Below are 144,179 nucleotides of genomic sequence, written 5' to 3' on the forward strand. Positions count from 1 at the left end.
GGTCAAATTATAGTCAAAATAAGCAATCTGATTAGATCATAAAAAATAAATTCAAATTATATTATTTAAATAAAGGTTCAAATCATATCAGATAAGCAAAATTGGGTGAACTAAACTCTGCTAAAAAGAAGTCTAGGATCTTGTTACATTCATACATGGATACTCCATACACAGTTTCAAATTATCAACTTTTTTTGCCTTTTCATGCTCCCTTTGCTTTATTTTGAAATGCAACACATTTTTAAAATACACAACACATTTTGTGTGGGGTCAGTCATACATGTGACAACTTGTAAAAGAATAAAATAGTTCCTATAATAACCCTGACTGAGTAACCCATATAACATTGTCCGGTAACCCCTAATAACTTCTATAACACTAACGAAATAACCCCATAGTGACATGGCTAGCCACATATAATAATTTGTATTTAAAATAATACTTCTAAGTTAATACTTTATGGTTCTCTCTTTCCATTGTCTCCAACTCTCCACTCCTACTTTATCATCTTAGTTTAATTTTATTATGTTCTTTACTTGTATAGCTTACTTTTAATTTTATAAATAATTAAAAACTATTTTAATTAATTATTTTTACTATATTGATCTAACAATTTTTATTGAATTGAAATTAATTTTACTGAACTGAAATTATTTTTATTAATTTTCGATTACATTCTTCTTTATCATTATTGATTTTCACTTAAGTGAACTTGGATTTTACTAAATATTTATTTTTTAAGGTGAAGAAAACAAGATTTTAGTTCTCCAACAAAATCGACATATACCCCATGTAATATTTTAACAAATTCAATCTAATTATATTAAAACTCCGCTGGATCAAATTGTTGCATTTTAAAATGACAAAAGGAGCAACTTCGTATAATACTTAGGGCCTGTTCTATTCAGCTTATATTCAATTCAGATCAGCTTCAATCAGTTCAGTTCAATTTATAATTTCCTTCTCTCATAAAATATTCAGTTTAGTTCAGCTCCAATAAGTTCACTTCAATTTATAATTTCTTTCTCTCATAAAATATTCAGTTCAATTCAACTCAGTTCAATAAATCAGACCAGACCCTTAGGGTCTGTTCTATTCAGATTATTTTCAGTTTAGTTCAATTCAACTCCAATAAGTTAAGTTAAGTTAAGTTCAATTCTTAATTTCATTCTCTCATAAAATATTCAGTTCAGCTCCGCTCCAATAAATCCAGCTCAATTCAATTCACTTCAGCTCAGTCAACTCAATCACAACAGACCCTTAATTTATATAAGTTCATATCTTTTCATTTAAAAAAAAAAAGGTAAATAGGACAAAGTAAAAGAAATGGACAGACCACAAACTACAGAATAAAATTATTTTGAAACATAATTTGGACTTATTTTGCTTCCCTGAATTAAGTGAAGAACAGAATAAATCCTTTTTTTGAAAGAGAAAGGGGCACCTTACAAATAAAAATCGCTCTTCATAATTGTCAAGTCTCATATTATTTGAGATATTTTTTTGAAGAATATAATATCCCCAAAGTTATTTGAAAATGGAGTTGTGTTTACCCAAAAAAAAAAAAAAAAAAAAAAAAAAATCGTTCTACTTGAATTGATATATCTATTAAAGAGTGAGACATTATTAGATAAAATAATTAGAAAAACCCTAAAAAATTAAAAATATACTACGCATACATTTTTCCGTATTATAACAAATCAATCGACAAGAGCTAGCTTCACCTTTGAAGGAATTTTTTTTTGTAGACTTCGTTTAATTAAAGAGCATATGCTATGAATATGATTGCTATCATTTCAGCTTCAAAGAAATTAAGGGTAACAAAGAAAATTTAATACAAGAAATACTTAAATGTTGTCCAATGTCCATTTATACGGGAGTACCGGAGTATATGTATGTAGTTTTACACTTTCGTTATCGAATATGTTTTATACTTTATCACGCTGGCTCTGATACCTTGTTAAAGGACCAACTCAACCAAAAGCTTAAGCCGATGGTTGAGGCCCAGGAATATGTTATATACTCTTTCACTCCCCGTCACATGAAAGGCCCTTTGGGCTTGAAATGTGGATGCAGCACAGGCCCTCGCATACCCGGCGCGAATTAATTCCACTTTTAAAGGAGGGGTGGATGAGATTCGAACCCGTGATCTCTATGTCACGTTGGCTCCGATACCATGTTAGTGGACCATCTCAACCAAAAGCTTAAACTGATGGTTGAGGCTCACTAGAATATGTTTTATACTCTATCATTTGCAACATTGCCAAATTTTACAACATGGATGAAATACTTTCATCCATCAAATTCATTGAGTATTTGAGTGTGATAAATTCGGATTTTTCACCCATATTGAGTTCTAAATTTTGTACATTTATCTTGTTTTATGAAATCTAATTCTAGCAACCTTAACAAGTTTTTCAGGGCCAATTTCTTAAAAAAAAAAAAAAAAATCACCAATTTTTTTTTACTAAAAATCCATTTTTCATCATTGATTGGACTTTCTTCTTATTAGTAACGAGCATAAATTAAAAAAAAAATTTAAAAAAATGATAAAATTCATGCTCAAGCCACTCAACCATGACCCCAAATGGAAAAATCATTCAAAAAATGAAGAAATATTCCATGTAAAGCAGTAGTGATGATTTTTAAAATCGAATTATAGGTCAAAATTAATGAAAAATTAACGATTAATCTTTCATTAAAATAAAAAATTATTCACGGTAGTGATGATTAGCTCTTTTAAAAGAGCATAGAAATTCATTTTAATTTCATGCAACAACCAATCGGATTAATATTTTGTGAAATTACTAAAAATGTTTTTCACTACTTTAAACTCGAAACTTTTACTTATTTTAAGAAAATGCTACAGAATAATAAATAAATGACCGTACCCCTAATAAATATTTTTGATAAAGGTTGAACCATAAAAAGAAAAATTAGTAACAGCTTTATTAAAGAACTCTAAAGTTTGCATACATTATAGTATTATACTAGTATTACCAGAAATAACCACTATATGATAATAACCTTATTATTTTTTTAAAAAATTTCTTGTCGTTTAAAAATTTAAATTAAAAAAACATAACATTACAAATGTTTAAATCTATAATAATTTTTTAATATTTATATTTTGATGCAATAAGATAGATTTGCTAATTTCAATGATGTTTAGTACCGTACTTGTTACTACTTGGTATTACTAGGAAATAATTTGATTACTTTACAAATACGGAGTATAATTAATTTACTGAAATTAACGGTAAAAGTTTTTGAAACGTACCATCATTTATAGTGAGTTGTGGCTTACAGATCTGAATTTCTGTACCTTTGTGACACGTAATTCGGTAATTCCACAAAATAATTTAATGTTGAAAGATACAGTGTTGTTTTCACGAGTATATTTTCGTACCTGCTAGTTAAATCGCTTCTGTCACCCACATGATAATCATGGTACGTATTCAACAATAATAAGTAACACAAATAACAATCGATATCGAGTTTAGAAAAGTCAATCCGATCTCACAATAAATTAAATTATTGTAAGTCAGTCGTACTCCTTGGATCTAATCGATAGGAAAAAAAGATTGATAAATTTTCAAGAAATTTCATACAAGGGGAAGGGGAGATCTATAGCTAGTTAACTACTACTACATAGAATATAATAATAAAAATATAAAAATTAAAAGCTAGATTTGATGAAAAAGATCTAAAACCAAACAAATTAAAGTTGTCGCAAAAATATTTACAATTAGGTCTTAGGCATCACTCAAAATATTTACTTAATATATCTCTAATAATAATAATACGATCTTAGGCATATTTGAATATATAATATGATGATAATAATAATTACCGACATAAGCCGAGGGCGGGGCTTTAACGTCCCATCCCCATGCAAATCTCACCATCCACCACCTGAAGATCGATCGATTGATCCTCCACTTGTCGATCTCTTGAAAATTCTACTACGACCTTATTCGCTGGAGCTCTCAGATCTCGCCACGCTAGTTGGTGGTCTGTTTACCACCAACTAACGTGACAGTTGTTGTAATTACCCTCAAAAGACGGGCTACTCCCGCTTTTGTTACAAATATTATCATTATTACTATTACTATTACTATTACTATTACTATTACTATTACTATTACTATTACTATTACTATTACTATTATCAAAGTTTAGCCAGAGGGGCATGTTGTGCACCTGATCTTGGCCGGTAGGGCTAAGATCAGGTGCTTCAGGAAACAAAGGAAGTAGTGTTAGATCTGATTTTTGATCTTGATAATTATCGGAAACAATATTTTCAAGATCATTTTTTCGATCCGGTGAGCTCGACTTTCTCTTCCTCCTATTATTACTACTATTGTTGTTGCACCTATTATTACTACTACTACTATTGTCCTTGTTATTACTATTAGTTTTCCTCCTTCCTCGGCCGCCTGCTTTCGCATGGCGGCCACTTCCACTCCCACTCCCACTCCCACTACTTCCGCTACCGCCTTCAGAAGCCGGTGCAGTCCCAGATACCGGCTTCGGGGCAATCGGTCGAAACTTGAGCATTATCATATCCATCTTGGACGTTGTATTGTAACCACTCGCCGCAACGTGGCCACCACCACCCCACCTCGCTATACAACACTCTCCACCTCCTCCATCAGCCATGTAATTTGATAATACAAGCTACTAGGGTTTGTTTGTTTGTTTGGTTTTTTTTTTTTTTGGGGGGGGGGGGGGGGGCGGGGTTTGTTGGTTGTTTGGATTATTTTGTTGTTGAGCAAAGAAAGAGGCGCACTGAGTATAATAGATAGGCAAAGAAATAAAGAGAGATAAGGTGGGATTTGTAGTACTAAGGTAGACACGTGTGAGGAGGATAAGACACGTGTGAGGACTGTAGCAATAACAGTTAAAAGAATGTGATTGGATGAGAAGCAAAACGTGGCATTAATATTTGGTTAGCAGGGAAGTGGGGCCTACCACACCCCACCCAACAACAACAACAAAGGAAAAGACGACTTGACGAATAGTTGTGTGTTGGGGGGATGGAAGCCTCGTACGTTAACCAATCAGGATTCAGAGAGTGTTGTATTTTCTCTCTCCTCTTTCAAAGGTGGACACGTTGGCGTATACCTCGTGCGATGTGTTTGGTTGGTCGTAGCCTAAAATTTTTTCAAAGAGGTGGGGGTAATTTCGTAATTTCGATAAAGATAATTTAGGTACACCATCGTACCGTCCAATTGTATGCCATTCTCCGGTAATTTTTATTTTCGAGTTTGAGCACCACCTTGTTTGAAAAAAGGAGATTTTATTTCCTTATTTTCTCGTATACTCTCTCGCTCATTGGCTTGCAAACCTGATTGTATAATATGTTAGAAGTGCCGATTCAGCAGGTTTTCTTATCTTATCTTATCCTTACAAAAATGTATGGTTACTTTACTATGATAGAACGTATATTATACCTTTTTTTCTACTCCGTACCATAACAATTTAATTGATACATTTACAAAAACATATTTCTTAACTCTAGCTGTTAATATTCAAAAGGGTGTATTGTTATATACTCCAATATATAAAAATACATAAAAATAATGAAATGAAAATTAAAACAAGTATTCTGTATTAAATAGTGTAAAAATAAATTATTAGTTCTAAAAACAGTGTGAGATTAATCTTTCTTAGGTACAGAAATTATAGGACGTTTGGTTAGTGTATTTTTGAAACGTCCTATAATTTCTGTACCTATAAATGATGGTAGGATGTTTGATTAAATAGTGAGGGGAGATGGTACACTATTTAATACTCACTATAATTAGGTACAGAAATTATCGGACGTTTGATTAATCATATTATCTGTTTAATCGAATCCGTGGTTAGGGGAGATGGTACAGAAATTCAGATCTGTAAACCACACTCACTATAAATGATTAAACAGATACCGTTATTACCGTGTGTTTGGTTTGAAAGTATAGGACGTGTTCGGCGCTAGCGTTTGAGTAACTTTCACTACTTAACAAAAAAATGTGAGTATTTGGCAAATTAGTGGTTAGGGGAGCTTTTAGCGGTGGAGATTATAAAAAGTTAGAAATATTTGCTTTTTAAAGTAGAGGTAGCTTTTGAGGTACCCGTTGAAAATTTAATTTATAGTTTTAAATATTGAATTTTATATGTAACAGATAGTCGACCGCTACTTTATCGAACATTCATACCTACATTATCTATCTTCACAGCTACAACTTGTTGACAGCTAAAAATTACCTATACAGCTTACAGCTAGCTTCACAATTAACAACTACCTTCGCAGCTATTTTTTCCGAACACGCTAACAATTACCATTATCCGAGGGTAATAGTTCCCCCTCATTTGTTTCCTCTAAAAAACTTAGAAACACAAATACCCTTACCCTTCTCTTATCAAATACAATACTATTTTTAATGTTAAACCAAACAAATAAAAAAGTACTCCGTAATAACTAAATAATTCCTTTCCTCCCTCTTATTATTTGTTTCTTTTCCCCTCTATTTTCATTTCCAAACCAAACGATGAATAAACAAAGTATTAATTTCTTACTTCGTAGTATTAAAAAAAAGGAACTTGAACATTAAAAAATTATATAGAATACACTGTATGAAGTACATACTTGTATAATACATAGTATGTACTTTAGGTTATACAGTACTCCATTGTAACTTTTGCTTGAGGAAGTACCACGTACGTACATATTACTCGTTTTATTTAAAAAATTATCGTAGATAGAAATTAAAGAAGTGAGGTGTGTTCTTCATGGGAGAGGATTCCAGAAGGTAGAGAGGAGTCGTGGACCAATGAAAAGAAGGTGTGTTGGATATGATGGGGTGGGGAAGATGAATAGTACCACGTGGACGGTTGGAAAGCGACTGAAATTGTATGGGAGAGATTTTATGTTGTGATGTCATTTTTTTATTATTTTTTTATTGGTTGTTCAAAAGGGTTTTTGGTTTGCGTGATTGGTGGATTGGGTTTTGAGTTGGATTGTCTACTAAGGTTATCCTGGGGTTTTTTTTTGCCCTAGATTTTGGGATTTTTTAATCTACAATACCTAAATTAAAAATTAAAAGTTTAATTTGTAAGGTACATCAACAGCCTTTCAATTTGAGTTGAGAGTGTCTTATTAATATATATCAACCCACACAACTCAAAACAAACTAAGGCGCATTATCATTTTATCACAATTATTACAGTATTTTTTTTTTTCTATTTCTTAAAGATTGCTCTATTATCTATTTTGTATTACTTCATATTTTAAAAGTTGTTACTTTGTGAAAGATACAATATTTTATACATTAATATAATACAGAGCAAAAGTATGAATATCTTGTTAACTCAAAATAGTAGAGGAGGTAATCTTTCAAGGGTTATATTAAATTAAAAATATTACATAGACTACCTCTGTTAACTATTATTTGTAACAAAGGGGTATTATTTGTGAGATATAAAATATTCCTTTGTTGCAAATAATAGTTAATGGAGGTAGTATATTGAATTTTTTTTAAATAAAAAAGGACTAAAAGATATAATATTTCAAAATATAAAAAAATAAGTAGCTTATCTTTTTTTTTTAAAAAAAAAAAAATTTATGTAGGAAAGTATTTAATCTATTCAAAGACGATAATGTTAATGAGAAGACTACAAGCTTATTCTTTCTCCACACAAAAAAAAAAAAAAAAAAAAAAAAAAAAAAAAAAAAAAAAAAACCTACATAGTTATTAATTTGTTAGGTGTTTTTTTAGACAAGGTGAAAGATGATTGTTTAATACACGTTAAAAAACACATGAAAATTGTTTCGGAGTTTTCTGATGTCCTGCGGGAGAGTTACAATTCCGAGACTGGAACCGGACGCCTGTACCTGCAAAATAACGGAGACTCCTGAGAGCTCCGCCTCCAACGGTCAAGTTAGTACCTGATTGAGTAATAAGTGCGGAAATTAAAGTAATAAGGTCTCTCTAGGTGAGAGTGTTTAATGTTGGTAATCTGCTTTGTTAGCGAGATCAGCCGGTTATTAGTGTGTTCCGTAATGTTTCTGTTCCTGTTCTGTTCTTCTTCTTCTCTCTTAATGAGGATTAATTAAGTATTTATAGTCTTGAGAAGCGTGCCACTCTCTAGGTTTAGGGTAAACCTAGGGCTGACCGGGCCTCTAAACAGGATTGGGCCTTGTTGGCCGGTTTTCCCATTTGGCATGGGTGGACACGTGGCGTGTCTCAATTGGTCCGTAGAGGACGTATCTGTGATTGACACGTGGCAGGCTCCTATTGGCCTACGTGAAGGACACGTGGCGGAACCTGGTTGGTCCACTTGTCAGACGGTGATTGGTGGATAAAAATCCCCTAATCATTTGCCCCTCACAGGTGGCACGTGACTGGTCACGTGTCACCTGTGACAGGTGCTGCACGGTGACAGGCGACGGCCTGCTACAGGTGTCACCTTGCAAATGGCCGAGAGATTTTCCCGCCCAAATTTTGAATTTGGAAGCGACCCTTCGCCTTCTCACTTTGCCTATATAAGGAAGTGCTGACTTCGGTCATTTTCACATTTGAGAACTTTGCGAGAACATTCGGACCCCTGAACTTGCTCTGACATTTTGGACTTTTTCTGCCTACCGCCTGTTCTGACAAGCCGACTGCACCGGATTTCCAGAACTTTATCAACCGTCACTCGTTCAGGTAACTCAGTTCTCTTACTCTTAATTTTCTTTTTATTTTTTGAAATGGCACCACGGAAGCACACGACACGACCTAAGTTAGTGATCAGCCGGTCACCGGGGACGGCTGAATCTAGGACTAGGAGTGCCGCCTGCCCTTTTCTGGACCCATCTTTGCCCTTTATACAAAGTCCGACTGTATCTGTGTCTATGCAGAACGTGATGGCCAGAACGAAAAAGACTGCTATGATCTCAAACTCGGACGGCTCCTCCCAAAGGGTGCTCATTAGTGAAACATCTAACCAGGCGCCAGATGTAGAAGTGAAACGAGGCGGCTGCCAAGCCGACAGTTCTGAGGGAGGGGTCAAGGTGGTCCATTCCCATTTCACCGTTGATATGTCTAATTTTCCTCTTACTCCTTCTAAGGGAGAGGAGGCGGGCCCCTCTGGGAGAGGGGAGGAGTCGTCCTCTTCGGACTCGTCAGAGGACGAGTCCGAGTCCAGCTCTTCTGGCCACGCTTCTCCAGGCTCAGAAGAAAGAAACAGCCGCCTACAAGAGGCGAGGCTTTCTCATGCAGTTGAGAAGGGGGACAATTGGGCGGAGCCGTCCGCCTCTTACAGAGAGGAAAACACCCCCTACTACTGCACGGTACCCCGGGGCCGGATCGCAGCCATGCAAGACAAAGTGGAGAGCTTTATAGCTAACCACAGAATGGGCCCCGAATTTTTACTGTTCGTGCCGGATCCAGAAGACACTGTCGTCTGGCCGGCTGGTACCAGCTATGATGACGGCTGCTTTGGCTGCTATGTGGCGGCCATCAAAGCTGGACTGCGCTTCCCATTACATCCGGCTGTTCAGCGGATTTTAGATGGGTATGATTTGGGGTTATGGCAGTTAGCCCCCAACTCTTGGGTAAACGTACTCGGCTATGTGGCCGGGTGCGAAATGTACGGGGTGGAGCCAAGCTTTGAGGCTTTCTCCCACATGAACTATCTCAGCCGGACCCCTAAGTCGGGAGGTACCGGCTGGTATCAATTAACAAGCCATAGGGGCTACCTCATGACGAGAGGTAAGGCGAACAAATGGAAGGATTGGCGGAACACCTTCCTTATCATCGAGGGTTCAGACACGGAGCTGAACAAACGCTTTAACAAGTGGAATAGGGATCCGCCTCTTCTCGCAGGCGGCCGCAGCATGCCGCCTGTTCCCCCAAAGGCTAAAAAAGAGATCCTAGACAAAGGACTCTTCAAAGTAGAGACTAGGGTGAACTCTACTTCAGGGGTACGAGAGCAAGTACCCCTAAACTGCGTCCCGAGCTTCAAGTGGCTCTATGACGAGTACTTTTTGGCCGCCTGTGGCCTCAGCAGTCGGTGCTCTAGAGGTAGCCGGCCTGACAAATACTCTGTTTTTTCACGCTTTGTTTACTTGGGATCTTTACTAACTTTGCTGTTTATTTTTTGCAGCTGACGCCATGAGTAAAATAACAGCATCCAAGACTGCGGCGGCCATGTTGCGGGCCTCTCTCATGCAACAGTCTTGTACCGACTCCCCCAACAAGGGGGCACCCTTGGTAGGCTTCGAAACTCTTCCTCTTTTAGGAGTTGTCTTATGCATATACTATATTTTTATTTTTTATTTTTTCAGTCGGGCACTCAAAGAGCTTCTTCCTCGCAACAGCCGGACCCCAAGGCCCGGAGGACGACTGTTGCAAGCTCTCCTGGGTCTTCCAGGAAAACAGTGGCGGCTGAGAAGCAGCCGGCCACTTCTTCTAAAACCCCGGCGGGGCCGCCTAGAAGTATGGACAATTACTTGTAAAAACTTTTACACTTGCTTCCTTCTTGACTAGGTCTAACTTGCTTTTTTACGCTTGATGCAGCCGGCCCTCAGGGGCTTGACTTGGTAGAGGTAGCCAAGTCCATGATCAAAGTAGTTCCTCCATCTGAAAGGGAGACGGTCAGGGGTGTCGGCACCCTTGACCTTGATGGGATTGCAGGGGTCCTTGCTGAGGTATACTCTTTTGAGTATTTGAATTCCAGGACGCCTGTTATCTTTTTTGTTTGGAAACTGACGCCTGTTGTTTTTTTTTTTTGTACTTAGGCCCTGCTCCGAGTTAACGGCCTTCGCAAGCCGCTTTATCGGAAGAACAAAGAGGTAAAGGCTGCAAAAGCTATGGCCGCCTCTGACTGTGATAAGGCAATGTTTCAAATTGCCCAAAATGAAGTACTGACCATTGATATTCTTTATTATCAGGCGCAGGCTACCGCCGCTGTTCGGGCTAAGTTAGAGGCGGCCCAGAAGAAGAATGACGAGCTGGAGGCGACCATCACAAATCTTAAGGCCGAGCTGAAACCTCTTCGCCAAAAAATGTACTCTTACGAAGCCATGGAGAAATCCTTGGCCAACGTAAAAGAACGCCTGGTGAGCCAAGAGAAGAGTCTTACCCAAGAGCTCTCGGAAAAGGCCGAGCAAGAGAAGAAAGAGCTCGTCCGGGAGATGATGGAAGACTCCGCTCAAATCCAGCGCATGACCTGGGGCCGCCTCTTCCCCAATGCCGACTTTGCCTCTTGGGAAAGATCGTACCGCCAGTGTTCGGAAACATATAATCAAGAGATCCTGGCGGCTGCTGAAGAAGAGGCGTTGGGAGAAGCGGAGGAGGAGGAGCCGGTTGTGGCGCTTGTGCCACTTGGGGGTAAGGCATCAAAAGAGGATGCAGCTGAAGCCGAGTCCAGCAAGAAGAGTGTTGACCAGGCGGCAGCTGCTAATACTGAACTGCCCCCTTCTTAAGCTTAATGTATTTTTTCCACGGCCTGCGTGCCGTTTGCTTTGTATTTACCCGGCCAGGGGGCCGGGGCTTTGAATATTTTGCTGGTCTTTAATGACCGGCTTATTTTTAATGAATTTTTGTTTTGCTTCAAATTTGTCCAAGTATTCCATATCTAATATCCCATTGTTCACTAGACCGACTTTTGTACATGGCCGAACGTTGCAGACAGGTACGGATAGTTAGTACGCCGCCTATGCCCCTGGACGACTGGTTGTCTGTTTCCAGGATAGACGATCAGTCGGCCATTTATTCAATCGGTATTCGAACTATTTTGTCTGGATCCTTTTTAGGCAGGCGTGCCTGTCTTTTTGTAATTTTAACCAAGTGGGAAAGTGGTCTGACCAAGTAAATAGAGTATTACCTAGTTGCCAAGGAATTGAGTGGTAGAGATAACAAGCGGCAGGTACCGGTTGTTTCCCTTTATTGCCAATGTTGTTGGCTTTTAACTCATAATTTGTTAACCTAGCAAGAGTAGTGGTTGAGAGCCCCTGTTTGTTAAAAACAGGCGGACGACTCATACCTTTTAGGCTCCATACTAAGTTTGAGTGACTATTAAGTTAACATAGGAGTTACTTAGTCTTCGTCACAATCTAGATTGAGTAGTAGAGGTACCAGGCGGCGGAGGCCGGCTGATCCTCTTGATTTGCCAATGTTGGTTGGCTATTAACTCAATAGGTTACCTAGTAGGAATAGGGGTTTGAGTGCCCTTGTTTGTTAAAAACAGGCGGACGACTCAAACCTTTTAGGTTCCATACCAAATTTGAGGGAGTGACTATGAGTTAACGTTGGAGTTACTCAGTCGCCGTCACTTTTGTTTGAGAAGTAGAGGTACCAGGCGGCGTAGGCCGGCTAGACCCCTTGATTCGCCAATGTTTGTTGGCTATTAACTCAATAGGTACCCCCTGCATTTATCCCAAGTAATACAGGCGGTCATCTGACTCAGATGTCAACTGCTACCACTGGTTTGGTTAGTGATAGAGTTATCCTTGTCTCAAAAACGGCTACGTGGTTGCCCTTGGGGACAGTCGTATAGGTGCCGTGTAATTAGTTTATAGAACAATGTTCCACCCAAAAGGGAGCTGCTCTCTGCGACGAATTTCATCCGGAGGGATGCCGTCGGACGCCTGCTATGATGTTGGGACAGGTCGTATTAGTTTTGTAGATTTGATCAGTTGGCTTGGCGCCTGGTCTGATCATTCGGCCTGTGGCCTTGGTAAGTTCTTGGTGAACGTAGGTGCTAAGTAAAAGAAGGGTAGCCACCTGTTAGGCACAGGGTCGGCCAGGCCCTAATCTTTTTAGCTAAGTATTAGGGGGGTGGCTATGTGCTTGGAACCAGTCGGCCATCTTCTTATGGAGAGTAGCCGACTATATGCCCAGGCGACATGCCCCTATTGTGAGTGAAATACTCAATGGAGAGTAGCCGACTGTAAAGGTACAGACGGCATGCCCCTCTGAAGATAGAGTGTAAAACTCAATGGAGAGTAGCCGACTGTAAAGGTACAGACGGCATGCCCCTCTGAAGATAGAGTGTAAAACTCAATGGAGAGTAGCCGACTGTAAAGGTACAGACGGCATGCCCCTCGTAATACAAAATTGAATAGTAAGTGCAAACTTTTATTAAGTAGCTCTTTACTTTACATCATTCAAAAGAAATATTTTTTAAGATTATCTACATTCCAAGTTCGAGGCAACGGTTGTCCGTCTGGTGTTTCCAGACGGTAGGTACCGTCCCTGACTTCCTCATAGATTCGGTAGGGTCCTTCCCAGTTGGGAGTTAGTTTGCCAGACTCATTAGCCCTACCAACTGCTTCCATTTTTCTAAGTACAAAGTCCCCTACTTTGAGTGGACGCCTGTGTACTTTTTTGTTGTATGATCTAGTCATTCTCAGGCGATAGATCTCATGGCGCAAGACAGCATTGCCCCTCTTTTCAGGAAGTGAGTCTAATGCCAGGCGCATGGCTTCCCAGTTTGCCTCTTCGTCATATAGCATTACTCGAAGGGTCGGCTCGTAGTGTTCTATTGGAAGAACAGCTTCCGCAACGTAAGTTAGGAGGAATGGAGTTTCTCCTGTCGCCCCTTTTTCAGTCGTCCTAATGGCCCAGAGAACATGTGGTAGTTCATCCGCCCATAGGCCGCCTGCTCGTTCAATCTTTTTCTTGAGACCGTCTGAGATGATTTTATTAAAGGCTTCTACCTGGCCGTTTGCTTGTGGACGGCCGACAGATGCAAAGTAGTTTGCAATTCCTTGGTCATCCAACCAGCTTTTGAGAACAGGCGTCTTAAATTGGGGACCATTATCAAAAACCATAGACATGGGAACCCCGAACCGAGTGATGACATTTTTCCAAATGAATGAAATTACATCTTTCGTCTTGATCCCCTTTACAGCCTCCGCCTCTACCCATTTAGTGAAGTAGTCGACGGCAACAAGTATGTACCTCCTTCCGCCTGTAGCAGGCGTATATGGACCCAGGATGTCCATGCCCCACTTAGCAAACGGTAGTGGGCTGTGAATGGTAGTGAGGTCAGTAGCCGGACGGTGAATTAGTTTGCCAAACCTTTGGCACTTGTCACATTTTTTCACCATCTCCATTGCATCTGCTTCCAAAGTAGGCCAAAAGTAGCCCTGCCGCCTTGCCCTTTGAGCAAGCATCCTACCACCTATATGAGAAGCACAGTAACCAGAGTGAAGATCATCTAGTATCTCTCGTCCCTTTTCAGGAGCAACACACTTTAAGAAGGGTTGAAGATACCCCCTCTTGTGAAGTTCTCCCTTAATCATTTCAAAACAGGTGGCTCGCTTTTTCAGTGCTGCCGCCTGTTGAGGATCATCCGGCAGTGTACCGTTTGTCAGATATGCCCTGATTGAATCCATCCAGGTTGAGCTTCTGTCTAGGATTCCAATAGGGTTTTCCTCGATGCTTCTCTTCTCCATTACTTCCCAAAAAACAGTTCGAGGAGTATCAGAGGAGGCGGATGATGCTAATTTTGACAGTGCATCCGCCTGGTTGTTTTCTGATCTCGGCACTTGGATCAGATGGAAATCCTCAAGGGAGCCGACTGCTTGTCGGACCGCCTGTAAATACTTGATCATGGCCGGATGGGTTGCTTCGTATTCGCCATTGTACTGACTCACTATCAATTGTGAATCGGAACAGGCGTCTATTTTTCTTGCCCCTGCCGCCTTGCACATGCGGATCCCGGCTAGTAAAGCTTCATATTCTGCCTCATTGTTTGAAGCCTGAAAACTGAAGCGTAGAGCATACTCGAACCTGTCGCCCTCTGGCGACTGACATATGACGCCTGCTCCACAACCATTTGAAGTAGAGCTTCCGTCCACATATACCTTCCATACTTGGTCTGGAACTTGAGAGTCAGGAGGACGAGTCATCTCTACGATAAAGTCAGCAAAGGCTTGCCCCTTCACTGCTTTTCTAGGCTCGAAAGTAACTTCGAGGCTCTGTATTTCTATGGCCCATTTGATCATTCGGCCTGACGACTCCATGATGGTAAGTGGCCGCTTGATAGGTTGGTCTGTATACACGACGACTGTATGTGCCAAAAAGTAGGGCTTCAATTTTTTAACAGCCATGAAGAGTGCAAGACCAAATTTCTCCACTAGGGGATACCTCAACTCGGCATTTTTCAGTACGTGACTGACAAAGTAGACCGGGAGCTGACAGCCGTCCCTTTCAGCAAGGAGAACAGCGCTTAACGCATGATCAGAGACGGCCAGGTACATGTAGAGAACCTCTTTGCGCAAAGGGCTGACCAGCCTCGGCAAGGAATGCAAGTAAACTTTTAATTTCTGGAAGGCGGCCTCAGCATCCGGCCCCCATTCAAACCTTGCCTTTTTCTTAATTGCCTGGAAAAAGTATAGGCATTTGTCGCCTGATCGGCTTAGAAATCTTCCCAAGGCCGCCAGACAACCTGTTAACTTCTGAACCTCTCGGATGGTACGAGGCGACTGCATGTCAATGACCGCTTGCACCTTCTCAGGGTTCGCTTCTATTCCTCTCTGATTGATAAGGAATCCGAGAAATTTCCCAGACTCAACTCCAAATACACATTTCTTGGGATTGAGCATGACATGGTGCCGCCTGAGTGTGGCGAAAGTTTCTCGGAGGTCCGACAGATGATCTTTCTGAAGTTTAGTCTTGACAATCATATCATCAATATATGCCTCGACGTTTCTCCCAATCTGATCAAAGAACACTGTGTTTATCATTCGTTGGAAGGTAGCCGGGGCATTCTTAAGACCAAACGGCATGACCGTGTAACAGTATAACCCCTGATCAGTGACGAAGGCCGTCTTCTCCTGATCTTTCTTCCATAAGGGAATTTGATGGAACCCAGAATAGGCGTCCATGAAACTCATCAAGGCATGGCCGGCTGTTGAGTCGACCAGGTTATCAATTTTAGGCAGAGGGTAACTGTCTTTGGGGCACGCCTTGTTTAAGTCTGTGTAGTCTACACACATTCGCCAGGTGCCATTCGGCTTTTTAACAAGCACCACATTTGCAACCCAGTCTGGGAAGTAACATTGCCGAATGAACCCTGCATCAAGTAATTTTTTAACTTCGGCGGCTGCCGCCTGACTTCTTTCTTCGCCATGGTTCCGCTTCTTTTGCTGTACCGGCTTCTTTTTCGGATCCACAGCGAGTTTATGTACCGCCAGATCAGGACTAATGCCTGGCATTTCATGGACTTCAAATGCAAAGATGTCCTTGTATTCTTTCAATAGGTTGTGAAAGTCGTCACCAAGGTTTCTCAGAGCAGTCGTCCCAACTTTGACTGTTCAGTCAGGACGTGAGTCGTCTAAGATCAGGTCCGCATGCTCACCAGACGGCTGAGGGCGGAACTCATCCGGCCGCTCCTCTGCCAATGATTGCTATTTTCTTGCTTTTCTTGCGGACTCTGTTTGGGACGCCTTTCTCTTTTTGCCGCCTGCTTCTTGAACAGGCGCACTCTCCTTGACATTGTCAAGGTCTGTTTTTTCTCCACTTGACCCAGTGGCCATAAAAGTGGGCTTGACATCCGAGAGATAGCACTCTCGGGCCATCCTCTGATCTCCCCTTAGGGAGCCGACTGTTCCATTATCCCTCTCAAACTTGAGCAACATAAGAGACGGGATTATAACAGCCTTGGAATTATTCAGGGTTGGTCGACCCAGAATCATGTTGTAGGCCGAGAGTTCCTCTACTACTAGGAACCGGACTACCATGTGTCGTCCTTCCCCTTTTTCGCCCAGGCGAATGGGTAAATCTACTCGTCCCAGTGGGTGGACGACTCCTCCTCCAAACCCTATTAAAGGGTGGGAGGCTGGATGTATGCAGTCAGTCTGATATTTCAGTTTCGACAGACATTTGCTGCTGATGAGATCTGAGGAGCTCCCGGTATCTATGAGGATTCGGCCAACCCTCTGGTTGGCCACTTTACATTCAATAACTAGAGGGTCGTCATGCGGCCCCCTTACCCCTCCTAGATCCTCTTCAGTGATGACAATCTCAGGAAATGTATATTTGGACGGCCGTTCTTGGTGAACGGAATTTACATCCAACCGCCTTATATTATCTTTGTTGCCCCTAATAGTGGGGCCGCCTCCTGAGAAGCCGCCTGCAATGGTGTAGACGACTGCATCATCTGTATCGGAGCTGTCGGCCTGTTGATTCTTTTTGGCCGACAGCTTTTTTGAGGAAGTGTTCCCCGTAGATTTCTTGACATAAGTGTCAAGATCACCTTGCTCAGCCAGGCGGTCTAGGTACCGCATGAGACTGATGCATTCATTGGTGTGATGACCAACGTCATCATGATAAGCACAGATTTTATCTTGGTTCCGGTTGTTTGCAGAACCCTTCATGGGGACCGGCTTCTCAATTGAGATCCGTCCCTTGATTTCTTTTAGGATAAACTGGTTATCCTTGTTAAACGCATACTTTGGGGAGTATGGTTTGAATTCTTTTTTCTTTTTCTGGGCCGGCTGTTTAGAGGAGTCAGCCGCCCAGACCTCTTTTCTTTTCTCATCTTTGTTTGACGACTGTTTCTGTCGTCCTTCTCTTTTGTCGAACCTTTTCCCGTCCGACTGTTTTATCGTACACAGATCAGTCGCCTGTATATAGGCTTCTGCTTCAATCAAGGCCTCTTGAAGAGTCGCCACCCTTTTTCGAACCAAATCAAATTTGAAGGTAGACCCGTCTTTGAGACCTCTAAAAAAGTCGGTATAAGCTACCTCATCCGGTAACCCTTGAATCTGTATTCTCATCAGGTTGAACCGCCTGATGTAAGAACGAAGCCCCTCCTTCTCGCCCTGCTTAATTGTTCCCAAATCAAGGGTCGTTTTCTTCGCAGGGATGTTCATGGCGAAGTTGGAGGCAAATAAGTAAGCAAGCGTCCTGAAGCTATTTACACAACCAGTCGGCAGGTTGCCGAACCATTGCTGTGCGATTCCTTTGAGTGTCGCTGGGAAACACTTGCACCAAGTGGGATCATCCAACCCTTGAAGGTACATCAGGTTGGTGAATGCCATCAGATGGTCTTCTGGGTTAGTAGTGCCGTCATAGGCGCCTACTAGTACATTTTTCACTTTGGCCGGCTGAGCGGCTTCAGTAATTTCCTTGGAGAAGGCCGACGGCTGTTCACCAAGTCTAAGCAACCGTAGCTGCCAGTCCATAGGTTGGACGTTTTTTGCTGCAGGTCCACCAAATGGAGGTGGCTGCATAAAATACTGTTGCGGCACAAATGGTAAGTTTGGTACCGCCTGGGCACTATGAAAGCCGGACTGACGGGAGGTGCCGCCTGACTGACTCTCATGGTACGACTGAGTATGCCTCATCGAGGCATTTCGCAAACTGTCTTGAAAGTCTGAAGTAGAAGCCGACTCTGACAATCGGTCACTCTTCTTCTGCTCTAGCAGTAGCCGAGCATCTGTGAATGTTTGCTTTGACCCGTCCGCCTGAATATGACGAACCGGTTTCCTATTTCCTGTAGGATAACGGAATTTTGTGAAATCAAGGGCAGGTGGCTCCCGCTTCCTAGATTTAGGATGAGGAGTCGCCTCTCGCCCTTGAACTGGCTTCCTCTTCAGTGAAGTGGAAGGTTTCTTGGCCGACTGCTCCTTGACTGAAGTAGGCGGCTTCTTGTTGATCAACTCTTGAATCTCTCCCTTGAAGTCCCTCATGAAGGTCATGAGTTCGTTCCTTGTGATGGGAGCAGACCCATCAGTCGGCTGTTGCCGAGCAGGCGGTGCGCCTGCTGGCTCGCTTCCTGTTTGAAGATGCTCCCGTTCCCTCCTTTCGGTATGACGGGTACGTCGGGCCCTTAGGGTCCCGTCTGGAGCTGTATGAGTTTCAACTTCAAATTCACTTTCGGTGTCATGGTCCGACTGAACTTGAGGGTCGTCTAGGGGACGCCTCTCTTCAGGAGTCGGTACAGACTTGGATGCCATCTCCGAAGTACTCTCCCCACAGACGGCGCCAAATGTTTCGGGGTTTTCTGATGTCCTGCGGGAGAGTTACAATTCCGAGACTGGAACCGGACGCCTGTACCTGCAAAATAACGGAGACTCCTGAGAGCTCCGCCTCCAACGGTCAAGTTAGTACCTGATTGAGTAATAAGTGCGGAAATTAAAGTAATAAGGTCTCTCTAGGTGAGAGTGTTTAATGTTGGTAATCTGCTTTGTTAGCGAGATCAGCCGGTTATTAGTGTGTTCCGTAATGTTTCTGTTCCTGTTCTGTTCTTCTTCTTCTCTCTTAATGAGGATTAATTAAGTATTTATAGTCTTGAGAAGCGTGCCACTCTCTAGGTTTAGGGTAAATCTAGGGCTGACCGGGCCTCTAAACAGGATTGGGCCTTGTTGGCCGGTTTTCCCATTTGGCATGGGTGGACACGTGGCGTGTCTCAATTGGTCCGTAGAGGACGTATCTGTGATTGACACGTGGCAGGCTCCTATTGACCTACGTGAAGGACACGTGGCGGAACCTGGTTGGTCCACTTGTCAGACGGTGATTGGTGGATAAAAATCCCCTAATCAAAAATTAAAAACACCTAAGAAGGAAAAAAATTGGAGTTGTTTGGAAAGTAAAACTTATTACTTACAACCAAACAGCTTTCTACCCCAAAAAACTAAACGACCAATAAGGTGCGGAATAGTCTATCAAAAAGTTTTTATTAATTTTTGGTAGTAAAATTGCTTTATATATCCACCAATCACCATCCTCTTCTAGCAAATTTTTTTTTTCTTTTCATTTTAAAAAGTTGTTTGAAAATTATCATCTTACCTAAAGTAACCCTATTATGCAAACAAAAAATGGATTTGACATTCTCGTGATTTATTTGTGTCCTCTTCTTTATGAGTAGAGTAGAAAAAAAAAATGCTCTAATAGTGAGTGTGTCAAAATCTTCTTTCTATGCGTACCCACTTAAATTATGTGACGTGGTTCCTTTTGTATTACGTATGTTCTATTCATATCAATTTCTAAATAATTTTAAACTAATTATAAGCTTACACCCTCTAATTTCTTACTTGACTCTTTAAATGTGTATTTGTCGTTAATAAAAAGAATGTTAGAGAATTACATAGAATACTCACTTAATATTATATGAAAGACTAAGACGATCAAACTATTGCAAACATGAAAATTAAAAAAAGTGTAACATTGTCTAAACCACTATGAACGTATTCAAAAACAATCAATGTCTCAACGACACAACATATGTTTTTGACACAAAGAAAGTCAACAAAGGCATGTAAAACTGTAAACACTATTCAATCTCATAATTTTGATCCAATAACATAACCAACTAATCTAGCTGACATCTGATTCAACACGACATGAACGAATAAAGAAAACACTAGAGATGGAAAGAGAGCTTGCCAGTGTAATCGACGAAGAAGATTGAACCGTGCTCTTTGATTAAGAAAAGACCGAATTCATCCAAATAATAAGTTTCACAAAATGCATACTATAAATTATTTTTTAAAAAATACTTGAATTTTTTTGCAGAAATTTCAATGTAGTTGATGATGGCACGTTGACCGGCTCCTAAAGAACAACCTTTGCATGAGTTGACTTGCTGCTCCTCCAATGAATTTCCTTTCTTTTTCGGTAATTTTTTTCCTTTTTTTTTTTTACATAAAAGAAGAGAGAGGAGAGAAACGTGTTTTATTTGTGGAATTGAAGTCTAAAATAAAAGTTAACTGGAATTCTGAAAATATAAGCAAAGGAAAAGGGAAGAGGTTGAGTAAGGAAGTTAGTCAAGTGATGATTGATAAATTCTCATTTGTTTAATTGATGATGTGATTAGTTGTTTCTTTAACATATATCGTAGTGTTTGTTTGGTTCATATAAAAGCTAAATATTCATGGAATTTTGTACTCCACAAGTTATAAAATATTACTTTTACTTGATAATATTGCACAATTTTTACAAAATGATCTTAACGTGTTTGGTAATAACTTTTAAAACTTGGGTGAATTGGCATTAACCAAGGGGGTTAGGTAAGTAAATAAAGTCATATATTTCCTCTAAAAAAAAAAAGGTAATAATATTTAATATACGATAAGTCGCAAGTTAAAGTCCCTCACTCTTATTTACGGAGAGTTATTTATAATTAACATTGCTTTTGTAGCTTCATTCACACCCCAAAAAAAAGAAAGAGAAAGAAAAGATACATATTTTGTAAAAAGTACTTTGACCTTATAGATTTGCTTATAAGTAAACAAATGTGATTATGTAAATCAGTAAATGTAATTAAATTCGTCTTAGTACTCCGTATATATGTTGACCATGATTTTTTATTTTTTTAATTCTTTATATTATTAATATTTTACATCTTTAATGAAAATTGGGTCAATATTCTACGTTGCTAAAATTGGGTCAATATTCTACTTTGTTAAAATTGGGCCATATGTTTTTTTTTTTTTAAGTATAATACGTCTAATTTTTGGCCCAAGCAATATCCCAAAATATTTAGCATTAATTAATATATATTATAAGAAAATGTGTTTTTCATATGGTTGATGATAAACGGTTTGATAAATGCTAATGTATAATTAGTCATTGTAATGAGAATACCATGTGTAACAGTCCGACATTTTCATGTTTTTAATTAAGTACAATAACCTTTAACACTTGATCAACCACAACTTTAATACACATTATGCAGCAGAATCGATCAGTCAACTTGTAATAGTGGGTTATGGGCCCACAATGAAAACTTTAGGATACTACATCCGTTTTATATTAGTTGCAAATTTGCAATATTTTATATCTCACAAATAATAACCTAAAGTTGCAACTAATATGAAACGGAGGGAGTAAAACCTGAAACAAACTTGAATAATCATAATCAATCCTCTTTACAACCTTGGCTCCTGAAACGTAATTTACGCTAGTTTTATATCAAATGAGAAAAAATACTCCGTATCATATATCAACATATTTTGCGGAAAATATACTAGATACTTATACATAGTAGCAAACAATGTACGGGTTGTTAATTTAGAACAATCACATGGGAAATTAGACTCGGAAGAGAGTGAAAGATTGCTCTGATGGTTAGAGCTCCTCTCCCGATTAGTTTTAATTGAATATATGTATGAAAGTTGTTTGATTCACTTTCTTCTAACTTAATCTCTTTTACGACACTCAATTATCACCCCTTTCTTCTATATAAACTATTCATATTTAGTTATAAAATAAAAATTTACATTGTACACCTATAAGCATTGCACAGGCCAGAAGGCTAGTTAATTGTGTACATAAAATCAAGCAGCAAATTTATTGGCTCATTGTCATTCGCTTGAATAGTCACCATATTCCATTAGTCTGGGTGACAAACAATTACTTTAGACTTTATTTCTTCGTGTTAATAAAGTACCTACACTATATTTCGTATCAAACAAAAGAGAAAGAAAAAAAAAATGTCATCACTGAGGGGCAAAAAACCCCAAAATTCTTGATTACAGGGAAATCATTTTTGATATTTCCCTTCTTCATAAAGCCCTTTGAAATGACTATAATCAATCCGAACTGCTCCACAATTTCCTACGTCCATCAGCACAAGCTCACGAGTTTTCATTCCGCACCCAGCTGAAGGAGTTGTACCCAGCAACATGTTCAAGTGAGTTCCACATCCACAAAGTTGGGTCTTCCGCGTTTCAGAATCTCAGGAATCAACTTCCCCAGAATGATGTTCAGACACCAGCAATCTTCGAATTCTTCATCTCCGAGTGCTTACTTATCTCAAACAAACACTTAGTCAGATCACTATTTCTTTGCCAATTCACATACACATCCCGGAAGTGGATTTGCGTAGAAACTTTCCTCCAATTTCGGAAACTCCCCAGATTCCCTATAATATGGACCTCCTAATCGGTCTTTATGCATCTTTTGCACTTTTGAACTAAACTTCTTCCAAGTGAGCTTTTCTTCATCATATTCATCAATAGCCTTCACCAAATTCATCCTGCACAGGCTTTCTAACTATATGAGTAAAGTGGGGCTAGAACAAGATTTTATTAGATCAATGTCTTTTATATAGGCACTAATATATAATCCTAAATTCTTAAGAAAGTAAAAAAAAAAATTGAAATATCTACAAATAGTAAAGTAGAACAAAACACTAATTACTAAGGTCCATTATCATGGTAATCTTAAAGAATTTCATATACTGTAGGATTTTTAAAAGAAATGGCCTAGAACAGGATCACCAAAAAACTATATTAAAAAAAATATATATATAATAATATATATCCAGAAGAAAAAGCAAGTTTTACCTGTCTGGGTTTATGGTTTTCTTAAACCCATCAAATCGCCTGTGACCTTGCACTGCTTTCGCCATATTTCCATCGTAGGTGTAGACAAATACATCACTTTCAAGTGCAACAACATAGTCTATACCAGCCAGCATGTTTTGATGGTTCTTGAAAGGTTCCAGCTCCTCTTCTGTAGCAAGAGTTGAATGTGAGAAAATATTAGGATACTCATCTGTGAGGTACTGCATACTTCCATTTCCAAAAGCTTCACCAGCAACCAAATATATTCTTGTGGTGGATGGGAAACCCAATCCTTTCAGGAGTAAGGCAGTCTCTCTAGGGGTCATTGGGCAACCACCAAGTCTCCTCCGCTCTGATCCATCAATATCCTTCTCCTTCCAATGACTGACCTCATACCGCATCTTTCGAAGCTCTTCATCTTCTTCTGCAGTCAAATTATGACTGCAGCCGGTAAAAGCAAGCATATCCTTCTCATACCTAACATGAAACAAGAACAAAATAAAATTGAGAATAAGCAGTGTAGTAAACTACATGGAATACATGTATTATTGATCAGGAAGCATAAAAGTGCAAGTGCAACTAGCACTTCTCTGAATGGGATCGACAGAGCTAACCTCAGATGGAGAGCAAGATAAGGGCCTCCATTTTGTCTCATTCTTGCAACTAAGGTCTTCCCAAGTTCTTCAATGGGGGATGAGTACTTTAATGCCCTGTAATTAACTCGACACCTTAGCTTTTGTATGCCATTGGGGAGACCATTGTTAGCAATCCGGGAATCAGTATGCGTGAAGTACATTACTTTGTGCTGCTTCAGAAGTGGGAGGACTTCTAATTTATAGTAGCTAGCCTAATATATATAATTGTGTCAGTCAAATGCTAATCATAATAGCATAATTTACTATATGAAGACTACAGAAAGAGCATTTTGGTCATTCATGCTCTCAGAATCTAAGCACAGTTTTTATTTTTTGTTATTAAGATAAGAAAGGAGGACTAAAGCACTAAACAAAAGAGTATAATTTGAAAGATAAATGTCTTTATCAAACCTTAGACCAAGATATGGGTGTTTTTGTAAAAGGCTCAATATCGGCAAATTCTTTTGGTAATGCTTCAACTATATGGATTTCATCCTTTAATGTCTCCATGAAGTGCTGCCAATCAAATAAATCTTTAAACCCGCTGTCAATGCATAAGAAAATCAGTTAATTCTAGTCGTAAATCCACTTTGCGATGCATGCAGTTATTGTTTTAGGAAGCTACTCCGTAATATCAAAATATGCAAGGAATAGCAGAATTTTTTTTGAGCGCAGAGTGCTAGTCTTAGAAAGATTGACACGAGGACAGAAGCATAGGCACAAACATAAGGAAAAAGAGAAGATTACAGGCAAACATTTTGTATCAAATACATGCATGACTAGTCTATTACAAGATTAGGCTAATGCATTCCAAGTCAATCACTACTTACAAATAACAATAAGGGAACAATAGAGTATAAAATATCTTATCCAGAATCAAACTCTGTTCAGTTTATCTAAGTTGGCAAAAAAATGTATAAAGGTAATTAGGAAGTCCGAGCCTTCTCCTTCATGAATGTCATGAGGAAAACCAATATTTGACTGGTATGAGAAGTCCGAGCCTTCTCCTTCATGAATGTCACGAGGATAACCAATATTTGACTGGTATGACCGATACTTGGATAAGGAACATGGACCTAAGGGCTATTTCTGAGTGTTGAGTGAGGATATGAACATCATTAACAATATAAATTTTTGGGATATAATGTAGACAAAAGAGTATGTTACCTTTCATCAGCCCAGTAAGATGTGTGATCGAGAGAAGGAAGAACAAGAGTGGCTTTCATGATCTTAGCAACAGCAACCATATCACAGATCTGCACTCTAAAATTAGTACTTATGAGATCATAGTCAAAGCTAATAACTCTTATTGATTACATTAGAACCATGAAAACAAACAACCACCATACCCCAAATCTCATCTGATTCAAGCCACCATTAGCATTTATGAGGATGTAACCATTTGTCCTTTCATCCAGCTCTGCCAAAGGAAAACAAATGATAGTGAGGACCCATTACATAAAAAATGAGCACATTCCCGCAGATAATGATAATTCTTATAAAATATACAGCAAAAAGGATTAAAAACCATGTGCATACATGCACAACTTCTATGCACAGATTCATACTTTTATGCTTCTTTGGCAGATCAATGCACTGGCTGAAGTTTCCGCTGCTTGGTCTGGACCATATGTCATCACACTACAATATAGATCTAAGCATGAGTGATACAACAAGTGAAAGAAATTAGAGAGTTAAAAATGAAAAAATATATATTTTGAACTTACTTTACTCTCACTTTTTTCAGTACTCACTACACCAGAGGCCACCATCATCAGAGTCCGTTCAATATCACCGCTCTCCTGTCTAACACCTTCTCCTTCTCTGTAGCTATAATCAGGAACGTTTTGATCTGCCTGGTAATGAAGGAATTGGGAGCCAGAATGAACCTAACAAGAAGAACAGACAAATTATTACTGGAGGAAAAAGGAAAAAAAGATTAACCAAGTTTAACCCTTAAACAGGAAACCCGGAGGCCCTTGTGATATCAAGAGGTTCAAACAAAATTTTGCATGGCATGTCCATGCTTAGTTATGCATTGAGTTACAAGAAAACAGCTAAGATGCAGGTCACTTTCAATATTGTCGAATAGCCTCGACTTTATTATACATTACCAGGGAGAATCTTTCTTATAAAGTTAAATAGTTACCCTACATAGACAGTACAGAAGTAAAGGTACTCAAACCTATAGGCCATAGACCTGAGATCATAAGGGCAACAGTACCACCCGTATTTACCAACTTAAGGACTTGAAAGATTACAAAGAATTTGCATCTTTTAGTGCTTGAACTGATTGAACTAGATTCTTAAAATCAGAAAAGAGAAGATCTCCTGCCAAATCCCACAGATACTTCCTGCAAAATACTTGTAGAGATGGAGGGGTCAAGGGGCTAAACATCACCTTATCGTTCATCTTCATCCCAATGTCTTCACTTGAATCAAATAATAAATGGGGGAATAGAGAAATATTGAATGAAAAACATAGTTTCATCTTAAATTAAAGGTCTCCTTCAGTCCTCCTCTGCATTTCATGTAAAACGCAAACACAAAATGAGGAATTCCTCTCCCTTGGATTTTATTACCCTTCCACCTTTCATTTTTTTCTCACCCTACATATCCATTCCAAATTACCAAATTGATGACTTATCCAATCCTATGGACACGAAGTCATGAAGGATTCACTGTTATCCATATTTACCTACTCCAGATTTTCCCTCCTTTTAGATCTTGAAGGTTAAACTAGATTCAAACACTAAGAAGTGTATTATCCATTTATCCCCCATCAAATCCCATAGCCACTTACTTGACTTACTTAAAAAGATACAAAGGTCAAGGAATAGATATCACCTCGTCATGCATCTTCGTTCTAATTTCTTCACCTGAACCATACAGTAAATGGTGAAACAGGATGTTCTGATATTTGTTTACTCTCACCCAAGCTTCTCTTTCTTTGGTTTCATGTTCTGATATTTGTTTACTCTCACCCAAGCTCCCTCACATTCTATACTATTCCTCCACTCCTTATTCCTACAATCCTACCTTCATATTCTATCCCAAAATGACAAATTGGTGACTTACATTACAGTGCTTAGTTACCAACTATCAAGTTATTCTGTATAGATTACTTTTCAATCATTACTACTATTAGTACAAATACTAAGTACAAATACTAATATAGACTAATACATGCCAACTCCATAGTCCATTTTTGATCCAACTCCTTTTGTATTTTGAAGAACCGAAACTCGATGATATACTTAATTACAATACATTTTGAAGATGATTGCTTTATAGGTCAACCACTCAGATTAGCAATTCTACATAATCCTAGTAAGCACCATTTGGAAATACATAATTCACTCAAATAAGAAATGATAGTCACTAACAAGAATATGCTTCGGCCAGTAGGTGCTTTCCAAAAAAAAGTCGTTTCCTTAAACTTTACAAGTTTTCATAGCTCACACACAAGTCACAAAGCATACTAGCATGGCCAAAATAAACCACCTACCCCTCTTATTCTCCATTCCATTGACTTACCGAACAATTTAACATAGTACTAACAAAACTTGAAATCAAACAAACAACTAACTAACAACTCATCAAACACTAAAATTAGAATAAATCAACCCATCTATTTTTAACATAAATCCCAACAAAAATAACAATAAAAAATAATTAAATAAAGTAGTTTAATGACTAAAAAGCTAGCATTACCTGAAGATTAGACTGAGTTGAATCAATCATGGAAGATCCAAATAACCCATGTTCAAAAATCCTAAAAACACCCAAAAGCAAACAAACCCCACAAAATAGAAAGAACATCCATTGACCTAATTTCTTCCTCTCTCTAAAACCAAGCTCAACAACCCCTTTAACAGCATCAGATCCAAGAACAGAAGAAGAATGCTTCTTAATTCTATGATGAAGCAATCCAAAATGATTCTGATTCTGGGTTTGTTTCTTTTCACAAAACGAATCAAACCCATCAGGAGAAAGAGCCGTAGTAGCAGGATCAGATCTGGGTGAGTTCAAAATTAGGTCAATTTCATGGTGAGTAGAGAGAGAATTTCCGCCGCCAGTTGGGGTGGTGCTAGTCGAAGCAGCGTCGTTGACGGCGGCGGAATTGGCAGCGCGTTTGAAGGAAGGAGCTCGGCGTGTCATGGAGCTCGAGAAGCGAGGACTGTTGACAATTTGAGGGACGCCATTATCGGTAGAAGAAGAGCGGTGATGGTGAAAACCCATGAAAATGGTGAAAGGGTTTTGTAGGAGAGAGAAAGTTGGATGTTAGTGGGGGTTGATTAAGAGGAGTGGAGCTTTAATGGAGGACCATTCACCATTAATGGAGGAAGTGAAGGTTGAAGAGAAAGCGATTGGGGAGGAGAGAGAAAATGGTATAAAACGCGGTATAGTTGTATTAAATGTATGATATGAACATATGATTGATGTCTGGAAATTAAACGAATAATTTGAGTTGTTTAATGGTAATGTTTGAAAAATATGATTAAAGTAGTTGTATAATCGTGTTGTTCATAATTGCAATTGGGCACGACCTTTTCTGGAAGAAGAAAAGATGAGTTTTTTTTTTCCTTTGCTTTTTGGTAAATAATCCTACTACGATGACCACTAGTAGGCTACGGGTCTACGACGGCTTAATTTTAAAATCAGTTTAGTTCAGCTCTATCAATTCAGCTCACTTCTTAATATCCTTCGCTCATAAACCGTTTATTTTAACTTAGTTCAGCCTCTATCAATTCAATTGTTTTCAACGAATTAGAACAGACCCTAAAAAACTTGTACTACAACATGTAATCGTAGTTATGTTTATCGATAGTATAGCGGCTAACCACACAATACGTGTGTCATAGCTAGTCATATATGACTAACGGTAGTTTTTTCCGTTTGGTTTTGTGCTACAAATTTAGTTGTTGACAACATTAATAAGGGAAGATATTGTAATTTGTAAATAAATCCTAAATAATTACTACCTTTATTTTTTTAAGCTGACACGTTTTAACTTTAGCATTACTCACACACTCTCCTTTGACTGTATTTAGTGCTTTATATGTAACTAGAAATATATTTATGTGGGATCTTGTTGACATGTTCTCTTCAGCTTAATTTAAGTTCAGTTCAATTCATTTCCTAATTTCCTTCTCCCATAAAATATTAAATTCAGTTCAGCTCATCTCAGTTCAGTAAATCAAAACAGACCCTTAGATTCGTTAAGATATATATTTTAAAAAATTCAAAATTTCATAATTTTTAATTATCATTAATTAAATATTTTAATGGTTGAATTTGTGTATGGGTAAAGTTGACTAAAGAAACGTGTAAACTAAAAAAAAGAGGTTATTTTTAGGTATATATGTCCAAACCTCCACAGACAGTGTATATTAAAGATTTTTTATTAAAAAAGTAATTAATATAAATGAGGGTAAATAAGTAAATAAACATTTTAGATGGTATAATTGTACAACAATAACTTTTGTGTGTGACTAGCTACACCGTGTGGCCAGCTTACACAACAAGTAACCCCTAACCGATGAGTAATCCGATCCCTGACCGAGTAACTCCTGACCAACTGAGTAACCACTAGCTGACCAAGTAACCCCTGATCGAGTTAGTAACCCTTGATCGACTTAGTAACACCGTACCTGACCGTGAGTAACTCCTGGCCAAATAAGGCTATGTTCTTTTGAGCTTCTGGGCCGGGCCGAGCAGAGCATAGCAAAGCAGGTGCTAACAGAGCAAATTGAGTCAACAAAGCAGATTTTAGCAGATCAACTTTAAAGAACGGGGTTTAACCCCTTACCCCTTACCAACTTTAAAAACTCAAAATATCACATTTTTAAGGAGAAACATATTTGTATTGATATACCTGTGAATTAAATCACTTCGATGGCATAGACTACTATATATAACCAAAAAAATAAATTTTTTTTTTTACTGTTTTCTCTTTTCAAAGCTAGCCACCATATTAAAACCTAAGAGCTGCCATCGATTTTTATCAATGGTAAGTTCCAAATTCTTCTTTAATTTTAATGTTTTTAGCCAACAAAGATCACCATCGGTACGGTGGTTATAGTCAATCCCTCTATGTAGGGTTTAGTTGGTCTTTTCATGTAGGGTTTAGTATTGTTTGTTTTTTTTAGTGTGTGCATGGATACAAATTTGGAAGATTCGTCTTACAAATTTGTCCAAATTAGTGGAATAATTGCAAGTTTGTTGGTATAGGGGCCGGGTGCAGATTTAGAAGATTCGTCTTGCAAATTTGCAGATCTTTATGATCAATCAGGTTTTCTCACTTTTGCTACTATACATCAATGGAGCTTTGTCAAGAACGATGCAAAGTTTAGATGTATTGAGAATTTAGATGTATTAAGGGATGATTGTAAGTGTCGAATAACTATTATTATTTAATGAAATCACCCCTTCTTATTCCATAAAAAATTAAAAAATCATTTGCATTGCATATAAAATTGATTTGCATTAAATGAAATATAACTGAGGTTTTACATCAAAAAAAAAAAAAAAAAAAAAAAATTGTATACTTTGATATCAACCGATTAATAAAGCTATTATACTGGTATAGCTTTGATTGGCACTCCATTTCTACGTGGTCCATGCATGCATCCTACTCTATACGTATTTATTAAGAATGAAGATTGCATAGAAAAACAACACACTTTTCATGTTGTGAAAATGAAATGTAGTTATTAGGAGAATGGATTGAGGAACAAAAGACACAAGCTAAGGGAATGACATCATCATTCTTATATTGGAATTTTCATCAAACGACAAGATCGATGTAAATTATTTTGATAAAGCTTATGACACATATAGTTAACTAATTACTTGTTCCTTTAAAAAAGAAAAACAATTAGAGTCTGTTCACATTTACTGAAGTGAGGTGAAGTGAACTGAACTGAAGTAAATTGAACTGATTGGAGCTGAACTGAACTAAATTGAACTGAACTGAGTTGAAATAAATATTTTATGAGACAGAGAAATTAGGAGCTGAATTGAACTGAACTGAACTGATTAGAGCTGAACTGAACTAAATTGAACTGATTGGAGATGAAGTGAATTGAACTGAAATTAAGTAAATGTGAACATGCCCTTACTTGTATACTTTTTTAAGGGGATCCTTTAATGAATCAACTATCTCTTTACATATGGGGTAATTTATTGTTGTCAGATAATATAAACTTCTTGATAGAGTGATTTCCATTGATCAATATTTATAGGGTTACAATGAGAAACCTAATCATATTAGGTAACTATAAGATATGTACAGATATCAAAGATAATCTTATACAAAATATATCTTAAACCTAGGATGAGAATATTCTATGGATATTCTCTATCAATTGTGAATTTGTGTAAGCTATTACGGAGTAGTTTTATGCATAATACATGCAGATGGATGATTTGCCTTTATCTACACTTATATTCAAAAACAAAAAGGGGATAAAAAGACACAAGACCAAAGACTAGAAATGACAACATTTTTTTCAATGATATTTAACTTATGGGGTGACTTGTGAAGAAATTTCTTAAAGCCGACCTACCTAGCTACTCCCTCTGTTTTTAAATACTTGCTCCATTTCTCTTGGACACGCATATCGATACTAATCTTTGATCACTAATATATTTAATTATCAATAAGTTTAAATTCTAACAATTGAAAATTAATAATCTATTCATTGAGATGATTCCAACAAGTACTCACAAGACTATATTTTTTCTTATGTATAAATCACAAATATTTGTCAAAGTAGGATAAATGAATAGTGCAAAAAATAGAAATGGAGCAAGTATTTAAAAACGGAGGGAGTATGACACAACTAATGAGCAAGGCACTCCTTTACCGTAAATAGTTTTCCGATGTAAGAGTTTATTGTACGTGTAATTAAGGTGTTAACATATACTTCTTACTTTGTATATTATCGAAACTTGACATGTCTACATTTCTTAAAATAACAAAGTAGATTGACCATATAGAACATGCATTTGTTGATCACAATGGTATACCACTAGCTTAGGTTGGCGTATCTTCTTGTGGAAGCTATTTACAATAGCGAAATAGCGATATATTAAAGACGAGCTTGGCAAGGAGAGGTGCTCATGCATGCGTAATTAACTACTTGGCTTGGGTTAATTTTGATCTTCAAAGTTAGTTGATTACACCGTAATTAATAGATAAAGAGAATGGGAGAAAGAGTATTACTATATCCCATTCCACACATGTGGTGTATGTAAAGGGAGAGCATTCGCCATGCATGTAGAAGCTATATTGTATAGAAAATCCTTCATTTCAGTTTATGGAAGCTCCATAGCTTGGAGTACAACTAACATAGCCAAAGAGATAGCTATCAATCACGTTCTTTACAAGTGAATCAATCCATGTGTTTTTATCATTTGACCGATGTTTTTTCCATCTAGTGTCCAGTTTATACCATTGTTTTATTTACTTTAATTTAATTTGAGCACCGCTAGTATTGCTATATTCTTATTCACCCATCACAGAATATCAATTAGACTTTGTGAATGGATCTAATTTTTTGAGAAAACCCCTTTTGGGTGTGGCCCTAATTTTAATAGGCTCATTATTTTGATGCTTCATGTTCTAGAAGCTTCTGGATACATGTAGCATGTTAGTATTGCTCTCAATTCCCTATAGTTTTTTGTTAACTTGTATCAAGCAAGCCACAAAAAAAAAAAGTTAGAGAATTATTGACATTGGAAGTAACTAGAAATATGATTTGTGAATTTTCTACCACATTACGGATACAAGAATAATGAGGGAATTTCTATAATCTAGCTTCCAACTATTTTTTCCAAGCTCCATTACAACTATAAATAGGTACATACACACACTAGAAGCCATACCATACACATAAGCCTTTCACCTCTTTATAATTCTCTACCAATTTACCTTCTCTCTATGAAGTTGATTCGACTATTTCTATTTTTGTATTACTCCTTATAGTGAGAGTTTTCTCGTACTATTCACCATTTCAGTGATCGTCGTTCGTGGATTTTCTTTATAATTTTTCCCATATGTTAAATATTGTGTAACCATTTCTTTACTATTTCCTTGCCTTTATCATTCTCTTAACAACCTTGCCAAAAAAAAAAAAAAAAAAATCCCCGAGGTTACGTATGATTTTGGGGTGTTTGTGCAACTTTGATTTTATCAAAGTTATTGGGGATTAGAGTATGTGAATTACTTGTCAGAAGAGAATACTTCATCAAAAGATGAATATGCTCAAATTCATACTGAATAATTGTAATGTTGAGAGTGATGTATACTTTAAGTGATTAGAGCTTTCCTGCCGGTTCTATGAAAAAATAATGATTATGCTAATATCAACAGTGATGTTTATTATTTACCCTACAAGTGGGGAAGATGGGTTTAGGGTTGTCTACATGGTCGAAAAAAGGCTTATTGTAGACGATTTAAAGCGATTGGAAAATACACAATAATTTAGGATTATTTAGGGTTAATTGAAAGGTTGTATTATTTTGGGAGAACGAGACAAATGTTGGAATATTCTTATTAAATTATCCTAATATATACAAGCAAGAACATTAAAAAAAAATACAAATAACGCTCTCGAATATTATTTGATTAAAAAAAAAACATGAACCGTCACAATATTTTGGGAGGAAATAATAAAGCTTCCAAAGAAAGTATAACCATACACATCTTTATAGATCAACATATCTTAAGTGTAACAAAAACATTTTGTTAATTTGTTGAACGTTTGGAAGTGGTTCATTTTAAATTGGGGTTTATCAATTTATCTCCTTCCATGATTTACAAACAGATCGTTATCGAAGTAATTAAAAGTGTATCGATCCGACAACCGACAAAATCTTTCCAACCAATGGTAAATTAAGGTAAATATATTTTGTTATCGTCGAAATTAGACAAAAAGAATATAAGTGAAAGAGAGATATTGTTCTTGAAAATAAAAGAAACTAAAAAAAGGTGAGAAATACAGAAAAGAGCAGTTAATCTGCTAACGACAATGGGTCACAACTCATTTATTATATGATTTTGAGGGATTTTAACCGGTGTGTTTACTATTATACAAAATATATTTCATTGAATAATATATAGGGGTTTTGGAAAAAATCTTTGGATTTGTATAACACCTGTAACTAGTAATGAATTTTTAAATTTTCACTATAATATAAGAGGTGAATTCAAAGCATTTTCCTTTTCATCTATTATTTTTATAACTTTGTTTTACATGAAACATTATAATGTTGTATTTATACTCAAATTAAAATTTAAAACAAATTTAAATATAATTAAGCTACGGAATCATAATTTTAAGAACCAACCTAATGATCACTCATTGATCTGAATCTATTCAACATCGCAACTCTCTCTTCTTCATCCTTATCATCATTTAACTTGGGAAGCCCTACATTTCTCTTCTCATGAGGCTATTAGCAGTTATGGACAGAGCAGATTCAACAGAATGCAAAAATGTGATTGTAAAGTAGCTTGATTATCTTATGGAAATGTGATTGCAAACCCCGATTAAACTTGATTAACCATGAAACTTTTTTTTTAAATAGGTACATTGAACACACAATTAAACATATATGAATTATGGTTAAGATTTTAATGTATACTTCAGGCCACAAGATCAACACTTTATAATACGAGGTATATATCAGTGTATGTATTATCCAAACTACATACTCGTAATAGTTTTTAGGGGTGACATTCGATTTTTGATTCTGATTTAGGCCAAATCTAATTCAATTCAAAGGAAAATTTGACTTTCAATTTTTCAATGCAATTCGATCCAAATTTCTCACTAAATCTAATTTGTTCAAATTCAAGCTAAAATATGTTGCAAATTTTTATAGCCTTATGCGATTATTAAAAAAATCTAATCTAATATATATATATATATATGGGAGTTTTTCCCGAGTTTTTAGAGAGCCACATAAGATTTAATTTTCTTAGCGCGCCATGTAGGGTTATAAATTCCAATTGTAGCCAATCAAATAAGAGATTATTATTTTCTTTTAGAATTAAATAATTCAAATGTCATGTAAGCAAAATTGACGAATGAGATTTCCCGGTTTAAATTAATTAAATATAAAATATGATCTTTTGATATCAGGAATTTTATCAAAATATATAACAAATTTTAGCACATAAATATATATAAAAAAATTATTTTAAAAAATTCAAACAAACCGTACATCGCACAGGCTTCATCTAGTATATATATATATTTCAGAACTAGTTTTACATGATTCATACTTCGTACAAGTTTTGAAAACATAGTTTTACTAATTATCAATATACTACGGCAGCCAACGCGTGCGATGCGCGTGGAGTGGCTTGTCCTTTCTTGATGTTTATATTGGGTTGTGTTTAAACTCTTTACGACATTGGGTTTTACAGAAAATATTTTGATAAATTAATGGAATGTGTATGTTGGGTTGTATTTAAACTTTTCATTTTTCCTACACGACTTTTCTAGTTGTTTACAATTTTTTTCTCAAGAAACATCTATGCAATTATTCAACAATGCAATATATATATGTGAACTTTAAATTTACCTATAATATATTTACCTATATTATAAATCTATAACTAATACTAAAATAGCAATCGCTGACATCTTCCTATTCTAAAATTAAACACATATCATGCTGTCATTAAAAAATTTCCCTCTAAAACTATAACAGAGGTTTTTCAGTGTGGCAGGCCACATGGTGCGGCAGGGGTTACTTGTAGGGTGTTATCGGTTTTGTCAGGGGTTACTTGTATTTTGGGTTACTTGTATGAGTTACTTGTATTTTGGGGTTACTCGTATAAGTTACCCTACAAGTAACCCCTAATCAAAACCAGTAACACCTTACGAGTAACCCCAGAATACAGGTAACACCCTACAAGTAACCCCTGATCAAAACCAGTAACACCTTACGAGTGACCCCAAAATACAAGTAACACCCTGGCAAAAACCAGTAACAACGTACAAGTAACCCCAGAATACAAGTAAGGGCATGTTCTCTTACGTTGAAATTAAATTCAGTTCAGTTCAGTTCAGTTCAGTTCAGCTCACTTCAGTTCAGTTCAATTCAGCTCCTAATTTCCTTCTCGTATAAAATATTCAGTTCAGTTCAGTTCAGCTCAGCTCAGCTCAGTTCAGTTCAGTTCAGCTCCTAATTTTCTTCTCTTATAAAATATTCAGTTCAGTTCAGTTCAGTTTAGTTCAGCTCAGTTCAGTTCACTTCACTTCAGTTCAGCTGAGTTCAGTCAATGAGAACAGACCCTAACACCAGTTAAGTTCAGTTAATGAGAACAGGCCCTAACACCATACAAATAACCCCTGACGCACCATGTGGCCAGCCACATTTGTAAACCTATAAATGATGTCATCATTTTATAATTTTTTTTGTTAAAATTTTGGTAAGCTATATTCTTATTAGTATCAATTTCTAAAAAACAATCTATTCTCTCTAACAATAATGATTTAATTTTTCTTTCTCAAGTATTCCTTTTTTTTTTTTTGAACGGCTTCCTCAAGTATTCCTTTCATCATTCAATTTTTCTATGAGCTCTATTTTTTTTCTTTTTAAATATTTGATGTATTATTTGTTTTGAGATATTTTTTGCTTTAATTTGATATGAAAAAATAAAAAAATATAGAAAATTTATTTGTTCAAATCGTGCATCGCACGAGACTAATATAGTACGTACTAACGTGAGATAATTTTTGGAGGGATTCTTCCCTCCAAAACAATACTACTTTTTTTTTTTTTTCAAAATCATTAATTTATTTATAAACTTCCTTATTTATTTATTTGTGGTTAACTATTGACTTTTATTTTTTTGAAAGAGTTGACTATTGACTTGTATTTATATAGGGACTTCTATATTTTAATTAATACTCAATATTAATTTAAGACCCGAGCATGGTTCGGGCATTATCTAGTTATAATATAAAGGAAAATTTTACAAGAATAATCCAGCCTTTGTATCATTCTCCCAAAATAATCCAACCTTTCGATTAACCTTGAATAATCCTAAGTTTACTATATATTTTCTCCTAGCAACCCCAGCAGGTCACCTTACCCTTTTTAACCGGTTACCATCCACGTGGCAATTTTTGATTGGTCAAATTTTTATTTTTTCTTTAAATAATAAATTTAAATTCTGATTTTTTTTTTTTTTTAAAAAAAACTTCTATCTCCTTCCCCTCTGTTTGTTTCCCTCTCCTCTTCCTTCCTCCATTATCACCCACCAACACCACTCAACACACCATCACAATACTACAAACACCACGGCCTAGAACCACCACAAACACCCACCGGCATCACCACAACATCCATGACCCACCCACAACCAAAAACAACACCCACAACATCAACGGCTTACGACCGCCCCAATTCAGCCCAAAATTCAATTGAGAGGGAGAAAAGAGAAGGAAATTGGTGGGAGTTGGGGTTTCGTGTTTTGGGTAGGTAGAATTGGGGTTTCGGGTATGGGTTGGTGAATTCGGGTATGGGTGATTTCGACTAGGTGGGATTGGTGGTTTTGAGTCTGGTGGGAGTGGGTTTGGGTGGGGTTAGTGGTGGCGGTGGTGGTGGTGGCTAAGTTACGGGCTAATTGCGAGGTTGTGGCACGTGGAGGGATGGTTGACAGGGAGAGGAGGTGCTAGTGGGGCGGGCTGATTGATGGGAAAATGGGTTAGGCTAACAGTGAGGTGAGGTGAGGTAGTGCACAGTGGCGGCAAGGTTGAGAGAGGTGAAGGAGCCATTGTTAACGATTGGAAGCTTGAAATAGTGTTGAAGAGGGGAAAAGGAAGAAGGCAGGGAAAATTTAGGAAAATAAAAAATAAAATAAAAATAAAAAAGTAACCTGAAGTTCAGATAACCGGTCAAAAAGGTTTGGTAAGAGAAGATAAGTAGCAAACTTAAGATTATTCAAGGTTAATCAAAAGGTTGAATTATTTTGGGAGAACATGCTAAATTAAAGGTTGGATTATTCTTGTGAAATTTTCTTAATATAAAAGTGCATAAATGTAAGGGGAGAGAAAGCTCAACACTCATTATTACATCTGCACACGTGGAAGGACATAAATGTAAGAAATTATTATTATATATGGGGAACATAAACAAACATTTTGAAGGGCATATATGTCCGTGCACTATTCATAAGCGCAATCTTCTACTTTTTATAAAGTAGGAAAATAGTCCATATTTACCATATAAATACACAATTTACTATTTTCGATTTTTGGTTCCAATCAAAATCAATCCAATAAATGAATTTTAATCTTAATCAAAATTAACAACACCCTAGTATTTTTCCAAAAAAAAAAAAAAAAAAAAAAAAAAAAGTCACAATAATTGGCGGGAAATAAAAGTCTTCTAGAGGAAGAAACCAACACTCCCATTTACAACATCACTCCAATATCCCCCAACATTCCTGAGCCGTTTTCCGGTCATTCTTCCAAAACTGCCTTTCTCTCTCTTCTTTCCTCTCCCATTTTCTCTCTCCTCCCTTCCCAAAATGCCGGTTCTCAGGTCCCGAGAAATTCCCCAATTTCCAAACCCTCAATCTTCTTCCAAAACCCTAGAAATTAATGGGTTTATTGAACCCACAACTCCTTCCAAAACCATTCAATCATTAGCAAATTCGACCAATTCTAGCCCTAATTCCGTCGATTTTGAGTCCAATTTGGTTTCGATGTCGGCCCCACCTATTCGTCGAAGTAATCGTCTCGCTTCGAAGCCGAATTCCGAGGAGAATACCCGGAAATTGGCTTCTGATTACACCGCTAAGCGTCGGAGAAATGAGACTGTTGGTAAGACGATGCCATTTCATTTGGATGATGATGAAGTTAAAGATGTGGATTGTTTTGATGGTTTAGGGTTGAGTTCATTTGATGAGAATAGTGTTAGGGTTTCTGATTGTGATTCTATTGTAGAAGAGTGTTTGAAGAAGTTGAAAAGGGAGGATTTTGATTGTTCGGAGGAAGAAGATGGGTGGTTGAGTTTAAGGTCAGGGACGAAGGTAGCCAAGAATTTGGGGGATGAGGGCGAAATTGATTCTAGTAGAGAGGGAATGGGAAAGGGTAAATTGATTGAAGATGGTGGTGGTTTTGAGGATGAGGCAATGATAGAGGGAAATGGGTGTTTGAGTTTAAGGTCAGGGATGAAGGTAGTGAGGAATTTGTCGAATGAGCGCGAAATCGATTCTGTTAAGGAGGGAAAGGGAAAGGGAAAGGACATTTTGATTGAAGAAAATGGTGATTGTGAGAATGAGAGAAATATGTCCTTTGGTTTTATGTCAGCGATGGAAAATTTGAACAACTTAATGGAAGAATGCGATTACCTTACCGGAAACGGAAAGGGAAAGGGAAAGGGAAAAGGAAAAGCTGTTTTGAATAAGGTGGATGATGATTTAGAGAATGAGAGATTGAAGAGCTCAAGAAGAAGGTTTAGTAGAGAAGAGAAGGGGAAAGGTGCAATTTCAGGGAGGTTTAGTAGAGAGGAGAAGGGGAAAGGTGTAAAGTCCGAAAGCGATGGCGAATTCAATGATGTAGAATTGGGTTTAGCTGTTCAACTTTCTATGGCTGGTAGTGAGATGGGAGGTTTGGTGAATAAGATGGATGATGATGTTCATGAGAATGTAGTACTTGAGGAGCGTACTAAGGATTTGAGGGCTCAACATAAAGATATAGCAAGGCGAAATGCTTCGAAGTATGCCTTTTTTGATGCTCGGGAAGAAGAGAATGATGTGAATGATGAGGACGACGATGATGATGAAGAAATTCAAGCAGAAGAACCAGTTGGGAATGTTGAAGATTGGCCCGGACCATTTTCAACTGCCATGAAAATTATAAGGGATAGAGAGAAGAACTCGAGTCGTCAAGCACGTGATTCGAGTTCTGTTAAAGAAGGGTTTCCATTGGTATCTTGGACTCCTAGGAAAGAAAGGGACCTTGAGTGCAGGAAGCGAGAGGCCCCTTCATTGATAAGTTTGTGCTTGAATGTCCTGGCAGAGAATGTTGATGCAATCACTTCTCTTGATACTGTCCCTGATGCATTGAGGAACAAGCTTAGTCGGTTGCTTTGTGATTCTAGGAAGATGAATCCACATTTTCTCGGTCTTCTTCTTGACGGGTCTCCTTCAGAGATACGCCTTAGCGACTGTTCGTGGCTAGAAGAGCGTGTGTTTGAGAAGTTGTTTGAAGCTTGTGACACTAAAATCATGACGGTATATTGGATTGCTTTTTCCTTGTGCTTTTTTTTTTTTTTTTTTATAATGTATTGGTGAAATTGAAGTTGATTTTCTTAGCTTTAGTAGCTTGTATATCCTTAGTTCTTTTCCAAATGTGTGAGATGAGCTTAATTGGGACTTTATCATACATTCATACTGTTATATTACCTGGTTATTACTTATGTTTGAACTTGTGCCATGGCCATAATATTAGAAGTTAAGCTTTACCTGCTGATTATAAGCATACTAATTGGTATCTGCGATCTCATGTTTCCTTCGCCTTCTAGCTGATTGTGTGTATATGTTTGGAAAAGTTGCTTTTTAGCTAGACTGCAAGCCCTTCTGTTGTGCAGCTTCATGTCAGGTGTCTATTTTCTTATTATTAATTGTAATACATGTACCCGAGTCATCCTGCAGTTTGCTATGCTAGATTTGATTCTCAAAAGCAATGGCATATTCATCTTTATTATGTGAGATGTTATTAACTTGGCCATTGGGAGTTAAGCAAACAACCTGGTTTCTCCTTGTATATGAAAAGTAGATTTGTTTTAGTCCTAGTACACTCTACAATGGGAAGACAAGCAGCTTTGCATTCTTTCTTTCATGATCACATCTTTTTCCATTAAGCAAATATTGTAATGCTAATTATTATTTTCCATATAAAATTAGGTTTTACAACTTGACCTGTGCGGACATTGTGTATCTGACTCTTTGTTGCGCAAGGCTTTAATACCAAAAGGATTGGAAGCATTGACAACTATATCGTTGAAAGGTGGTTGCCGTATTTCAGATGCTGGCCTTGCTGCACTTGTTTCATCCGCCCCTGCCCTGAGATCTATGAATCTCAGTCAATGCACTCTTTTGACAGATGTTGGCATTGACAGTATTGCTAATTCACTGGGGTTGATTTTGCAAGAATTATATCTTGATGATTGTGAGACTTTAGATGCAATGCGTATCCTTCCTAAACTACAGCAGCTGAAAGCATTGGAAGTGTTGTCACTCAGGGGCATAGTCAGTGTTTCTGACAAATTTATAAAAAAATTATTTGGGGAAAACGGTCAGAACACGAAGGAGCTTGTTTTGGCCAACTGTGTGTAAGTTGATCTTTTCTCCTGAGTACTATTATTTTTTTCTTGTCTTCCTGTAATTGGATCAATATCTTCAGCTTGCTATGCTTCTCTTGTCAAACATATGTGGCAAGTTTTTCCCTCCATTGTGGTCTTTCAACTAATTAGCATGTCCTGCTCACCACCTTTTCTTTGTGCAGAAATTTGACCGATTCTTCTCTGAAGGTCATTGCCAATACGTGTTCTCAGTTACGTGTCCTCGATCTTAGCTATCTGGGGAAGTTGTCTGATGTTGGCATGGCATATATTACAAATGGCTGTCGCAGTATTCAAGATTTGAAACTTTGTCGTTCTCCATTCAGGTAATTTTTGATGCTTCAGTTATTTAATGCTTGACCCTGTTGCTATCTTATCAGTTTTGTTAAGCTTTTAGTGTCATTTTTTCAAACAACACTCTTTTGTTCTCAGTTGTACTTCAGTTTACACGTTTAGACTATAAGAATGTATGTAGGAAATTGTCTGGAGAGGCTTGAGTTTTATTTTATTTTTTGGTGCATCTGGGTCCATCAGGGTCTTGTGGGATTGTTCAGGTTTGTCAAGGTTTTTCATTCCATTTTTGCTGCTTGGTTTACTTTCACTGTTGTAAATAAATTATGATTGATATGTGTGGTTGCTTATTTGTGATTCGTTATCTCTATCTTTTTATATGCACACTTGCCTTTGGCACAATTCTAAGAGGAATGGATAGAGATGAAAATTAAGAGAAAAGTGTGGTGTTGCCGTGTTGAAGAGAGAGAATTTACTTGCTAAGGCCTGTGCAAATAATATTGGATAGTTGGTGAAGGCAAGTGTGGGAAAATGTGGAGGGAGTAAATTTCTCGATTTCCTTTATTTGGTTGGCTTGAACTCATTATTCTTAATAGAATCTTAGAGTCCTCTATTTAAACCCATGGATCCACAATAGGATGATCTCTAACAAAGTAACAAGCACATTGCCTTTTTTTTTTTTTTTTTTTTTAAATCATCGACTTTGTTAGCGGTGTCTTATAAATTTGTAGAATATCGACGTCTGTGATTTATCTTCATTTTGGTTAATTTCAAGGGCAAAATCCCCTGATCATTGCATCCTTTCTGTGACAGTGATGATGCTATTGCTGCGTTCCTTGAAACCTCTGGAGAATCTTTGATAGATTTATCTCTTAATAACATCTCCAAGGTGATGCCCATTCTTTCTTTTGCATGTCCTTGAGATATCTGAACGATCCATTTATAGTTTGGATTCTTAGAATATGTTTGTTTCTACAGGTTGGTCAGAATACCACCATTTCTCTGGCTAGGCGTTGCAAAAATCTTGAGAGCTTGGATCTCTCCTGGTGCCGTCTCCTTACAAACGAGGCACTGGGATTAATTGCAGATAGCTGCTTATCTCTCAGGTTGCTCAAACTTTTTGGTTGCACACAGGTACATTAATCCTTGCTCATAACTTGTAATGCCTAGTGGGAATTATTTGGCCTGGTTTCCTATTACCGTTGGTTACACCATATTATTAACAAGGCCAGGTTTGTGTTTGTACTACTTTATGCGTGTGTTAGTATTCTTGAATGTATAAATTTAGTGAAAATTTTTAGGCACATGGCTTAGGCGACTAGCATACATATCAGCAAGCAATTACTTTTGTTACTCTCTCCTCTAATGAGGTTGGCCACATTTGATTTGGGATTAAAAACAATCGAGCTGAAATGCCATAACTATCCCTCTCTATGAGAGTATTTTGCATGTACATACTACGAGAAAGTTTTTTCAGTGATACCCTGTCTATATGCTCTCACTTTTTAAATAATATAAACTCAGACAAAGTACCTTGTAAATCTAGAATAATGAGTTCCAATAAGCTACTTGTATTAGCTTTCAGATTAAGTCCAAATAAGTGTTGGAAAACACACATGTACTGAAGAAGATCAAAGTTTCTTTGTCAGAGTATAAGAATTAGCCCCGAAGTCCCAGCTTCAGGTGAACAGTCAGATTATATTTGCATATCTGATATCTTCAACAAAATAGACTTAATTTCTTTTGGGACTATAATATACGCTGTTGTGGTGCACAAACGCACAATCATCTGATCTTTTTAGAAATACTAAAGTAGGTTTTAGTGGTATTTCAGGTGTTAGTGATTGTCTCTCTAATATCTCTATGATTTACTTTGGCCAGGTTACGGAGGTTTTTGTGGACGGGCACTCAAACCAACATTTACATATTGTTGGGTTGAAGCTGACTCCAATTCTGGAGCATATCAAGAGACCAGATTTCCAACAAGGACCATTGCATTATTCCACCTTTACTCCATATTGATTCTTCATTTTGGTGGCTCGCAATGCTTCATATAAGGCAACAATTCCCTGATAATATTTTTGTTTCAATCTAACTTTGTGAAATGGTTCAACCCATTCTTATGGCATTTTTGTGACTTGTAATTGCCCTTGCAACATTTTATTTTTGTACAGAGAAGTCAATAGCTAGACTAATGGTAGATTTTGTGATCAGAATACAGGGATCACATTTTAGCACATGTTGCTAATGTTTTTGTCAATGTCTTTTGACAGTATAATGTTACCTCAGTAATATAGCAAGCAGATGCTTCCTTTCATTTTTTTTTGTTTTTGGTATCATTTCTTGATACTTGCAACACTTTTGACCTTTGAATTATTTACAATAATTACTTTGACTATCTTTGATGGTTCGTTCGGAGCACATATTACATGTATCCACATTTATACACAATAATAGCCTTGACCATCCTTGGAGAGCATAAATTCAATATATCATGTTATAATTTTTGCAATGGAGATTTTATATGAGGCTACTGCAATTGAACAGCATTTTGCATAATGCAACAGACGCAGTAATTTGTTGCAATAAAATTTACATATGATTGCAGTATATGTGCACGCGCCTTACTGGGAGCACGGTTCTTGGTATGCTCGGGTGTAAGAAATAATCTGTAGAATGAATGTAGGAAATAATATGTAAGCAGGGGAATATGTCCGATTTTGGGTTATGTCTTGCAGCTAAGCAGGTACATCTGTTCCTCTACTAATTGCTGGCTTGCTACTTCTACAATCTGATGAAATGATGCAACAAATCGGTTTAGGTTTTAATCATGAACTTAACATATAACAACCTATTTAATTTCAATATTTTTACCTCAAAACCCAATCTCTGATACAGTTGCCGAGCTGGTGTGTTCTTTCTATGAACATGAACAAATATCGTATCTGCACCTGTTACAAGTCGAAAATCAACATTCAACAAAGACCATTAGAAATCAGATTTCGGAAACTAATCTTCAGGTTTGTAATTACTAGCTAATCATCTAGAATACTTAGTTATTTTCTTATAAAATCTTCAATATTTATCAAGTGTTACCCTTTGATTTTGCAGATTTTATTGCAAACTTCAACATGTTGAGGGCAATGCCCTTGCGCCGAGCTGATTTTGCAACGCATAAGTTTGCAACATAACCGTATCTGCTTGCTTCCTTCTTCTCAATGCTGCAGAATAAAGGTGCCTGAACTCTTTCCTAGAATGTAACTTCTTGTTTCTCAGAAAATTTTGTACGATTAACTTCTGGATTAATATAAGAGTTTAAGGCTAATTTTTGTTACCCCAGGAAATGATTCTCCTTGCAGCAAGTATCGAATACTCAAATCCAAAGTTCCTACCACACTTTTGAGTATGGTATGTTTAACGTTATTAGCTTCCCTTTTAACCTGCATTGCAATAGGACAGCTTCTTAATTAATATCGATTTTGCATGAAATAACAAAAGGTTATACCTATTATATGGTATATATATGATTATTACATTGTCAATTGTGAAATTATAATTGAATTATTATGATCTGGGATGATAGAAGAACCAGATTATCGATGTATAATTTCAATCTTTCATTGTATGGAGGATATACCGCGATAATACATGTAGACTGTTGGCCTTGGTATCCCCTGCATCTTCTTTTTAGAGCATTGTATTCCTAGTTAAAATGATTATAAGAGTCATTAGTATTAGGACTAATTGTCTTTCAAAAAAAAAAAGTATTAGGACTAATTGTGATACATCTCGTTGTAAGTGATATCATTCATTGATATAAACTTATACCTGGTCTGCGAATTTCCTTTTGTAGCTCTCAGCATATCTGATTTATTGAACACACTAATGTTAGTATTCATCATTAGTTACATGGCTAAATAACCGTGTGTAGCTTCAACTTTCATATGTTATCTCATATTTGATCACAACATAATCGTGATATGTTAATATGGCATATGCGTATTTGAAGGTATATTGGTGGCATTTTCGGGAATCTCAGTAGCCTAACGTCATGTTCAGCAAAATTAGTTGTATCTGTTAGCTATTAGCTTTTGAGTTATAAACTGTAATTCTCTCAATCTAGATTCTATTTATACACCTAATAACTTAATTAGATATTTAAGTTGCATACTAACATAAAGTATTATGAAAATGATTAAACAAAATCGCGATTTAAAATAAATTTGGATTTTATTAAGGTTTAATTTTTCTTATATATATTCCACCTAACTACAGTTAAACGTACCTTTCATTTGGTCGATCCTCCCAGTGACTTTCGGCACGAAGCCAGGCTGCTGTCTACCACAAATACAATTGGACAACCCAATTTATATAAATTCCAAAATATCTCATGTAATAATCTGGCTTATATTATTAATTCTTTTATAATATAATGTAAGTAATAAGTAATAACATACCCAATATTCTTCATTAAGCTCTGCTTCTCTAGCCACAAACATCCCAAAACTTCTGCTTTCTTGGTTAATCTCTGTATCTAATTGCTGCAATTTCGTAAATTTAAGGTCTGATTTCTCCATCGTTGTATCGAAACAAGGCGATTGTGTTCGCCTCGTTACACCTTCTTCTACTCCTAGAGAGGGTGTTGCCTGCATTTCCCTGATGATAAAACCATGTTTTATGTTACATGTCACACTGAATGATGTATGATATATATATTCTCTGTTAATAATATATGGTCCTTGACCTTAAAAATACAAGTACGAGTTTTATTATGAGACAGAGGGAATAATACGTGTAACTTACATTCTACAGATCATGTCGCGACGGGTTCTTCCACGGCATGGTTCGGTACATGTTGAGTAATATTTGCAGAAGGAAGGTTGAGAGGATAAAGCAAGCTTTGAAAACATGTTGTACATGAAATTAATGGATAAAATGGAACTTTAAGCTAAAAAAAATGGATTGAAATATTGAAGTTTTAGTGGATTAGATGCATATTTGTATACATAATAAACTGTTGGAAAAATGCCAAAAAGAAGTAATGTGATGGAGGAAGAAATGGCAACGTTTAAAACTACAAGCCAGTCAAGTTTAAGGGGAGTTATGTGGGACCCAAAAATGAGATTTTAATAGAAATGACCATAAGTTTTAGCTGGATTTGTAAATGGATTTTGTATGGGCATGTGGATTGAATGGTGGGGTAGTTAATACTTTCCCATCAATTCAAGAGAGAGAAATTATTGTCTTAATCACATCTCCACTTGATTCAATTGAAGTGGAAATTTCATGTGATTCTTTTGGTTGTGGCAATTATTTTATGTTTGTTTTTTTTTTAATTCAATGATTATGGATTTTGTATGGGCATATGGTTTAAGGATGGTTTATTTGAAGTATGTTAGGTGGGAGTTTTTGAGGTTTTGATGTATAAAACATTTGAAATTTATAAGCATTTGATGTTAGAGATAAGGATAAAAGGGTGGCATAGAGATACGGATATGAGAAGGATTAATAGTTTTTTAAGCTGTTTAATATGAGTTAAGGATAAGATTGAGATAAGTGACAATTTTTTTTTTTTTTTTTTTTTTTTTTTTTTTTATACGAGAAGTGGTAAAGCTACATGAATACTTTACCATGCCTTCCTTTTATATTAAGGGCAGTTTTGTCGTTTTTAATTTCCTTTTTTCCTTAATATACCACTTTGCTGGTTCTTCCTATGTATTAAATTGTAGGGATAGATTATGTTTCATTCCTATTTTATCCCATTTTAACTATATATCGTCCCTAAAGAAACACTGAATTTCATTTATGGTACTCCCCTCTATAATTTTCTCTTCCCTCTTACTCCACTAAACAAGCTTCCTCTTCGGATATATGGCGGAGTTTGATCATCAAGTAAGGTGTTTTTGTGACATGTGAGCATAATGGGGTTCGTTGATGGTGTGTTGCATGATTGCATCTCACCACACTGCTTTGGAGATACAACTTTATACGTTCTAGAGATACGCAATTGAAAATTATAAGAGTTACAACTTTATGCGTGTTCAAGATATGCAATTGAAAATTATAAGAGGATGTGATAATGATACATTATTATGGTCTTGTACTTGAATGATTTTATACCTATATTGAAATTGTGCTATAAACTTCCTCAAGAAAAGACATTGAGAGGGAATTGACTAAGGGCCTGTTCCGATTGACTGAACTCAGCTGAACTGAACTGAACTGAACTGAACTTATTAATTAGAAATTTTTAACTACGGATTAGTGATCTTTGATTATTTATTGATTATTTATTACTATACATATGTGTATATACAAATGTACATATTATTATTATTAATATTATTATTATTATTATTAATATTATTATTATTATTATTAATTATTGATTATTATTTATTGATTATTATTATTATTGTTATTATTATCATTATTATTTATTGATGATTATTATTATTATTTATTGATTATTATTATTAGTATTATTATTTCAATTATTATTGTTATTATTATTGTTGTTATTATTATTATTATTATTTATTGATTATTATTATTATTTATTACTTATTGATTATTATTATTATTATTATTATTATTATTATTGTTAATATTATTACTATTATTATTGTTGTTGTTGTTGTTGTTGTTGTTGTTGTTGTTGTTGTTGTTGTTGTCGTCGTCGTCGTTGTAATAATAGCTTAAAAGAATGAAATTTGGCTTTATATCATTAGCAATATCATTAGATGTAAATTAAGAGCTGAACTGAACTGAACTGAATTTCAACGGAAGAGAATAGGCCCTAAGTGAGTTTCATAATGTTGTAAGAAAAGACATAATTATAATTAGTACATTGTTTGTAACCTAAAACTAATTGCTAAAAATCTGAAACATAGCAATCATTGCCCACGGTATCTTATTCCCTTTACAATTTGCTAATTATTTTATATTATTATACGAAGTAGTATTAATCATTAATGTGATTGCTTTCACTTATACGAAACAATTATTGACTTCTTGACCTTTGACGCTCTCTTACTCCTATTTTTGTTTAAGCTGTCAATGAGCTAGTCCATTTGCTCTATCTATATATGTCCCTAATTGGGGCATGGGCTTGGAATGTTTGCTAGCCAATTATACAATTTACAAAAGCATGTGGAAATAGGCGTTTGGATTGGATTTTGCTAGGTTGAATCATATTGAGTATAATGTAACAGAGCAAGTTTAGCCCCAAGTCTTAAGACTTGGATGTGACATCATTTTTGGTGGTCCCCATTGAAAATGATGTCATCAAATTCTTGTTTAGACTTACACAAATTTATCACTTTAGCCCTAAGACTTAAATATTTGACATATTATATGTAGAAGAGTGTAAAAAAAAAGGGATAATAAAAATAAAAATGAAGTGGGTGAAATGGGTCCCAATCTCAAGTCTTAAGTTGAGTCTTGAAATTTCAAGACTCAACTTGAGACTTGCTTGAGATTTTTGAAGAAAAATGGGAAAAGTTTTAAGTATAAATCTTAAGACTCAAAATGATGATGTCACCCCAAGTCTTAAGACTTGGGGCTAAACTTGCTCTTATATTCGAACAAGTGTAATGCTTCTAACTTTCATATTATATAATTTTTTATTTTTTTTAACATATATTAAGTCAATTGTAATAATCTAAGTTAAAACCGAAATTTTGAATCTTTTACATTCGTCTACCTATTTTTCTTTTTTAGGCATATTGTACTGATTATGGCGGATTTTTTTTAGAAAAAAAAAATGAGGTAAGGTGTTCAATTTGTTTGCAGAAATAATCAAATACTTATGTTATTCATAGTTGTTGCAGAAGTAATTAGTTAAAATGGAATGTCTAATTTAATAAACAATGACTACAATTATTGAGCAGGGTTGGCATTTCTAAAGAAAAAAATTCGGGTGGATTACATTTGCATAATCCGATTCAATACATTCAAATACGTTTCAAATTAATTGACATGTTTTGATTTTTGACACTATTTATAAACTTTATTTTAACTAATGTTTGAATGATATATGATAAAATATAATCTGTCTTATTAGACCCATTTGAACATATACTTTAGCATTTTTTATAATAAACAAAATAATTAAACATAGGATTAAAAAAAAAACATTTCAACTAATACTAATTTGAAATGAAGGAATGATATGCGGATTTGATTATTTATTTTTTTTAAAAAAAAAAACATATTAATCGACTATGTTGACTTGCAAAACTAAGGTATAATTGATAAAGCATTGTTACCTTGGAAGGTATAATTGTCAATCTACTCAAACAGAGAATAGAACATTTTTTTTTGAAGCTGACTAGAGATTACTAGTAGTAATACATAATTCAAATCGAAATTAAAGCACAAATAAAATAACTAATTACACAACAAAAACCTTAATAAAACCATCTTAATATCTTATCCTTCAAAATCATTTTTCACCAAATTTACTCTTCACCTTCTCATCCAACTCCTTAGCCTTGTCCTCAGAAACCTTAACAGCCACCCCATTCGGCACCGATTCCTCATCGATTCCGGCTATCCTCCTACTCCGCTTCCTCGACATCTTCTCCCTCTCCTCCTCCTCCAACCCTTGATACTCCTTCATCCAACACCTATGAATAACACAACTCACCACCAAAACCACAACTTGCAACACAAACATAACCATCAAAATCCCACATTCCAACCTCACCAACACCTTCGCCTCTCTAGGATCCCTTGGTGAATCTAGCATCGATAGGCTTGTTTTCTCCTTCAAAAACAAGGCCATGAAGCTAAGCACTTGGCTAGCAAGCGAGGCGAGTAGGAAGGAAATGTATGTCACAAAACACAAGTGAGTAAGGCGAGAGTATAACCCGAGAAAAGAGGATAAAAGAGATATAGACGAAGATATAAGTAGAGCATAGCCTAAGGAAGTAGGGGGTGTTTTAAGGAGAAGTATAGGAGCAAGTGAAGCAGTAGAAAGTATGAATAAGATTAAGTTTAAGCATGAAAGTAAAAGATTTGGAAAAGAAAATGAATTTCTTAGCTTACAACTTGATGCTGCCATTTTTTTTTTTCTTTTTTTGGGAGAGAAATTAAGAGGTTTAAGTTGATTATATTATTAATGTTGTAAGTTTTGAATTGTTTTTATAAGATTTTGGGGAAATTTAATTTGCCGTTGAAAATGTAACGGATATGTATTTTAGGGACCCATGCATTGTAATGTTATGGACTTTGTGTAACGTTCATTACCTCCTTTTTGGTTTAAAGTTTGAAATGTCATTAGGAATTTTAAACTGTTTGAGACAGCATTATAGGATAATTTTAATTTAAATGTGTGATGTGTGTTTACGTGGCTTTTTGTGAGGAATTTTTGTTAACGGAGTATTTAATTTGTGAATCAAGAGTAGTATGAGGTTCAAATTTAACAATTCTAATTCCAATTTCAATTCCAATTCCGGGTACTTGAAATTTCTATAATCCCTAATGAGCATGACATGTCTAAAAATTTGAGTTTTTTTTTTTTTTAAATCCAATCCAATCCAATCCAAATTACCAAATTCAAATCGGATTAGATTTCATTTTTGGAAGAATCAGATTGAAAGAATTTGAATCCATAATAACCAAACAAACTACATATTATAACTAGGCTTGGACCCAGTAAATTAAAAGCCCAATTGAGATTGCAGGCCTAGTAAAGAGGAAGGATGAGCTTCAAGATAAACAAAAAAATCTCATGGACAATGAAAGTTTTCTTCATTCTGATGAAAGGCTGAAAGCTACAAGACTGTGCCGAGGAAGTGCAAGTAACATCTAACAAAGTAACATCCAACATGTATAAATAGAGAGAATAATTCCCAGAAAATACAAGAGAGGATAGTTCGAAGCAAGAATATAGGACATTGACTGCAGATGAACATGCCATTCAGACGATTCAGCTGTACAGCTAACAATAGGCCACTCGACTAAAAGAGATAGATTAAGACAAGCTGACCATCACATTTTCTTTTACAACATCGATATGTTCTGCCTTTCCTATACTTGCACAATTTCGCTTGATTCGATTAAGAATGAAAACTGATTGCTTATTTGCTTATTCGATTCGTGCACAGTCAGCACAAACTGGCCGACTGTTGGAAATTCTCTGACGTGAAGACAGCATGTCAACTACTATGAGACTAGTTTATATAGTGAATGTAAAGCCTATGGCCCTATTTGATGACAGAGTTGTCTGAACTTAGAGCAAATTGCCAAGAACATGAACCAGCTAAAAATATATAGGTCAAATTCATATTTGCTTATTTCTCAACAAATAAAAAAACAGGCTTTATTTTAAGAAAAACAATGAAAGAAGTGGAGGATGAAAACAAAGCTGTACAAGTACAACTATGACTATGGATACAAGACAGAGAGATTTTCATACTGCCCCGATGTTTCCCTCAGGGATATTGTTCATTTCCGTGTGTGAAGATAGCCTCAACCCTGTCAAGTGATGCTTCCAGGCGTCCTGAGTTCATGTTGAATAATGGTTCTCCTGTGCCTAGAGCACTATGAAAACACACCAAAGGAATTGTTAATACAAGACCAAAAGTAAAAACAGTGCAGACAAACACCACAATAATGCATTCAGTAATGGTATAATGCAGAATATTATACTCACCCGGTAATTTCGGGAAGAACATAATCAGCCCTCCAGCCAAACCGGAAATCCACACCCTCACACAATCCAAGTGATGTCTTATTCCGAATCCGAGATATATTATCTCCTCCCAAACATGAAGTAAGCTTCCATTTCCACCCAATAGCACCTAATGAAAAATTATGACCAATGCCAACCTGCACAATTCAGAAACTTAATTTCCTACTCCATACACCATATCAGTTTATAAAATAATAAGATAATTAAAAGACATGCAACTGTCTAATGATGGCAGAAGAGTAGAAGACTTTAATGCCCACATGAGTCACAAAATAAGACTAATGATGCTTAAGGTCTAACAAAGATGAAGATATGTCGAGAGGAAGGAAACTAAACCTGCAAATTACTGATGCTTAAGGTCTTATAAAAGATAAAGATCTGCTGAGCAAAAGTAAAACAAGATTTTTCTGGCAGTTCAGGTTTAACAAAATTATTCTCAGAAGAAAAAGAATTAAACCTGCAGATTAAGGAATTTTGTTATGGGAATCTTCTTAGAAAGAACGCGCACATCTTGATGTATGGGCTCATATATGAACTTCCATCTTCTCTCGTTGGACAAAGGCTTTAGTACAAGCTTTGTCTGGAAATCATTGATTGGTGAATTATAAAACTGCATCAAAATATCAGTGCATTAGCCATGGGCTCTTTCAGATGAATTACAACTCTATTCCCCTTCCTCACCAGAGAATAATATAGAAAGGAGAAAGCTTTCTAGATCTTCTACTGCCCACAAAGAACAATTTTGATTGTATTTCTATCCATAATCCTGGCATCCATCAAACTCTAATTTGCAAAAATTGACCATCAAGTCAGTAAATTCCGACCTACTAACTCAGTTGCCATGCCTTGTTCCAAAGATACACTTCCCAAGAAAAGCATAAACTAGTACTACATTTCATGCAGGAAACAAACACTAAGCAAAAATGCTGATTGTTCTGTATCAATTAGTAAATGTAGTAATCCTAAGTCCTAAGACCCGATGAAATCCTACTTAATAATAGTACAATGGTATATTATATGGCCTCAAATTGTATACATTTCCAAAATGATACTTGCAGCATCAACAGTCCATAAACAACCCCGTATAAATGTCAAGTCAAGAACAACCCTCTAATAATAAAAAGTTATTATTTCAAGAACTGAAGAGCGACCATTCCCATAATTGGTATGAAGAAATTTCGGGATTTGAAATGGTATCACAAAAGAGCTTGTTATAGGCTGCATAGTTTAAGGGGTATGGTGATAGTTTCCTTACTTGAGTTGAGGCCATGGAGGTATATGATTAATTTGATTTCATCCTCTTGTTACCCTCCCTTAATTAAAAAGGCCATATTCTATTCACTTAATTTTCACTTAATTGGGAAATATAAGTTTGGATAAGATAAATTAGGAAAAATAAGTTCACATAAGAAAAGTTTAGGAATATAAGTTAAGATTAAACTTAATAAGGGTTACATAAATTAATTTACAGCTAAAATAATTTTAAATAAGTGAAATGCAGGTGAATAGAACACACCCATAAGGCCATACCATGTCTGTTCCTCTTGCTCTCAAATTCCATTCCAATCCATGTATTAACATCCAATATTCCAATCCATAAAATAATAATGGTTGCCATTACTCTTTCTGGCTCTCATTCGATTCCACTATTGTATTCCATTCTGTTTATCCCAACCGTAGCCTAAATAATTTCGATTATATATGTGACCCGGGGTGGTCCTTGAACAAGTTGATACAACTAGACTGCTAGAGTGATACTCTGATAATCTACAATGAGCAAAATCGTTGCGCAGGGCGAAGATAATTCAAATAATTCAGCCTTGAAGAACAAAATTCCCAAAAAACAACTAATCAACAATCTAAAAGTACATTACCCAAAGAACATTGCATAATTCAGCCTCATACAATGACACCCACAACCACAAAATCCATGTCAATCCAAACCAGCCACTTCAATTTCAATTACCATTTCATTCATAACAATCAGCATCTTTATACATTTATACTTTAGACCCAACAATTAAATCACCAACAAAATTAAAAAGGATTAAACTTTAAATTTGAAACCATATATAAATTCAACATATAAATTAGGTGAATTAAATAAATAAATCCCATGAAAAAAAAAGTGCAAATACCTCTAAATTAACACCAAGTCTAAACCCTTCATATTCTTTGCGGAATTTGACAAATAATTCTGAGGGAATCAAGTTTATGTTGTAAAGTTCATCCCAAGAAGCTGGTTCCTCAACATTTGCAACAGGCGGATTTGCATCCATTTTCAAACGAATAACCCTGAATTCACGAGCAAAATGTTAATGAAACCTACCATTTCGAATTGTAAAGAAAATAAATGTAAAATTGTTCACCTTTAAATCATCAATTTGAAGTAGGAAATAGTAGAGTGTTCGATGGAAACTAAAACTCCATTAATTCAAATGAAGCATATCTTGTTGTTGCGTTGGTTGTGTGAAAGAACCGACTCGATAAATTGGCCGAGGGGTGGGAACTCAGTCGAGCCATGTGACTCTCTAAGGATGTGTTCTTCACTTCATTGTTTTAAAAGCAAGCGTTAGTTTTTTGTTTTTTTTGGGTCAAAATAAAGCCAGGTGCCCTTAGAGCCACGTAGGGTAGCGACTTGCAAGTTTTGACGAGACATGAATAGGGTGATGGGTGGGGTGTTAACGAACCGAGCCAAAACCGAGCTTGGCTCGTTACACTATTGTTCGAGTTCGAGCCGAGTTTCAAGCTTAAATTATCAATTATCAAGTTTAAGTTACAATAAAACTCGACTTAGATTTGAAAATAAAAACAATATAATGTCTATTTTAATAATATATTATAACTAAGTTTATTTATTTTTCTTAGACTTATAAAAAATATTCTACCAATATTTAAGGTTACGATGTTAAAGAAAAAATAAAAAATATTTTGAGCTTGTTCGCGAGCTTTCGAGCCGGCTAAGCTCATTAACATAACTTAAGTTACAATTCACAAGAATTTCTATTACATAAGTTAAACAAATGCAACATTAAAAAATTACCTATTAGACGACGTATAACTATTTATTGTAAATACTCTACCTTAAAAAAACAAATTTAATCAATACATATAATTTCATTCAATAATGAGCTTTAAAACTTGAAAACATAGATGCACAATCATGTGAGGGATAGCCAGCTTCCGATTTCAAAAGATGTTGGAATCAATTCTCATCACCCGTCGCTCTTAAAAAAAAAAGGAAAATTTGTCAAGAATAAGCCAACCTTTGTCTGGTTCACTCAAAATAACTCAACCTTTCAATTAACCCAAAATAATCCAACCTTTATAGGGTATTCACTTTAAATGAATCAAGTGACATGCAACCGGTTATTAATATTAATTGTGACACGTGTCAGAATGTGGTTCGTCATTTTTCTAATAATAATTAATTAGGAAATATTATATGATTAATTATTAAAAAAAATCTATTAATTATAATAAAAAAAAACCCAACCCAACCCCCCTCACCCACCCCTGCCAGCTCACCCCCCTCCCCTGCCAAGCCGCCGGTGGCCGGCGACCACAAAATTCCCCGGCGCCGACACCGACGGCCTCTCCCCCCACCCACGACGCTCCCACTCAACCCCTTTCCCTTTCCCTTTCCCCATTCCTTTCCCCTTTCCCCACCTCGACACGGCACCACTCCCCTTCACCCCCTGCCGGAAACGACCCCCCTCCCCCGTCTCCCTGCCGAAGTCAACCCCTCCCTCCCCTTCCCCACTGTCAGTCCACCCCCCAAACCCTTAAACCCAACCCCTAACGAAATCCTAACAAAATCAGAATCGGGGTTTAAGTGTTTTGGGGTGTCGATTGACGGTGGGGAAGGGGAGGGAGGGGTCGACTCCGGCAGGGAGTCGGGGCGGCGGTCTAGCAGGGGAGGGGGATTGGGGTTTTTTTCCTTTTTTTGTTTTTTGAAATTTATAATTATTAGATTTTTTTTATAATTAATCATATGATAATTCCTAATTAACTATTATTAGAAAAAATGACGAATCACATTCTGACACGTGTCACAATTAACCCACTCCCAATACTGCAAAACCTTAACTCCTTTTTGAACTCAAGAATACTCCAAAACCTTCTCACTCGCCGGCATTCAGCACAAAAACAAGCTAAACCAAAAATGGTGGAAATAAAATACTACAATGATTTCCTACAAGTTCATAGCATGCTATTAGCCGCAACTGGGTTGCCGCAATCGCTTTACCCTCAACTCTTTCGCAAGCTTTCTTCTGAAACTTTTGACGCCGGTGAGTTCTTTCAGATTGAGCCTTCTGAAGATGGTCGCCAAAGAAAGCTTATTCAAACCTCTGATTTCATGCCCAAAAACTCCAATGTCTTTCTTGTTGATCATGCTTGGACTTTCCGCCTTTCTGATGCCCCTAAACAGGTCTTTTTCTATCTTTCCTTGTCTCAATTGTGGGTTTTTTGTTTAGTTCTTTTAATTTGGTGTAAATAGTGTGCAAAGGGCAATGATGTATACGATATTCGATCCCGTAGTTGTAGAGTATTTGTTAACTAGTTAGCATTATTGGGTAAGTGCTTTTTTTTTTTAGAGAAATGGGAATTGGTGATTTTTAGTGTAATTTAATTTGAATGTAGATATTGGGTTGTTGCAATTTTTTTGTCAGAAATTGGGTTTTGGCTTTGAGGAAATGGGGTTGTCAATAAGAATTTAGCTTTGTAATTAACTGGAAGGATTAATTTTTTGGCAGGAATTTTACAAAATAACAATTTTCCAATTGTCTGGCAGTTGCATGAGTAATTTATATGATTATATTGGTATTAGATAGAAGTGAACAAAATTAAGCGCTTAGATGATATTGGGTCGATCAGTCTAGTTTATCCTATGATATGTCAGGGGGAGTCTTTGCTCTACCTATGTTTTGCTTGGCAAACTCTTGTGTTTATTGAACATGTAAGCAAGAACAAAAACGGCTTGTTCGTACTTTGTATACTTGTATTATGTTTAGCTAGCTAGTTTTCAACCTGTCAACCAATTGGTGTTTTGCAGTTGATCTTTCATTGACAAGTAAATACTAATAAGCATTGGAAGGTCAACATGTAAAGCCCACTTGTAGCCATTATGGGACTGTCAAAGTCCTTGTATTTATGCACACTTTTAAGAGTAATGAACTAAGACCATGCTCTCTTCATCTGAATGGCTGAGCTTAAATTAATTATATTGAACTTTTTTTTTTTTTTTAATCTGAACATTTTCTTAAGGTGGAGAGAATAAACCTAACTCTTGAACTTTCTACAGATGTTTATAGTGTTTATGATTTGTAAAACTTGTTAAAGATGTAAACGATTGACTTTACTACAGATTTCAACCCATATAAATCATAATACGAGATTCTTTAAACATGATTTGTATCAATAATTACATATCTATTTTTGACCGATGGATCAATATGTGAGCATGTTTGAATCTCCTAGCTGCTAGAAACAAGAAACTTTTCTTCTTATATAAAGAATTATCCTAAAATAATTTTTTTATTGTATTTATTTACGGCACACTATTTTCATGTTTAAGAATAATTTTTTTCATTGTTGCTTGTACTAGTGAACTCTAAATCTTTAATGAAGATCAGATGCACGTACATGATGTATAACACATATTTACTAACGTTGTTTCATATTATGTGCAACAAAGGAGCTTGCACGAACTCCTAGGCAGAATTTGTTCGTGAGTGTTGAATGGAGAGAGGAAGATAGTTATGCATGTGATGAAGAGAGAGATAGAGAGAAATTATGACTTAAAAGGAAAGAAAACATTTGTGTACATAGTGTGTCGCAACTATTTTTGTAAATGTTGCAAATAATATGAAAGGGAGGTAGTATATCATTTGAACTTGGTTGTTTATATTGCATTTTGGTTGTTGCAGCTTGAGGAAGTGCCAGGTTTGGTTGAAAGAATGGCTTCTTTGATGTGTGTTGATGCTGATTGCCATGAAGACGGTGGAGATGGCAATGAAGATTTGGCTGATAAAGATGGGAAAATGACTGCAGAAGAAATTTTGGAAATCGAAATTTGTAAAGCAAAAGAGTTAAGTAATGACGGGGTTCAGTGGCTGGAGCTAGAGGAGCTCAATATAGACGATGCCAATCTTTTGGCCTTGGATTTACCTACTAAATGTCCGGTTGTGCTTGCACTTCTACCTCTATATCTTTATATACCTTTTTGATTAACTGTCCTCAAATTATGCTTTGTTAGCTTCTAATAGACTATCTTTGTTTCTGATCCAGAATCTAGTTGCTCTTAGTCTACTTGGGAACAAGATAGAAAAGGTGGAAACTGTTCTGGAAGAAATTTCAAAATTGAAAAACCTACGTGCCCTCTGGCTAAATGATAACCCTGTTCTGAAGAATTGGTGAGTTTATATATTACTCCCACTGGTTGAATATATAGGTCTGTAAGGACTGTTCTAAAAAAAAATAAGAAATCAAGTTACTATCCCTTTCTGAAAGGAGAAATAGATAAAGATAATAGTTGATGTTAATAAGTGATTAGTATATCAGAGCAAAGTTGGAGTTTTGTCACTTGTTTGGAACATTGAATAAGACTTTAAGATATAAGTACAACACTTAATTTCTCCGGTGGGAGTCTAATTTTAGCTAGTTCATTACCAAACTTTCTGTTGCAACAATTACTTCATTTAATATGAGATTTGGTGTACCAGTGCTAGCAACATGGAGGAAGCTGTTCTTCAGGCATTCCCAAACTTAGAGATTTTCAATTCACACTTTACATGTAATTATGGTGAGTGGGCATTAGGATTCTGTGGAGAAATTTATGGGAAGGATAACCCTGGGAATGACGGTGAAGAACAACTGCAGAACATTACCTCTTTGGACCTTTCAGATAGATGCATCCACAATCTAAACAATAAGGTTGTAGTAGTTTTTAATATAATTTATTTTTTTTCATAGCTATTTGTAGATTTTTCTATTCTCTGTAATTATCATCATTATTATATGTATATCTATCATAGGGTTGATAGTTGATACTACAATTTTTATACACAAATATTGTGTATGCTTTAAGTATTCATACACAATTGCATTGGTTTATTTCTCTGGTACCTAATCTATTGTTTTCCACTGTTCAGGCATTCTCACCTTTAAAACTTCCTCATCTTTCACACTTGAATATTCGTGGAAATCCAATAGAAGAAAATTCTGTCCCTGAGTTGCTGGAAATCTTAAAGAAGTTTCCTTCACTTAATTCTCTGGAGGTAAACCACCCTCTCAAAATTTTTTGCAGACTACATTGATGCTCCGCTGGATTCTTGAATGTAATAAAGCCATAAAGGTATTTTTCAGGTTGATATACCAGGCCCCCTTGGAGAAAGTGCACTAGAGATTCTCGATTCTCTTCCTAATATCTTTTTACTTAATGGTACCAAAGCAACGAAGATCTTTGATATGGATAAGCATGTGGTCGACTCAGTGTTGCAGCCACGTCTTCCTGAGTGGAACCCTGATGACCCCCTTGCTGATCGTGTACTCAATGCTATGTGGTTGTATTTAATGACTTACAGACTTGCAGATGAGGAAAAGATTGATGAAACCTCTGTATGGTAGGCCACTACCCCCTTCTGTTCACGATTTGTTTATTTCATATAGTATTATTTTATTGTCTTCACTGTGACTGCCTTAAAGAGCTACTCAGTAAGAGCGCCATCTGTTCCTGCAAAGTGCCTGGTGCATAGAACGTAGAAGTCAATGCCTGACCTACAAAATCTGTGTTAATATGGTTTAGGTAAAAACACAAATGCTATATGGATACCAAATCCTAGGTTGCTTTTAATCTTTGTACTTTTGGCAAAATTATTTCCTAGTTAAATTAGTTAGTGATGCATTACCTGTTAACTTCCTCCCTCCTGGTATGGGATGTTGGTAGTTGCTACACCAACAACCAATTCTGTTTGATATATATGCAATTTGTTAGATGCCTTTTGCTGCCACTAGGACTTGCTATACTATACTCGTGCATGAGCACAAACCTTACCTTTATGCAAGACTTTCACTTAGTCTGTGTATGCTTACTAAGACCAGAATATCTCAGAATCAAAAACTTTCTAACAAAATAGCACAGTACTAATCTATGAATTTTAAAATAAAAATCTTCATAATGTATATTATAATTTGTATTCTAAAAATTATGATCGAACCACGTCACTAAAAAAGATGAATTCAGATTAGGAAAAAATAAGTTCAGATTAGATCAGAAAAGATATTGGATCAGATCATATTAGTTATATTCAGCTTTCTCATGCATTCTGTAGGAAGTGACTGATTGTCTCTGAATTTTTTTTTTAGGTATGTGATGGATGAACTGGGTTCAGCTCTGCGACACAGTGATGTGCCAAATTTTCAAGTTGCACCTTTTCTATACATGCGTGATGGGAATTTATCATCAGCTGTCAGGTTTTTTTTCATAAGAATATTTCTTTATGATCCTCTTACATATATGGAGACACGAGTATTTACTACTTTGTTTAAGAATAGTTTAAGCATTTCTCTTTTGAAGGTCAAACTTAAAAGACTTATTAATTGTAGTCTATCCTATCTCATAAAATGCATCTCAATATGCGTGTGTGTGTGTTTTTATTTATTTATTATTTATATAATTTATGCCAATTCACAATTGTCAAAATAATACATTGGCGACCCGTGAAAAAAATGGTGCAACTATTTTGAAAGAGGAAGCAAGTTAATAAGGCAACTGTAGTTGCTATTATGTTGCCTTAGAAGGTCATCTTGAATCCTTTTCACCAGCTGTGAAGAAGCATAAACTAACAAGCCTTTAAAGTTTAAACAAACTTTTACTTTCTTGATTGGTTGTTTTTTACTAGTGAAAGTCTTTGTTCTCCATGCATGTTACCACCTCTAATCCAACTTTCAATTCTTAGCTTCTCTATTTTGTGGCCAACCCAAGATGTTGAGAAAGGAGATGAGTGCACACGTGACTTTCTGTTAGGTATAGGAGAAGATAAACAACGGTCTGCAAGACTGACTGCTTGGTTCCACACACCAAAGAATTATTTCATCAAAGTATGTTCAAGTATGGGTTTGGTGAATTATGTGCTGTAAGAAATTGCAAATTTGTTAATATATTCATGTTTTGGCCAGGGATATGAGAAGCATTATCAAAAGTTGCAATCGAAACACTTTACACCGCCTTCTATGGGATCACTGAAACCTTCAAGTCTGCTTTGTAATAAAAATCCTTTACGAGTATATACTGATATACCCCATGTACAGGAGTTTTTGACTCGTCCTGAATTTTCTATCAGTAAGTGTTGCCTTTTCCATATAGTTTATTCTCGTATCTCTTTTTCAAAATTTTCTTGGAAAATATCTGTCCCACATTAATATTCCTGATTACAAATGGTTTTGAGATGTGTGTCAAATTGGATTTTGGTATTATAAATTTGATGCCAGTGATGTTCATTTTAATCCTCATGGTTGATGTCTTTAGATCATTTAAAATTTTTTTGGCAAAATTTTGAGGTCAGTCAGCTCTCAGCTTGGTGTTCGGTAGTAGCTGCTGGCGGCCTGGCGCTGTGCTCTTTTGCTTGCATCTTAGCTCCTACAATTTGTTCCCTGTGTATACTTTGACTGGCTATTAGATTCAAGTGTTAAATTGACTAATGTATCATAATTTGTTTAAATTGTAATAGACCATACTTATAGCTGCTAGAAAATCACCTACAATTGTTGCTACATGAGTGTGTTTTAACCATATATGGTACAACGAGGCCCTTGAACAACTAAAAAATATAAGTGATTTTGTTTATTCATGCATCCAGGTTGCAGTTGCCACACCGTACAAGTGTGCAAGTGCTTGCTATAAAATATCTTTTTGCATCTGTTTTTGAAGTTAAGATTTTTGTGTGACATGCAGCTAGTGAACCAAAGGAAGCCGATATTCTGTGGACCAGCATGCAGGTGGATGAGGAGACTAGAAAGGCTGTTGGAATAAGAGACGATCAGTACATAAACCAATTTCCTCATGAAGCCTGTCTAGTTATGAAGCATCATTTGGCTGAAACTATGCAAGAGGTCAGATTTTTTTTTTTTCATCTTGTTTAATCTTTACTTAGCACCCAAAAAAGCAACATTACCTACTAATTTTTGTTCTGTAGTAATCTCTCTGTCCTTCAAAAAAATTTACATTTGAGTTTGGCACAGATATTTTATGTGAATAAAATGCTTGAGATGGAATTATGGAATGATGGGGAAAGAGGGAAACTTCACTTATATGGAAGTGTAAATTTTAATTGGAACAACTCATCAAATAAAAATGCTCTATTTTTGTTAAGAGACTGTTGCACTAGCTTTTCTAATCCAGTATTTGATTTATGTGAATAAAATGCTTGAGATGGAATTATGGAATGATGGGGAAAGAGGGAAACTTCACTTATATGGAAGTGTAAATTTTAATTGGAACAACTCATCAAATAAAAATGCTCTATTTTTGTTAAGAGACTGTTGCACTAGCTTTTCTAATCCAGTATTTGATTTACAAATTTTTACATCTAATTCAATATTCAATCTCTGCTTGTGGCTATCAAATCTCTGAAAGTTATCTATAGTATATGCTTCAGCATTAACTTTCATCTTATCTGACAGGCACATGGAGCTCCTGAGTGGTTGCAGCCTACATATGATTTAGTAAGTCATTTGACTGAGCTAATTGGAGATTACTATGTACGTGAAAGAAAAGGTCTTGATAATTTATGGATACTGAAACCTTGGAATATGGCTCGAACTATAGATACAACAATCACGAGTAATTTATCTGCTATAATTCGTCTGATGGAGACTGGTCCAAAAATATGCCAGAAGTATATTGAACATCCATCTTTGTTCAGAGGGAAGAAGTTCGATCTTCGCTACATTGTTCTTGTTCGCAGTATTAATCCTCTGGATATATTCCTTGCTGATGTCTTTTGGGTATGCTCCTTGGAAATCTTTGGATGAATATTCTCAAGCAACTGTAATACATGAAACATGATAATAGGTGTTTACAATTTGCTTATCAGCATCTAATTCTTGCTTTGGCTTTTCCCAGGTAAGGCTATCAAATAATGCATATTCTTTGGATAAACGAAGCTTATACGAGTATGAGACCCATTTCACAGTTATGGTATGTTCTGATGACAACCCTTTTCTGTTAATTTTCTTTGGCTTGAAAGAGTGAAGTACAAGACTTGAGAAAGTTCAAAGTAAATTAAAAAAAAAAAGTTCTTCTAATTTGTGTTTATTGCATTATTGTATCATTGTTGCAGAACTATCGCGGGGTATTAAATCATTTACAAACAAGAGAGTTTGTGAAAGAGTTTGAGCAGGAGCACCAAGGTCTGTGGTCCTAGCCGTATCCAATACTGGCTTTGTCTTTCTAAGTGAGATCTAAGCTATAGTATTTTCTCATTGAGCCAACGTTAATCTAAAAATATTTTATTTATCGCAGTAAAATGGTCAGATATCCATCAAAGAATTAGAAATATGATCCGGTCTGTCTTTGAGGCAGCAGTTGCCGTGCATCCAGAGATGCACAGTCCAAAATCCAGGGCAATTTATGGTGTTGATGTCATGCTTGATTCTTCTTTCTGTCCTAAGCTATTGGAGGTATGTAGAACAGTGGACATTGACAATTTGCTTGTTTTCTTCTAATCAATGTTTATGAATTAGCAAATATCTCTACTCTCATTTATCAATTCAGCATGCTTGAGGAAATTTTTTAAAGAATGTCCCAGTGCACAATGTTGAATCAATAGGATCTTGTTATTCGTTCTGCATGGTTATTTATGTCACTAATACCAATACATCAGTTTTTCATCTGTAGAAGAAATAGCTGTTGTAGTGGAAATTATGAGACATTCGTAAAAATATTTTCATAGTTGAATTTGGTGAACTCTTACAGTTAATTCCCATTTTTTGCAGGTGACCTATTGCCCTGACTGCTCAAGAGCGTGCACATACGACATGGAGCCCGTGTTTGGTGAGGGAGCAGAATTTAAGGGTCGTGACTTCTTCAACAATGTGTTTGGTTGTCTCTTTTTGAATGAAACAACCAATGTAGCACCATTATAATGAGGTTTTGCCACTGAATTTTGTAGTTTGTATGTTGTATCTGATTGCTCTTGGGATATTAAGAGGACTTCAAAAGCGTATTTTACTATTTTTGTTTTGGATCATGATTTCTAGAAAGCATACTCAAAGTCTCAAATGAGAACCATATTTCATCCTTTTCTAATTTCTATGATCTGGGTCATTATAACCTCTAGAAGTCTTATTCAGATGAAAGCATAACATGTAAATTATAACCTTGTAAACTGTGAGTATAAAATGTATAATATCTCTAATTACAATTGATGTTTTGTAATGGCACTCTCTGTTCTCTCTAATTCCAAGCACTCTTCCGACAATCATTAGCAATTGATGTTATACATTGCTAATGATTAGCAATACCCCTACATACAATAACAATGCTAATGATTGTCGGAAGAGTATATGTTTTGTAGTACTTCCTCCGAATCTTTTTAATTGCAACACTTTCATATTTTGGAAATTGTTAATTAGTTGCAACACTTTTCATTTTTTACATTTCTCTATCTCTATCTCTATCTCTCCTATCCACATGGGTCCCTTTCTCTCTATCTCTCACCTCTTAAAAATTTGTCTAGGAGACCGTGCAAATAAAAGTGTAGCAACTAAAAAACCAGAGGAAGTATTAAATTTTAGTTTGCTCTTGTTAAAAAATAAAAATAAAAATAAAAATAAATAAATCCAAGCACTAATTGTGGTTGAAATTAAAAAGTTTGAGATTCTCTTGTGGGGTAATATATGCGTATATTGTATGTAATCTTAAATATTATACATTTTCTTTTAATGTAAGATAAAACGGGCTACTGAGCCGGAATCCCTCATGGGTCAACGAATTTCATCCCCAAATTATCAAGAGTGGGGAGATGATAAAGGTATCCCACCCTCAAAGAATTTCATCCCCAAATTGTCAATAGTGGGAATTGAATCTTTTACAAGTTTTGATTCTTTTCATAAGTATTGTTGAAATATCAATATATTTTAATGTTTACTCTCCTATAGTATAAATAATTTTCCATTGTGAAATTCTCACGAGAACTAAATATCAATACATAGTTTGTACATTTGTATTTGTATTTTTTGTTGGAAAGCACACAATTCAATGCCAAGGGAGATAAAACAATAAATGTCTTTGTTGTATTCAACTCATTCTTGAATTAAAGAAAAAAAAAAAAAATCATAACGAGGATAAAATTTTCTAGAATGTGAAATTTTCTGGAAAATAAATGGGAAGATCATATTGAGCATCCAAATTGAAAACTGGGAAATTATGGGATAGAAAAAGTAAGACAAAGATATTGCTGGTAAAAAATTCAAAATTGTGAACCTAAGATCATGTAAAATGTTAGTGCGCGGAACTCAGAAAACGGTAATGATCATGAAATTCTTTTTAATATATACATGAACATACACACTCAGTTGACACTACAAGCACTACACTATGGAGGGTCTAGAACTAACATAAGTTCGACCCACTAGCCAAATTGACCTAGCCATGTTTTGGCCAAGGTTGGGCTCAAGTTGGCACAACACATGAGCTGCCCCGCCCTGCCCACTATCATCTTCTCTATATTGCACATAAGAAGAATAAGAAAAAAGAATTAAAAAATACAAAAACTTTTATAATTCGTGGCTTTGCCACCGACTAACCTATACAATATCAGTCAAACCTAGGAGTAAACCCTGAGATTGTTCATCTATCTACAGCTACACAAAAATACAAAAACAAACCATTTACAATTCTCTATATCAGCTATGGAGCTCAGTGCTGCTGACTTTGTTGAGAAAGTTTGCTTAACTGGTTCCTTAGTGTGCCAACTCTCTTCTGCAAATCTACATTTGACATTCGTTCAAACTCCAATACACGTTCAAGCTGATACATAGTTACATAAAAACAAGTGTCAATTAGTTCATGTGACTATACTGCTAAACACAACAGAAAGGAGGATGTTACCCTTACCTTTGCTGCTCGTGCACTCCATTCACCTAGAATTGCCCTCAAACGCTCATTCTCTTCAATATACTGTTAGAATATCATAAGAATAATCAAGGTATGAGTTTGAAAGACATGTTTGGTAGGCAGTAAAATATTATTGTAAAGTAAATAAACATTATATGTAATTTCTCAATAATGGTCCCATGTAATTGACCATTGATGATTGTCCGAACAAAAAAACAAATTTTTGAAAAAAACTTTCATTACCACTCTACATTATCTACGAAGAAAACATGTTTGGAAATGGAATTACATTACTTTGGCGCGTAGATATTTGTAATAAGTCCAGAAAAGTATGAGAAATTCAAAAGATTGAGCATCAATTCTAATATTTGATACGGAGTATTAGAATGTCAAAAGAGATTTTAGACAATAATCTTCTGAAAGTAAAACATACAAACTGACCTGATTGTTTGTGTTGCGAACACGCAGAATCTCAGCATCCCTATCAGCAATTAAGGATCGAGCAAGTTGTAGTTCAGAATGCAGTTGATCCATCTACATTTTTAAGACAATTTGTAAGCTCTGGTCAAAAGGATTTGCTACAATCTGATTGTTGTACATCAGCATATTTGGAAAAATACATAAAAAAATTCGCACCATGGAAAACTGACTTTGAGAGACATAAGAGATGCGGGGGGGGGGGGGGGGGGGGGGGGTTACTAAAGACATCTGAGACTACCCCACAGGCATACAAATCAATCAATATCTCATGAAATTGTTATGTAAGAGAATATTTCTAATTAGCACACAACAATCAGCATTCAGCCAAGTACATATTACGCTGTTGATGGGGTAGGACCATATCAAGATGAATTCCAGAGCCCATATCGAAACATTTATGAGAAAAAAGGGTTGTAAATAGAAAATTAAGCGGGAACATAACTTTAAACACCCTCTAGCAACAAGCTTTCAACACGTTAAATATACTTCCTCTATCCCTAAAAGTATGGCAACATTTTTTATTAAACTGGTTGATTTGAGAAAATTTTAGACAATTATGCTCTGAACAATGACAATCTGTAGCAGGGAAACCACATTGTAACTCACAGAAATGCAACTCCTAAGCCTTGAGGCAGCTCATTCATTGAAGTAGCAAGAACTATATCTGCATGGAATGTAAAGATCTACCAAGAAACAACCAATACAACTAATAGATGAATAATTAGTGTGATGCAAGCTTGATGAAGGTTTTTTTTTTTTTTTTTTTTTTTTTTTTTTTTTTTTTCCCTACAGGAAAAAGGATGTGCCATAAGTATTTTAATAAAAAGGTCAAAATGGTCCTTACCTCTGCAGAAAGTGTTCGAAGTTCTTGATCACGAGCGGCCAAAAGATGGGCAAGGTCAGCCTGCAATAAGAGTAAGCATATGGATTAGACATTATTCTCAAATCTGTAAACTTATTAATAAATTATATGTAGAAGAAAAGATGTTTAAAGCTACAGAACCAGAACAATACGCACAGCACACCTTTTAGACTGGGCCATAAGGTCAACTACATTGCGACTTCAATCGTACAAAGTTTTATACATATTTCCGATTCCAGTGACTTAAACATATTCAAATCTCCATGTTAATTGAACTCATTGGGCAGACAAAGTTATTCTAGTTTGATACCCACAAATTGCCCTGCCTGCTTTTCAGTTACAAGAGTTGACAGTATTCTTTTCAATAACGAGAAGAAGTTGACAGTACTAAGGTGAAATTTTTTGCATCTCCTGATCTCAAGCTTCAGCAAGGTTACCTAATTTCCCAATTGTTACATTTATACTCGTACTTCTAAGGTGTCAAACCAAATATTTATGATAGCAAATTGAGATGTCCATAGTCAGTCAACCCAATTCATGAAATTACCACCAAAGAAAGGTCTAAGGACTGAACAATCAAAAAACCTATTTTTTTTCTAACAATTTGCAGTTGAACTGTGACAACATTAAAAGCTGTTGCTTTATAAGCATTCATTTCAAAACTTGTCAGGTTTCTTGAATTCTCAGTTGTCTATATCAGGATAACCCAAAGTCACAATCATCAGACAAGCAAACTATCTGGATTGGCACTTGTCAGGTTTCTTGGATTCTCAGTTGTCTATATCAGGATAACCCAAAGTCACAAATCTCACAATCATCAGAAAAGCAAACTGCTTGCTTTTCAATTACAAGAGTTGACAGTATTCTTTTCAATAACCAGAAGTTGACAGTACTTAAGTGAAGTTTTTTGCATCTCTTGATCTCAAGCTTCAGCAAGGTTACCTAATTTCCCAATTGTTACATTAATACTCATACTTATAAGATGTCCAAACCAAATAATTGTGATAGCAAATTGAGATGTCCATAGTCAGTCAACCCAATTCATGAAATTGCCACCAAGGAAAGGTCCAAGGACTGAACAATAAAAAAAGCTATTTTTTTTTCCAACACTTTGCAGTTGAACTGTCACAACATTAAAAGCTGTTGCTATATTAGCATTCATTTCAAAACTTGTCAGGTTTCTTGGATTCTCAGTTGTCTATACCAGGATAACCCAGAGTCACAATCATCAGACAAGCAAACTATCTGGATTGACACTAGAGTTGAGAGAGGTAAAAGTTACAATCACAGTCAATAGGTTGACTACTATGCGCTCATATCAGAAAGGGCCAAAAAAAAAAAAAAAAGCCTACCAGAAAGCACCCATTCAATTGACTGAAAAAAGCTTCATTTAGAAAATCCAACCCGATCAAGAAGACTTGCTACAAATAAGCCGGCAATACAGTGACCAGAGGGTAGGTAAATCCAACTCATTCAGTCCAGAGTTTTCTAGACTAGCACCTTGAATGTGCGATGATTATTCAATTAGTAGCACTAAAAGAAACATGAAGACTTTATACAGCCTGGACGTGGACAATAAAACACGAAGAAGACTAATCGGCCATACAAAATGAGCAGAATAAGTTGAATATGGCAATATATCCATTACCCATAAAACAAGATGACGACAACACCTTTGAGATGCTTAAGTGTTGAGACAAATTAAACATTACCTGAGGAGTACTGCCATCATTAGCTCTTTCATAATTGCTCAAACACTCTTGCAGCCTCAAAATCTACACAAAACTTTTGATCTTCAAAACGCTTATTATGGACTTGTATTCGAAGAATGTACAGATTCTGGTAGGCAACATTTAATTGCAGCATTATAAGCCATATAAGTTATTTTACCTCCTCACAAAGAAAATGAATGTTTTCTCGTTGATACTGCAGTAATGCCATTTGCTGATCAGAAAGCCTTCCATCATAATACCTGTTATAGTTAACAAAAATGATGATAGAAAAAATTCTTGGAACTTTGGAAGTTTAAGGGCTTCACCGGAGAAACTATTAAAAACCACACATCAAAGTTCTAGTCTCTCCATACATACACCATTAAAAATTTATATTCATCTTACCTTAAGCCTACCATAGAACTTGATGATTGAAGTGGAGAGTATAATGACTTCAAGACATCTGGCTCCAAATTCAACGAATTATACTGGTGAACATAACCTGAAGAATATGTCAGAATTCTCTAAATATTTAACCTATCCAAAAGCATTTTAGGATAAATAACCAACTTGTTCGCACAAGCACTAGGATAAACTAGGAAAAATAATGTTTATGTTAAACAAAATCAATAGAACTCACTTCTAAACACACACACTCTTTTCCACACAAACTTCCTTTTATTTCCTAGAAGTGCTTCTACAACTATGAATATCTATATACTCCCAACTGGAGTAATAAACAAAAATTTCAGAATGGTCCATCAATTATTAATTTAAGATCTCATACCATAAAAGAATTTATTGTCCAAAATGACAATCCTAGTAGAATTGTATATGTATTGAAGTTTAGTTAACATACAAAATTAACAGACCTTATGCTATTGAACTTATCTTAAGCAGTATGCTTGTTGACAAAAGTGTTATGGCTTGGCCTATAAATTAAAGTAAGCCTGCCAGTTCTCACAACAAGAGATGTAGAGATGTTAAGAAATCAAGAAAGAAGGAAACTTACTAATGTAGGCAGTCATAAAAGATCCAGCAATTACTACTTCAATCAGCATCACGATCCTACAAACATGACACATGAAAAAAGAAAGCCATGATATGATACATAATTTGATATTTAAAAAAAAAAAACACATTAACAAAAAAAAGTTTCGATTTAATTTCTTAATCAAAACCAAGTTCATCCAGACATCATCCATATTAATTGATGGAGTTTTTATTAAATGTTTCCAGATAAATTCCCTTTCCTTACAATAAACCTTTTGCAGTATTGAGGGGCTACCACTGGACACTGGTATTATAAGAGGTGGCAAGCCCCAAAACCTTTCTTCTGATGAGTATATGTTCTAGTAAAATTTAAATTTTCATCCTGCTTAATTTGAATTTGAACAAATAAGTTAATGCAAAAGGGCAAATTAATCAAAATAAATTGCTCATATACACACAGTATATAAACCTTCCCTATTCCCGATATTAAAATTATTTTGATAAAGTCATTCGTTTATGATTTAGCTTCTCTAAACAATTCCTGAAAGTGTGCCTTCAGGCTATGTTGCAAGTAAAAACAGAGGAAATAGCTGTTAAGGCAGTAATAGTACTGGCGGGAATTATATGGTTCTATTCTGGTTTTCACCTATTGCTCGAGTCTGATTTACTATATTGAGAGAGTAATGCAAAATTAAAGATGTAAACCTAAGGAACAAACCAAAAAAAAAAAGTAATCTCTGAAGATGAATGGAGTTTAGTCAAAAGAAAAAAATATACGTAGTATATATATACAAAGACTCCAAATTGGGTAAGGACCAAGGAACTTGGGGGTCCCAGCCCTCAGCAGAGCAACCTGACTAAGTTAATCATAGATGCATACCAACAGACAAAACACTCAAATACGAGTCCATATCCTGACTGCCAAATATGAAATAGGCAGATAACTTTTGGTGAAATCAACCCCCATTTTAATGCCTAGTATATTTTCCGTTTTTAACTAATAATAATTTAGTGTATTCACATAAACTGGCAACATGCATAAATGGCATGCATAGATAGAAGGAATACGAAGACGTATATAAATCCAACAGTTGCTCACTCATGATCATTTCAGAAATAAAGTTGCATACAACCAACCTTCCCATACTCTAGTGAAAAGGTCCACATGGATATATATTGCTGCACGGGGCATGTTTCTTACCTACAAGCTTAGCAATAAAATTAGTGAAATTTAGAAGTCAAATTCCCTAAAGAGTCTGTAACTGTGCTCAGTCTGTAATATAGTTACTAGCAATCTCACCACACTCGACAATGGGACTGCAAAAGCAACTTCTGACTTTAATTAACTAGTCTTTTTAAACAGAGAAAGAAATCTACTTATTTGGCCAAACCACTAATCCCCTATACACCTTTTAATGTACACGGCAATATAACTTGGACTCAGATGCTAGTGTGATAATTCGTTACCTATCCAGGTATCAGACTCTTGGCAGTTGGTGAGAATTTGGCATAGTTTTATCCAAAATGAAGGCTTGAGTGCCCAAGCCCATTTTAGAGAGTCAAGTACCAAAATAGGCACTTGAGACGAAGCAACAAATAACATGACTGGGTTTATCCATAAAGTTTGATGAATGATTGATGTCTATCCAGAACCCTCTGCATTTTAAATAAACTTGGAAGTTAAATTTCAACAACCATCAATACTGGTTACCATTTTTTGGCTCCATTCATTCAACCAGATTTACACTAAGAAGCAGCCTAAGAAATAAATTCTAATACCATCATATCTCTTTCAAAACAAAAAGGTTAAACTATATAAGTACGAAGACTCAAGCCACCAATAGTTGAACTAAGGGTATCAAACCAAAAAGCTCAAGGGACACTTGACATTAAACAAGGGTGTCAACTAAGAAGGAAACTAATACGGAAATTCAGCACTATGATGCAGAAAAGTTATGCCCTACATCAGGCAGGTACAATTTGCATCTGCACCATAGCTCACCTTATTTAAGATGCCCAAGAACTTTGGTTATCCATATAGTTGCATCAGATTCAGATATGCTTATCTATCATTACATAATGTATCTACTTCATGGATGATTTCTAAAGATTAAGCCAATGGACAATGGTTGATAAAATATCTATACAATCAGCAATTTGATTCACATATTAAATTTGGAGCCACAGTATGTAGTCTACACTTTCACAATTCCTGATTCCTGATTGCATCTCAACATCCACAACATTACCTATTGGCATCTTTTGCCATTTAATCAGCTTTGCTGCCACTCTGATCAAAAAAAACACTAACCTAAAAGTTAGCACAAACAAGGAAACCACAAATTTCCCAATATATATGCTCCACACATCACAATTGGCAACAGATCTTTGTAGCTCTAAACATGTTCCCTTTTTTGGAGGGACTTGAGGGAAAAACTGAAATGTGTAAAGCTTGAAGTCCAAAAATATAAGCATGAAGTTGAAGAGAAGTAAATACCGTAGTGTTGCAGAGGAAGACAAAAAGCTAATTTTGGGTTCCCAAACCACAAGAAGAAGCATTCCAGCAGTCCCTGTTGAAAATTTATCAAGAAATAGGTTGAATACCTTGCATACAGATAGAAAAAATGAAACAAGACAGCACAAAACAGATAAAAGTTAATGTTAAGCACAGGTCTAACAGAATTCCCCGTAAACAAAATTAGAGATTTCAACACTATCAGAAAATTCATACATAGACTTAGCAGCAAAGGCAAACTTCATCTTCTATTTCATATATCACAATACCAGACCCCCCCCCCTTCTCTCTTTACCCCTCAAATATTTAATTCAATTCAACAAACTTCACTGGATTTTTTTTAGGGCATTGTGAATGTAGTTCCGATAATATCAAAAGGTTATCAACAAAAACCATACTCCTAGAAGAACAAAATGTTTTTATTCTAATAAGAGTGTTAACTGAAACATGATACATGCAGGTATATAATTCAAAAGGAATTCTATTTTTCAAAATTGGCAACAATTATAATATATACAAGTACGAGCTGACATAGTGGTGCTATTCGAATTGTCAAGACTTAAGACATTTCAAATTCTGATCCAAAGATTGCTTGTCAAAGGATGATGATAACTTATAAGATGATTTAGGAAGAAATACCATACTTATACACATACCGTATGAAATGGTGGAGAATGGAAGACGAACAATATGCTTCAACCTCTGGCTAAGCTTGTAGTAACCCTAATGTAATTAGAACACAAGACAAAGAAGTCAACCATTAAATTCAGAAATATTGGCATAAGATGCTAAAAAATTTACGGAGTAACAGTATACATAAGGAAACAGTTCCACACAAAAGAATACGGATGTTTTTATTCACAAATTAAATTTAACTGGGAAAAAAAAAGTCGCTTGGTTATATATCAATTATCATCATATCACTCCATTCAATTGTTTGGCAGGTATACAATATAGAATCACATCATATCATAGCACAACACCTCTAACAAGATGGTGGGGGTAAGGGGAAATCAGTAGTCAGCACAACTTCAAAGAGGTTTTTCAGCCAGCCCCTAAAATCAATCACCACGAGGTAATGTCCATCAGCCCTTGAAATCGAAAGACAACTGAACGGCCTATATTCACAGCATGTATGAAGAGCAGGACAATTAGGTGTGAATTATACTCCTTTGAAGTGGACAGTGCATTCCTTTGACAGTAGAGAAAATTAACTAGGATTTCAATACCAGAAAGTGATAGCAGTGAAAGCTAACAAGGATCTCCAATCTCACTACCAAAAACTGCTGCTAATAGTACAGAAAATGGTAATATGCCTTTTTATTACCTGCAATCGTATTTTCTGTACTTGGTACACCAGATATTGTTGAAAGATACCTGCACAAACAATCAAAGGGATTTATCTCAACAAGGAAGCATTTGCTTTAATCCATAACTATGAGGCCCAAGTTCAGAGCAAAAAACAAAATTCAAATAGTTAATAGCAATCAAGACTTGTTAAAGATAACAGAAATATAGATAATGTTTTATCACCATGAATAACTCAAACAAGGATTTGTTATTAGATAACAAAGATTACATTAGGAGGGGGGGGGGGGGGGGGGAGGCATCCATATAAAATAGTAGGGCTGACGACAAATTCATGCCCTTATCTACAAAATCTAAAATGTCTAGTGTAGCTCAAAATTTAACATTTGACTCCAACTAAACAACAGCCCCTAAAAAATGAACTTAAAATCTTGACTAGGGAAACCTCTATGCTTAAAAATCCATTTAGTTATGTTCCTTCTAATCCACCAAATAGACAACAGAACCATCTTCCACTCTTCAGCAAGCCAGCCTTTCTTTATCTTTCTATTCCAAGCTACAAGAATATCTTCCATATATAATCACAAACAAGGCCAACAATAAGGTTTGCAAGGAAAGCTTTTCCTTTTCTTAATAACATCCTTAATTGGGATCTTCTCTTTCAAAGCAGCCCAAGCAAAAGAATGTTTTAGAAGGAGCTTTCACCTTTCAAATTTTGATAGCACAGTAAGTTTCTTTCAAAAATTACAAAAACTTGTGACTGAAATGGAGCCAATCTTATCATGCAACCATATCATCTTGTTATTCTCCTCAAGTTTGACCTCTTCAGCACAATGACTCCAGACTGTCACTTTCAGCCCCTTTAGCACATAGAAGACCTTTAGTTACATAATTAACTGAAGCTAGTAGTTTATCACTACTCATTCTTTCAAACAACGGTTCAATCCTGCAGCCCAATCACATTAGGTTATCAGGAATGAGTTAGGTTCTTATACTTCTATTCCTGTTCTAATTCACAACTGCATGCACCAAAGTTTCTCTAAAAGATAGACCAAACCCTGATCTTGACCCAAAACCCAAATATGGAGTTTAGATTAGAACCCAGCCAATACAGCATCCAATTATAAACCCTGATCATTACCCAAATCCAATGTTAGATTTACATGTTTTGTATTGATATTTTAAAAATTCATCCTCACATGTTCTCTTGTATGAAGTATTAGCAAAACTCCCACTCAATTTGTCCTAAAGAGTTACCTGAGAGATGAAAGAAAACTCTTTATCGATACAGCACTGAAAATCTGGTAAATTAACACAGCAAAGCCCTCGTGTATGCCACAAGATTTCTCATGTTGTCACTTACTTATCAATTTATCACAATAGCTGATAAGTGGACACAAGCTAATTCTATTACTAGCAAAATTCTAATAAATCATCAATCCTTTCCTAATTTCTTTCAGTGGGAAGGGCACAGAACACAGTGCCATCAACAGAGTATACAGGAGAGAAAGCCAGTTACGCTACCATCTTTGCCCATGCTAAAGCCTGCTAATGCAATAGCCTTATAACAATTACAAATCAAAAAGATTATGCAACAATTTTGAATCTAAGAGGACTTTACAGAATATAGATGAATTAATAGGGTTCAGTCTTTAGGAGGAAGTAGAGAAACAAGTAGCTGACTTTGTCCTTGTAACATGTACTTTTAAAAAATCTAATGGATGTCCTAGAGAGCAGCTAATAGATCCACCAAAAAATAAGAAATATGCTAGCAGGCAAAAGAAACTTTAAGATGGACAAATTTAATATGCAATTCACAGCCATGACATAAATTGTCCTGTATGAAAGACATTTACTTGGATGAACCTGTGATCAAAAGAAGAATAACATTGCCGCTGCAAAGAAGTGGTGAGATCCAGGCCTCAAGAGGTTGAAAAATCCATGGGGCTCCTACCCCTACTATGGCATAACCTGCCTAAATAAAAGGAATGTAAGATTAGACAAAACAAACTATATCCTTAATTTCACAAAAACAAACTGAAGAATGCCTTTCTAGACTTAGAAAGACGACATTACAATATTCACATATAAAGGAAGTTCACTTGCCAGTAAAAAACAATAGACTATACTCCCATAGATTTTGGTGGGTTTCCGATGTGCAGCTAATGGAGCATCATTCAGTATATCCAAGAATCTGACAAGAAACGGACCAACATCAGAGAGAAGAAAGCATAATTTATCCAACCTAGAAACAATAAAACATGTAGCCATGGAACCAATACTATTTTTACCAGAGAAGAAATACTGTTATTTAGTCTAGAGACATGATCAAACCTCAAGTATCATATTTGAATGAAATAAGACGATATGGCTTTAATAAGTATATCCAAAACATAATTCCCACTCACAAATCAAACACCAATATGACCTAATATGTTCATCAAAATCATTTCCATTTGGTTTCAAACTAGTGTACACACTGCCAAAGCACCGATTTCGACAAGTAAGAACGACTAATTTCATCCACATTCCATGCTACAAACTTTCTAACTAGCATATACTGAAAATCCTTTACTTGGAAGTTTAACATTTTAAAGCATAAAGTTCACTTCACCAACAAGCAACCATCAACCTCCCTTACAACTAAATTAACAACGAACCGAGGTTTTCGACAACGGCCCCACTCAAACATTAAATTTCACTAATAATCATTGTTTCAACATCCATACCACAACATATTCTACTAAATATACAGTAGCACAATCCATTTCCATCCAAATTTGCACTAAAACACAACTAAACCGACAAATTCAAGCATGTCGATGCAAAATCAACCAAAATTAGGTCGCAAAATTGAGAAATTAAATCTCAAAATCAACAAAACACTATATAAATACAAATCACATGAAAGTAAAAACATAAATGGATCGAAATCAATCAAATTGAATTGATCATTACAGTAATTGAAAAAGAGAGGAGAGAGAAAATTACAGGTGTTCTTCGGCGGCAGTAAGAGAGGAAGAATTTCGAGCGATTGACATGATTTGGATTGGATTTCGGAATCTGAGAAAATAATTGATGAAACAAAAAATGATGAAATTATGAATTGTAAAGTCTGTAAATACAGAAAATGTGTGTCGTACTCAGGTGTTTTAACGTTGGATTTTTCCGCATGTGTACTTCTCTCCCTTGCTCATATCCCCCACTCTGGCATTATTGCATATGGCATTATGGCTAGCTGGGGTCGGATTTGGTTCGGGTCAATTTGATTCACGTCTAAGGGTGCTAATCGAGTTGAGCAGCTCGCGAATATCTCGAACTCGACTTGGTCAATGCTCGGTCCAAAACTCAACTCAAGTTGGCTCGACTCAAATTCGACTCGACTCAAGATACTAACGAGCATGAGTTGAGCAAGTTCCGACTCGACTCGATAAGCTGGTGAGCAACTCGATAATACATTTTATTAGTATAGAATTTACAAATAAAGTTACCATATTTAAACAAATTTGACACATAATAAGAATTACTCCGTAATTAATATATTATAAAAAAAAAGAAAGAGTACAACTTCAATATAAATAAATAATAAATAAAAGAAAATTATATAAAGTGAACCAAAAAAAAAAGTTTTATGATTTAGAAGGGCCAAAACTTTAACATTGTGAGCTACTCGACTCGACTCGAAATTTTAACGATGACAAACCGAGCAAGTTTTATTTGCTCGAAATTTTAGCGAGCACAAGTTGAGCACATGTAAAATGTTTTTGAGTCGAGTCGAACACCCCCTCATCTCGTGATCACTCGCTCGATTAGCATCCCTATTCACGTCATTTAGAGACTCCGTTAGAGATATTCGTATTTGCTCATTTGGTAGAGGTGGCATTGTGGCAATCAACTATCAAGTAATCTTGAGTTACTAGTATTTAGATTAGGTGATTTTAGATTAGAGTATAAGTGTGATAAAACTAGTTTAGATTGGTTTCAAGTTTGGATTGGGTCACTTTCAATACTTATCAATGATTTGTGCCCACTTAATTCCCCAAATAAATGACAATATAATTATTGTCCAAGAAATGCTCCATAGTATGAGGCACAAACAAGGAAAAATGGGATAATATGGCAGTGAAAATTGATTTCGAAAAAGCCTATGATATGCTTAGATGGAGTTTCATAAGAGATTCACTGCTAGAGCTTAGACTGCCTCAATTGATGGTCAATTTGACTATGCAATGTATTACATCAGCCAAGTTGAAAATTTTTCGGAATGGTGAACCCATGGAAGCGTTCATGCCAGCTCGTGGGATTAGACAAGGAGACCCTATTTCTCCGTATATCTATGTAATTTGTATGGAGAGATTGGCTCATCTGATTGATAGAGAGGTGAAACTAGGAGGGTGGAAACCAATTCTGCAAGTCGAAATGGGCATTCGGTTTCAAACCTAGCCTTTGCCGATGATCTAATATTATTTTGTGTAGCCTCGACAGAGCAAGCGCAAATTATGAAACATTGTTTGGAGCAATTTTGTGCTGCCTCAGGGAGTAAGGTTAGTATTGAAAAATCAAAGATTTATTTTTCAAATAATACTAACTTCGACACAAGAGATAGAGTATGTGAATGTTTGGGCATGGAGCAAACTGAGAATTTTGGGAAATATTTGGGAGTCCCTACAATCAATGGTCGTACCTCTAAGCGAGAGTATCAATATTTGGTTGAAAAAATCAATGGAAAACTAGCAGGATGGAAGACCAAGACTCTTTCAATAGCTGGTCGAGCAACGCTAGTCCAGTCCACCCTAAGTACGATCCCCTCGTACACTTTACAATCGGTAAAGTTGCCTAGATCAACCTGTGATGAAATCGACAGGAGGAATAGGAACTTTCCGTGGGGTGAAAGTGAAAACAAGAGAAAGGTCCATCTGATTTCGTGGCAGAAAATCACTCGACCAAAAGCTGAAGGTGGTCTGGGGTTTAATTCAATGAGAGATGCCAATAAAGCTTTCCTTGCTAAATTGGGGTGGCGATTGTTAGCTGAGCCCAATGCACTATGGTCGAGAGTTGTAAGAGCTAAATATTGTGATAGCCGCTGTGACCTCGACATGTTCAAAGACAAAGTCAATGCTTCGAGTACTTGGAAAAGTATTATGAGCAGCGTGGACATAGTTAGGAAGGGAGTGAATATGGCTGTTGGGAATGGATCTTGAACCTTTTTCTGGCATCATAGATGGGCTACTTCCCAACCTCTATTAGAGTTGGTTAATAGAGAACCCCCACTACAAGTGCAAGACATGACAGTTAAAGAAATGTGGGATAAAAATGTGGGCTGGAAGCTGGAACTTTTCTCTGATTCCCTCCCTGAGAATGTATTGGGAGAAATCGCTGCACATTCTGTTATAGATGATGAGGAAACGGTGGATGAAATCTACTGGAAAGGGTCACCAACAGGGGGCTTCACAATAAAATCAGCTATTGCTATTATTCGAGATGCTGAGAATGAGTTGAATGTTGTGAGTGGTTTTCAAGGGTGGAAACTAGTATGGAGACTCCCAGTTCCTCAAAGGATACGGTTCTTTTTCTGGCTAGCTACCCAGGACAGGTTAATGACAAACAAAAATCTTTTTGTGCGTAACTTAACTGAGGACCCTCGATGCTTAGCCTGTGGATCAAATGATGAAGACACAGAACATATTCTGCACTTGTGCCCAACGGCCAGGTTCGTTTGGCAAAAGCTGGGAGTTCGAAAAAGTCAAGAGGATGTTGAGATCTCTTTTGCGAATTGGATTTTGCTGAACATTGCAGATGGAGATGCAAAGAGGGGTGAAGAGTGGCCAAGAGTCTTTGCAGTAGCGTGTTGGTGGCTGTGGAGGTGGCGCAACAAAAGAGCCTTTAACCCTGAACCGAGCATACCAATTGACCAAGTGAGCTTTATTTTCGCAAGGGTGGGTTTGATTAAACAGGCTATGGAAAGCAAATCTTTTGTAGTACAAGAGAAAGGAAAGCGTAAGAGGGAAGTAGCATATATTCGGTGGGTTGCTCCGAAAGTTGGGTGTTTGAATACGGATGGGGCTTCGAAGGGTAATCCGGGGACAGCTGGAGCAGAAGGTATAATCAGGGGCTGTAGTGGTGAAGTATTTGAATGCTATGCTATTAATTGTGGCATTTGCACCTGTACGAAAGCTGAGTTGATGGGGGTGATGAAGGGTTTAATGGTTGCGTGGGATGGTGGTCATAGACAAGTTCACCTATCTATTGATTCAGAGGTTGTTGCTAGGATTTTGGTTGATGATGAACCGGATAATTCCCCCTACATTCATATCATTCGCAAGTGCAAAGCCCTGATTTCTAACCGAGATTGGGAAGTTGTCATTTCGCATTGTTTTCGTGAAGCTAATCGTGCGGCGGATTGGCTAGCAAATTATGGTGTAAATGCAACGCAAAAATTCATCCTCTTTGAAGCGGTCCCGAGGGATCTTAGAACCGTTTTATTGGAGGATTTGGGGGGTGTTGCTTTGCCTCGTATGGTTCCGAGTAATAAGGCTGCTTAGTTGTGCCCTTATGGCATTGTGTTAGCTTTATTTGGTTTCTTGTTTTGTTGTTTTTTTTCTGCTTTGGTTGTTTTCTTTCTAGTTTGTTTGTGTTTCTTCTAGGGGCTTGCCCCTCTCCTTCACCAAAAAAAAAAAAAAAAAAAAAAAAAAAAAAAATTCCTCAAATAAATAAAATTTGTATTTTGTTTATCTAGGGGTATAATCGTCTTTTCAAGTACCAGTGGAGGGGTACATGCATATTTTCATGTACTAGTTGAGAGGTACATGTGTAATTTCCTCACCAAACAATAAATGCAAGTTGCAAACAGTAATTGGACAGCTTACCAAAAGTACTGAAAAATTACCACGCTTTTTCAATATATTCACATAAATGTCACCAGATTAACAAAAAATTCATTTGTCTGGTAGATAAACTTGTATTTTCCGCTTATCAATACTCATTATTATTGGAAACATTGATTGTCAGTTTGGTACGATTGGATCGAGTTAGTTTGACTGAGTCAAATGATTTTGGATAGAGTTAAATTTTTTCCTATACCCCTATGTAGGTAGCACTGCCTGCACCCCCTCTTCATCATAATGACATCATTTGATAATTTTTCGATTTCAAATCATATATAAAATGTTCGTTTTGGTATATACAAATGTTCAGTTTTGTAACATTAAATGTTCAATATTGTTAATACAACGTGCTATGTACTCATTGTTTCTTAAGTATTACTTATGTTATATTTTTTATGTACACATGGTTAATTTATTAATTTAAAGTAAAAAAAAAAAATTTTAAAAAATCAAAAGTGAAAATCTTAAACTTAAAAATTGTACACATCCTATACTTAGTATATACTAGGTTAAACCCCGTGCAATGCACGGATGTTGAATAATTATAATAAAAATCTAAGGAGTAATAATTATACAAAAAATAAATAAATCGTTTGACCAATTATAAAAACTCATGAAATATATTAAAACACTACAAACATATAATAAAAAATATTTATATATGTAATAGTTATATAGTGCAAGTTGATATTTTAGGAAGTTTACTTTAGAATTATATAAAATAAAAGTCATAATCTAGATGCAAAACAATAAATTATTTTTAGAAAGTAATTTTGGCGGGAATTTTTTTTATAATATATTGCCTATTGTCTCCTTAGATTCGCTTTTAGTAGTATGTAATTGATGGGTTTTACAAAATGACTTGAACATAGTCTCTAATTTAGTACATTTGGTATACATAAAAAATTAAAAAAGTATTTAGAATTATCATTCCTTGTAATAGATACCCTTCTACGTACTCTTATGATGTTTGTGTATTTTCCTTGATACATATCTTTTTATCAATGCATACATTGTTGTCTTCAAGTTTTTTTTTTTTTAATGTCATTATCCTGTGTGATTAGAGATCAAAATATATTAAAGTAAAATGCTAGTAACAATAAAAACACATATATTATAAACAAAACAGAAACATTTAAAAATACAAATTTTAACATATTGCAAGAAAATAATGAACATAGTTCAATATGAAAATGAACAAGTAATATCATAATCTAAATAGTTCAATACGAAAATGAACAAATATTAAAATCTAATTGAACGTGTTACAATATGATACAAATAAGTATTAAAATTGAAACAAATGTCTTTTAATGTGAGAATGATTGAATAAGTATAAATCTAAATAAATATGTTTATATATGAGAATAAATATTGAATTAGATTGCAAATGAACATCTTTCAATATAAGAATGAATACATAATGTAAAGAGAATGAACATGTATCAAATTTAATTGAATATATATGAACATGAAATCCATCTACAATGATGAATGTTCCACCTAAAATGATAATTTAGGATAGATTGATATTATTTATTAGGTTGATAGAAAACATAGGAAGAAAATGGACATCATAACTTTATATCATAATTCTAATGATCATAAATTATTATGTACACGAAGTCGTGAACATATATAGTATATAAATGAACATTTATCAAAATGAAAATGAACATTTATCTACGAACTAAATTTATATTTTTATAATCCTACAAAATAGATCAAATCCAGAAAATTAGGAAATTAAACTCTATTTTAATTTATATTTTTTGTCTAATAAATTTATAAGCTAATAATAGACCACAAATTAATTCAACTTAAAGTAGACTATTAAACCAAAATCATTCTACTATAATCATAAGAAATCATTGTAAATCTGGTGGTGGTGGTTTCAATTTGGTGTGGGTGGGGTTTGGTTGGGTTGGTTTCGGTTGGGGGTTAAGGTTATAGGTGGGGGTGGTTGTTAGTTCGTTGTGGGATTGGTTCAGTTTGGTTTTGTTTGGTTCGGTTTTGATTGGTGTAGTGTGGTTTGGTTTGATTTTTTTTTTGCAAAATTTTATGTTTATGATACTTGATTAGAAATTTCGGTTCGATTTGGTTTTTTTTTTTTATTTTTTTTTTAAAGAAAATCGAAATTTAGGTGGCTTGGTTTGGTTCGGTTTCAAAGCTAAAGTGCTGCGATTTGGTTTGCAAAATCTAGAAACCGAAATAGGGTGGTTCGGTTTCGGTTTGGGCAAAAAAACAAACTATAAACCAAACATTCACCCCTAGTGTGAGACCTTTAATGAATGCATTGGAGTGGTTAAGGAGGTATTTAATGAAAAGACACAATGACAAGTGGAAGGTTGTGCAGAAAATGGAAGGGAAAGTTATGCCATATGTAACTAAGTTGTTTTATTACATGGAGAGGGTTGCTAGGCACTGCATAGTTCAAGTATCAATGGGTGATACCTATGAGGTTCAACTTAATGCTGACAAGACGATGGTTGACCTCCAACAAAGAACTTGCACATGCTACCATTGGCAACTAACAGGGCTGCCTTGTGTTCATGGGTTTGCATGCATTCTTGATAAGAGGGTTGATCCAAAAGAGTATGTGGACCATTATTACACCAAGGTGAGATACATATATAGAAGCATATGATCTTCCTGTGCAGCCTATGCTAGGTCCTAAGCACTAGGAAAAAATTCAAATGAGGGAGCTACTACCTGCACCGGTGAGGGTTATGCCACCAACAAAGGGCAACATCCAAAGGAGGCAGAAAAAGATGCCAGAATGTGCTCAATTTGATCATTATGCCAAAACGTGTGCCAATGTAGCTAAAAAAAGTACCAGAACCTTCTTCCTAACAAAAAAAAAAAAAAAAAAGGCAAGGCTGTTGTACATACTTCATGGGTGGTAGAGCAAAGGAGGTTAAAGGCAGCAAGGGTTCTGAGTAAGGTGAGCATCACTTGGTTTATGTCAGTGTGCTGATTTACTAAACTTACTAAACACAAAATTAGTAACTAACATGTGTTTTTTTTCTTCGAATTAGGCTGGATTTATACTTGTTGCTACGATTTGTGGGGCTGCAAATTTTGATTTATATTGTGACTTTGTGAGCGCTAGTTAATGGTGAGGGGTTGGGTTAGGGTTAATTCTGGTGAGCGGTTGTTTCGGGTGAAGGGCTGGGTTTGGTGGCCGGCAGTGTTGGCGGTGGGGCTGGGGTGGTTCAATTAAATTTTTTTTTCACTTTCTATATTTTTTTTGGACAAATCATGGGTTAATACTGTAATACCCATATATTTTATGATTTAATAAAAGATAAAATTTGAGTTGTACTTTTTATTTGATAAATTTGTCAAACTATAAAATCCTACTTTTTCGTTGGAATCTTTATATGATAAATTAGATTTTTATATGTATATATAAATATTTAACTTTATAAAAAAAAAAAAGGAGCCACTGTTCCTATTTCTTCTACGTGGGATTTATTAATCAAACCCACAATTGATTCTTGTAAAAAGTTTAGTTTTTATTCTCTAATCTTCATTATTTTTATTATTCTATAAAGAAGCTTCACCATAATATGTTTTGCATAATGATCAAACGTTGTGCATTTCAACGTTGCTCGATCTTTTATTGCTTCTGTTGTAATTTATCCAAAGGTAATCACACTATCAACCCTTAATTAGATCGTTTGTTTATAATTTGATTGTATTATTTATTTTGTGTAATCACACGGAACTTATTTTGGAGTCGTTTGTTTATTATTATTATATATGAATTGTATGATTTATTATTTGTAATCTTGTACATGTATATAATTGATTATTATATGGTATTATATGATTTGATTGGTATTGAATATTGTATTACTTTTGTTGTACTGTATTATATGATTTAATTTTCGAATTGATTATTGTGTTATTCGTGTTAGGGTTTTTAATGTTGTTATTTTAGGGAGTATTGTTATATTGAGGTTTTAGGGTTGTTAATGCAGAGTATTATTTTTGGGTTGAGATTTGATTATATTTGGGTTATAAGTATTATTTCTCTAAGAGTTGAGATGTTTATGAATCAAATTGTCATGTTATTTGGGAACATGTGCCACTATTGAGAATTTATTATCATGTGAAAGATTACTTGATCGATGTATGAGATCAAAAGATTGAGATTATTATTTTGTTATTGGTTTGAGGCTCGGCGTTATAGACCTTAGTCCTTGGCATGTTGGTAATGAGATAATGATCATGAGTTAAGAATGAGGTACAATCTTTATTTATTTATTTTTTTCTATGGTCTCCTACAGTGGGATTGACCCATGTGTGGTCTGGTTTAAGGTGTTTTCTAGTTATTGGGAGTATTCAAGTTTTTATACTTGTTGGTTTTATTCGAATTACCCATGTCCAAGGCTAGGTATAAAACAAAGAGCATGGCACACTTATGGGTTATATGAGTTAATTGAGTAAAAATTCATATTATTATTCGAGGTTGAGTTGATAAAGGTTATTTTCAGAGTACAATGTGTAATGTAGTTTCGAACTACATTGTTTAATTGATCTAGTAATGTTAATTATTATATTATTCTTTGTATTCTGATATGTGGTGATTACTCAGCTTTTTTGCTGACGTGTGTGTTATTTTGTTTTGCTACTTGTGTTTGTGGCCATGTCTTTTTCTTATGGTGGCCCTGCAACGATCTATTTTGGAATTTGTCCTTAATGGTGAGCAGACAAGTTTGTATAAGCAGGTTTGATCAAGTGATCGTAGCTAAAGGGAGCTCAAGTGATCGATTAGTGTGCTATAACGAGTTCGTAAAGTTGTATAAATAGCTCACCTAGTTTATTGGGTTGTAATTATTGAGATTTTTGTAAGCCTTAACACTTGACAGGTTGTTGAGTGTGGCGGTAATACCTCCGATTTAGGTGTATGCTTCCGCAATTTTATTTAAAAGTTGTTTGTTTTTCTTTTATTTATTGTTGATTGTTAATAGTAAATCGGGGGTGTTACAAATACGTGTCCAATATCCTGCTATAACGGGTAATTGACTTTTGTTGACCGGTTTGGGCCTAATGAAAGAAAATGCCCCCTAAAAATGAGATTATTCAAGAATAATAATCGATAGTTAGGATTAATTAAAGTAAACGGCCTAAAGTTGAGATTAATAATAATAATTTTTCCAAAAGATAATTAATCATCTCGCTAAATTGTTTAAAATACAATTATCTATATCATTCAAAATATGACTCACAACAATATAATTATATCATCTAAAAAAGTTATTATATCATTCAGAATGTGACTATATTATTTTAGAGTATTAAATTTTGAGTTTACAACAATTTATTGTAGAAATGGGTCCATACAAGACTTATGATGTATTATATGCAGTGGTAGATACTAGATAATTTAGCCTAGCAATTGAATTTTTTTTTTTTTTTCCTTGGCAATATCAACATCCTAATAAGGGGTTGGTCAATTGGCACAAGTAAATTCAGTTTAGTAAAATTGATTTCTATTTAGTAAAAATAATTTCAATTCAGTAAAAATAATTTCATTTTGGCAAAAATAAGATGAAGTGAACTAGGTGGGAAATTATCAAAGAGTGGGGAATTAAGAATTTAAATGAAATATTTAGCTACTAAATTATAGTAACAAAAGAAATATCAAAAATAATTTCAGTAGCTAAATATTTCATTTTAAATCTTAATTGCTACATTAATAAAAATAATAATTATAGGTTACCTTAACTACTTAATAATAACCTTGTATCAACGAGCTTAATTTTATTATTACCAACTCTGAACAGATACAGCACACTTTTTTGAGACTCACCAATTTGGTACATCCCACATCCCACTATTCTATGTATGCCTTTCGAGAGTTCTTAATCTTCTTATATTAGAGTTATAAATATTTTATACAGAGTTGCTTGAAAGGAGATGACAATGAGTTTACAAGCAACACAGCCTAACATCATCAGCTATGTATAAGCAATCTGGTTGTAGCAACGTCCACGAACTTTGAAACCAAAAGATACCACAATTTGGAATCATTCTTCATGCTTTTTTTTTTAAAGAGCTTCATGCTGATACAACAGGATATGATGCACATGTAGCAACACCTGTAACATGTTAGAGGAAGTCAATCCCAGTCAAGTTCAAAAAAAGAGGTTACTAGAAACTCGATATGAACTTCAAAATTTACAGTGTGTTCGAATAAGGGGATATGGAGAGAAGTGGGTGGAGAGGAGAGCAAGAAAAGGGGGGAGGGGAGGGGAGGGGAGGGGGGGGGGGAATTAGAGTGATTCATCTGCACTGGAGACTAGTGTCCTTTACGTAACCTGGTTAAACCGGCCCGGATCCTCACTTTCAACAAGTATGAATTTCACTTGAAAGAATCCTGGACTCTATTTATATTACTTGATTCTATATAGTTCACCCTCCCCGGTTCCGCCTTTGGTGCCTGTTCAGCTGACCTCAGAGGCTTCCAGTCATCTGGAACAACCTGATCTTTTCTAGGCCTCCTTCCCACGAAACTGGAGCACAATCCTAACCTCTCTTCCCCTTCTCTCTCTTTCCCACCACTCCCTCCCACTAGAATTGCGAATCATACTACTACTTGGAAGGGGGAGGTATCAGTATTCTTCCTTTCCCTTCAGATCTAATAAAGGCAGAAGGGAAAAAAAATCCGTTGGATTCCCTTCCCTAGCCTGATATCATATCCAAATAAGGGAACACCAATCTCCGCTCTCCCTCCCTTCTCCATCTCTCAAGTTCATCCAAACACACTATGAAGTATTATGCACGTCACCCATGATAGCCAAAATTTAGGACGAGAAATTTTATAGTATGACTGAGTATAGAATATTTCACAAAAGTCAAGGTCAGCTTAACTTACCACACATGTTTTTGCCCATCTCCATCTTAAAGTATCCATTGTCACCCCAATCTTCTCCCCATGAATTCTTGATAATCCAGTAAGGGACCCCATCTTCCACCCCATATCCAACAGCAAGAACAGCGTGGTTCACATTCTGTCAAGCAGACAAGATTAGATGAGTGAATCATTAAGAGAAATACATCAAAAAAAAAAATTGTAAATTTTTTGTAACATATGAAATGGATATTTTAAGTCAATTTTGTTCATTCTTTGTAGCTTTCTTTCTTACATTCATTCATATTCATATTCATATATTCATATATATTATTAAAACTCATGGCAAGACATGCTATTTTGCCATGTATCACCAATTTTGCCATTTGGCATATGATGTGACGCCATATCATATTAGTCCATTAATGATTGAAAAACTTCATGCATTAACCTCTATGTATTAATGTTTAGTTTAATTGAAAAACTATTCATATGCATAACATACACCCTATTTAAGTTTCCCTTGGAATATAACTCCTTAATAATTGCACAATAATAAAATTTGTAAGAAATTTCTAGGTTTTATCAAAAATAATTTCACAACAGATTTGATTTATCATTAACCCTATATTTATTAACGCAAAAAATTATTCTTATAGTTGAACCAGCTCATATAAACAACAAACTACTTAACCTATCATCTTTAAATAATAATAAATTAAAATAAAATAAATAAAATAAAAAAACCACCACTTAAGCTGTGAGTGACAAACAACCAAAATATATATAGTTCGATTAAAGTAATAAATTTATAATAACACGGGCGATGCCCGGGCCAATAACTAGTCCTGTTTTTAAATATTTACTACTCTCTAAAGGAAGATCTTTTAATTTTCACCAACACAAAGAATTCATATGTTTTATAATTTTTTATTAGGCGGCACCAGGATATGATGAGTAGAATAAAAAGAAATAGTGAATGTAACTTTCAGTATTTCACAACCAATGATTGATTGTAGGTTAATGACATGCAGAACCACCTATATTACCCAAAAAAGAACTTTGTTTTCTTAAAGTACCCAAAAAAAAATTGAGCATAATCCAAAATTTAGTGTATGTATCTCATAAATTATGACGGCCTACACCCTGGGGTTATGCATTGATCTTAAAACTTACCATGGGAGCACTGCCACAAGTTGTACTGGTGTAAACTCCCTCCTTATAGAACCTGAATCCATCAACAACCTCAAATGCGACACTCACAGGACGGACGAATGCCACGGCATCCTTGAGTTCATCTTCAGCTCCCTGCACATGCCAAATAAACCATTAAACAATGTCCACCTATATATATATTTTAACCAATATGAATTATGGAATAGCTTTTATAAAGTTTCATAATTTAGAAAACAATTATAGTAAAAACTCTGCATTTGCTTTGACATAATAAGGTTTCAAAATATAGCCTCTCGAGACTCGGCTAAAGGATTAGATTGCAGGCTTGCAGCTATCTGTGACAAGTAAGGATACATATCCAAGTGTTTACATGCTAATTGCCATGGTGCAAAACTTTGCAGGCAAACTTTGTCCTAGGATTGGATAAAGGTGTAGGGGCAATCAACTTCTGCTAATAATCCCTCCATTTTCATCTGAAGATATTGTAAACTTTAGTTTCTAGGAAAGTTGAGTGGGTGTAAGAAAAAAGGAAGATCAAGTAAAGAAAGATGTGATAATAAGGTGGGTGGGTGTAAGGAAAAAGGTTGATAAGGTAAGAGAGATTGGTTGAAAGGGGGGCAAGATAAAAAATATGTATTACAAATAGACGGTAGTAGAATTGGGCACATCTACAAATAAAACACACACAAAAAGTATTCCATTTTAACAACTGTTGCATGCATCTTTCATATACTTGTATTTGTTTGCATTAATATATGCATAGGCATTTCCAGAGACTTGTTACTAGTTCAAATCACATTTTCATCTCAACCTTTTGTGAGCATATTCAGATAATTTAAGGTCACCTCTTGCTTAGTATACTTTACTACTGCAGCTTAGGAATTCATAACTTTGTTTATAAACTTTACTGTTGTTAGAATCCTGATATGGATAGTTACAATAAAATGAAGACTTCCAATAACATGGGGTCATGAGTTACCGAATCAGCACTATTGAAAATAATTAATAGTTTAAGAAAAAAAGTAAATAATAAAAATAAAATACTCAATCAAATGCTATAATATGGTAGTAAGGCTAATAAAAGGCAGAAAAACACATCTCGTTGATCCTGTTTGAACCTCCGAGAAAATATGATTTTTTTTCCTTTTGAGGGAACCAAGAATCCAAGATTATATGATTATTGATGAATATGATTTTAATTTTAGTGTCACTCTATTGTTTGTGATAATCAATAGTCATAATGCAATGACGGCCAAGATTGTAAGTAACTTACGAGGGTGATATTGACGGAACCATGGACTTGAACACCAACATTTTGGGCTGAGAATTTACATTCACCATCCTTTCCTGTGTATGGATAAGCCTCTTCAGTATCCAGACCCCCATTGTACTTGATATATTCAAATGCCTGTGAAGGCAAACCGCCATTGCAACCAAAATTGTTAAATGCACCAGCACAATCAACAAGCTGTTGCTCGGATAATGAGATATTCTTCCCAAATGCCTGTGCATAAGCTGCCTCCAAAGCTCCAGTAGTACTGAGACAACAAATAAAGTTAGTATACATGATATGAATACCGTATAAACATACATGTATAAAGATAAGCGGACCTGAATGTCCAGCAAGATCCACAGTGGCCTTGATTTTTGACTGGGCTAACAATGCCCTTAGCTCTCCAATCTTGCTGCAAATTCAAAAGGTATTGAACTGACATGAGATTCTAATTAAAAGCATATCAGTTTCCTCAGAACAGACCGACAATGGTGGGATTACAATATCGTTTCTAATATGAATACGCCCCAAGGGAATAAAATACAGAGACTTCATTCTTACAAAATGAAAGATAAGAAATTAAAATAATAAGTGAACCACTGGAAAACAATCCACTAGCAGTTTGGTAGAGGCCAAATTGTGTTCATCAAGCCCATTAGATTCAAAGGTGAAAAGTTAATAACTTCATAATAAATGAATTTTGAGAGAGGCATTATGATATTATCGTAATCCAATGAATCTTGCTAAAATGGTAATTACAGACAACAAAACAAAAATATAAGTATATTATTGGGGATATTGGGAATAGGTCAAGAGAGTGTACCGATGGAGGAGCAACAGCACGAGTCAACTTGTGACTTCCCTTGAGGGTGGCAGAGCAATTTTGAGCGGCTCCCAATCTATGCCTTTGAAACTCTTCCCACCTCCAATCAGCAAATTCTGGGTAACAGAAATAGAAATGGCGGTCAACAGTTTGTCAATTTAACAAATGAATATTCTATGTTGCAAATATAATAGATAGTTAGAGGACTCTTTCTCTTGGTAAGGGTTTTGACAACTATCAATATCAACCAAACATTTTACGTGTGCACATTTCCATAAATAAACACGAGGAATGTTCCAGAATCTAGTGCCTATAATTTTACTGTTAACTATGATGTGATGTTTAAAAGACAGTACATAATTAAAAAAAAAGGGGGGGGGGGTGTTCAAGAACTCATCTAAACCATTATAGCATTCTCATTAATTTGGCAGTTTGTTTAAGACGCACATGGGTTGGTGAAGTTCATATGCATCACAATGTAAAAAACTATAAGAACTTTGTGCTATGAAGCTATAACACGCCCAGCATATAATAAAGTGCACCTCAGCAGTCAGCACTAAAGCCCAAGGCAATAGGAGTCAACTGCTTTTATTGGGAAATGTGAGACAATTTCAAATTAGTGTTGGGAGGTGCAGTGGTGCACTGAATGAGCGCAACTGCCTTTGTTACACCAAGTATTTTAGCTCTTATTCAGTGAGGCACGTACCATACATTTGTGCTATGAGCACAGGCTGTAGGATCCCTACCTTACTTAACTTAGCGCACCTTGAGCTTTAACATACCCTTATAATCTAATGTTGCTTGTAATGCCGTTAAAATCAGTTCAATTCAACAAAAATCACTACAATTCAGAAAACATCGGCTGAAGAGAAGAGTCCAAGGCTGTTTTACTTTAATAGAAAACTTGTCAATGTATATAGCCCTTATCTCAACTAACTTTTAGTAGGTAATTGAACTTGGTAAATGAGCTTATTCAGACTTATTAAAATTAAAAAGACTAAACCTATATTTCTATGAACTTATTAAATGACTAAACTTGATTTTTGTATGAGCAAATTTTTTTTAAGGTAAAATAAACAATGTCTTGAGCTACACAATAAGTTCTTACAAGGTTACTCAAGTTCAATTCACAACAAGAAGTTTTAATAAGTTCAGCTAAGGAAAACACGGCCTAAATGTATCACGACATTTTTAACATATCAATATGACAAGAGATGCCTTAATAGGTACTAAAATATCATGTTAGACAATAGATTATACTATGATAGTATAGTAAGAAATTCATCCCAACAAACCCCTATCCTTGGATTATGCTTAAAGATTTGTGTTGACATGAGTCGATTTTAAGTCTAGCAAACCCACAAGGAACACATGCTCAAACGCTTAATTAAGGCAACCTCTTTAATAAAAACATAAATAAAAGGGAAATAACTCCAAAACACTTGAACAATAAGCCCAAATTTGTATTGACAAAATAAGCTAAATTTAATTAAGAAAAGGTTATGAATAAAACCAAATTGATAACATATTTATATTGTTAGATGCAGATTATATCTAGTTATTACATAAGTTACTCTCATACAGTGTCAGAATGTGTACATCCACAATAGGTGGTGACAGGATTCGATCGACATTTTTCATTGGTACTCTTAAACTCGATACTTTAATCAACTAAACTAGTCGACATCCACATGTTATCAACAAAAATAATACTTGTACTTCATAATACATAATTCAAAATTTTCATATTATATTGCCCTCGTGAGTTGTGACTCATTCCGACCATAAAAATAAAATAATTCAGATTGAATTAAGCAAAATTTCCAAACATAAGAAAATACAAAGATATTAAAATAACAATACAAAAAAAATGTAAATTATGAACTTACGATTAACATGAAGTTTGTATGAAAGCGCCTTCTTATTAGACGATCTAATCAACTTCAAATTCTCCCGATAAATTTCAAATCTCGTCAACATCTCATGAGCCGACTCATACTTCTTCCCATGCCTACAGAAATCCCAAAAATTCATCAAAATTTCCACTTCAAAGTTCAAACAATCAATCAATCAATAAATCACAAAAAAAAAATTAAAAAAAAAAAAAAAGAAATTTACCTGTGAATGAATCGAGCGAAGGAGAGAGCATGACGACTGTTTCCGAGGAGAGAGAAAATGGAAGATTCAATGTCTTGTAAACCGTCTGATACTAATCTGATGGGATTTTCATCAGTGAAGGTCGATGATAAGGTTGTGGTTGCGAAGCAGGAGATTATAGCTGCTGCTACCAGTAGTAGGAGAGAGAAAGTTGGAGCAGAAGCAGCCATTGTTGTTTTGGAGAAGAAAATATGAGATGAGATGAAATGAAATGAAATGGGGGGGTTGAAATTTAAAGGGGTTGGAAAACGGCAATTATTGGGTTTTTGTTTTTTTAGAAAATTATTTTTTTATTTTTTTTTTGAGAAAAATGGGGGATTGGGGGATTTATTTTATTTTTATAAATAAATGGGTTTAGATAATTTAAAAGATTCTGGATTTTTTATTATCCTATATTATGGGGGAAATAATGATCTGTTTAGGTGACATAGATACTGATGTGAGCAAGATGGTGATGGTAGTTGATATTGTGTCATGGTACGGTGTTGGTTAGGAAAGTATTGAGAGGGGATTTTGATTGGGTTATTTGGAACGAGGGATTTTATGGCGTTCTTATGTTACTCGTATTTTGTAAGATTATGCTTTTATGCGATTGTGAAGTAGCATACTTTTTTTAGCTAACGTAAGGAAGAGTTGGATGTAGCAACTGTAGAGAAATGTTGTATGAAAGAAGAGAAAAGGGGGTTGTTTAGTTGAAGTAGTGATGGTTTATGTATATGACGAGCTATGAGATGATATAATAGAGTTTCTATTTTACTTAAACTCCATCCTTAAAATTCTACTTTCAAGAGATATTGAAGCAACGTACTTTATTAGTCGTCATTAGAAGCTTCAGCCATAATAGAGCAAGGTCATATGACGGGATCGAAAAGGTGGTTTAGTTATAACAAAATTAAGTTGCATAAATGGCAAGATATTAGATGAAAAAGTGTTGATAAATAATACGGAGTAAAATAGACTTTGGTATTACACCTATAACTATGATAATGTGCTAGAGATTAGAGAAGAATAGTGAGCACGATGGAAGTGAAAAAGAAAAGGCATGATAAAAACAAACGCATATTGACTTCGTGGACTCGGGGTATTCGTGTACCAGTACCCATATTTTTGGAAGTTTATTTATCTAAATCTAAGAAAGTACAAAATAACTAAAGCTTCCTTAAACAACGCATAAAAAATCATTGAAAGTATGACTATTTCTCTTATCATGAGACTATATATCTAGTAAATTATCTATAATTTTTTATTTCAATCTTAATTATGAAGAAAATTCTCAATTTTACATATTACCCTATCACGGTATTAATTTCTTGCATGCCCATAGATAAAAAATTATTACATGCACCCGAATGCACCATCTCTAGAAAAATGCACCAAAGGATCGATAGTGTATGCTCATTTTTTTTCTCACTTAAAGATTTTGAAATGAGCAAACAAATTATTAAACGAGCTTATGAGGTGTATCTAATTAAAGGTGTATTCCAGTGCTATTAATTGTGAATAAATTTAATTTTGGTTAATAAGTTAATAGGTAGTTTATTGAAGTTAAGTAAGGGTATGTTAGTAAATTCACACAAAAAAGTTACGAAAAGGGTTTTTTTTTTTTTTTTTTTGCTAGTTTCCGTCTTGAGAAATTGTTGCAGATTTTATGAAACGGAGGTAGTATATTAAATGCTTATATGCGCCCTTAGGGCATAAAGCATGACCCTTTTTTTTTTTTTTAAGACAATTACCCTTTTTTTTTTTATTACATCTGATTAGGGGATTTTGATCCCACCAATCGGAATGCGCCACGTGGGCCAATCAGGTCCTGCCAAGTGTCCCCCAGTTGGACCTCTCAGGGCTTGCCACGTGGCACGCGCTTGTTTGTCCACCTTGGACCTATTATGCCATGACAAATGGCATGCTCCATGCCTACTGGAGAACCCGGCCTCCTAGGCCCAACTTCCGAGGGAAGCCCAATCAGCCCGAGGTTAACCTAAACCTAGATTGGCACGTTTCCCGAGGCTATAAATACCTCTCTTAATCCTCATTAAGAGGAGAGAGAACTCAGATTATAAACATTAAACACTCTCACCTTGAGAGACCCAATCACTTTAATTTCCGCACTTATTACTCCTCAAACAAGTACTAACTTGACCGTCGGAGGCGGAGCTCCTACCACAAGGAGTCTTCGTTGTTTTGCAGGTACAGGCGTCCGGTTCCAGTCTCGGAATTGTAACTCTCCCGCAGGACATCAGAAAACCCCGAAACAACATCTATCATTTAATTTCACTATTTTCCTATATATTTAGTTGTATTTTATATCGTACAAATGTCAATTTTTACAACTTTGTCATCCTATTTAATTTTTTACAACTTTGTCATCCTAACTAGTAATTGTTATCTTTGATGCATCCCTTTTGTAATTATTCAAGATTCGCCTTTAATTTGTCAAATACTAGTACAAGTATATACTCTCCCTAGCAAGCTAGTTTTCGTTGATAAATGATCGAAAAGCAAGTACACGAATCTTGGAAGAGACAAAGCCATCATATACACAATTCACAAACATAATGTCCAACTCTATTGGATTGATATGGAGATTTTTTTGCAGGATGATATTTTATCATAGCTTCATTAATATTCATAACTTATGACCCCCTTTTTTTTCTTTTTTTTTGGGACGCTTAATTACTGTGATCAGGAATTGAGGATTCGTGGCTTAATGGTTTAATTTCAAAAGTAGCAACATTTGAAGTCCTCTTTTGCCTGCCCATCACCATCAACTTTTCTTATCAAATCTTTCATTTTAGAGTTTTAAATTTCATTATAATTGAACTTTCTTACTAATTTAAGTAAGAGTATTTCATTTTCCTACGCAATAGTTTTTTAATTTTTTTGTTACTGACTCTATTTTGAAAGTGTCTTCTAAGGCAATCTCTAATTCTACTAGGTTATATATATATATATATATATATATATATATATATATATATATATATATATATATATATATATACTACCATATTTATTAACTATTAGTAAAACAAAACGTTGTTGATGTCATCACTATCCATATGTCACTCTCTTAATAAAAAATTTCCCGCCTAAATTCAAGATGATGTTATTTTTTTTTTCCTTTTTTTTTGGAGCTATTATATTTAATAATTTTAAAATTTGAATATTAGAAGGTTCTACATTACAACTACAACATATCAATTTATCCTTAAAAAATGAAATAGCTTTAAGTTGTACACTAATAAATAGGCAAAGTTGAAATCAAATAAAAAAAAACCCTAGTTTCTCTTTCCTCTCTTCTCTCTCTAAAACCCTAGCCTCCATTGTTGAATTTTGGAGGGGCTTCAATCGATTTTTATCGGCGGAAAGCCCCAATTGTTTATTTTTGTGTGCTTTTTCTATTGTTTTAGGTTTATGATAATAATTCTTTCTCTTCTAGGAGGAATATTTCTCCCTCGAAAGACAGGGTTTTTCTTTTTCTTTAGGAAGATTTGGCTCCTTCGAAAGACCGGGTTTTCTTCTCTCTTTTGAGGGAGGATTTGCTTTTTTATTTTATGGATTGCTATAGAGTTGTTTCATGGGTAAAATTTTGTGCGAGATCAAAAAAGAGGTTAATATGTCGATTACAATCTAGCGAATCAAACGAAAATTTTCTGCAGGGCTACAACAGATCGATAGACCCCCTCGCCAATGAAAGCTGTAAATCACGGCGATATGAAAGAGGGTATGAAGAATGTACGATTTGCAACAACGATCGTAACTTTGCTTGTGGAATGTTTTTATTTGATTCAACTATTATGTATTCATTAGATCTAAATCTCTTTGTAGATGTCGTATGACTTTATTTATGAATCAATTTTATTTCAAAAAAAAAAATAGGCAAAGTTGAACAAGTATTATATCATAATTATGATGAAAATCTAAAATTTTAAAAATACAGATATTTTTGTACAAGGTGCATATTCTTATTTATATTTATCCTTTTTTTTAAAAAAAAAATGTACAAATTATAAAAAAAAAAATAGATTATATATAAACCGTGCATCGCACGGGTTTTAGGGCGTGTTCGGCGCTAGCTTTTGAGTAGCTTTTAGGTAGCTTTAATCACTACTTGACAAAAAATGTGAGTGTTTGGCAAAGTAGTGGTTAGGGTAGCTTTTAGTGGTGGAGGTAGCTTTTACGAAAAGTTAGAAAAATTAGCTTTTGAAATTAGAGGTAGCTTTTGAGTTAGCTGTTGAAAATTTAATCTATAGTTTTAAAAATAAAATGTTGATTTTTATATGTAACAGCTAGTCAACCGCTACTTTACCGAACCCTCATATCTAAATTATTTATCTTTACAGCTAACAGCTTGTTGACAGCTAACAACTACATACACAGCTCACAGCTATCTCCACAGCTACAGCTACCTTCACAGCTATATTTTGCCGAACATACCCTTAACCTAGTGTGGGGAATAATTTCAAGCGTTAACCCCCTTAGCTTGAACCCCACTGTGATCATACACTAAAGTACGGTGGCGTCAAAAGGGAAAGAAGATAGAGCAAAAGAATCGCCCACAAGTTTTAGGAACTTGTAAATCGTTCACAGGGTGAAGGTTACACCCCTTAACGATCCAAGAGATCGTCAACTCCATAAGGTCTTGAACCAAATAAGGGTTCGAGGATGAAGGTACAAATCCAACCTAAAAGAGATTGAACCTGCCCTAATAATAGGCCTCTACTTTATTCTGATCGTATTCATGTGCGCTTTCTGACTAACATGCAATCAATAGGATTACCCTTAAACCTGTTTATCTATGTTGGTTGAATTTAATGCACAAAGAAATCTATTATTGGCGATCACTTGAATTATAATCAAATTAACCCTAAACAAGATTATTAATTATCTTATTAAGCGTGATTACAAGTACTAATTCCCTTTAAAAATGCATAAAAGGTGTGATCAAGCAATAACAATAAATATCAAGCAACATAATAATAATCATCATAACAATAATAATAATAATAAATAAAATCATAACAATTATCATAAAATTATAATCATTAATCATGTTAAAGCATAATAATAATAGCAAGATCCTAGGCATGATACTAACAAGATTAATAACAAATCCTAACATATCACTAAGCAATAAAAATCAAAGCTTTGACCCTAACATGATACTGACAATCATAAATATTAGAAAGAACATAAAAGGCATCATAACAATCATACTTAGTATTAAATTTACCCTAGACATGATACTAGGAATCATAATAACAATCTAAGCATGAACTCTATATCATAACATTAATTAAACCATTAAAGTACTTACTTTGATGCCTCGTACCTCTTTCTAATAACAAAATACACACGTTAGTAACTTTAAGGAAAATAATAATCAAAACAACTAAATTAGGGCTTGTTTGACATTGTTTTTTATTTTCAGTTTTCAGATTTTTTGAAAACAAAAAATCAAAAACAAGAAACAAGAAAAAGGTGTTTCCACTTTTCTGTTGTCAGTTTTCAAAATTATCATATATTTAATAAATTTGACTAATTTTTTATTCATTATATTACATATATCATATGATTTTGGAAAACAAAAAACCAAAAAATAGAAAACCACAGCGATATCAAACGAACCCTTAAATAATGGAAATAGAGATTTGGGACCAAACCCTCAAGAATTAAACCTTTCACGTCTAGGGCGAAGGCAACTTCGAATATGGCTAGGTGTATCTAGATCTAATGAATGCGGAATTTTTATATTTGAGAGGAAGCTAGTTTAGAAAAGAGAGAGAGAGAGAGAGAGAGAGAGAGAGAGAGAGAGAGAGTAATCAAGAGAAACTTTGATGAGAGTTGGTAGATAATTATAGATGAAAACTGGTTAAAACTGGTTATCGAAAACGGAGTTTTTAGTACGTTATTTATAAATAAAATCAGCCAAAAAGATAAAATAACAAAACAGAGTCTGGCGCACGTAAAACTGTACCAGCGCCAACGCTGGCTATTGGCACCAGGCGCCAACATTAGCGCTAGGTGCCAATGCTAGCGCCAGGCGCTACAGCTGGCGTTTGGCGCTATTTAGAAAATCACGCGTTTTCTAAAAATCAGATAAAAATTGCCGTACAGGAGGATAAAATCGTATCTTCCCCAAAAAATGCTCTTTGATTTTAATTAAAACTCTGAAAAGTCAACAAAAGTCAATTTATCAATGCTAATTGAATTAGGAATGAAAAGAACATTCTAGAAGAATCTAGAAGACTAAAACCATTCCTAATTGCATTAGGAATGATAAATCATATTAGGCCCTGCTCTAAATCATTGGGCCGCATATAAGGCTCAAACCGGGCCCAGTTCAGTAAATTGGCCATAACTTCCTCAATATTCATCGAAATTGGGCTTATAATATATCGTTGGAAAGCTCTTTTCAAATGTCATCCAATTACCTACTATTGGACCCATATCATGGACCAACCAAACTGGATTGACTGTTTTCTTAAAATAATCTTTCAAAAACAGAGAGAAGAGAAAAGAAATTAAAACTTTCCGCAACACTAAACTTTCCACACTTTCACTTCATTCGATTATAATTCAACATGAAAGGTACTCATCACTGGGTTTGGTTTTGGGGAGACACAAATGGGTGTCTACACCTAGTATATATATATATATATATAATCTTTTTTTTTTTTTTTTTTTGTGTTCCACCCAATTCACCCTTTGAGCTAATCCAGATTCGGGGATTAGTTCTGGGTAGTTAGGCTTTAGTCCCTTCCGAATTATTGTTGTGGGGGGTCGAAGACCGGTCCTCCCTACCAAGTGCAGCCCCAATCATTACTGCACCAACAACCAATTGTTAAAAATCCATTTAGATGTAATGATAAACAAATAAGTAAGGGCATGTTTTAAAAAAAAAATTCCTGGCTAATTAAAAATAATTATGGCTATTGGAAACCAATTATGTGTACGTATATAGCATGAATATTAAGGTAAAGGCTAATAAGTTCATATAAGTTTAGGTAAACAAAACACACTCTAAGAAAACTCATAAACAAGTGTTGTCGCCACACACCAATTCTCACCATTGTTTATGAGAACTAAGAAGAACTACCTTATATGATTCAAACTCAACATGAGACAACTCGGTTTGATAAGAAATACTACCTCCGTTAATTGTTATCTGTAACTTTGGAATATTTTATACTCCGCATCTCTCAAATAATACCCCAAATTTGCAGATGATAATTAACGGAGGTAGTATAAGCCTTATAACTTATAAGAGTGCGAGAGTCTAGGGGGTTGTTTGTTTTGCAAGAGGACAAATTTCACATGCTTTATGTAAACACTTAGAAGCAGAACTACCTCAGATAGCAGGAAGCAATTTGACAATTTTCTCCGACGGATGCCCCAAACGACGATGCCACAACTTAAATGTAGAAATCTCCGGACCCGTGAGTGCACATACTTTTTGGAGACGCCGGAAATAGTATAATTCATCTATCTGTTCACCGCCTCCAATTAAGCTCCCCGAGGATTGATCCTGTATAGCACAAAGAGTATTAGTGAATTGGACAAAGCAATTATAATCATCAATCAACTTAGACACCGAAATCAAATTACAATTTAATTTAGGAACAAATAGGACGTGTTCAAGAATAATTCCATCCGCCAAGAAAACAGGACCCTCCTTTGTTGCAAAGGCTTGAGCACCATCGGGAAGACCAACGGGGCATGGTAAAATTGATTGAGTATCAAATAGAGAAGACTCGTCACCCGTTACATGATGTGAGGCACCCATGTCAATAATCCATGACAAAGAAAGATAGGCACCAGTAGTATGGTTAGTAGGGAGAGCAAACACACCACCCAAAATAGGGGAAGTGGCATCAGATTGAATAGAAGAGTGGGTAGTAGCAGCACACGTAGGTGGAACACTAGTGGCAGCAGACCGAGGTAGTGTAGTAGCCGGAGACGAAGAACGACCATATTTGTCAAGCCACCATTCGGGTAGCCCATGGACAAGAAAACAAGCGTCATAATCATGACCCTTACGATGACAATGAGTACAATATAGCGACGACTTAGGATGTTGCATCATAGTATCATTTTGATTGAATAAAATAGAAGAGGAGACAATGGTGTCATGTGCCATTGAAAAGAGCAGTACGTAGTAGTAGTAGTAGAAGTTTAGGATTAATGAAGAATAGAAATTGCAGAATTTTAGGATTAATGAAAAATAAATTAGAGCAGTACGTAGTAGTAGAAGTTTAGGATTGATGAAGAATAGAAATTGCAGAATTTTAGCACCCAAAAAGCAACGCACACCGCAAAGATGAACCCACAATCCGAGCACCCAAAAAACAGATTGAACTCGAACGAAACCCCAAACAGAAATTCAGGCAAAACTGAATGAAACTCCAATTTCGAACCAGAAAAGAAAATATGTAGAAATTAATTTGAGGGATTTGAAATTAGAAATTGTATTTGGGAATTAGGGATTAGAATTGTAGTGGCTCTGATACCATGTCAATAATAGAGAGTTTAGAGAGAATAGAGTAGTGTATTTTGTATTAGCATATGCACAAGTATATATACAACCTAGAGAGATTAGGGCTCGTAACCTAACATCGGCCCATTAGCTATACATACTAAATGGCCTTAACAGATCTCCACGGCCATCTGTGGCAATTGTCTGTGTTATGGTAAGAAACTGAATTATACTTGTAAGTGAGAAAATGAATTAAGGAGTCATAAGAAGGGATGATGAAAGATCCTTTTTCTTCATATTTTTCTCTCCTCTCATAAACTACGGCTTTTACTAGCCTTGTATTATTGAATTATCTATAAATTTATCATTAGCTTTTTTACCAGTAAGGGCCTATTTTCATTAACTGAACTGAGCTGAACTGAACTGAAATGAAATGAAATGAATATTTTATAAGAGAAGGAAATTAGGAGCTGAACTGAACTGAACTGAACTGAGCTGAACTGAACTGAACTGAACTGAACTGAATTTCAATGTAAGAGAACAGGCCCTAAGTCCTAACTTTTGTTTCATCAAAGAATTGCTCCACTTGGAATTACAAAACTTATCAAAATTTTCAATTAAAATAAAAAATTCCTGTAAAAATAATTCTTATGTTACAGTAAAATACTTCATATGAGTATCAGGTTACATAATTTTGATGAAAGAAATCTTTATCTTAGTTTGTTAAAAATGATGTAGCAAGCTGTAATGAATGGCATCAATAAATCATTTCAAGAGGAGTATCAATAAGGTCTACAAATAGCAAATTAAATCATACTTTGGGCTACTATTGCTTGCTTTCACTGGACCACATTATTTTGCCCAATTTTATTTTACTTATTTTTGTCAATGACGTTTCGTTGGATAACATAATTGGGCCAACAGAGCACCGAGGATGATGCTGGATTTACACACTGAATTTGGGCCCCAAACTAAAATTTTGAAAGTAGCTTACACTAATATTTTAGGATTAACCAATTAACCTTACCTCAAATATTGTGGCATATACTTACATGGATCCATGCCCGACCCGACCCGACCCGATCCAAAACCAATCCAAAAAAAATCTGATTCATATTTTGATTTGCGTGGACACAGTAATTTAGTATGACTCAATGTTAAAAATATATCCGATTTAATCAGATCTTATCAGACTTGATCCAAACATCTGAATTAACACCTGTATTCCATATATACTTATAATTTTGTTAAGGAATTCCTTAGTTTTTGTATATAAACCAAAAGTATTTTTTAATTTGTTGTATGAGCTTCCTTTGTTTGACATAATAAGTTGCTCAGCACACTTGCCAATTCATTCGGAGAATTGACATTTAATTTGTTAATATATACTACCTCCGTTTCTTTTTAGTTGACATGTAATCCTTTTTAGGAAGTTTTTTTTAGTTAACACGTTTCCTTTTTGGGTAAATTTTTTACCTTGCATTTACAAGTTATCCCACTTGCTTTTTCATTCTCTCTCACTCTCTCTCCTCTCCTCTCCTCTCCTCTCCTTAATATATGTACCTAAATCAAACGCGTCAACTAAATAGAAACGGAGGAAGTATAATAAAACCAATCCTATAATAATATACGTATGCGAGGATATGTTATAATAACATTTCATTTCTACTTGTTATAAAGAAAATGCGGCCAAAGTTATTTTACGTACATCTATCTATAGTGCAAATGTCAAATTAATGCAAATATTTTATAAGAAGATATTAGGCACTAGATCGAGTACAATTAACTTTTATCGAATCGGGTCGGGCTTTTAAGAGAATTGTCCGTCCGTCCGTCCGTCCAGATGTATACTACTCATCTCTTCATGACATGTTGTATTGGAGAATTTGGTAACCATAAGCTCAATAAACACGTACTATAGTGTACTTCGTGTAAGAGTGTACTGCAGGCATTTCCTAAGGCAGAAAAGTATGGATGGAACGTTTCATATCTAAAAAAGAATTTTCTAAGTAAGTTTGGTTAAATTCCATAGATAAGATATGGTGGTTGTGGTTTGATATTTTGATACACTTAATTAGTAGTTCATCCAAAACTTTTGACTTACCTTGTTAATTACGGTCTCAACTAATTATGATTATGTAAAAGTTGTGTAGAATATTCATAGTAATAAAAATTCTACGTAGTGGCTGCTGCGTACTGTTGTGTTCATATATATGATACATACTTTAAACGTTACTAGAACTTTTTGCAAATTATACATTTATACGTAAGCTCTGATCTATAATCTGAAATCAACAAAAAGGTAATAAGCTTATAAGTATATCAAAAGTTTGACTATACAAAGTCTTTTACCCATCTTTTTAGGGCTATGATATCTTCTCATATGTCTTACTATTGATGATAAATATATTCTCCTTAAAAGAAAAATGGTAAAATTGGTCTCCACATTCTGAACTATAACGTGGGTGTATTGAGTATCCTAAACTTTAACTAGTAGCTAGCACGCACACCACCAATTAAGGATTGAGGTGCAACGTGTACCATTATTTACCCTTTAATTTCTAGCATTTTCTCGGTTTGAGTGTCAAAAATATTAAATAATGACACGCGTTATCAATGTTTAGATGTACGTCAGCTACTAGTCAAAGTTAAGAATGTTAGGTACACAACCTATAATTTAGAAAATTGAGACTAATATTACTTAAAAAAAATTAACGTCTTATAAGTTATAACGACCATCTCATTGTTATAGAAAACTTCTTACTTCGTGTAGATAGAGGTGGCCAAAATGCTTAGTTAAACTTAGGGTTGACCTTTCTTAAAAAAAAAATTAATAAATAAAAACTTAGGGTTGACCAAGGCTTTGGCCCATGTCATAATACTCCGTAATAAGCTTCTAAGCTCTTAGCCTGATTTGCATCGATTCATGATCCATCTAGTGGGTGGGTGAGTCGAACTTCATGCTACCAACCTAACACAAAAATGGACTCTACCAATTAACCCGAGTACTCTAGCCTTATTATTGCGATTTTATCTAATTAACATAACAATTATGACAAAGTCTTCCTTTATATCGGGACTTCTAATCTTCTAGACCTAGTTGACTACTTCATGGGCTGATTCAGCACTCGTACTACTATACATTGGGGTGCTTCGTGCTTGTGCTTCATAGCTATATTAACCTAGATTTGACTCGCCTAATTAACCTAGACCGTTCACCCGCCGGCGGCTGGCCATATTCATCTATATGTACACCGTATATATATTTTTATTTTTTATTTTAACATGAGCTTAAACATCAAAAAACATTATGAAAGGAAGATAAACTACTATTAGCTGTGGTAGCAAGGATATGCGCCTTGTGAACTCGTTCCCTTTGAACATTGTGGATGCTACACCATGTAAAGGCCTTACTAGTTTGGGAAATATCATCCATCGTCCATCTACGACTGGCATCAATTACAGTGTCCTCCCTGAGCATCTTTATAAGAGAAACAGAATCCTTGTAAATTGTAATTTATAGTCTACAACAAACACTGTGCTCCCCACCGAAGACCTTCAAGACAAGCATTCATCTTCGCATGTAAGGTTGATTGAGTCAAACCGTGAGCTGCTTCCCCCCAACATTTCCTGAATACCAAACTCTTCTTTTTCTGGACACTACCTCCACCACGAACGATGATGTTAAGCAATATAAAAGCACGGTTACAACTTACAAGAGGTCTATATATAATTTAACTTTATTTATCTAAACTTATTTCAGATAATAAAATTTCTAATTGAATTAGAGAAAACAAGTACTAATAAAGTTATTAGTCTTCAGACTGAAAATTCTACAATGTCATTCTTTAAAAATGACACCATAAAATGCTGACATGGCAAAATCTGATTGACCTTTATTTAGTATTTTTATTTTCATTTTGAATTATTTTTAATGTCCATAATGTATTGAAATTGTATTTATATAATGTATTCTTTTTAATACATGTATTTTTTTATATCACAATTTTTAAAAAAATATAAAACACAAAATTAAAATTGTTCATCACCATATTCATCATTATTCATTCTTCATTCTTCCACCCATTCTCAAACATTGTTAATGTATTCTCATCAACGTTCTTCATTCTTCCACCCATTATCAAACATTGTTAATGTATTCTCAACACCCCTTGCACCAAAAACATACGAAATAGTTAGCCAGCGAACAACCAGAATGATGGATAATCACGAATTTTCTACCGGAGAAGAAGAACGGCTGCCGGAAAAGTTGCCTGGAAAACCGCCTGAAAACTGAACAAGACATTCCTAATAAATTCGCCTAAACCTTCCTGAAATGACCAAAATTGATTCCAATTCAAAATACGCCTGAAATCGCTTCAAAACGTTGAGCTGCCTCCGGTGAACCTTCACCGGACCTATGTGAGCAGAAAATTAAAGCCGTCGGGTTCTGCACCTTTACCGCTGCACCCTAATTGCCTATAAATCTATAATCGCACAAGAGAGACAAACAACCTGATTTTTACATAAATTAGAATTATCGAACCCTAAAGCCGAAAATTGTATACGAATTAAAGAATCAGATTTGAAAACCCAATAAAAATCCGATCTTTGGACGACTTGTTGATCGGAACTTTGGTTTGAGTTCTAACTATATTATACAAGATATTAGGGATGGTTAATTAAGATCACAAATGAAGAATGATGATGAACAATCAAGAACGACGATGAATATTTAATTTTCTAAATTTTGATTATATAATTTAATTTTCTGGATGATTTTTTAAAAAAATAAAAATAGATTTTCAAATACTATAATTATGTATTCTTTACAAAAAAATACATGTATTTCCAATTATACATATATGTATTGTACATTTTGGCTTTTAAAAATAAAGGACAAATTGACCAACCATAACATGCCACATCAGCATGTTATGCTGTCCTTTTTTGAAGAATGACACAGTAGAATAATCCTCTTCTGACGCATTTATATATAAGTTTAAATTGGTTACTATGAAAATATAACTTGATATACTACTTCATTTCTTTAGTTGACATTTTCACAAATTCTTATATGTGTCTGGCCACACGGTATGACCAAATATTATAGGGGTTAATTCATAAGTACAATAAGGATTACTTGGACAGTGTTAAAGGATCGGGGTTACTTCGTCTATGTTATACAGACCCGTTGAAGAGCAAGTGCAAGATGTGAAATAGAACAGGGTCCCCAAAATAATGGGGCCCCACAGTTTATATAATACATAATAAAAAATTGGCATGTAGTAAATATCCATGCTGCCACCATGATTCACAATTTCACAAAGTATTTAGTACTCCCTCCAATCCTCTATTCCTAAAAGAAGGACCCTTTTGGCCAAATTTTAGTCTCAAATGTTCATCCCAATTACATTAAAATTAAATATCCTCTAATTTACAATAATATTTGTGCAAAATTAGCTTTCCAATGTAAATTTGTTTTTTTCATATACTTTTATTATTTCTTCTCTCATTTTTTATTTTTTATTTTTTTTTTGCAAATCTCATCATATACATAAATTTACCTTTTCAATATATCTTTATTACTTTTTCCGTGTTTTAATAAGTCTTACATTTTGACCAAACACGCATGTCGAAACATGACTTTGACCATTAATTTATCTAATCATATGTTAATAAAATTATATGAAAATTGATATTATGAAAGTATGCATTATAAAGAATCCAACAATGTATTATATAATAACTTTTATTTTTTATATAGTAGTAACTTTATCAAGTCAAAACCATTATTTGAATAGTGGAAAAAGTCAAAATGTAACATTTATTAAAACACGGAGGAAGTAGCTTTCCCATACATTTATAATTCTCATTTAAGTTTCTCAATACTCGTGAAAAGTCCCAAAAAAAGGGGTCGTTCTTTAGGGACAAAGGGAGTAGTAGTTTATAATGGCCTTAAATCTTCTTTATGATTTATGTTAAATTAAGTAGCATGTTAAATTATGAAGACAGAAGCAACTCGAAAAGGGAGGTAAAGCAAGTGGTGGAGCAACTTACGTCTTTCACTAGGAATTTTACCTGTTTTTCAATTAAGAAAGTAAAGAGATGTAAAGTGGCAGAGGCCCATAACCTTGCCATAGTAGCAAGGAAGGGTAGCTAGTGTGTATCTTCGCTACTTTGCTTATTTGATTGTCATCCAAAACAAAAAAAATAAAGGGTAGTGTTTCGGGGTTTTCTGATGTCCTTCGGGAGAGTTACAACACCAAGACTGGAACCGGACGCCTGTACCTGCAAAATAACGAAGACTCCTTGTGGTAGGAGCTCCGCCTCCGACGATCAAGTTAGTACCTGATTAAGGAGTAATAAATGCGGAAATAAGTGTGATTAGGTCTCTCTAGGTGAGAGTATTTAATGTGAGTAATCTCTGTTATGCGAGTTAACTTCTGTGTGTCCTCTCCCTTAATGAGGATTAAGGGAGGTATTTATAGCCTCGGGAAGCGTGCCAGTCTTAGGTTTAGGGTAAACCTTGGGCTGACTGGGCCTCATAACAGGATTGGGCCTTGGTGGCCGGGTTTTCCCATTTGGCATGGGTGGACACGTGGCGTGTCTCAACTGGTCCGTAGAGGACATATCTGTGACTGACACGTGGCAGGCTCCTATTGGCCCTCATGGAGGACACGCGGAGGAACCTGGTTGGTCCATTTGTCAGACGGCGATTGGTAGATAAAAATCCCCCAATCATTTGCCCCTCACAGGTGGCACGTGACTGGTCACATGTCACCTGTGACAGGTGTCGCATGGTGACGGGCGACGGCCTGCTACAGGTGTCACCTTGCGGATGGCCGAGAGATTTTCCCGCCCAAATTTTGAATTTAGAAGCGACCCTTCGCCTTCTCACTTTGCCTATATAAGGAAGTGTTGACTTCAGTCATTTTCACATTTGAGAACTTTGCGAGAACATTCGGACCCCTGAACTTGCTCTGACAATTTGGACTCTTGTTGCCTACCGCCTGCTCTGACAAGCCGTTTGCAAAGGATTTCAGAATTTCTTCAACCAACACTCGTTCAGGTAACCGTCGGTTCTCTTTCTCTTAATTTTCTTGTTTTTTAATTTCTTTTTGAAATGGAACCCTGGAAGCACACGACACGACCTAAGTTAGTGATCAGCCGGTCACCGGGGACGGCTGAATCTAGGACTAGGAGTGCCGCCTGTCCTTTTCCGGACCCATCTTCGCCATTTATACATAGTCCGACCGTATCTGTGTCTATGCAGAACGTGATGGCTAGAACAAAACAAACTGCAAGGATCTCAAATTCAGACGGCTCCTCACAAAGGGTGCCCATCAGCGAGACATCTGACCAGGCGCCAGATGTAGAAAGGATACAAAGCGGTTGCCAAGCCGTGAGTTCTGAGGGAGGGGCCAAAGTGGTCCCTTCCCATTTTACCGTTGACATGTCTGACCTTTCTTCTCCTCCTTCTAAGGGAGAGGAGGCGGGCCCCTCTGGGAGAGGGGAGGAGTCGTCCTCTTCAGACTCGTCAGAGGACGAGTCTGACTCTAGTTCTTCTGACCACGTCTCTCCAGGCTCAGAAGAGAGAAACAGCCGCCTACAAGAGGCGAGACTTTCTCATGCGGCTGAGAAGGGGAGCGACTGGGCCGAGCCGTCTGCTTCTTACAGAGAGGAGAACACCCCTTACTACAGCATGGTACCCCGGGGCCGGATCACACTGATGAAAGACAAAGTGGAGAGTTTTATAGCTAACCACAGAATGGGCCCTGGGTTTTTATTGTTCGTGCCGGATCCAGAAGATACTGTCGTCTGGCCGGCTGGCACCAGCTACGATGACGGCTGCTTTGGCTGCTATGTGCCGGCCATCAAAGCTGGACTGCGCTTCCCATTACATCCGGCTGTTCAGCGGATCTTGGATGGGTACGATCTGGGGTTATGGCAGTTAGCCCCCAATTCTTGGGTAAACGTACTCGGCTATGTGGCCGGGTGCGAAATGTACGGGGTGGAGCCAAGCTTCGAGGCTTTCGCCCACATGAATTATCTCAGCCGGACCCCAAAGTCAGGCGGTACCGGCTGGTATCAAATAACAAGCCACAGGGGTTACCTCATGACGAGAGGTAAAGCGAACAAATGGAAGGATTGGCGGAACACCTTCCTGATCATCGAGAGTTCAGACAAGGAGCTGAACAAACGATTCAATAAGTGGAACAGGGATCCGCCCCTTCTTGCAGGCGGCCGTAGCATGCCGCCTGTTCCCCCAAAGGCTAAAGAAGAGATCCTGGACAAAGGACTCTTCAAGGTAGAGACTAGGGTGAACTCTACCTCAGGGGTACGAGAGCAAGTACCCCTTAACTGCGTCCCGAGCTTCAAGTGGCTCTATGACGAGTACTTCCTGGCCGCCTGTGGCCTTAGCAGTCGGTGCTCTAGAGGTAGCCGGCTTGACAAATACTCTGCTTTTTACATATTGCTTAGGATTTTTATTAACTCTGTTGTTTATTTTTTTGCAGCCGACGCTATGAGTAAGATCACTGCATCTAAGACGGCGGCGGCCATGTTGCGGGCCTCTGTCATGCAGCAGTCCTATACCGACTCCCCCAACAAGGGGGCACCCTTGGTGAGCTTTGAACCTTTCTCTTGTTGGAGTTGTAGTTGATACATATGCTAACTCTTTCTCTTTTTTTTTTTTTTTTTTTTTTTTTTAGTCGGGCACTCCAAGAGCTTCAACCTCGCAACAGCCGGACCCCAAGGCCCGGAGAACGACTGTTGCTAGCTCTCCTGGGTCTTCCAGGAAAACAGTGGCGGCTGAGAAGCAGCCGGCCACTTCTTCCAAAGCTCCGGCGGGGCCGCCTAGAGGTATGGACAAATTCATTGTAAAAGCTCTAACCCTTGCTTCTTTCTTGACTAAGTCTAACTTGTGTATTTTTACCCTTGATGCAGCCGGCCCTCAGGAGCCAGACTTGGTAGAGGTTGCCAAGTCTATGATCAAAGCAGTTCCTCCATCTGAGAGGGAGGCGGTCAGGGGTGTCGGCACCCTTGACCTTGATGGTATTGCAGGAGTCCTTGCTGAGGTATACTTAACATTTTTTCTTTGAGTATTTGTATTCCAGGACGCCTGTTATCTTGTTGGAAACTGACGCCTGCTTTCTTTTTACTTAGGCCCTGCTCCGAGTGAACGGCTTGCGCAAGCCGCTTGATCGGAAAAACAAAGAGGTAAAGGCTGCCAAGGCTATGGCCGCCTCTAACTGTGATAAGGCAATGTTTCAAATTGCCCAAAATGAAACTCTGACAATTGATATTCTTTACTATCAGGCGCAGGCTGCCGCCGCCATCCGGGCCGAGTTAGAGGCGGCCCAGAAGAGAAACAGCGAACTGGAGGCGACCGTCTCCAATCTGAAGGCCGAGCTCAAACCTCTCCGCCAAAAGATGCTGTCTTACGAAGCCATGGAGAAGTCCTTGGCTAACGTAAAGGAACGCCTGGTGATCCAGGAGAAGAGTCTGACGGAAGAGCTCTCGGCCAAGGCCGAGCAAGAAAAGAGAGAGCTCGTCCGAGAGATGATGGAGGACTCTTCCCAGATCCAGCGCATGACATGGAGCCGCCTCTTCCCCAGTGCCGACTTTTCCTCGTGGGAAAAAACTTATCGCCAGTGCTCTGAAACTTATAATCAAGAGATCCTGGCGGCTGCTGAGGACGAGGCATTGGAGGAGGCCTTGGATGGGGATGAGCAACCGATAGTGGCGCTCGTGCCACTTGGGGACAAGGCATCGAAAAAGGATGCAGTTAAGGCCGAGTCTAGCAAGAGGAAGGCTGACCAGGCGGACGCTGCTAATGCTGAAGACTTGCCCCATTAAGCTTTCTTGTATTATTTTTCACGGCCTGCGTGCCGTTTACTTGACTTTACCCGGCCAGGGGGCCGGGGTTCTGAATATTTATTTTCCTCATTAATGAAATCTCCTTTTCTCTGAATCAAATTTGTCTAAGTGTTGAATATTTGATATTGCATTGTACACTATACCGACTGTTTTGTATGGCCGATTGTAAACAGGTACGGATGGTCCACCTATGCCCCTGGACGACTGGTTGTCTGTTTCTAAGCTGGGCAATCAGTCGGCCATTTATTCAATCAAATAAGAACTTGGTTCCTTGTTATGTTTTCCGGCTAGAGACTAGGCCGTCTAAGCCAACTGTTCAATATACTAAGTTTGGTACTTAGTTTGTTTTGTTAAGAGATGGCTGGTCGTCAGGTTTGACGGCTGCATTGTAGCAGGCGTTAAATAGGGCGTCCAACCAAAGTAGGTACGCCTGTTTGGAAACAGGCGGCCGTCTTAAGTAGACAAGTTTCTAAGTTTTATGCTAAGTTTGAGAGTGACTATGAGTTAGCATGAGAATAACTCAGTCTCCGTCACTTTTTAGCTTGAGTAGTAGAGGTACCAGGCGGTTTAGGCCGGCTGATCCCCTTGAGTTGCCAATGTTTGTTGGCTATTAACCCAAGTAGTGGTAACACAGTAGGAGTAGTGGTTCGAGTGCCCCTGTTTGCCAGAAAACAGTCGGTCTACTTAAACTTTTTAGGCTCCATACCAAGTTTGAGGGAGTGACTATGAGTTAACGTTGGTGTTTACTCAGTCGCCGTCACTGTTGCTTGAGTCGTAGAGGTATCAGGCGGCGGAGGCCGGCTGATCCCCTTGATTCGCCAATGTCTGTTGGCTATTAACCCAAGAGGGACCCCCTGAATTTATCCCAAGTAATACAGGGAGTCATCCGACTCAGATGTCAACTGCTACCCCTGAATGGTTAGTGATAGAGTTATCCTTGTCTCTGAAACGGCTACGTGGTTGCCCTTGGGGACAGTCGTATAGGTGCCGTGTAATTAGTTTATAGAACAATGTTCCACCCAAAAGGGAGCTGCTCTCTGCGACGAATTTCATCCGGAAGGATGCCGTCGGACGCCTGCTATAAGGTTGGGACAGGTCGAATTGAATTCAAAGATTGGATCAGTTGGCTAGGCGCCTGGTCTGATCATTTTTTTTATTGTTCTTGGTGAACTGTATTATGTGAGGGTTGCCGACCATTAAGGTACAGGCGGAGTGACCCTTTGAAGATAAGAGCAAAATACTCAATGGAGAGTAGCCGACTGTTGGTCAGTTGGCATGCCCCTCTTTAAAAAATGAATATAGATGGAGAGTAGCCGACTGTAGGTCAGTTGGCGTGCCCCTCTGAATATGTAATAAAACACTCAAATGGAGAGTATCAATTAGAACATGGAGAGTAGCCGACTGTAGAGGTACAGTCGGCATGCCCCTCTTATTACAATGTTGAGTAGTTCTTGACTACATTTTTTCAAAAGAAATACTTCTTAAGATTATCTATGTTCCAAGTTCGAGGTAACGGCTGGCCGTCTAGTGTTTCCAGACGGTAGGTTCCGTCTCTAACCTCTTCATATATTCGGTAGGGACCTTCCCAGTTGGGAGTTAGCTTGCCAGACTCGTTAGCCCTACCAACTGCTTCCATTTTTCTAAGTACAAAGTCTCCCACTTTAAGTGGACGCCTGTGCACTTTTCTGTTGTAGGATCGAGTCATTCTCAGGCGGTAAATTTCATGGCGCAAGACAGCATTGCCCCTCCTTTCAGGAAGTGAGTCTAATGCCAGGCGCATGGCTTCCCAGTTTGCCTCTTCGTCGTATAGCATTACTCGAAGAGTCGGCTCGTAGTGTTCTATTGGAAGAACAGCTTCCGCACCATAAGTTAGGAGGAATGGAGTTTCACCAGTCGCCCCTTTTTCAGTCGTCCTAATGTCCCAGAGAACATGTGGTAGTTCATCCGCCCATAGGCCGCCTGCTCGTTCAATCTTTTTCTTGAGACCGTCTGAGATGATTTTATTAAATGCTTCTACCTGGCCGTTTGCTTGTGGACGGCCGACAGATGCAAAGCAGTGTGCGATTCCTTGGTCACCCAACCATTTTTTTGAGAACAGGCGTCTCAAATTGGGGACCATTATCAAAAACCATAGACATGGGAACTCCGAACCGAGTGATGACATTTCTCCAAATGAATGAAATTACATCCTTCGTCTTGATTCCCTTTACAGCCTCCGCCTCTACCCATTTAGTGAAGTAGTCGACGGCCACAAGTATGTATCTTCTTCCGCCTGTAGCAGGCGTATATGGACCCAAAATATCCATGCCCCACTTAGCAAACGGTAGGGGGCTATGAATGGTGGTGAGGTCAGTAGCCGGACGGTGAATTAGCTTGCCAAACCTTTGACACTTGTCACACTTTTTTACCATTTCCATAGCATCTGCTTCTAGAGTAGGCCAGAAGTAGCCTTGGCGCCTTGCCCGTCGAGCAAGCGTCCTTCCACCTATATGTGAGGCACAGTAACCAGAGTGGAGTTCGTCCAGTATCTCTCGTCCCTTTTCTGGGGTAACACACTTGAAGAAAGGTTGTAGGTACCCCCTCTTGTGAAGTTCTCCCTTTATTATTTCAAAATTGGTGGCTCGTTTTTTTAGCACTGCCGCCTGATGGTGATCATCCGGCAGGGTACCGCTTGCCAGATATGCCCTGATTGGATCCATCCAGGTTGAACTTCTGTCTAAGATTCCAATAGGGTCTTCTTCAATGCTTCTCCTCTCCATTACTTCCCAAAAAACAGTTCGCGGAGTATCACAGGAGGCTGACGACGCTAATTTTGAAAGTGCGTCCGCCTGGTTATTTTCTGACCTTGGCACTTGGGTCAGATGGAAATCCTCTAGGGGACCGACTGCTTGTCGGACCGCCTGTAAGTATTTGATCATTGCCGGATGGGTTGCTTCATATTCGCCGTTGTATTGACTCACTATCAGTTGCGAATCGGAACAGGCGTCTATTTTCCTTGCCCCTGCCGCCTTGCACATGCGGATTCCGGCTAATAAAGCTTCATATTCTGCTTCATTGTTTGAAGCCTGAAAACTGAAGCGTAAAGCATACTCGTACCTGTCACCTTCTGGCGACTGACATATGACGCCTGCTCCACAACCGTTTGAAGTAGAGCTTCCGTCCACATATACTTTCCAGACTTGGTCTGGAACCTGAGAGTCAGGGGGACGAGTCATCTCAACAATGAAGTCAGCAAAGGCTTGCCCCTTCACTGCTTTTCTTGGCTCGAAAGTAACTTCGAGGCTCTGTATTTCTATGGCCCATTTGATCATTCGGCCTGACGACTCCATGGTGGTCAGTGGCCGCTTGATCGGTTGATCCGTATACACGACGACTGCATGTGCCAAAAAGTATGGTTTCAAATTTTTAACAGCCATGAAGAGTGCAAGACCAAATTTCTCCACTAAGGGATACTTCAACTCCGCATTTTTCAGTACGTGACTGACAAAGTAGACCGGGAGTTGACAGCCGTCTCTTTCAGCAAGGAGAACAGCGCTTAACGCATGATCAGAGACAGCCAGATACATGTAAAGTGCTTCCTTGGGCAAAGGGCTGACTAGCCTCGGCAAGGAATGCAAGTGAGCTTTCAATTTCTGGAAGGCCGATTCAGCATCCGGCCCCCATTCAAACCTTACCTTTTTCTTTATTGCCTGGAAAAAGTATAGGCATTTGTCGCCTGATCGGCTTAGAAACCTTCCCAAGGCCGCCAGACAACCTGTTAACTTCTGAACCTCTCGGACGGTACGAGGCGACTGCATGTCAATGACCGCCTGTACCTTATCAGGGTTCGCCTCTATTCCTCTCTGATTGATAAGAAATCCGAGAAATTTCCCAGACTCAACTCCAAAGACACATTTCTTGGGATTGAGCATGACATGGTGCCGCCTGAGTGTGGCGAAAGTTTCTCGGAGGTCCGCTAGATGATCTGTCTGAAGTTTAGATTTGACAATCATATCATCAATATATGCCTCGACATTTTTCCCAATTTGATCAAAGAACACAGTGTTTATCATTCGCTGGAAGGTGGCCGGGGCATTTTTCAGACCAAACGGCATGACCGTGTAACAGTATAACCCTTGATCAGTGACGAAGGCCGTCTTCTCCTGATCTTTCTTCCATAAGGGTATTTGATGGAAACCAGAGTAGGCGTCCATAAAACTCATCAAAGCATGGCCGGCTGTTGAGTCGACCAGGTTGTCAATTTTAGGCAGAGGGTAACTGTCTTTTGGGCACGCCTTATTCAAGTCTGTGTAGTCTACACACATCCTCCAGGTACCATTCGGCTTTTTAACGAGCACAACATTTGCAACCCAGTCTGGGAAATAACATTGCCGAATGAATCCTGCATCGAGTAATTTTTTGACTTCGGCGGCTGCCGCCTGACTTCTTTCTTCGCCATGGTTCCGCTTCTTCTGCCGTACCGGCTTCTTTTTTGGATCCACAGCCAGTTTATGTACCGCCAGCTCAGGACTGATGCCTGGCATTTCATGGACTTCAAATGCGAAGATGTCCTTGTATTCTCTCAATAGTTTTTGAAAATCGTCACCCAAGTTTCTTAGAGCAGCCGTCCCGACTTTGACAGTTCGGTCAGGACGAGAGTCATCTAAGATAAGGTCCGTATGCTCACCAGCCGGCTGAGGGCGGAATTCATCCGACCGCTCCTCTGCCAATGATTGCTATTTTTTATCTTTTCTTGCGGCCCCCATCTGGGATGCTTTTCTTTTCTTGCCGCCTGTTTCAGGCGCATTGTTTTTGACATTGTCAATCTTTTCTCCACTGGACCCAGCGGCCATGACAGTGGGCTTGACATCCGAGAGATAGCACTCTCGTGCCATCCTCTGATCTCCCCTTAAGGAGCCGACTGTTCCATCGTCCCTCTCAAATTTGAGCAACATAAGAGATGGGATAATCACAGCCTTGGAGTTATTCAGGGTCGGTCGTCCCAGAATTATGTTGTAGGCCGAGAGTTCTTCTACCACCAGGAACCGGACTACCATGTGTCGTCCTTCCCCTTTTTCACCCAGGCGGATGGGTAGATCTACTCGTCCTACAGGATGGACGACTCCTCCTCCAAACCCTACTAAAGGGTGGGAGGCCGGATGTATAAAATCAGTTTTGTACTTCAATTTTGACAGACATTTGCTACTGATAAGATCTGAAGAGCTTCCGGTATCTATGAGGATTCGGCCAACTCTCTGATTGGCCACCTTACATTCAATGACGATAGGGTCGTCATGCGGCCCCCTGACCCCTCGTAGATCTTCTTCAGTAATGACAATCTCAGGAAATGAATTTTTGGAGGGCTGTTCTGGGTGAACAGAATTTATATCCAGCCGCCTGATATGGTCTTTGTTTCCCCTGATAGTGGGGCCGCCTCCTGAGAAGCCGCCTGCAATGGTGTAGACGACTGCATCATCCGTATCAGAGCTATCGGCCTGTTGATTTTTTTTGGCCGACTGTTTTTTCAAGGAAGTGCTTCCCGTGGATTTCTTGATATAGGAGTCAAGATCACCTTGCTCAGCCAGGCGGTCCAGATACCGCATGAGACTGATGCATTCTTTGGTATGATGACCCACATCTTCATGATAATCACAGAATTTTTCTTGGTTCCTGTTGCTTGCAGAACCTTTCATGGGGACCGGTTTCTCAATTGAGATCCGTCCCTTGATCTCTTTTAGGATAGCTTGGCTGTCCTTGTTAAACACATACTTTGGGGAGTATGGTTTGAATTCTTTTTTCTTTTTCTGGGCCGGCTGTTTAGAGGAATCAGTCGCCCAGACCTCTTTTCTTTTTTCATCCTTGTTGGACGACTGCTTCTGTCGTCCTTCTCTTTTGTCAGACTTTTTCCAGTCCGACTGCTTTGTATTGCAAAGATCAGTTGCTTGTATATAAGCTTCTGCTTCAATCAAGGCCTCCTGAAGAGTCGCCACCCTCTTTCGAACAAGATCAAATTTGAAGGTCGACCCATCCTTGAGACCCCTAAAAAAGTCAGTATAAGCTACCTCATCCGGTAACCCTTGAATCTGTATTCTCATCAGGTTAAACCGCCTGATGTAAGAACGAAGTCCCTCCTTCTCTCCCTGCTGAATCGTCCCTAAGTCAAGGGTCGTCTTCTTCGCAGGGATGTTCATAGCGAAATTGGAGGTGAACAGATAAGCAAGCGTCCTGAAGTTGTTTACACAACCAGTCGGCAGGTTGCCGAACCATTGTTGCGCAATTCCTTTAAGAGTTGCTGGGAAACACTTGCACCATGTGGGATCGTCCAACCCTTGAAGGTACATTAGGTTGGTGAACGCCATTAGGTGGTCTTCTGGGTTAGTAGTGCCATCATAGGCGCCTACTAAAACATTTTTTACCTTGGCCGGCTGAGCGGCTTCAGTAATTTCCTTGGAGAAGGTCGACGGCTGTTCACCAAGTCTAAGCAACCGTAGCTGCCAGTCCATAGGTTGGACATTTTTTGCTGCAGGTCCACCAAATGGAGGTGGCTGCAAGAAATATTGTTGTTGTGGCACAAACGGTACATTTGGTACCGCCTGGTCGGTATGAAGGCCTGTCCGACGGGAGGTGCCGCCTGACTGACTCTCATGGTACGACTGGGTATGCCTTATTGAGGCGTTTTGTAAACTTTCTTGAAAATTTGAGGTAGAGGCCGACTCTGACAGTCGGTCACTCTTCTTCTGTTCTAACAGCAGACGAGCGTCTGTGTATGTTTTCTTCGACCCATCCGCCTGAATGTGACGAACAGGTTTCCTATTTCCTGGAGTAGGAAAATGGTATTTTGAAAGATTAAGGGCAGATGGTTCCCACTTCCTGGATTTAGGATGAGGGGTTGCCTCTCGCCCCTGAGTTGGCTTCCTCTTCCTGGAAGGGGAAAGTCTCTTGGCCGACTGCTCTTTGTCCAGAGCAGGCGTCTTCTTAGTGATTAATTCCTGAATTTCTCCCTTGAATTCCCTCATGAAGGTCATGAGTTCGTTCCTTGTAATGGGAGCAGATCCGTCAGCCGGCTGCTGCCGAGCGGATTGTGCGCCTGTTGGCTCACTAACAGTTTGAAAATGTTCCCGTTCCCTTCTTTCGGTAGGACGGGTACTTCGGGCCCTTAGGGTCCCGTCTGGAGCTGTGTGAGCTTCAACTTCAAGTTCAGTGTCAGTATCATGGTCCGACTGGACTTGAGGGTCGTCTAGGGGACGCCTCTCTTCAAAAGTCGGTACAAACGTGGATGCCATCTCAGAAGTACTCTCCCCACAGACGGCGCCAAAATGTTTCGGGGTTTTCTGATGTCCTTCGGGAGAGTTACAACACCAAGACTGGAACCGGACGCCTGTACCTGCAAAATAACGAAGACTCCTTGTGGTAGGAGCTCCGCCTCCGACGATCAAGTTAGTACCTGATTAAGGAGTAATAAATGCGGAAATAAGTGTGATTAGGTCTCTCTAGGTGAGAGTATTTAATGTGAGTAATCTCTGTTATGCGAGTTAACTTCTGTGTGTCCTCTCCCTTAATGAGGATTAAGGGAGGTATTTATAGCCTCGGGAAGCGTGCCAGTCTTAGGTTTAGGGTAAACCTTGGGCTGACTGGGCCTCATAACAGGATTGGGCCTTGGTGGCCGGGTTTTCCCATTTGGCATGGGTGGACACGTGGCGTGTCTCAACTGGTCCGTAGAGGACATATCTGTGACTGACACGTGGCAGGCTCCTATTGGCCCTCATGGAGGACACGCGGAGGAACCTGGTTGGTCCATTTGTCAGACGGCGATTGGTAGATAAAAATCCCCCAATCAGGTAGCATATTCATGAAAATCAAATAACGCTTTGTCATATGGTAAATATTAAAATAATTTGTATGTTTTAGTTTCCTAATAGCTTGAATAAGACCCTGTTTATTTCATCTTATAAAAATAATTCCAGTCTAGTAAAAAAAAGTTCAGCTCAGCAAAAATAATTTCACTTCAATAAAAATAATTTTAGTTCACTAAAAATCAATATACTTAAAGAAGAAATATAATAGAAAATCAGTAAAAAAATAATTTCAGTTCAGTAAAAATAATTTAAGTTCAGCAAAAATAAAATAAAAATTCAGCTCATTAAAAATAATTTCAGTTCCGCAAATATAAGGTGAAGGAACGGGGCCTAATTTTACGAGTATTGTAAAATCTTTTCAAAAAGACTTTGGACAATGAATTAATGATAAACTTTTGTGAGAGAGTGAGGGATGACTCAAGTGGTTAGAGCTCCTCTCCCGATTTCAATTGACTATGAGATCGATTTTCATCACTCGCTCTTGTGGCTCTCTAAACACCAAGAAAAAAAAAATTAATAAACTTTTGTGCTATTTAGGGACAACAATAAATTTCACATCGTTAAAAAAAATATGTATATATTACTCAGTTTTTGGGGCCTAAATTTATAATTATTGGCACATGGTCCCTAAAATATTTAAGATGGCTCTGGTGTTATAGTGGTCACTCAGTCAGTGTAACAGGGGTTACTTAATTAATATTATAGGGGTTATTTTATTCTTTTATAAGTTGACACATAATGCAGCCAACCATACACTATACGAGCTGTAGTGTTTTTTTCTTTTAAAACAAAACAATTTAGACAAAACAAAATCAAAGTATAGTTTCTTTCAAAAAAAAAAAAAAAAAATCAAAGTATAGTAGGATACCGTTTGAAGTGTTTTAACTGAAAAAGAGTTTATATGGTGACTAACTGACAACATACTATTTATAGAATTTTTATTTCACAAGTTAGAGTTAGAATTTTACACAATATAATTTCTCTTAAAGATATACATCAAGTCCTACTCATATACACTGTTGTTTAACAATGTTCATATGCTATGTGGCAAGTTAGAATTAAAATAAAGATTATTTTATTCATATCATTTTTTTAATTGTAAACACGTGACTACGTAACTTCATTAATTTTTCCTAAGAAATTTCTCCATGACTACATTAAGACAAGAAGTAATCCTTTAAATATATCTAGAAAACACATCAACACGTATATACAAATTAATTAATAAATTAGTACTTTTATATGTGCGTTCGAAAAATGAGGGATTAACCTAGTAAGGATTTGAAACTTTTGAATAGTTAGAAACATTAGTACGTGTCAATTTTAAGTTTACAATATTGTTTAATTGTAATAATTGTCATCATATAGTCAATTAGGCATGATATTTTCATGCAAAGAGTCTTAATATGAAAATTAATAAGAAAACACTTTCATTATTATGTCATCCATTGTGCAACTATTAATCCTTTGAGTCATCCATTGTGTAGATCAAAATTAACCCTAACCACACACTCATAAGCCCCACCATTTCTTTTTCTATAATCTCTTGTCGTTTTTGTTCTAATTTTTAATATTGATTAAAATTACCCCTTTTTTTTTCCCCTTCTTCTTCTTCTTCTTCTTCTTCTTCTTCTTCTTCTTCTTCTTCTTCTTCTTCTTCTTCTTCTTCTTCTTCTTCTTCTTCTTCTTCTTCTTCTTATGTTAGGTTAAATGTATTAAACAACTTTCAATTATATAGAACAAAAAGAAATAGATAGAAACTAAGAGTATAAGTACTTAAATTATATGTATTTTAAATTGTGTTATTTATGCACATACTTTGCATTTAGAAAATTTAAGTAAGCGTAATGATTATTAAATTATGTCCTTGAAAGTGAAAATGTAATATTTTCAAGGAATAGTGGGAGTAAAATCAATTAGAATTAATTAACCTGATACCTTTCTAGACAATACATTTATAAAAGTATTACTTCCTCTGTTTCCAAATGATAGTCTCTTATGGGAAGATTTTAGTTCCAAAATGTTCACCCCATTTGTTTTTTTCAACAACCATTAATATTAATTTTTTTTACCAAAATTGCCTCCAATTTGCAACAATATTTTTGCAAATTTAAATTTCATATATAAATGTTGTTTTTCCATGTACTTTTATTAATTTCTCTCTCTACTTTTTTGCATATCCAATGTCAATTTATTTTTTCATTGTACTTTTACTATTCTTATTTGTGTTTATTAATTTCCGTGAAAAATGCCCATAAGTAGGAATATCAATAGGGACAATTGCTTGTAACTCAATCTATCTTTACATATATGACCATTAAATTTGATCCTTCTATTTTGTCCTCATCTAAAAAAAACAAATAACAAAAATTAAAAAATAAAAAATAAAAAATTGAGAGATGATTTTCTCCTTAGTTTGTTATCTAATGTTGAAAGATTTAGACCTACTTTGAAAGAGGGCTGCTAAATCTATGGTTTGATCAATTTGACAAAATTATAATTCATGAAATTTCTTTTTCCATACCTACTACTAAATACATATCAGAAAATTAGTACATCTATTTTAACCACCTTGCTTAAATTCAAATATTCTAGTGACCAAAATGACAACTTAATTAGTTCATGCATGAGGTAGACGTCCCCAAATCTAACTATAAATTAGTAAATTACTAAGCTACTCATGTACGTCTAAGTCCATGTTGTGTAATCTAATCACATTTTCGTGTACATGATGTCTTTTGAAAAGTCCAATAACATTTTTGTAAGATTTTTGCAAGAAATTAGTATAACCTACTTTGGGAGTTATTATCTTATAAAAAAATTTGTATATGTACATGGAGTTTTGGCTTTATTATAAAGAATCGATTTAATGTTTTCTCTCTTAATTATAATAAATTTAATAAACTTGCAAACTCTGAAAGTTACATAAACTATAAATTTAATTAAAAGGTCAAATTGTAAAGAAAATTCATTAAATGACAGACCGTGAGAGTAATTGATAAATTTTTATATGTACATAGAGATTTGGCTTTGCTTTATTATAAAGAATCAGTTCAATGTTTTCTCTCTTAATTATAATAAATTTAATTAACTTGCAAGCTCTGAAGGTTACATAAACTATAAATTTAATTAATGGGTCGAATTGTAAAGGAAATCCATCAAATAACAAACCGTAAAAGTAATTGGTAAGGTTAAAATAAAATTTAATTTTAGTCTGTTCAAATAATATTTTTTACAAATAAAAAAATCTTAAAATTTATAAGGAAATTTTTAGAATTTTCGAATTCACTGCTTAGTCATTTGACTCCGGGCCAATATTGCTAATGTGCCTTGAGCCTTCGCCCTTGAATCCATCATCTGGATCATAAGGAAGCTCTGGTCATAGTGGTCAAGCCGCTAATTCATATTTATACATAAAATTCCAATATGCACTTCCCAGATCTATCATGTTATTTATTAGTTGACATGTTTTTTACTTTAATTTAATACTCCCTCCGTCCCTTATTAAAATGTCTCTTTCTCTTTATTATATGAGGAATAAATGCTCAAAAGAGACATTATATTAAGAGACGGAAGGAGTATTATTTACATAAGCTACTAAAACTTCCTTTTTGTTTTTTTTTTTTTTTCCATTTTACTTAAAAATAAATTCATTTGGAGTCTTACTAAATTGATACATTCATCTCAATTTATGTTTTCCCAATATCAACTTTTTAATATATTTAATTATTTATAAGTGAAGCTGTATTAATTAATTAATGTTTGAACTGAATCATACCACATGTGCTAAAAAATATATTAATTAAAATGAAATAGAGAAAGTATACTATATCAAATATGATACTCCCTCCATGTCTATATCAAATTTAAAGGAAATAGAGTGTATCGGTTAGAGGAATAAAAAAATGTAAACGGAGAGGAAAGAATAGTTAGATAAAGAAAATCAAGTACGTAAAGTAACTAATTGATAAGATATTCCTGATTTCTTATATATACGTAGTAAATGAGAGGGTACAATAATAATTATTCAAGACAATCCATTCAATTCAACAAAGACAACATCATGAAATAGTTAGATGGGACAAAGAGAACATTATCTTTATGATTCCAATTTTCCCTTCTAATTATTGAGAGATGCAAAATTCATTTCAAATAAATAAATGTATTTGTAATTTATTTTAATTATTCATAACAATTCATTATTTTTAATTTCATTTGGTATTGCTGCGGTTTTCAATTTTTTTGGCCTTTTGTTTTTCCGAATCATATGATATTTGTCATATCTTATATATATATATATATATATATAGGGGAGGGATCCGGTGAGAATAAGTCTTTATATGAGAAATCTATCATATATGAGAATACATCACAACCCTAAATAGAACAAGATCCAACAGCTGAGATCACTCTAAGAGTAATGGCAAAAGTGTAAATTTGCGCTCAAATAAAACCCTTCATACCCACACATTCAACTCATCCTCCAAACCCATGCTCAAATTACCAGCTTCTCTCTCTCTCCATAAAGCTTGACTTTCTCTCTCCTCTTGTTCTTAGGTAAGTAATTCAATTCTTATGATTCAATTCTTTTTACTCATTATATTCTTATGATTTTTGCTGTGATTTGTTTGAGCATTTTTATGCGATTTTTCCCAATTTTGTAAGCGATTTTTTGCTTCGATTTTTATGCAATTTTTCTTAGTTTTTTCACAATTTTTTCCCTGATTTTGGCGATTTTTATGCTCGAGTTTGTTCGTTTTATGTTAGATTTATGTTCGATTTTTGGTTTCTGTTCGATTTTTGCGATTTATATGCGTTTTTTTTTTTTCGAATTTCCATCTTATTTTCGAATTTTTGATTTAAATTTGATTCTTACAATAAAAAATATGGTTTCAATTATATATATATATATATATATATATATATATAGGTTAAATTTATTGATCTTGATTGCTTGGATTGAATTTGTGTATATTATCAGTGTTTCATTTGAAATTTGTAATCTGAATTTTTGCAGGTTCATAATATTAGGTTGAAAATTATGGATGAACAAAAATCGTAGAACATGGTTGAAATTTTTCTAACATGTATGTACAAATTTAGAACATGTTAAAAAAGCAAGGGAAAGTAATAACTGAGGATGTAGATGAGTAAAATTTGATGAATAATTTAGAGCATTTGATAAATAATTTAGAACAAATGAGTAAAATTTTGGAACATGTTCTGATTTTTCTAAGGGGGTGTCTAAATAACAATGTAGAACGTATGAGTCATAAATTAGAACATATAAGTAAAAATTTAGAACAAACATCTTAATTAGGTTAAACTTTAGTCTTGAATTTATGCTCTATATATAATAAATCTCTTTGTTTTAAATCAAATTTGTGTGTACACTTATAATTAATTATTATAAATATTGTCCTAATTTCATACTCATATGTTATAAATCTTAAATTGTTTTTTCTAAAAAACTTACATGATCTAAGATTGTTATTCAAATGTTCTAAAAATTGTTTCTAATGTTCTAAATTTTTAGTCTAATGTTCCAAATTATATTTTATATGCTCATAAGCTTTAACAACTAACTCTTCATTCAAATGTACTTAATAGTGATTCTTATGTTCCGATTACAATTAAATAAACTTCATTATTGAAATTAAGCTCTTAAAAATTAGTCTTCTGTTCAAATCATATGTTCTAAATATTTAATCACGTGTTCTAAAATTTTTTATCATATGTTCTAAATTTTATTCACATGTTGTAAAATTTATTTTTAATGTTATAAAGTTTTAGTCTAATGGTCCAAATTATGTTTTATAAACTCATAACCTTTATGCTCTAAATAATTAAGTAAACTTCAGCCTTAAATCTATTCTCTAAATAATGTCTTCTGTTCTGAGTTAATCATGTGTTCTAAATATTAAATCATATGTTCTAATAAATATTTAATGACGTGTTCTAAATTTTTACTCATATGTTCTAAATATTTAATCACGTGTTCTAAATAGGTACTGCTATATTTCGTGTGTAATGAAATTTGATCTTCTTGTTCTAAACAAATACAACATCGCATTTACTCCATTTACAAGGGTTGATCATCACAAGAGTTGCATCACTTTTGCGGCTGGTTTCATAGCAAAGGAAGATATTGAATCATTTGAGTGGTTGTTCAAAACATGATTGTGTTAGTTTGGCAGAGGGCGATGATGAAGATATCAAAGACCTTGTGATTAATCTTCAATGATTGAGGCTGAATTTGGAAGCTAAGAGGAATGCAAGAAGTAATGTTGAAAATAATGCTACTAGCATATGTTGTGGGGAATTGAGTCACCATGATATTCAAAATTGTCCAAAGAAAGTTAGATGATACTTAATGATTTTAGAACATTTTTTTGAATCTGTGTATTGAATAACACTTTTTTTGTAGTATAAAAATGATTATAGTTTGAATTTAATACATATACTTCGTATGTATTGAAGTTTAGAACATATGACTAAAAATTTAGAACATATGAGTTATAATTAGTAATCATGTGTGTTGTATGTTTCCGATGCGATTTCAAAATTTTAATTTAGACCATATGATTAAAATTTATCACTTAAATTCTTAGTTCTTGAATACATAAGTACTATTTTTTAATTCATGTGTTTTGTATGTTTTCGATGGGATTTCAAAATTAAAAATTTAGACCATAATGATTTAAATTGGTGGGAGGGTGTGTTGCATGACTTTAAATTTCATTCAGATGTATTTAGGTGGGAGGATATGAGTAAAAAAATGGAATATATGAGTTTTAATATAAAAAATATGAGTTATAATTTAAAACATATATAAACATATAATTTAGAACATAAGGCTAAAATTTTAGAACATATGAGTAATAATTTAGAACAAATTTATAAAAATTTAGAACTTATGGGCTTATGGGTAAAAAATTAGAACATATGACTAATATTTAACAATAACATGCTATATTTTTGTTCTAAGGGGATTTCTAAATAGCAATTTAGAACATAAAAATTTATGTAACATTATATATTTTCACATTAATATTTATAGCATATGGATAAAAATTTGGAACATATGAGTATTAATATATAATAAATTGTATTTTTATATTCTTGCATGCATAACAATGAAGTAGATCACAAGAAAGACAAGACAAGCTTATATATTCGAATACAACCTTTTAGAAAAATAGTTTTAGTATAATTATACTATATAAAATTCTACATGCTATTTCTAAAATTTTATTACAAATTATTTTCTTTCGCCCATTTCCGTGATCTTGAAGTAATCTCATTATGTAGCTCATTTTCCTTGTGTGATAATATTTTAGCACAAAAATCCACCCTCAATTTCTTCATTTGATCGATCTGCAATATAATAAGATAAAATCATTAGACTTTGGTATCCGCTATCCCATTTTTTACATCATTATAAAAAAAAAAAAAATAGATTTACACAACTTACATGATTCAATTAAATCTGCTACTTACATTATACAATTTGGAACTTATGAGTTTAAATTTAGAACATATGTATAAAAATTTAGAACATATGCATAAAAATTTAGAACATATGTATAAAAATTTAGAACATATGGGTAAAAAATTTAGACATATATAAAGTTGTAGCAAAAATTAACAATTGAACTAGAATGTATATATACTGCATACTCAACAAAATTCTAGTAGAAAACATAAAATGTGAGTAAAATAAGAATTAAAATTAGAATTGAATTAAATTTAGAACATACAAGTAAAGTTTTAGAACATATGAGTAAAATTTAATCTCAAAAAAAAAAACATATGAGTAAAATTTTAGAACACATCTAACATTTATAAAAAATTGGACAATATCCATGAATGATAACCAACCTTTAAATTTGATCATTGTTTATAGCTTCTAGTAAAGATGACTCCACAATTGGACTTCTAGACCTCTGATCATCAATTTTTACAGCTTCATCATCACCATCACTTTTTTTCTTTTTGACAAGTGCTTCATCACCATCTCTATTTGAAAAAAAAAGTATGTTAGAAGCTTAAAACTGAGATTAAAAACAAGGTTACACTTGCTAATCTAAGCTAAGATAGTCAAAACAACAATATTGATTTACATAATCATACACGCAACATGCAGTTAAATTTCAGCTTGGCATTTTATCGAATAGGTTATGAGCATCTAAAAGTGATTTCTAAATTTGCAAAAAATCAAACATCAAGAATACTATTGCAGATTATAAACAATGATGATATTGAAGAAGAGAGAGAAATACATCATAATCATATTATTGATCCATTAAATCCAATAAGTAAACATCCCAAAATAAACAATCGATTTCCTATAAACTAACAGATTCAAGAGCTTAGCTTTAGAGAACCAATATTATTATCCTTCAATTTAAATTGATACTACCAAAATTCACATAAAAACAAAGTAAAATGCCCAAAATCAATAAATTGATACTTACATCCTTCGTTCATAAGTAGTAATAGCTTAGATTGAATCCATTTGATGAAGAATTTGCGATTTCTAGGGTTTCAACAAAATCACAAAAACCTTATTCAATACAAAAATTTGAACATTGAAGCCAAATATCAAAGGAAAAATAGTTAAAACAGCAAATACCTAACAACATTTGTAGATTCAAGTCGAAATTCAAAGATATCTTAGCATTAAGATCGATCAAACCAGTGTTCGTTCAGAAATTTTTGGGGAAAGAAGAGAGAGAAAGGGAAGAGCTGGTTCAATTTCTAGAGAGAGAAAAAGCTGGACAATTTTTTTTTTTTAATTTTTCTTGTATACAATCTAAAATCACTAGTAGAAAAAATGTGATGGGAAGCGGTTATAGGCAAGCGGTTTACAAAATCCGCTTCCCATTTGCTTAATAAGAAAAAAAAAAGAGGGAAGTGAAATGGCCAGCGGTTTTGGCGCGAACCGCTTCCTTTTTAACTAATGGCCAGCGGTTTGGCCTTAAACCGCTTACCATTAGTTAAATTGGCAAGCGGTTCAAGGCTAAACCGCTTACCATTTTTTTTAAAAAAAAGCGGGCTTCACTCCTCCTCTTCTCCTCCCTGTTTCATTCATTCAATTCCAACTTCCCGAAATTTTCAATTCCTCCGCCTTCACTCCTCCTCTCTGTCTCCCTCATTCTCACCTGTCTTCCGGCCACCACCACCACCACCACTGTCAGTTAGCTTGTTTAGATTCCGGCCACCACCACTCCATTTTTATTTTTAATGAAGTTGCGGCGTTTGGGGGTCGTGCGTGGGTCGTGGGTCGAGGCTGCTGCTGGTGGTGGGTCGAGGCGGCTGCTGCTTGGTCGGAGGTTGATGGTGGTTGCTCGAGGCCGCCGGTGTTAGCTGGTGGTGTTCGTGGGTGTACTTGGTGGTGGTGCATGTTCGAGGGTGTTGTTGAACCGAGCCCAAGCACGCACTCTAGCTTCAATCTTCAATCTTTGTCTTTCTCACTCTCAAATTAGGGTGAGTTCTTGCTAAATTTTAGTTTCATATGTATTAATTAGTATTAATTGTTTGTTATTCCAAAATTTCAAGTTAGGGTTTTAAGTAGTTAATCCAAGTTTCATATGTATATATATTGTTTGAATTTGAGTAGCTTTAAATGAAATTGATGAATAGAATATATATTAGTTAACATTTTAGTTTGTTAAATGTGGTTAATAAATTGCAATGTATATATGAATATAAGGGATTGATATATATATATATATATAAGTAAACTTAGTTTGATTTTGTATGTATGCTAATTTAATTATTAGCCCTATTTAAATGATTGAACTTGTTTATTGTTGAATGTCAAATAAATGCAAATAATAATTGAATGCTTGCATCATCATTTGCCTAGATACCCGTTCGAGTCTTTCTCAATAGGAGAAAGTCTTGAATAGTCCCCACTTGGGACTGTTCTTGGACGTTTAATCTCACTTAGGTAGTGAATGTATGTCTTTTTTTTCGATTTTAAGGAATATCCGGGCTTCTCATTTTCTCACCATGTTCTCTGGGTACATATGTAGGTAAGTTATTACCTACATCGTGTACTTGGAGAACTGGGGGGAAATGCTGCCGGATTTTCCTTAAAATTGAAAAGTTGACATACATTCACTAGTGAGATTAGACGTTCAAGGATGGGTTAGGTTGGAGTGATAAGGACCTTTTGGGAGCATTTATTTTTACGATTTATGGATGATATATATGCTATGTACTTTGATTACATAATATATGTTACATTTATCATTGTTTGAAATGTGTTGGTATGTTTAAAGGTAATTTAAATCGTCAATGGATCGCGGTTGGATGTATGGTAGACGTGATTCATTGGAATTTTTTAATGGGGTTCAAGAGTTTTGCAAGAGTGCTTCACAGTATCAGCTTAGAACGGGTGTCAATTACCTTTATTGTCCTTGTGTCAATTGTAATAATGTCATAAGGGTCAATAGTGTGGATACCATCATGGCTCATGTACAATGTCATGGGTTTAGGCCTCAATATCATGTTTGGGTTTGGCATGGTGAGAAGGGAGCGTATAGGGAGAATGTTGTTGGCAATGAGACGCATGTTGAAAGTGCCGAGATTCATGTTGAAGAAGAAAATGGGAGTGATGATGGTGGTGAAGGGGATGACACCGAGGATGGTGGTGGTGATGATCACTTGGATGAGATGATGTGTGATGTTGAAGGTGAATTTGGTGACCGACCTGATGTATTTGAGTCATTATCAGAGGCTGCCAAAAAGCCTTTGTATCCCTGGTCCAAAAAATACACAAAACTCTCAGCCGTGCTTACACTATTTAACATTAAGTCTAAGCATAACTGGAGTGACACTAGTTTCACTTCTTTGTTGACTTCGTTATGTGATATGTTGCCATATGGGAATGAACTTCCTAATTCCTATTATTATGCAAAGAAACCAATGTGTCCATTTGGTTTGGAGTATAAAAAGATACATGCATGTCCTAATGACTGTGTTATGTATTGAAATGAATATGAAGAGTTGGAGGAGTGTCCACGTTGCGGCAAGTCGCGTTACAAGCGATCAAGCTGCAATGCTGGTAGTAAAGGACCTCCTGCTAAGGTGTTGTGGTATCTTCCTATTATTCCAAGGTTAAAGCGTCTATTTTCAATTCCAAAAGACGCCAAGAACCTGAGATGGCATGCTGAGGGAAGAAAGAAAAATGGTTTGTTGAAGCATCCTGCTGACTCTCCACAATGGAAGAACATCGATATGAATTTTAGGGCATTTGGTGGTGAAGTCAGAAATTTAAGGCTTGGGTTGTGCACAGACGGTATGAATCCATTTGGCACTCTTAGTACTAAACACAGCACATGGCCGGTACTTTTAGTGATTTACAACTTGCCTCCGTGGTTGTGTATGAAACGGAAATATATAATGCTTTCACTTTTGATAACGGGGCCAAGGTAACCTGGAAACGACATTGATGTTTACCTTGAGCCCCTTATTGATGATTTGAGAAAGATGTGGGACGAAGGTGTTACCGTTTATGATGCCCATAAGAACGAGATGTTTCTTTTGCGTGCTGCCTTTATGTGGACCATCAATGATTTTCCTGCATATGGCAATCTGTCCGGGTACAAGAACAAAGGGCATAAAGCATGTCCCATTTGTATTGATGACACACCGAACGTGTACCTTGACCACTATGGCAAAGATGTGTACGTGAGGACCCGAAGATTTCTTAGGCGCGATCATCCGTATCGTAAGCAGAAAAAGGCCTTCGATGGGAAAGTTGAGGAGGGGGTTGCGCCTAGGCCATTGAGTGGAAAGGAGGTTTATGAGAGAGTGAAGGGTATTCCATGTGTTTTTGGTAAAACAACGAAACCAATTGACCCACACGCTCTCTTTAAAAAGGAATCAATCTTTTGGAAGCTTGAGTACTGGAAAGAACATGATGTTATCCATTGTCTCGATGTGATGCATATAGAGAAGAATGTTTGTGATGCAATTCTGGGGACAATTATGAACATTCCTGGAAAAACGAAGGATGGTAAGAATGCGCGGTTAGATTTGCAAGAGTGGGGTGTTCGTCCGGAGTTGTGGGTTCAAGCTAAGGTAGGGATGGCGAAGGTTAAGGAAAAGGGAAACGAAGATGGTGGTCAAAACCGTAAGGGGAAGCGCAAGGACAAGGCCACGGGTATCGCAAAGAAGAACGGTGATGGAAAAGAAAAAAACCAAAAGGTGTATTTACCTTCAGCTTGCTACACATTATCAAAGGAAGAAAAACGGAGGTTTTGTGCTTGTTTGTATGATATTAAGCTTCCTTCTGGGTTCTCGTCAAATATGAAAAGGTTTGTTTCCTTAAATGGAGAATTGAAGTTGACAAGTATGAAATCCCATAATTGTCACATGATGATGCAAGTTTTCCTACCGATTGCACTTCTTGGAATTTTACCAAAGCACGTGAGAGAAGTTATAACAAGCCTCTGTGGGTTTTTCAATACTATCTGCAGCAAAGTTCTTGATCCCTTTACACTTGATGCTCTCCAGGCGACTGTTGTGGTAACTTTGTGCAAATTTGAGATGTTTTTTCCACCTTCACTTTTTGACATAATGGTGCATTTGATTCTGCATTTGGTTCGTGAGATTAAGTTGTGCGGTCCAGTATTTATGAGGTGGTGCTACCCTTTTGAACGACACATGGGTACACTGCAAGATAAAGTAAGAAATCCAGCCCATCCGGAAGGCAATATGATACAAGGAATTGTGTCCGAGGAGATTGGAAATTTCGTGGCAGAGTATGTTGCCGTTGCCGAACCTATTGGGCTTCCTACATCCCGACATGAAGGGAGACTTGATGGTCATGGCACAATCGGGTCAAAAAGGATCTGGGCTTCTCGAGATGAAATCATGCAAGCTCACTTATTTGTGCTTCATCATATTGCGGAGGTTCACCCATATTTAGAAGAGCACATGGATAGTTTGCGTGTTGAATATCCATTAAAAGGGGAAAGAGCACTAATGCAGTTGCATAATAAGATGTTTGTGAAGTGGTTCCATGATCGTGTGATGCGTCAATTGGATGAGACTGTGTCTGATACAATAAAGTGGCTAGCTTATGGTCCGAAGGAAGATGTTCATTCATTTGAGGGATATGATATAAATGGGTACACATTTTAGACTGAAAGTCGGGATCAGAAATCCTCATCGACTCAAAATAGTGGTGTCACTCTTGTGGCTTCATCAAGAGAGTTTGCCAGTGCGAAGGATACATCACCAGTTGACGCACTATTATCATACTATGGACGAATTCAGGAAATATGGGAACTAGATTACCGTGACTTCAAGGTTGGTATATTCAAGTGTAAATGGGTCGATAATAATAGGCGCAACGTGAGAAATGATGACTTCACTCTTGTAGATATTGGCCACTTTCGGGATAGTCTTGAACCATTCATCCTTGCATCTCAAGCTAAGCAAGTGTTCTATGTAACTGACCCGTCCGATCCAAGATGGTCCATCGTCCTATCTGGCAAAAGGAGAATTTTAGGGGTTGGAGAGGTTGAGGACGAGGAAGAATATGATGCATTTGATGATTCTCCCCCTTTCACTGCTCCTACACTTGATGTAGCAATTGATGTAGATGATGATGCTACTTATATTCGATCTGACCACAATGAGGGAATACACGAATGAGGTACTTTTATTAATGCATGTTTCATTTACTAAATATCTTATGCTCCAACAAGTTTGTTTTTATTTCGGGAAGTGTTTTATTTTTTTGTATTTTCAACGTATAAGCATGTAATATTCACTAAATATATGAATTGTTTAGAGGATTATATGTGAATTTGTTATGAAACCAAAGAAGTTGGGTAAGTGTTTGTCTTTCATCGTGCCTCAGAATTGATTGTCATTACTGATGACTAACAACATGCTTTGCTTGTTTACTGTAGGTGTGCACATATCATGGATCCTGATGAGAACCTTCATTCTGATGAGGATATAGATGATGATTCTGGGGACGAGTTGTATGATGTTAATAAGGAGACGGATATGGGGGAACCGGAAGACCAAGCTTATGACCAGTTCCAACATAAGCTTGATGAATTTGAGCGTATAGCTGAAACTGCCCATCCTATTAATGATAATGTGGTTACCGAATTTGTAGGTGATTCACATTATGAAACTCAAATGCAAAGGCAAGTGAAAAAAACCGGTGGTGGAGGAGGGGTAAAGCCACCGGTGAACAGAAAGAGTAAGGGTGCAACTAAAGCTTTCAAGAAACCTGACGTTCCTATGGTGCTTGAGTTTGATGAGTTAGGTCAACCTACTGGCCAATGGCGCGACAAATTTTCTAGTCAAGTTGGCATTCTAACTCGTAAAATACCAATCACACTTGAGTTTGCCGAGATACCTCACGGGTTGCTTCAAACATTTTGGGACGATACTATGGTAAGTATTTATTGCAATCAAACTTTTTTTTTAAATTCATATATATCAAAAAAAAAAAAAATTTGCAAAAACAACCCCCGGGCCTAACCCAAGGGCTGCAGCCGGCAGCTGCCCGGGGTTTCTGCCTGGGTGCTGCAGCTGCCTGGACTGCTGTAGGTGCCTGGGCTGCTGCAGGTGCCTGGGCAACAGCCTGGGCTGCTGCAGCTGCCTCGGCAGGTGCCTTGCCCGATTCTCGGGTTTTTTTTTTCCTTTTTTTTTTCATTTTTTTTCTCTTGCCTAACGTGGATGTTTGCGCCAATTACAGAGTATGTTCCATATTCCTGATGAGCCGGCCAAGAGAAAAGTGTTTGAATCTTTTGTACAAGAGAGATTCAAAAACTTCAAGAGTTACTTGAGGACGAGATGGATCCATAAGAGAAGAAAGAGAAGACCAAAGAAAAATGTGCCTGCAGATTGAGAAGAAGAGAAACCTAATAAGAAACCGTGGGATTTATATCCACAAATAACGGTGGATGATTGGGAGAAGTTTGTGGAAAAATCTTCCACTAGGACCGCACTTGTATGTTTTTATTTATCAATAGAGTCGGCTACTCATATTTAGTTTCTTACAATGACTGATGCTAACATATATATCTGAATGTGTAGGAAAAAACCGAACAAGCTAGAATCAATGTCGGAAAGAAATTGTATAATCATCATATGGGTTGTAAGACCTTTGCGGAGTCAAGACCAAAGTGGGTCAAAGCGGGTCTATACCCCAAATCCATAATGTCATCAACTGATAAACCACTTTCTTCCTCGGTGACAACTTTGGTTACTCGTGCAATTGACTGGTGGTGTGCTATGCATGGGTTGGACAAGGAAACCGGCATGTATGTCATGCAACCGGATAAGAAAGTAGTAGCAGATGCACTTGTAAGCAAATTTTTCTACTTATTAATTTTATTTCCTTGTCAAGTACATTGTACTTACATCTGATAAATTTTTATGTGTTGTTAAAGCTCGAGCATACTTCGGAAGTGATTGAAGGCAAGCTGACTCCAAGCATCGCACATGATCCTTTCACCTTAGCTTTGGGAAAACCATACCACCCTGGGCGAGTAATTGGTTTTGGAGGGAAACAACAAGGGTGGGAGAAGGTGATGGGTTCAGAATACACCAAATCAGCAAAAAGCAGATCAAGTGTTAATTCGCCACATCGGATTGATGAGAAGGAAAAGGAATCAATTAAGGCGGAGATACGCGCGGATGCGCAAGAACAGATGCAAAGTCAATTCAATGCCATTCTGAAGCACATGAACTTGTCGCCTTTGCCATTTCCCTCGAGTACCCCAGTAGACTCACGTAGTCACCCAGGAGGCCCCGAGGACGATCAAGTAGTTCAGAGAGAGGTAATTTTAGTACTAGGACGAATTACGTCATATGAAGTTTGTCTAATGAGGTCGTTTGCATGTTTAATTATTTTAATTTTGCAGGATCCAAGTCCTACGGATGCAGAGTCACTGAAGAGAGCAAATCCGATGCCTGAACCTTTCCCAGATGTTAAGGTGAACTTCACTACCTAATCATCTTTTCTTATGTTAGGCTTTCGTTTATTATTTCTTAATTTATGTCCTAACTCCTAACCAAATATGTAGGAAGAGACGCCTTGTGAGCTTCTTCACCGCGGGGAAACAACCGGTGGACAGTTGCAGTTGGTGGGGTATGGTAGTGCACAACCTTTTGACAAGAAAGAAGGTGGAGAAGCAAAAATCCAAGGAACATGTGCTTTGTGCGTGACGCGACCGGGAGCTTTGTGCAATGGCCACGTGATCGGTTGAGGTTGGTAGGAGGGGTAAGTAAACAATACTTGTATGTAACTAGATTAACATGTGCTTTGTGCAATGACCATGTTTTTTTATGCTACTAGATTACTATGGAAATTCAGTCCGCTAAAAGAAAGAAGGTGGAGAAGCAAAAATCCAAGGAACAAGGACAAGTGTCGAAGAAGAGTTCGAGAGCTTCATGTACTCCACTAGTAGAAGCCAAAGTCCTTAGGTCGCTTTCGAAAGCATGTACTTTTCTTCACAACCGTGTTAGTGAGTTGCCTACGGGTACACATATTCAAGTGAACTTGCCTAAGGCATTGTTCCACTATGATGAGGATGCGATCGCATACATTTCTAGAGAGGATGTGACGGAATTTCTAACCGGTTCCATGCTTAACATATCCATCATTCAAACATTCATGAGGTAAATTATAGAGACTATTTCTAAATCGTTTGTTTTTTTTGATATTTTCATACCAAAACAATGCAACTAGTAATTACTTGCACACATTACTTTCTTGAAGGTCACTACAGGAGCTCCTTGCTAGTAAACCCGATGGTGAAGCAGCAGTTGGGTGGTTATGCCCCGAGAAGACCTCCGTAACCAAATGCTTGAATAACCCTCGTGATGTGATAGATTACCTTGAGCGGGCTATTAGAGAATCAATGCGTGCGGGATACAAGTTCTTATTAGCCCCTTGTTTTGAGGAGTAAGTGTAAATATATCACTCTTAGTTTGTTTGTTAAGTATAGATGTTGACGCATAACAATTGATTGATATGATATTTTCTTTAATATACATGTAGTCTACATTGGAGCCTTATGGTGATTTGTGTTTTCAATAACACAATCTACTACTTTGACTCGACTCGTATATGGCCACCAAGGAAGTTGCTAGTGAATAACCTATTGAATAGGTACATACCGCTTCCTATATATTGTTTTGTATCATCACTTAAGTGATTGAGTGACAATGTTCCTAAATCGTTTGTTTTTTATTTTTTTGAAGTGTTATGAAGAAGTTGAATTGTCGTTCGGTTGCGGGTCCCACGTGGAAATATGCGAAGATAAAGCCTCGATATATTGAATTTTTTAAAAAATTGCTTTGAGTTTTGGCTATGCATGACTATTTTAATATTGTGTCATTTTAGTGTGCGCAACAAGACAACGGCGTTGACTGTGCCCTCTACGTGATGAGGTTTATGAATGACATAGTCAATAGGTGCACTGAAGCCCAACACATTGAGGAGGTACTTGTTTTTACTTTTTTCCGGTTCGATTTCGGGTAAAAGTCGTCCTAAAACTAAGTATAATGCTAATTTGCTATGATTTCAAACATTAGACACCTAAGACTAGTTATAATTGACATGTTATGATAAAGAAATTGCTCATTAGATAAGAAATGTAGAAATTGGGCAACGTAGTAGTGAAATAGGCGATTTCGGGTAAAAGCCGTCCTAAAACTAAGTATAATGCTAATTTGCTATGATTTCAAACATTAGACACTTAAGAATAGTTATAATTGACATGTTATGATAAAGAAATTGCTCATTAGATAAGAAATGTAGAAATCGGGCAACGTAGTAGTGAAATAGGCGATTTCGGGTAAAAGCCGTCCTAAAACTTAGTAGAATGCTAATTTTCAATGATTTCAAACATTAGACACCTAAGACTAGTTATAATTGACATGTTATGATAAAGAAATTGCTCATTAGATAAGAAATGTAGAAATCGGGCAACGTAGTAGTGAAATAGGCGATTTCGGGTAAAAGCCGTCCTAAAACTTAGTAGAATGCTAATTTGCAATGATTTCAAACAGTAGACACCTAAGACTAGTTATAATTGACATGTTATGATAAAGAAATTTCTCATTAGATAAGAAATGTAGAAATCGGGCAACGTAGTAGTGAAATAGGCGATTTCGGGTAAAAGCCGTCCTAAAACTTAGTAGAATGCTAATTTGCAATGATTTCAAACATTAGACACCTAAAACTAGTTATAATTGACATTTTATAATAAAGAAACTGCTCATTAGGTAAGAAATGAAGAAATTGGGAAAGTGAGCACCTGAGGCAACATCCTCGGGTTATGCTAGGCAGGTGCAAGCAGCCAGCTACCAAACTGCAACAGCTGCCAGGCAGCCGCAGCAGCAGCCTAGGCAGCTGCCCAGGCACCAGCAGCAGCAGCCTAGGCAGCTGCACAGGCAGCCGCAGCAGCCACCTAGCAGCTGCAGCAGCAGCAGTCAGGCCGCTGCACAGGCAGTTGTAGCAGCAGCCTAGGAGCTGCACAGGCAGCTGCAACAGCCACCAGGCAGCTGCCAAGGCAGCTGCTGCAGCAGCCCAGGCAGCATCCGTTCGTGAAACCGAGCCGTTCATGCAACTTTATGTAATTTTTGCGTACTTGCATTGTTAGTGTATTATGGACAATGTTTGTGAAAAAAAATTCCAAACGGAAAAAAATATAAAAAAGGGCAAGTAGAAGTGGAAAAGGCGATTTTGGGTAAATGTCGTCCTAAAATTGAGTAAAATGATCTTTTGCTATGATTTCAAACATTAGACACCAAAGACTAGTTGTAATTGACATGTTATGATAGATAAATAGCTCATTAGATAAGAAATGTAGAAAACGGGCAAAGTAGTAGTGAAATAGGCGATTTCGGGTAAAATCCGTCCTAAAACTTAGAATAATGCTAATTTGCTATGATTTCAAACATTGGACACCAAAGACTAGTTGTAATTGACATGTTATGATAGATAAATAGCTCATTAGATAAGAAAAGTAGAAAACGGGCAAAGTAGTAGTTAAATAGGCGATTTCGGGTAAAAGCCGTCCTAAAACTTAGAATAATGCTAATTTGATATGATTTCAAATATTGGACACCAAAGAATAGTTGTAATTGACATGTTATGATAGATAAATAGCTCATTAGATAAGAAATGTAGAAAACGGGCAAATTAGTAGTGAAATAGGCGATTTCGAGTAAAAGCCGTCCTAAAACTTAGAATAATGCTAATTTGCTATGATTTCAAACATTGGACACCAAAGACTAGTTGTAATTGACATGTTATGATAGATAAATAGCTCATTAGATAAGAAATGTAGAAAACGGGCAAAGTAGTAGTGAAATAGGCGATTTCGGGTAAAAGCCGTCCTAAAACTTTGAATAATGCTAATTTGCTATGATTTCAAACATTGGACACCAAAGACTAGTTGTACTTTACATGTTATGATAGATAAATAGCTCATTAGATAAGAAATTTAGAGAACGGGCAAAGTAGTAGTGAAATAGGCGATTTTTGGTAAAAAGCCGTCCTAAAACTTATAAGATTGCTAATTTGATATGATTTCAAACATTAGACACCTAAGACTAGTTGTAATTGACATGTTATGATAGATAAATAGCTCATTAGATAAGAAATGTAGAAACCGGGCAAAGTAGTAGTGAAATAGGCGATTTTGGGTAAAAGTCGTCCTAAAACTTAGTTGAATGCTAAATCGAGCAAGTTAGAATGATGTTTGAAATATTTAACATATATTATTAGTTTGAATTTTATGTAATATATATGAATGATGTTTAATGTTTGGTATTTTTTTGTTTTCAAAGGTTTGTAAAAGGGAAGGCCCTTTGACAAAGGAAGAGGTTGATGAAATTCGCGATATGTGGGCTTTTTTTGTGACATTTGATGGCATCTAGGTAGAATATATAATATATATGTGTTAGTTAGATAATGACTTGTATTGAGTTTTATTTTATTATTTTTTTTATGAACAATAATAAATATTAATATTTAGTTGTTACCGTATCTTTTTTATTTTTATATATAGTACGTAAATCCATATGTACATTATATTACTTATTTGTAATTAGTACTATACATTATTTATGAGTTTTATATATGTTATTATTATTATGCATTTTATTGTTATTGAATTATTATTATTCCAAAATTTGTAATAATTTTAATTAATTATTATTTATTAATAATATTAATTAATATAATATTATTAATTAATAATAATATTAATAATAATAATTTTTAAAAAACTGGAATAATGTGCTTCTCAAAACAAGTCACTAATAATATTATTATTAATTATTATATATATTAAAATAAAAAATAAAAAAAAAATTACAAATGGGAAGCGGTTTGGCGCCAAAACCGCTTCCCATTTGTACTGCACATAATGTTATGTGAAGTGCAAATGGCAAGCGGTTTTGGCGCCAAACCGCTTGCCATTCTCCCCAAATGGGAAGCGGTTCTGAACCGCTTGCCATTTGCTTGGCAATTGGCAAGCCCCCTAAACCCATGCGGTTCAGACCCGCTTCCCATTTGGGGGTTTGAACCGCTTCCCATAATGTTTTTTCTACTAGTGAATTTACAATATTGCCATTATTTTGACCGGGGTAGATGTGGAGCGTTGGATCTTGTTTGATCCAATGGTTATAAATTATTCTCACATATAAAGTGTTCTCATATAAGAGAGGTGCTCTCACATGAGCCTCTCCCTATATATATATATATATATATATATATATATATATATATATATATATATATATATATATATATATATATATATATATATATATATATATATATATATATAACCCTTTTTTTTATGTAAGAACACCTTATGCTCTAAACTTTTTTCTATGTTCTAAATTTTATCCTGCTTATTTTCTAAAGTTTTTTCTATGTTCTAAATTTTTTCTACTTATGTTCCAAATCATTTCCTATGCTCTATTTTTTTTTTTAGCTTATGTTGTTAATTTGTTCTTATGTTCTAAATTATTTTTCCAACTTATAAATCTAATAAATTTCCTATGTTTTAAATTATTTTTTGAGCTTATGATATAAATTTTTTCCTATGGTTTAAATTATTTTTTCAACTTTTGTCTTAAATTTTTGTTTGCTCATGTTCTAAATTTTTGCTATCTTCTAATTGTTCTAAATTTTGGTTGCTTATATTCTAATTTTTTTTTTCTTTTTGTTCTAAATTTTTGCTATCTTCTGCGAAGTAATTGTTCTAAAATTTTGTTTGCTTATAAATATAGATTCATTTCCATTTCCTTTACAAAGTGTCATGTTCAAAATAAATTATTGTAACATGACGCATGTAATACGTATGTATCGCCTAGATAGCCACTATACTTAAAGTTAGTTAAATTAGATAAAATTATAACTAAACAAAACTACTCTAATACGCATACATCCAGTGTGCGTATTTATAAAATAATGTTGAATATTTATGCATGCATGCCTTCCAAAAGTAAGATTCATCCCCCTTCTTCGTCAATTTTAATATCATATCATCGACTAGTTATTCAAATTCATGCACGTAGCTCTATTATGTTGATTTTACACTAAAGTGAGCTTGAAAACCACTTGCATGACCAAATTATTGTCTACTAATTATTTAATTTAGAATTAATTTTAATTTCTAAGTTTGCCCAATTAAGACTCTAAATTCAATCATGTTATGAAGAAGTTATATTCATGCTTTATGTTTTATATATTAAAAGATTTAATTTTTAAGGATTGCCCAAAACTCAAAATTCAATCATATAATCAAGAAGTTAGTTATATTCATGCTTTATGTTGTTGTACCACGTCGATTTTACACTAAAGTGAGATAGAAACCCACTTGCATGACTTAGTGATTATTTACTTCTTCCCTTTTTAATAAGTGTGTCACTTATATAATAAGCACACAACCAAAATCGATGTAGAGACCTCTTATATCGTACATAGAGTATGTTTCGGGTGAAAACAATGGGGCCTTGCTGAAGGCTCGCTGAAGTGGTGAAGACTGGATTCGGTCCAAGTGATGTTGGGCCGAAAGTTTCCTGCACAGCAAACACACATAAACTAGCCTCGGGGGTGTTGCCGAGGAAGGCCCCTCCGATGCTAAAGTCAGTACAGTGTGTAGAGAGAGAAAGCTATGCAAGAGAATTAATTGCTTGAGGCTTTGTGTGAATGTCTGTACAAATGTAATATTGATGGTTTTTATACCTTTGTATATGTGGAGAATGTGGGCCTTGGCCCAATTGACTTGCCTTGAGGACTGATCTTGACTTTAGCACAATTGGAGAGTTGAACCTTGACCTTGGGCTTTTAATTGGATCATTTAATGACTAGGCCCAATTGGACTAAATTGGACCCAAACAACTTGCCCCCCAGACACGATTTGGAAGGATGACGGGTCGGGTTTGATTAATCAGAAAAGGAGGGAAGTAAATGGTTTAATTAATCCAAGAAATTTGGATTTAAACCGTAATTAATGAAATAACAACGGTTGGGCGAATAATTGTGGAAGTTGGACGGATAATGGGCGGTTTAATCACGAGGTCGTGTGTTTAACGGTTACTTAGTGGGGTGTTTAAGAGAAATTGAAGCGCGAACTCCCAGAATTCCCATTTCTGGAGATATAATCAGAGGCGCGTCATCTCTCCTCACTTCTTCACCAACACAAACCCAGAATTCTCGAGAAAACCCAAGAACCCGCGTCAAAACTTCGCAAATTCCCCGAGCATTAAGCTTAGAAACTGAGACTCGTCACTACCAATTCGTAAATCGGCAACTTTCGCTTCAGATTAAGGTAATTTCCTTTGATTTTAGTTTATTTTTCTTCAAATTCGAACTCTTTTTCCTTCTTTTTTGAGTTTTCTTCGAAACTCAACAATGGTGAGGGAAGTTAGAGGTAGGGCCCGTGCTCCCAGAAGAGCAAGGCAGAATCCCGATCCTCGGAACATGACTGGGACCTGGAATGGACAGAGGGTGGAGTCTGACCCTGCTGAAGGGATTAGGGCGACTCCAATTTCTTCGGCTCCCCCTCAGGGAACGGAGGGGCCGAGCGTCTCTGGGCGGAACGACGAAGTTCCTGCCATCCTTTGAGACATCCTCCCTGGATTTTCAGAATGGGAGGATGCCGAAGCAGCTTCGGCCATGATAAAGAACTGCCCTTACTCGTGGTGGGTAGAGAATGCTGAACAGTATCGGTTTACCGAGCAGATTGAGTTGCATTACGGCATCCTTGAAGCTGATGGGTATTGGTGCCGAATGCCTGTGGCATCCGATAGAATCCATCGTCCACCCCCGGGGTATGTGGGGGTGTACACAAGACAACTTCAGTACGGGCTGAGGTTCCCTTTGGATGTGTTCGTCCGAGACTTGCTGATCCACTATAATATCTCCCTATGTTAGCTAACTCCCGTTAGCATCCGAAGGGTGATGACGTACTTATGGGTCTGCAAGTTCTTCAGGTACGTGCCGAACCTGCACTGCTTCAAAAAGCTCCATCGGCTAGTGCCAAATATTCAAAGTGGGCATGGAGATCACGGTTCTGGGTGGTACCGGATTGAGTCTCGGCCCCAGTACCTAATCATGTGGCCGAACGACTCTTCAAACAAGGACTGGAGAGGTCAATGGATTTGGGTTAGGGCGCCCACGGACCCGGACCACCCTTGCGTTTTCAGCGCTCCCAGGTATCTTACTGAGCCTGATCCCGACATGGGAAGCTTGGGTCCCCCCGAAGATAACAGCCCAGATCCGAACCTTAATCAACAGAACATCTTCGGCAAGCTGCCGAATCGGGGGGGAAGCAGCCGAATGAAGCATATCCCGGAGACTTGGCTCCCCGATACGCATTATGTCTTCCAAGAGAACATGTTAGCAGCTGTCGGCCTCAGCCGAAAGTTTAGGGATGGTAAGCTTCTTCGGCTGGGGCCGAGGCCTCTTAATTATCTCTTTTTCTCTGTTTTTGCTTCGCACTTCTCTGCTGTGCCAACCCAGCTGAACTAATATTTTCCCTCTTCTTTTTTCAGAGCGGGACGAGACCAACGTCGGCATTAACTACGATCGTCTCGGCGTCAACCGAGAACGAGTTGTAATTGATCGGGCCCCTTCTATCACTAAATCGAAGCATAGGGAAGTCCATCTAGACTCTTCCCATTTCCAAATTAAGGTTGTTGCTCTATATCAGAAGCAGAAGCCTTGGTGGAAGAAGAGGGATCCTTGGTTTCAGCTGTTAGACGAAGAAGCTGAAGCTGCCCGTACAGCTGAAGAGGTTGCACGGGTTATTGAAGCTTGTGAAGGAGGAGAAGGGTCCTCCAAGGCTGCTGAAGAAGAAGCTGCAGCTAGGGCAGCTGAAGAAGACGAGGCTTTGCTGAAGACTTCGGTGAGCTCTTTAGACTTAGGTTTTCAGTTTTGCTGTTGCTTTCTTTGCTGTTACTCATATTCTTCATCCCCCCCTGTCTTTTACAGTCCGAGGAGAGTAATAGACAGAGAGAGGGTAAAGCCCCTACTCG

The 144,179-nt window shown here is 36.2% G+C and overlaps 10 protein-coding genes across 10 annotated transcripts; 3 read left to right on the forward strand and 7 right to left on the reverse strand.

The window, feature by feature from the left end:
• Window positions 1–3,571: 3,571 nt before the first annotated feature.
• On the reverse strand, window positions 3,572–5,121 carry LOC110715832 (putative uncharacterized protein DDB_G0277255). Its single transcript, XM_021894447.1, has 2 exons — window positions 4,145–5,121; window positions 3,572–4,105 (listed from the first exon to the last, which is right to left on the reverse strand). The coding sequence occupies exons 1-2, from the start codon at window positions 4,660–4,662 to the stop codon at window positions 4,021–4,023; spliced, it is 603 nt and encodes a 200-aa protein (XP_021750139.1). The 5' UTR covers window positions 4,663–5,121; the 3' UTR covers window positions 3,572–4,020.
• A 17,122-nt stretch (window positions 5,122–22,243) lies between these two features.
• Window positions 22,244–28,498, reverse strand: LOC110715981 (uncharacterized protein At1g04910-like). Its single transcript, XM_021894603.1, has 9 exons — window positions 27,622–28,498; window positions 25,635–25,796; window positions 25,476–25,548; window positions 25,257–25,327; window positions 25,075–25,163; window positions 24,319–24,451; window positions 23,887–24,119; window positions 23,273–23,749; window positions 22,244–22,962 (listed from the first exon to the last, which is right to left on the reverse strand). Exons 1-9 carry the CDS (start codon window positions 28,147–28,149, stop codon window positions 22,764–22,766), a joined length of 1,965 nt encoding a protein of 654 aa, XP_021750295.1. The 5' UTR covers window positions 28,150–28,498; the 3' UTR covers window positions 22,244–22,763.
• A 9,771-nt stretch (window positions 28,499–38,269) lies between these two features.
• On the forward strand, window positions 38,270–43,891 carry LOC110715982. The gene is made up of 6 exons (XM_021894604.1): window positions 38,270–40,174; window positions 40,847–41,274; window positions 41,448–41,609; window positions 42,388–42,463; window positions 42,553–42,708; window positions 43,456–43,891. The coding sequence occupies exons 1-6, from the start codon at window positions 38,465–38,467 to the stop codon at window positions 43,594–43,596; spliced, it is 2,673 nt and encodes an 890-aa protein (XP_021750296.1). The 5' UTR covers window positions 38,270–38,464; the 3' UTR covers window positions 43,597–43,891.
• An 84-nt stretch (window positions 43,892–43,975) lies between these two features.
• On the reverse strand, window positions 43,976–47,045 carry LOC110715983. Its single transcript, XM_021894605.1, has 9 exons — window positions 46,378–47,045; window positions 46,032–46,230; window positions 45,860–45,912; window positions 45,403–45,439; window positions 45,212–45,277; window positions 44,910–45,014; window positions 44,671–44,824; window positions 44,449–44,525; window positions 43,976–44,365 (listed from the first exon to the last, which is right to left on the reverse strand). The coding sequence occupies exons 1-9, from the start codon at window positions 46,491–46,493 to the stop codon at window positions 44,300–44,302; spliced, it is 873 nt and encodes a 290-aa protein (XP_021750297.1). The 5' UTR covers window positions 46,494–47,045; the 3' UTR covers window positions 43,976–44,299.
• Window positions 47,046–49,735: 2,690 nt separating this feature from the next.
• Window positions 49,736–50,671, reverse strand: LOC110715817. Its single transcript, XM_021894432.1, has one exon. The coding sequence runs from the start codon at window positions 50,639–50,641 to the stop codon at window positions 50,021–50,023; it is 621 nt and encodes a 206-aa protein (XP_021750124.1). The 5' UTR covers window positions 50,642–50,671; the 3' UTR covers window positions 49,736–50,020.
• Window positions 50,672–51,513: 842 nt separating this feature from the next.
• LOC110715819 lies at window positions 51,514–55,038 on the reverse strand. The gene is made up of 5 exons (XM_021894433.1): window positions 54,643–55,038; window positions 54,412–54,568; window positions 52,731–52,883; window positions 52,235–52,410; window positions 51,514–52,122 (listed from the first exon to the last, which is right to left on the reverse strand). Exons 2-5 carry the CDS (start codon window positions 54,550–54,552, stop codon window positions 52,014–52,016), a joined length of 579 nt encoding a protein of 192 aa, XP_021750125.1. The 5' UTR covers window positions 54,553–54,568; window positions 54,643–55,038; the 3' UTR covers window positions 51,514–52,013.
• A 755-nt stretch (window positions 55,039–55,793) lies between these two features.
• On the forward strand, window positions 55,794–64,712 carry LOC110715727 (tubulin--tyrosine ligase-like protein 12). Its single transcript, XM_021894333.1, has 15 exons — window positions 55,794–56,705; window positions 58,204–58,458; window positions 58,565–58,689; window positions 58,999–59,209; window positions 59,428–59,553; window positions 59,642–59,898; window positions 60,641–60,748; window positions 61,234–61,375; window positions 61,454–61,616; window positions 62,229–62,386; window positions 62,957–63,280; window positions 63,399–63,473; window positions 63,616–63,685; window positions 63,798–63,955; window positions 64,271–64,712. The coding sequence occupies exons 1-15, from the start codon at window positions 56,301–56,303 to the stop codon at window positions 64,418–64,420; spliced, it is 2,727 nt and encodes a 908-aa protein (XP_021750025.1). The 5' UTR covers window positions 55,794–56,300; the 3' UTR covers window positions 64,421–64,712.
• A 1,079-nt stretch (window positions 64,713–65,791) lies between these two features.
• LOC110715757 lies at window positions 65,792–77,452 on the reverse strand. Its single transcript, XM_021894365.1, has 14 exons — window positions 77,254–77,452; window positions 76,369–76,456; window positions 76,129–76,237; window positions 74,282–74,331; window positions 73,611–73,677; window positions 72,937–73,009; window positions 70,459–70,514; window positions 69,852–69,948; window positions 69,625–69,706; window positions 69,447–69,509; window positions 67,717–67,776; window positions 66,834–66,926; window positions 66,393–66,455; window positions 65,792–66,305 (listed from the first exon to the last, which is right to left on the reverse strand). The coding sequence occupies exons 1-14, from the start codon at window positions 77,301–77,303 to the stop codon at window positions 66,195–66,197; spliced, it is 1,062 nt and encodes a 353-aa protein (XP_021750057.1). The 5' UTR covers window positions 77,304–77,452; the 3' UTR covers window positions 65,792–66,194.
• A 9,441-nt stretch (window positions 77,453–86,893) lies between these two features.
• On the reverse strand, window positions 86,894–93,659 carry LOC110715980 (thiol protease aleurain-like). Its single transcript, XM_021894601.1, has 8 exons — window positions 93,399–93,659; window positions 93,170–93,291; window positions 91,281–91,396; window positions 90,796–90,869; window positions 90,458–90,722; window positions 89,185–89,316; window positions 88,033–88,168; window positions 86,894–87,256 (listed from the first exon to the last, which is right to left on the reverse strand). The coding sequence occupies exons 1-8, from the start codon at window positions 93,605–93,607 to the stop codon at window positions 87,216–87,218; spliced, it is 1,095 nt and encodes a 364-aa protein (XP_021750293.1). The 5' UTR covers window positions 93,608–93,659; the 3' UTR covers window positions 86,894–87,215.
• A 35,233-nt stretch (window positions 93,660–128,892) lies between these two features.
• Window positions 128,893–134,520, forward strand: LOC110715882. Its single transcript, XM_021894503.1, has 4 exons — window positions 128,893–129,119; window positions 133,565–134,063; window positions 134,220–134,279; window positions 134,368–134,520. The coding sequence occupies exons 2-4, from the start codon at window positions 133,578–133,580 to the stop codon at window positions 134,518–134,520; spliced, it is 699 nt and encodes a 232-aa protein (XP_021750195.1). The 5' UTR covers window positions 128,893–129,119; window positions 133,565–133,577.
• The last annotated feature ends 9,659 nt before the right edge of the window (window positions 134,521–144,179 follow it).

Source organism: Chenopodium quinoa, unplaced genomic scaffold, assembly GCF_001683475.1.
Source record: "Chenopodium quinoa cultivar QQ74 unplaced genomic scaffold, ASM168347v1, whole genome shotgun sequence".
NCBI lineage: Eukaryota > Viridiplantae > Streptophyta > Magnoliopsida > Caryophyllales > Amaranthaceae > Chenopodium > Chenopodium quinoa.

What these genes read in the sequence shown, in the direction of transcription:
- LOC110715819 (XM_021894433.1), bottom strand. Translation starts at nt 54,552, where the DNA reads ATGGATGCAAATCCGCCTGTTGCAAATGTTGAGGAACCAGCTTCTTGG. An exon ending in CAAAATTCCTTAATCTGCAG is followed by an intron (nt 52,411 to 52,730) that starts GTTTAATTCTTT and finishes TGAATTGTGCAG; the next exon opens with GTTGGCATTGGTCATAATTT. An exon ending in GTTCTTCCCGAAATTACCGG is followed by an intron (nt 52,123 to 52,234) that starts GTGAGTATAATA and finishes GTGTTTTCATAG; the next exon opens with TGCTCTAGGCACAGGAGAAC.
- LOC110715982 (XM_021894604.1), top strand. Translation starts at nt 38,465, where the DNA reads ATGCCGGTTCTCAGGTCCCGAGAAATTCCCCAATTTCCAAACCCTCAA. An exon ending in GTGACACTAAAATCATGACG is followed by an intron (nt 40,175 to 40,846) that starts GTATATTGGATT and finishes ATATAAAATTAG; the next exon opens with GTTTTACAACTTGACCTGTG. An exon ending in AACTTTTTGGTTGCACACAG is followed by an intron (nt 42,709 to 43,455) that starts GTACATTAATCC and finishes TACTTTGGCCAG; the next exon opens with GTTACGGAGGTTTTTGTGGA.
- LOC110715727 (XM_021894333.1), top strand. Translation starts at nt 56,301, where the DNA reads ATGACGAATCACATTCTGACACGTGTCACAATTAACCCACTCCCAATA. An exon ending in CAAAGAATTATTTCATCAAA is followed by an intron (nt 61,376 to 61,453) that starts GTATGTTCAAGT and finishes TGTTTTGGCCAG; the next exon opens with GGATATGAGAAGCATTATCA. An exon ending in TCCTTGCTGATGTCTTTTGG is followed by an intron (nt 63,281 to 63,398) that starts GTATGCTCCTTG and finishes GGCTTTTCCCAG; the next exon opens with GTAAGGCTATCAAATAATGC.
- LOC110715882 (XM_021894503.1), top strand. Translation starts at nt 133,578, where the DNA reads ATGGATCCTGATGAGAACCTTCATTCTGATGAGGATATAGATGATGAT. An exon ending in CATTTTGGGACGATACTATG is followed by an intron (nt 134,064 to 134,219) that starts GTAAGTATTTAT and finishes GGACTGCTGTAG; the next exon opens with GTGCCTGGGCTGCTGCAGGT. An exon ending in TGCTGCAGCTGCCTCGGCAG is followed by an intron (nt 134,280 to 134,367) that starts GTGCCTTGCCCG and finishes CGCCAATTACAG; the next exon opens with AGTATGTTCCATATTCCTGA.
- LOC110715832 (XM_021894447.1), bottom strand. Translation starts at nt 4,662, where the DNA reads ATGGCTGATGGAGGAGGTGGAGAGTGTTGTATAGCGAGGTGGGGTGGT. An exon ending in AATAGTAATAGTAATAGTAA is followed by an intron (nt 4,106 to 4,144) that starts TAGTAATAGTAA and finishes TAATAGTAATAG; the next exon opens with TAATAATGATAATATTTGTA.
- LOC110715983 (XM_021894605.1), bottom strand. Translation starts at nt 46,493, where the DNA reads ATGTACAACATGTTTTCAAAGCTTGCTTTATCCTCTCAACCTTCCTTC. An exon ending in AGCTTAATGAAGAATATTGG is followed by an intron (nt 45,913 to 46,031) that starts GTATGTTATTAC and finishes TATTTGTGGTAG; the next exon opens with ACAGCAGCCTGGCTTCGTGC. An exon ending in AAAATCTGCAAAATCAAAGG is followed by an intron (nt 44,526 to 44,670) that starts GTAACACTTGAT and finishes GACTTGTAACAG; the next exon opens with GTGCAGATACGATATTTGTT.
- LOC110715757 (XM_021894365.1), bottom strand. Translation starts at nt 77,303, where the DNA reads ATGTCAATCGCTCGAAATTCTTCCTCTCTTACTGCCGCCGAAGAACAC. An exon ending in TACAGAAAATACGATTGCAG is followed by an intron (nt 73,678 to 74,281) that starts GTAATAAAAAGG and finishes TAATTACATTAG; the next exon opens with GGTTACTACAAGCTTAGCCA. An exon ending in AGTTCTATGGTAGGCTTAAG is followed by an intron (nt 69,707 to 69,851) that starts GTAAGATGAATA and finishes TAACTATAACAG; the next exon opens with GTATTATGATGGAAGGCTTT.
- LOC110715817 (XM_021894432.1), bottom strand. Translation starts at nt 50,641, where the DNA reads ATGGCAGCATCAAGTTGTAAGCTAAGAAATTCATTTTCTTTTCCAAAT.
- LOC110715980 (XM_021894601.1), bottom strand. Translation starts at nt 93,607, where the DNA reads ATGGCTGCTTCTGCTCCAACTTTCTCTCTCCTACTACTGGTAGCAGCA. An exon ending in GTGCTGTTGCTCCTCCATCG is followed by an intron (nt 90,870 to 91,280) that starts GTACACTCTCTT and finishes TTGAATTTGCAG; the next exon opens with CAAGATTGGAGAGCTAAGGG. An exon ending in GATGGGCAAAAACATGTGTG is followed by an intron (nt 87,257 to 88,032) that starts GTAAGTTAAGCT and finishes AACATGTTACAG; the next exon opens with GTGTTGCTACATGTGCATCA.
- LOC110715981 (XM_021894603.1), bottom strand. Translation starts at nt 28,149, where the DNA reads ATGGGTTTTCACCATCACCGCTCTTCTTCTACCGATAATGGCGTCCCT. An exon ending in TATCTTGCTCTCCATCTGAG is followed by an intron (nt 23,750 to 23,886) that starts GTTAGCTCTGTC and finishes GTTTCATGTTAG; the next exon opens with GTATGAGAAGGATATGCTTG. An exon ending in AAAACCATAAACCCAGACAG is followed by an intron (nt 22,963 to 23,272) that starts GTAAAACTTGCT and finishes AAGCCTGTGCAG; the next exon opens with GATGAATTTGGTGAAGGCTA.